Source organism: Ptychodera flava, chromosome 4 (genome assembly GCF_041260155.1).
Source record: "Ptychodera flava strain L36383 chromosome 4, AS_Pfla_20210202, whole genome shotgun sequence".
Taxonomy (NCBI): domain Eukaryota; kingdom Metazoa; phylum Hemichordata; class Enteropneusta; family Ptychoderidae; genus Ptychodera; species Ptychodera flava.
In genome coordinates, this window is record NC_091931.1 from 27,017,346 (window position 1) to 27,149,965 (window position 132,620).

The window sequence follows — 132,620 nt, forward strand, 5'->3', positions numbered from 1 at the left end:
GAGGAAATAGAGTAATACAGGCCTAAACAGTAATTTATTCATAAAGGGGAATGGGAGAGCTGGAGAGTAGTCCTTCCGTTGTCATTTGAGCACTACTTATAAACTAGGGATTCATGTGACTTAGAGCTGACAGTTATCAGTATTTTAGGGGGCCATAATTTGAATATTCATGACGACCAGGGAGGCAAGAATCCGAGTGGCATGTGTGAGTAAACACAGGCCTGCCTTTACCACAAGTTGTACGGATATTACTTTTTCCTTTGCTGTAAACTCCACGAAGCCCGCTCAAATGTGTTTCAAGGATGAACTTTGGACGCCGCTATCCCTTATTGATGAAAATGTCACTTAAGGAGTGAGTACAAACCGTTACTATTTGCGAGAAAAGGTTTTACCGAGGCTATGCATGACGCGTATATCTCAGAGAGACGTAGACATGCGTGATAGAGGGCATTTATTATTACGTAACAGTATCCAGATTATATTTTTGCGTCCTTTTCGCATGGAATATCAAAAGTTTTGTGGTAGATTTGTTCGAGGCAGTGCTCTGACTATTAACAAAGTGACCAAGAAGTGATTTTGTTCATAAAACATGTTAAAAGGGTTTGTGGAGACGGCAACGCAACGCAGAGTTTATCGTGACCCTTGTCAAATAACTCGGTCATGGATTCCCTGTTGTTACAGCATGTACGCGCGCCCTCGCACTGAACCTGCAAGGTTCATGTTCATGTTCACAACGACAATAACCTAGGGAATATTGCATTTTACTGTTTCTGTAGTAACGACATCATAAATCCTACAATACTTCCGACTTGACAAGTCCGGAAAGCGGCGATTATTAGATATTAGCGCAGCAAAAGCAAACGCGAAACTAGATAAGTATAATTATGCCGTGCTCACATCAGAGAAGCTGCAGGTCTCGCTACGTCAGTCAGTATCGGAAAATCGCACGACTCGATTGAGTGAGTGAGTACTTTTGGGATTGTATAATTTTTTGCGGGTTCATGGCTATCCGTGAAAACGAAACTACGAGGAAGAGAAAAAAAAAAAAACCAAATAAAGTCCCCCCCCCCAAAAAAAAAAGATTGGTGTAAGTAAAGTGTGTACGACCAGTTACCCTGTAGTGTCTGAAAGTGTTATTTATGAAACATTTTCTGTAGATTATGCCATATGTCTTGCCAAAAATGACATTTGTAACATTTGACTTTGCTATCCTAATTATTGGTAACTTGTAACAACCGGGGGTTTTACTATGCTCTGAAGTCATATTGTAAGAGGAAAATTCTGAAGTAATGATAGCTAACTGAAGGTAATGATTTGACTAATTGATGCCTTTCACACTGAGACAGTGTTATTTGGTTGGTGTAAATTGGACTAATTAACAGGTTCTTGTCGAACTTTAATGCGACATGGTGGATTTGATGGTCAGATTGGCCCTAGATGTATACTCAGTGAAAATTTGGTAAGGATAGCAGATAGCTCTGAGCAGATAGTTGTCATACCCGTTTTCATATATCCCAACAACAGGATGGACTTGAATTCCTTGAACTGTCCTATTAAGAGTTGCTTGATTGATTTGAAGATGACATTGTGGGCGGAATATGAGAATAATAATGACTGAGAAATGATCTGCCCTGTCTTTTAAGCCGTCTCAAACATAGGTAAAATTCATGTCATCTGAAACTGCTTTCTCATATACCTCGCAATGAAGATTTCTGAAAGACCATACCAATATCGTAGCCTGGAGGACTAATGTAACATTACTCTCAATGAAATGAATATCAATTCAGAGTCTGCGTATGTGGAACATAATGGAACCCATCTGATATTTAAGCGTGATACTCATGAGGTAGGAGTTTCATTGTAGTAATCAGCTGAGTTTTCTGGTTTAATACTAGATTAATTTTTCCTCAGAATTTGCAGCTTTTATGTATTATTAACTGTGGAATTGCCTTGGTTTTGTTGGATCCTCAGGATGGATTTGGTGGTCAAATACCATGATGTTGCAACGTTGTAGTTTAGGTTTGAAGCATAGAGTACTGTTTGAAGAGAAAGTGTTCGTAAAAGGGCTACATGTAGCAGCTGTAACTTTTGATGCTCTTTTGTCCACTATTTTTGTAGTTAATGTCAACCATAGTTTCTTCTTCTTGTCCTCAAAGCCTGTTGAAACATCTGCTATTTTAACTTGTTGACGCATCGTCTACATGTATAAAATGAACTGTCATTGTTTACATTTAAATTCTAGTCCGGACCAAAATTCACTTTTCAACTACATGTATATCAATACAGTCTGTACACATGTACAAGCTGAGTTGACAAGCTGGATACTTCATTTTGCATAGGGAAGTGCAGCAAGAGAGATTACCGTAAAAACAATAATAGTCAAAAAAAAATTACCGAACATCACAACTACTGGCCGTCTAATGTTACAGTAGGGTGGCCAAAGTTAAGCTAAAATGTTGCGACATTATACGCAACTCACGCACACTGAAAGTGAAATTTGATTTTCGTGAAATTTTAAACGCCATTTTTTCTGAAAATAAGTAGCTCAGTTACTGAAAAATGGATATTTCCAATTAAAATCGATGTATGAGGCAGGTTTCATTAAAAAACTGAAGAAAAAACGATAGAAAAATAGTGTTTTTCCTCTCCAAAAATGCCACTTTGTACTGACCGGCCACAGCGCTCGAGCGGTCGCCGCTCATGGCACGCACTTCTGAATCCAGTCAATACCTATTACGCAACGGAACTGCTTTCGGGCCATGTGCACGCTGTCATAGAACTGTGAAACTTGGCCAGGAAGTGGCAGACCATCCCATTTACATGTAGTGGTGAGTTTTTGTTATATTATGGGAATTTTAGCCAGCAAACACGAGGTAAAGTGAGTAGGGTAAATTCGGTGTAGATAGTTCCCATTTAGATACATATTTTTGCCATAAAACTTGTAGCATGCTCTTTTTAAACATCATTCTAACATTTCTGTGAATTATGACGAAAATCTGTCCACGAGCACAAGTACGAATCACAAAAACAAAATCGTGTTCATTCATAGACCTCAGTACAGTGTGACTCAAGATGGTGGCGGAAAGCAGTCACACTGACACACCATTGACAGCCTGCCTGAGGCTGAAGTTAGGGACAGCTATTTCTTATAATTTCATAGCTGAAAATGAACTGCATTAAAAGACAATTGGCAGTTTAAATTGATTTGTTAGAATTGAGTGTTATAAAAAAACATTGTGACAAAATTTAATTGTATTGTGAGCTCTAGTTTTTAAGTTATGTGAATTCAAAATTCATAAAAACATAAAAATCCATCCATTTTTCGATGGTACGGTGCCGCCGCAATTTTGACTAAGTCAGACAAAATATTTTCAATTTTCAACAATCACAGTTTCAAAATCCAAGACTGTGCATCAGTCAAATCTTGATTTTTCCGTAATATCGGGTTAATCTGTGCACAAGACACATAGTTTAACCCTTTTCCTGCCAAGTCGGTGAAAATCCGCTTGAAATTCGGTGTAGCTAGAATCTGAGCAGCCACGGCCGTTATCCTGCCAAGGCGGTGGAAATCGGGCTACTTTTTGGTACCCCCTTTCCTGCCTAGTCGACGGAACTACGTGTAGCAAACCCTTGCTCGCGCTAGGGGTCGTTCGAGGACAGGTTTTGGGCGAGGAACGGCGTTTGCTCTCGAAATGGGTTCACAGAGAGTCCAACGACAGGGAAAGGTGCGGAAGCTACCCAGCCAGTCCCCCACCCCGGTGGGGGACTGGTTTTTTTTGGGGGACGAGTAGCGTACTTGGCAGGTTAGCACGTTGACGTATTCTAGCGGAGTTTGGGGTAACTTGGCTCTGAGGCACTACATAGATTGCGGCCGAAATTGACCGTCTCAGCAACGCTAATCTGTAAGGCAACCGCCTAAGACCGCCTCAGCTGGCGGTGCAATTTTTTGCCAATGGTGCGAGACGAAAATCACGGACTTGGTCCTGATTGACGGGAAGTGCGGACGGATTTGACGGACTCGGCTTTCTCGAAGGCAACCGCCTAAGACCGCCTCAGCTGGCGGTGCAATTTTTGCCAATGGTGCGAGACGAAAATCACGGACTTGGTCCTGATTGACGGGAAGTGCGGACGGATTTGACGGACTCGGCTTGATTAGTCCCTGACATGGAACTGATCCGAACGGACTTGAGCGACATTTGTGAAGGGTAACCACCGCTTTTAACCGACTTGTTACCTTCTCGAAAAGACTACCCACTCAGATGTCGGACGTTGTCGGCTGCACTTGGCTCTAGACGTTCAAGCCGTGCAACGAAACACACCGCCTCAGCCTTGCCATTCAGGAACATGGCCTCAAAATTTGATACCATTGTTCACCGACTTGGCGGCTGCGGTTAGGTGCGTGAACCGTTGTTCACCGACTTGTTACGCCTATGTTGTCCCTGTGAAGTTCGGCTAACGGCCGAGTCTAACGGGAGTTGGCAGACCTGTGTTTGGTTTATACCGTAGTATGACCGACTCAGGTAGAGGTACCTGTCGTTATATTCCGAGTTTTACGCACTCGGGCGTCAATGACGGGTCGTCATCACCGCTGATGACGTAGACGTGCTGGCCACGTTATTTGAAGGAGCCATGTTTGCCCAACGGACGAGGCCGAGACAGCCGTTGACAATTTTGGCATCCTTCATCTTTGACTGCCTTAGTTGGGTACAGTCGCGACGCAGCTCCGCGAGAACAATAGAATCCATTTGCCGTTCGTGGGGGTCTGCATACATTAAATTCAAATATATGGCGGCCATTTTCGCACTCAACATGTCCTCGTTTGTCGTGGAATTTTTCACCTTAAATGATTTCATTTCGCGTTTTGAATCAACACAGTCCGAAAACAGAACATTATAAATAACTACATAGGTCAAATCAATGGTTACCTCATCAAGACCCCTCAAAATCGGCAGGCATGGGAAACAAGTCGCGATCGTATCGATGCGATACAATCTATTCATCGACCGTGAAAAGCAGCAAAACGTTTGTGTCCACAGTCGAAAATGCACTGAACCCATAACAGATTATGTTTTGACCAAATAATCCACTTCCTTACCGCATTCTTTTTCTAGGACGGCTATGCCAATTCGTCAAAACAGTTCCCGCACTCAGTTCACCTACCGATGCAGCCAAGAAGCGCCCTCAATGGTCACAAGATCAAATCTTACCTTACTTCGGATTTGCGCTGAACAAACTCAGATGAAGGTCGCACACTATTTTTGAAATCGTGCTGCTTTATGATTTGCTTTATGATCTGAATCTAACAATTACAAGATTTTTTCACCTTTGTGGCTCATAAAAAAGACAATATTAAGCATGGACATGGCAACACAGCTGAACACGGCGGATACTACCACATGTCAATCGAAATACGAGTTTTATCAGCGAAAATAACAAACATCGGGACATCCTTTGGCGAGTAGGTGCGAAATAAGGTCCGAACCCGGTCTGGCAAGAAAATTTTGGAATTTAGGGGCCTAAAGAGGAACAATCGCCGATATGGAAAACGGAGCGCTGGCGCTAAATCAACTGTCGCCCAACATTTCCGTCCACACGCCCTGCAGCTCTATAGGTGAAACCACAGTCGTTTGGAGAGCTATTCAGCGCTGGGACTATTCGCCCCATAGACGAGAGTACAGAAGCGAGAAATACCTCAAGTCTGGAAACAGAATGGCTATAAAAACCACGCCATGTCACATTCCGTGTCCGATTTCACTGTGAAAATTAGCAAGTTCATCTGTTATGCAACCGTCGATCGTTCCCTATCATTCTAAAATTTCATACCTGATACTTTATCTGATTCAAAAACGCTCGTTTCGTGTGATTTTCGGCCGAATTCGACGGACACCTCGCCAAAACCTGGGGGTGAGCAACATTCCGGTCACCTCACAGTGGACGTTGGGCACCTCCACTTTACTGACGTTAGCGCCGCGTACCTATGAGGGGTGACTTGAAGGTTGTTCATGCCTTATGTTTTGGCGACGTGTCTTCTGAATTCGGCCGAAAATCACACGAAAATTCATACCTGATACTTCATCTGCTTACAAAATGCTCATTTCCTGTCATTTTCGGCCGAGTTCGAGAGACACCTGGCCAAAACATAAGCGTGAGCAACATTCCAGTCATCCCTCATGGGTAGGCGGCGCCAACGTCAGTAAAGTGGAGGTACCCAAGAGGTGACCGGAATGTTGCTCACCCCCAGGTTTTGGCGAGGTGTCCGTCGAATTCGGCCGAAAGTCACACGAAACAAGCGTTTTTGAATCAGATAAAGTATCAGGTATGAACTTTTAGAATGATAGGGAACGATCGACGGTTGCATAACAGATGAACTTGCTAATTTTCACAGTGAAATCGGACACGGAATGTGACATGGCGTGGTTTTTATAGCCATTCTGTTTCCAGACTTGAGGTATTTCTCGCTTCTGTACTTCTCGTCTATGGGGCGAATAGTCCCAGCGCTGGATAGCTCTCCAAACGACTGTGGCCGTAGCTCTTGAAACCAGTCACCGTACAGACAGAGTTTTACTGCAAAATTTTACAAGTCTTAATGGATGTACCGGTTCCATATTCCACAATTTCGTAGCACAAGGATGATAAAAGACATTTCTGTTAATGGTTAGGTAAATCGCTGTCTAGGACGGTTTTGCCAATTTCGAAAAGAATCGGTACGTAACGAGTAGCTGGAAATCAACGTATTACATTCGTAGACATATAAAATAGGTCGATGTCGTATGTACAAATATCATGCAATCGTCCACACAAAGGCAACGTCTTCCTTTAATACATACTGCCTGAATTAGACAGACAGATCAACAGATGTTCGAGAATTCCAACGATTCCTAACTCATACCACTTATATTATCGTACAGCTCAATCCGCCATGAGCAATCCTGGCAACCTGCGCAGAAAAGTGCGCAGTTCAAATTAACCGCCAAATCGCGGAGCTGCGTCGCGACTGGGTAAGCCGCTCGGCAGGCGACGGTTATGACCTAAACAAGCCGCTGAAGCACTGTTCGTTGCCGTACAAGAACGAGACGGCCAGTCCATTACTGCTTAATGGGCAATCTGTCGGGTTGGCTTGTCACCGACTTGGATGACAATACGCCCTGCGCAGGCGTACTTAGAAGGGACATGAGGTTAAAGATACGGGTTTCCCACCCGTACTAAACATGGGCTTGGGCCAACGTCCTTGGGTGGCAGGTGCGCATGCCACGTACCCAGCTGGACGGAATGTCAAGTTGAGATGCTAATGACATTGACTATGTTATGCTAAGTGCTCGAGGGATTTGCATCGCAAATGAGTATTATTAGCATATCAAATGGTGCGGACAGGCAATTTACATGACGGGTAGGAATGTCAGCGCCGGTTGGTGGACTGATTGCCGTAGGTCCATTGTAATAACAGGTGGTTTGCATATATTAACACCCTGCGTCCAATCATGTCCAGGGCTTTGTTTCCCTGTGGCTTTAAAAGGGAGGGACCTGCTAGTCTGTCGACACTGTTCCAGACATGAGCTTGACGGACCGCAAAAGTTTTCTGAAGGCGAGCAGACGACTGAAGCTCAAAGATGCAGAGTCTCCGGGCGGTAGTGGTAGCGATCGTTGTGATGTCCCTAGTAAACGTTCTAAGAAGTCGGGCAAGAAACGCTCCCGTAAGGCGAAGCCATCTCCGGCTGAAAAACCCAGTGGTAAGCGTAAACGTAAGACCGATCGTTCTGCCGATGAGGATGATGACGGGTCACCGGTTGCCAGTGGTTCTCACCCGGCTGCTCCGGGAGAGACTACTTCACCTGCAGAGACTACATCTGCTCTTGTGGGAGATACTTCACCTGCACAGACTACGTCTGCTGCTGCTAGTGAGACAGTGAGTAATGAGACGGCTGATGCCATTGGTTCTCCCCGGCTGCTCCGGGAGAGACACCACCTGTTGCTACTATGAGCCCTCATCCTGCGTCAGGAGAGGTTCCTGTGCCCAGTGCGAAAGAGCTTGAGTCCTCGTCATCAGCAGAGGCTGCCGAGCCCGCTCCTGCCATAGTTTCGTGTGCTGCGATGTCCCCGCCGAAAAAGATAGTGCGGAGGGTTCGTTATCAGGATAGCCCACCTGATTTTGAGCCAGATATGATCCTTGATGCCACTACGGGCGAGTTCAGGCCCAGACGCCCAGACGACGGTGATATCACCGCTGAGTCCGACTCGGAGGTTGACGAGGATGCGGCAGAGGACGATGACTTTTATGACAGGCAGTACGTAGGTGAGGCAAGCTCTGACGACGATGATGACGTTGCTGCTGTGTTGGCGGAGGACGACACACCTCCTGTCTGGCGTATGTCGGAGACTACCGATGCTAATATATTTGAGGAGACCGATTTTGACCATGAGAGAGGACCGACTTTCACCTTGCCCAGCCACGCCCGTGAGCTCGATTACTTTTTTAAGTTTATTCCAGCTACACTGATCAGATTGGCCAAGGACGAGACTAATAAATACGCCAAATTCCACCAGCGACATATCGCTAGGAAAATAGATAAATACTGGCGTAACGCTGACTACCGAGAGGTGCAGGCGTTCATTGGCGTCTTAGTCTGTATGGGTATCGACCGTAAATCATCAGTGGAGGATTATTGGTCTAGCGATCCCTTTCTGAGAAACCAGGGTATTTCTACTGTGATTACCCGCAGTCGCTTTCAGCAGCTTATGCGATACTTTCATCTGGCAGACCCAGAGAACGATCCACGTCGTGATCCTGATGAGGCACGCCGCCGACGTCGTGTCAGGAGGATCCCCTGTATAAAATCAATCCATGGATGGAGCCCATAGTTGACCGGTGTGTAAATAATTATAAGATGGGTAGAGAGATCTCCATCGACGAGGGCATGGTGCGATTTAAGGGCCGTTCTAAATTTAAGCAGAGATTACCGCATAAGCCTGATCGAGACGGTTTCAAGATATGGCAGCTGTGCGACTCCACCACTGCATACATAGCTAACTTTGCACCGTACCTAGGTGTGAAATATCGGGATCGGACTGATGGGAGACGGCAGGAGCGAGGTGTGGTGAAAAGAATTACGATGGAGCTGGTCCAGCCATTCTGTGGATATAATCACAGCCTATTCTGTGATAGCCTGTTTAGCACGGTCGTTACTGCTAGAGAGCTGATGGAGACCGGGATCTACATGGTCGGGAGTTTCAACCGCCGTAATCGTCGCACCATGCCCCTCAATTAATTCCGCCGGGTAAGAGGAAGCGCCTTCCTCTGTCTGTTGGGGATATGAAAGCCACGACCAGAACGGACTCTCGTCTTAACATCACTGCTTATCAGGATAGTAACGCTCAGGTGCTGATCTTGAATACGGTCTATCCACCCTTGGAGTGCGTGCCAGTGGGGGAGGGAGACGAGCGGCGACAAGTGCCTCTGTCGCTGTATAATTATCGCCGTACATGGGAGGCGTCGACCGAGCCAACCAGAAGCGCAAGTACTTTCACACTGGGCGCAAGAACCACAGATGGTGGACATATCTGGCATGTTACCTGATTGATGTTGCCCTGGTAAATGCATATATATGCTTCAAGCATGTACACCCTGATAGTAAGCTGACCCATAAGATGTTTCATCTGCGTGTCGGGAAACAACTCATTGGCGGTTATTGTGGGCGATCGCAGCCCAGTGTGAGAGAGGTCGAGGCCACTCAGTGTTCTCCCCAGGCCGTTTAACAGGATCGGCCCCGATCCTTTATTTTTTTCGCCCGATCCTTTATTTTTTCGCCCGATCCTTTATTTTTTCAAGCCGATCCTGTTTCATGTCCGCCAATTCTCTTTCAATGTGGCTGAAGACCTATTGTTTCTCGGCGGCGATTTTGTGTGAAACGAGTTCAAGTGTGAAACGGTTCTAATGTGGCCATAACACGACGTGCCAGATGGTAAAAGGTTTATTCCATCGCCAAAATGTGTGAAATGGTTAGACTGTTCTCCTCTCATGTCGATGCTTTAGGTGTTTTACACACAATGAGGCAGGGTTATCGGGTGCAAAGCACCCAAAGTCGCGCTTGTCTGTGAGGAGAATAAATGGGGCGGCCGTAGTGCAAATGAACATCGGCTAAGACGGATGAAACTTAAATTCAAAAAGCATGAAATGTGTTACGCTGCCGATCGTACCGACAACGGCCATTTTATATAACATAACGGACATGGAGTATACTCAACCATGGATGTAAAAATTAAAAATTACATCCATGACTCAACGAAAGGCTCGGTGTTGCATCTTTGCCAGCGGGCACTCAGTCAAAGCATCTATACTAGGCAATTGGTTGAACTGCCGTTGCCACCCATGTCTCGCTCTGGTAAGAATCCGAAGGTCAGGAAAAGTGATTTCGATCAGAAGTGGCTGAAATCGTACGATTGGTTGAGACAAAATTCAGATGCAAAAATGTATGGTACTGCCGCGTGTTCATATCGTTGCGTGTCCGAGTTAGCCATTTCGAGATCTGTGTACGTCCACATGACGTTGAAGCCATGTGTGTCACCTCGTGTCACGCATTCGTAACTTGCATGGATTCGTTCGATTGACTTTCAGAAAAAATTTCACTTGATCCAGTTTCAAAACCCACGACCCGTTTTACAATATTCAGGGCACCATGAAATGAAATAAAAAGGAACTACATGAGTTAAAATAATCATTCGTGTGATCATCTGAACACAGCAGCTATGTATGTACGGTTAGGATATACAGTATAGGTTCAAAGGTCGCGTGTGTTCAAGCGTGCTCTACACACACAATGCATGGCTACGGCCGACGCCGCGCAGTTGCCGAAGTTTCGTACGTTTGTCGAAGTAGAAGTCGATGCAATTTCAAATCTTGTTCTTGAAAATACCCGGTATCAATATTTTCGGGCTTCTCTTTATTATGAATTGAGTTTTAAAGTCAACATATTTCTCTGCAGGCATGCTCCTCTGACTAATATTCAGTCCCGTATGAACTTGTCCGTGTAACTGTTTTGCCATGGACGTTTAAAAAAGACGTCCATGGTTTTAGAATAGCAATCTGGCTACAGACAAACATGTACCGGTCGTAACAGAGGATCAACAAAAAAAGGTCTGATTTTGAATGTTATTCTAGAGAGAACTGGAAGACTATGAATGAAAATATGGATGTAATATATGAAGTGCTTAAAGTGCACAAAAGATTTTACTTTATCCTTTTATTGTGGGATTTTTTCTGATGCTATGGAGTGACATGTGTATTGCATAATTATCATAAAATTTACATAGTTATTGTTATGCAAATTGGCCGACCCTGTTACAGAAATTTCTGGGGAGAACACTGCCACTGTTTCTCTTGCCTCGTACATCAATCCACAAAATCAGCCGATGCACGTTGTCAGCCGTTGGAGGGGCGGCAGAAATGCTGTAAAGTATGTAGCAGAGAGGGTAAGACCACTGCGAGCGGACGACTGTCTGAGACGTCCAAAGGATGTAGTCTGTGCGGGGTTCATCTTCACGAGGGCGAGTGTTTTGCGGCTTTTCATCATCGCATGATGCTACGAGGTAAGAGGAGCATTGGCGTGCAGACCTCTACTCACACAGCCGACGACACCCATCAGCAAGAGAACCCGACGTAAATAACGGACAGGGGACAGCTTCGCCTAACAGTGGCTTGACTGTATTCTGAACACGGACCATGATCACATTTTGAGCACGGTTGTGCCGTTTGTTTGTGCTTTACGATCCCGCTGATTGTAAATTGAAACACGGCTTATTTTGTACAATCCCCCGATTGTAATCTTTGTAACACGGACCATGCACTCGGACGTCGAGACAGACTCTGAGATTTATTATTCGGCATAATGTAAATTATTCCGAATAAAATACTATCTATGGATCGCATATTTTCGTTTTGTTTTGTTTTGTTTAGACGGATTATTTTGTACAATTCCCCCTATTATAATTTTTGAAACACGGATCTGCCACCCCGATTGTAATTTTTGAAACACGGACCATGCACTCGGACGTCGAGACAGACTCCGAGATTTATTGTTCGGCATAATGTAAATTATTCCCGAATAAAATACTATCTATGGATCGCATATTTTCGTTTGTGTTTGTTTTACCCCCACTTTCGTTTTTGGCAGATCCGTAAGGACGCTATAGTAATGGATGAACGTGCGTTGTATCACGTGGGAGGGGCACAGCCCAACGGAGGCTGTGCTCGTGCGACGTAGACGTTGTACCAACCATCTGTCGTTGGGGTTAGTGCATAGAGCAGTTGCACTGTCCAGAGCTAAGGTGGTACAAAACTGCACCTTAGTAACAACTGCACAACTAACGTGTTAGGAAACGGTAACACTAACGAGCTAAGTGTTCACTGAACTGGCCAAACTACGTACACGCCTTCCTTCAATGTCGGAACTATGTCGTTGACACTACGTCAAAGCAGACTGCAATGTGCGACTCTTCCAAGTCGTTCAAAGTACGTGGCCAAGTGACACAACCCAGGGGAAACAGGACAGGTTTGAGGGTGCTCCCGCACCCATAGCACTAACCCCTGGGTCTTCTACTAACCCACGAGAGAGGTGACGTTTCCCCGGTGTGGCCGTGCGTGCCGGCGAACGAGCTTTACTTCCGCGAAAGTAAGCTAGAAAAGGGCATAAAAGTGCACGTCCCCCGGGGCAAACAACGCCCGTGACCTCGTCATTTTCTGGACACAACCTCATCAGCGGTTGCCCCTCTATACGGGCATGCAAAAATTTTGAAGTCTAACACGTATATGGTCGGTAATCGTACCCCGAAAATGCGGTATTTTCCCGCCAAATGCCTGGCAGGAAAGCGTGCAGGAGAGCCTATCTTCTGTAGACACGGAAAAGGGGGCCGGTTTTGACCGACTTGGCAGGATAACGGACAGGGGCGCTCGGCAGGAAAAGGGTTAATGATTCCATGTGAAGTGAATAAAAAATTATGGGTTGCCGAACTTAAAGGAATCGGCATTCATTGAAATAATTTAAAATTTGCCGAAAATTGTCCGCGAAAAAATGGCATTTTTATTGCTTTAAAAATTCATAACTTTTGATTGGATACAGCTATTTGCATAACTTTTTTTTTTTTTTCTTCTTTTACCCCATTCTTGCTAAAATCCATTTAAACTGTGTGTATAAACAAGAGGAAAAAATGGCTTGGCCACCCTAGTTACAGAGTATATGAATTTTTCAGTGTTTAAGGTACTTGTGTGGTACATGGGCTTTTGATGTTCATAAATCTGTGTTGAGTAATATCAAAAGAAAATTTCAAAATGCCAGAACAGTGCAACCGCCATAGATTATCTACCACAACATTTTTAGCATTGGCATAGGGCAGAAATATTTTTTTTTAATGTTATATATGCAACTTGATCTTCAGTTCTGAAATAAAAAGAAACAGGAAAAGACCTTTGGTCCTTTTCCAAAACCGTATCGCTTGAAAAATACAATTATAGTTCAATATATGACTCATAAAGTGTTTTCAGTTGTTACAACATAGCATTTATCGCCGGTGATATGAAGAAGCCACTTTTTAAATAAAATCCATAAGTTCAGAAAAGTCTTCATACATGACAAAACAAAGAGAAAGGGATTTGTTGCTGGTCCTAATATGCAATGATCTAGGCTGCCTGCATTTACCTTTTCCTTATAATACTGGGATTTTTAATACTGCTAAAAAAATATACACAGTGTTATCTTTCTTTGTGTCAGGATAACCTTAGCATGTATATTAATGTCTGATGCCTTTATTTTGATCTTTCATCTAAAAAACGGAATAAAATATTGAGATGTGTTGCAGTAACTTTTCTGTAGCATGTTTTTAGGTTTAACATGTGACCGGCAGTGTTTAATTGACTTCAATATATCTGTACATTAAGTGGTCTTGTGTCAATTTGCATGTCCTCCCAATCTGTCCAAGCGATGTTGGCAACTGTGAAGTTCAATATGTTTAATATGCCAGAATGTGTGATAATGACATGAATATCTAGAATGTAAAATGCATACAGAATCCAAGTAACAGGGAGTCAGAGCTTTTGCCCTTTTCTTGTTTCTAAAATCACACTGCAACTTTAATTTTAAAAGCTAGTTTCTTTTACCGGTACAAGAAAACCTAAGAGTCCAAATAATTCTAACTAAATGATCTGCATAAAATTTTAAAATGTTTGATTATTGAAGAATTTGCTGGGTCAAGGTGCAGTTCATGGAATTTCTACCAAGCCGCTTGTACTGTGTAGGTAGAGTCCTTGGAGGTCATTGACATGACACAAGTTTGCAAGTGGATTGTTGTTTGAACTGCAGTCATATTCATGAAATGTTCATCGTCAACAACAGTACGGTAATATTTCTGGCATTTAATTCACTCCCAATGACTTTGCTTGAATGAAAGATTAAAATGGTATAAGCGAGTGTTATATCTTTCACATTCAATTCTCATGTGTAATTGTTTGAGTAAATGTGCTATAATTAGAATGGCACCACCCTATGGCCTTTGTGGTCTCATTTGCATATTGTTACCAGTTTGCTCTTTGGACATACTACATGTACATTGTTACCCGCCCTAACCTTCAATGTATTTGTCAAGTAAATTCTACTTATGAGACTGATATATTTCAGCAATATAAAGCATTGTGGCTGCAAGAAGTGACAGAAAAAGGAAAAAAAACCGCTTTTGCAAATTGCTCCTGACCAAGAATGTGATAACATTTTGCTGTAATTTTGTGTACGTGTTTTTCCCAGTTCAAGTTGTAGTTTGCTGGAATTTGATAGTCATGTCAGTTTTCCTGTACATGATCGAGTCTGCTGACATAGGGTAAAGCCAGTCTTTCCTATTGGGGCTTCTTTGATTAACCTTTTTAGGCTGTTGTGTTGTAATTTTTCCCACCAAAATTTGTTTGCAACAGTTTACCAATTTTTGTGAATTTCTCTGTAAATATTTTTGATAATTGTAGGCCAAACGGCCATAAATTTTCATGGCGTACAGTTTTTTTATCAAGATTTTTGGAAATATCTGAAGAAAATTGTGTGGAACTGAAAAAATTGCCTACGGTGTTATAATTCGTAAAGGTATAACAAAATTGACTTTGGCACTTAGAGGGTAATCATCATGACTTAGCACATTTGTTGTTGTGTCAAAACACTACCATTATTTAACTGATTCTTGAAATTTTATCAGCATATATAGACATTCTATTGCCTGAACACAATAAGATGCAAAGTATTGAAGGGAAACTAAAGCAAATTCCTGTACCTGAATTGTCAGATACTGAAAAATATGCAACTGTAAAACTGAAAAAAAAAAAAAAATTGTGGTCTGTTGATGTACCAAGTTCATATTTCACTAATAAGTCAAGTTGGTTAAAATTAGTGAAATAGCACATGTCCTGTATGGTACATTTAAACCCCAGGATTTTAAGAAAGAATGAACATTTAAATGCAGAGTAAAACAGAGATACTGTGCGCATCAGTTTTACAGACTGAAATCTGCTGTTGACAAAGCCAAGTGGAAGAAAATACAGATGGTTTTGTTTCAATACCGCATTTTACTGTCTCGGTAGATTTGGAACTGATACTATCTGACAGGAAAAGGGATACATTCAAATGGTTCAAGAGATGTACTGTACTTAAATATATGCATTATAAGTGAGAATTTTAATTGTGTATTTTTCAAATAAAACAATGACATGTTTATAGTTCTTGCTTGAGGTATATTGAAATAGCATTAACTCCCCATCAAAATGTGTACTGCAAGCTTTGTGTTAAACCATATTCGTTTGAATCCCTTTGCCATTGGCACAGTGCTAAAAGGGTTGACCGCCAATACTTCCGTTCATTGGCACAGTTATAGGCAAAAGGTCGTCCTCTGTTCAGGGAGGGCATTGACCAGCCTTGAAGTTATGCAAATTGACCAGAATGTGAAGCCAGTGGCCATGTTCAACAACCGACCGACCGACTGCACATTGATTGTGAGAAAGCTAGGGCAGCTGAAGTCAAAATACAACTTATTGTAATTCGTGCTACTTCCTTTGAAAGCTGTAGAATGTCAAGTTGAAGATTGTTTAGGTTGTGGTATGTTTGATTATGTACATGTTGGTGTTCGAGACCGCAATGTTTATTGTCAAAACCACAGAGGACAGACTCTTTGTCAGAACTATTACTGGTGGTGGGAATCCTGTTCCATCCCCAGCTGAAGTATGCAAATGTTTTATTTTTGTTGAAAATTCTCACACATTGCTGAAGGGCGAAGTTGAAGGGAAATTTCCCAGATGAGGATAAGCATCATGGCATTGTCAATACCAGGAACAACGTGTACGCATTTCAATTTTTAGCCAGTCCGTCTCCAGACAGTACGATAATACCATAATACCGTGGTTTTGTGGAGAGAAAGGCATGTTAGATAACTTTCTCAAATCCCTGTTGCGTAACACTTGCACAATAGTTGCCAGGGTGTTTATTGTCCTAGCTGCCCTATCAGCTCTTGTGACAAGAGGATCGCCAATCAATCCGTGACCTCATGCGTACCTGTTTCCTATAGCCTGGCAATTTACCATTTTGGTGTCTATCACAAGCAAGTCTGAGTGTCTTTGATTTTCAGGAACACGAATAGTGTATTATTCCTATGATGACTTAACATGAAGGAAAGGCTTGGCAAAAGGCAAAGTAGCCGTTAGTTCTGTTCACTGCCCACGACATTGAATTTCACATCTGATTGCCTGTTACAGTGTGATGAATTCCGACACATTGCTCATGTTTGGTGATGTAACAAACTATAACTCATTTATTTTTTGATTCATTTATTTAACTTTTTACATGTAATCTACTATCTGATATGAGCAGTTTCTACCCTTTAATAAATGTTATGGTGAGGGAAAATATAACAATTATCTTCTAGTACATGTATTTTCTGAAGGGAACACAGACTATACACTCGATTACATCTAACATCAAACGCTCAATTTAATGTTAATATTGATAGATCCAATGAATTCATCAGTGTGTTTCCTTTGAAAATTCATAAGTTGATAAGAAACCTCAGAAAGTTCACCACATCTTCAGTTTAATAATATTGCTACATACTTGCCAGACAAATCGGCGTCATTAAGTAAGGTAAACTTGCTTAAGCATGCACAAATTACACTACAGGCCTGCGCTACATTTATTTTCACTTTCATGCGTAGTAGTTGCGGCAACGCTCAAGCTTTCTGTGGTGTTCAAGTCTTTCAAAGACTTTCTTTGGTTTATGCATGGTACCTCTGAGCTTTGCACATGAAAATGTCATCGGAATTTGTGTTTTAATTAAATGTTCACATCTATACTATGGTGCGCAAAGAGGTACACCAGCGTACGTATTACACGTTTGATGGTCCAACGATCACGTTTAGGATGATCCACATTCGTAGCAGTGACAAAGAGGTTGATCGTGTATGTAGCGTTTGATGCACACTGTCGTATGCTGTTCAGATTTCTGCGTGTCCAAAAATGATAATTACATTCAAATCACCGAAGCAGTGTTCCCCTCAGAGCAATTATAGATTGGTGGCTGCCACTCTTTAATTTTTGCTGAACAAAAGAAACTCATTACCATAACAATCGCATTTATTGTTATGCAAACTAGTCATCCCTCTGCCAGAAAATCTTGGGGGAGAACACTGCGAAGACTTATCAGACCAGTTAATTTGATACATATTGTATTTAAAACAGTTTCTATGAAGTGTATGTATACCGTTATTATGACAGCAGGAGTCATTAATTCTTTTGCAAGACTTGATATCTTTTGATCCATGTTCAGGTATTGGTTATTGCTCAGTGAATTGTTGTCAGAGATGACACATTTTTGGCCATACACATGTACATATGTTATCATCAAGAAGTTTTCTTCTGATTTCGTGTAAGTAAATACTTGGCTGTTGTCTAGAACTCGATATGTAAGAGAATGCTGTCGACAACTGTGGTGCGTTCGCACACTGGTCTATCGCCAACTGTCAGGGAGCCTGTTCTCTTGTACTTACAGCTGACATTGTATGCTGTGGCTTTAGAGACTCCAGTGGTCGATGTAATTTCACCATAAGAAACACCTTTCAAGTAGAGTTCTGTGATGAGTCTTCGCATCAGAAATGGTGTCGGAAAACCTGCTGCATTTTGGATGGTTGAGATGTGTAGTGTGGTGACTCTCATACAATATTGCAACTTTCAACTTAACTCATAGACCGTAAAAACTTAGGGTCTATGCTTAACTGTACCGCCAAAACTGTTTTTGTAACCCTGATCTGTTGTTACCATTCACCATATTCACATTTTAGTTGTCGCAATGAAATTCATGCATAAATTTTACTGAGCTGAAAATTCTGTTTTATATAATCTCACAATATCGTAATGCCCATTCTCTTTGAACGAAGTGCTAATATAATGGTATGTATTCATGTAGCTAGGAATTATGATGTTCACGTTGGTTGGTATGGTGCACATAGAAAGGTAAACTGTATCTACATATTTACATAAACTTGTCGCCAGCGCACTGTCGTTTGAAACCTTTTGAGGAAGTTCCTTATCAACTGATGAAGTTTTAGAGGGAATGCACTGATGAATTCATTGGATATATCAATATTCACATGAAGTTGAGTGTTCAATGTTAGATACAAATGAGTGTAACCAAGCTAGGGTCTGAAACCCTGTTTCATTTATCTATTCCATTGATTCAATTTGAACCTTGATGCTTTACTGAACACACCCATCTCTCCCTCCCACCACCCCCTTGACTTAATCCAAAAGTCAAGCAACATATTCATATAATAATTGTTATTTCAAAGGAAAACAAAAGACAGAAACTCCTCAAAATCGTCTTTACACCTTAATTAATTAATCCCGATTCCTGGCCTTTAGGCTTTTCAAGCCCGGGTTTAACATTGCTATCAGTATCTGGTTTCTCTTTCAGTCCAGCAAAGCAATATTATGAAGGACTTTGGATGATGAAAAGTATTTGTGGGTAACAAGTTTTGACTCCCACACCGGCTCTCATCTCCTGAATGTTAGTTTGGAATTGTGAAAGGTTTGAAGACCTTCCCCTGGCATGATAAAATTTTACAATATATTGTTTGAAGTTTTTAACTAAACGCTGATAGATTTTCAAATAACAAACATATTTATAACAGAACAAAATTTTCAAGGTAACTCCCCTTTAATTCGGTCTTCACAGTTGTATCGTTTACCAGAAGGTTGATTGAAATCGAGTGTGAAAACTATTAAATATATATGAAAGCTGGTTCTACACTCGTGCTCATGTTCACGTTCACGGAAGTGGGAAGTCCTATGAGGTTAGTGATGTACGGTTAACGTGCGTCATACAGCTCTCAGCGTTTATTGTAAGGAGATAATGAATGTGTAATGAGATTTTTTCCGAGGGCATGGCCCAGATTTTCAGAAGGTCATCACATCCACTACTGTGAACTAAAGCAGACGTTTCAAAATTTGTAGTAGAAATTACATCTCAGTGTAAGTTCGCATATCTTATTATTGACACAGATCAGAGAATTTTAATGAAAATTGTCCCCGAAAAGAAGTGTCATAAGAGTAGAGTGCGTAATTTTTCCCAAAGTGATGAATCTTCTGTGAATGATAATGGACATGTTGAGCTCATATGTTTTATTTCTAAATGAAGTATAAGCTCCATATATAATGAGGTAGTTGATGGAGCTCAGTACATATAGCTGTGAACTGAAACATTTCAAGTTTAGTGTCAATAAAGCCTTCTCCGAGAAACAAGAAAGTGCAGCCCATATGGATGTAAAAGTTTATATGTATCTGTTGTTTCAAATTATTGCTTCATGAATCCAAAACACTGCAGAATATCACAAGATCAGTCGGCGAAACCCATTATGCACGATTTCTCTGTTTTGTTCAAGTTAATTGATACATGTAGGATGTCTACATAATATAAATGAAATAAATAAAGGCATTCCCGTTGTCACAGAGTTTTAGATATTACGTGCGTGTCATTCTGCACAACGAAATGCTGAATATCATTTTACACGGCTCTGTCCTCATCTTTCAGGTAGAATGAACAACTAATTCCCTCATAAATCTTAGCTCCTGGAATCGGATCGAAACTGTTCAATTTGTTCTCCATGAGTCCAAATTTCATCGGGGGGTTGTAGCTATCAATTTGAAAATGGTATCAATAACATTTCACATCACAATCACATCTTGTCAAACAACATGCAGTTGGCCACCTGCTGTACTGTAGGCTTTTCTTTCGATCGTTACCTATCAAAAATGAGACTCTGGACATAGTACATGAATTGTGTATTAATGCCAGATCACTAATTCCTGGATGTATTAGGAGAAAGTTGAAGTTGATATAATAAAATAATTATACATTTGTGGTATGTAATTATGTCATTTTCTAATTCGTAGGAGTTTGGTATTACAGGAAGATTTCAGTGCTCCAAAACAGTCAGAGGAAGTGCCTTTGGATAAAAGAGAAAGTTTAAAGATGTCATACAAATGTCATAGAGTTACAATGTATTTAATCGACAGTGCTGTACATCATAGTATCTTCACATGCATGTTAAATCCTCTGGACAAGATTCACATCTTATTATCCTCTGTGACAGTGGGTGTACCGGGGGGGGGGGGGGGGGGGGGGGGGGGGGTTATGTCTTTATTTTTAACACAGTTGTGTGATTTTTGAGAATGACACTTTATTGCCTGGAAAAACCAATTCATCCTTCTTGGAATTCGATAGAATATCATGATGGTGTTTCAAACACTTGATAAAATTTTATCTAATGTTGTCACTCAGTTCTTCACATAGGAAGATGCAACCCCAAGTATTATTCCCAGTAATATTATCACTCATGGCAAAGGCAGGGTATGGTTTATTTCGTATGTGGGAATAGTATTAGAAACTTCTTACATGTAAAGTATCATATATTGACTATGCTTGTAAACAAACAAACAAACACAAACAAACAAAGACCATTTTTATTGGCAAACATGAACACAAATACAACCCTTTATTGGCTCTTTATTGTTTATGGAAATAATCATACGTAACAAATAAATAAACACTTGTAAACAAACAAACAAGCAACAAGGAGCCAGAGTTCCCTTTGCTATGCCATGTTTGTTTGTACGTATGGTTTACTCCAAGTGTTACAATGGATTTGGGTTTTTTATGTTCCAGAACAGGTGAAACTTTTGGTACATTTGTAACATTTTCCACAAACTTCCTTGCAACATAGCCCAACTATTAACAAATTGTAACTCACAATTGGTAAATAGATCTGGAGCTCATGGGGAAGTTATTATTTGTGTAGATGCGCCCCAGGACGTGTCATGTCAAATGTTGCACAGGCAGTCAGACCACTGGTTTCTTTTCTATTTCAAACACAAAAGAATTCTGCACATTACAGCTCCAAGTCACCTTCATTTGTAACTTGATGTTGATCAAATCCTCCCATTTTGAACCAGATTTGCGGTTATATTATCAACTTTTACCTCAAGTATTGCAACCAAGCACAGGAGTATAATGGGTGTCTCCCATATGCACAATATCTTTCTTATCAATTTCAAAGAATATGGAAGGTTCTGATTACTGTAGAAATGCATTTGCAAACAAGAGGTAATCAATACCTGTCTCAATAGATACAATCCCTTGGCGGACACATAATGCCATCTTCATTTTCACAGGTTTGTCATGTAATACATGGATTGTACATAAGTCCATAGAGGGTTCATGCATGGACAGTAGAGGGGGTCTTCCCCCTCTACTGTCTACCGAATGGTTCATGATTCTTCCCTCAGTACGTAGCACATGGACAGACTTTTGTTTACAGTGGTAAAAGTAACCAAGTACTACACAAGTACCCATGACACAATTTGTGGCAGCCCACTTTCAAACACTGTTGTATTTTACGCATTGCTGTAAATAAAAATGCCTTTGCTTGTATCTTCAAAGGTATGATAGCAACACTATCACAGTTCAATCGTGATCAATGAAATGAAATATTGAAGCTGTAGCCAGGATTGCCACAAAGCAGTGCTTGGATGGCAGTGGTGTTACAGGAAAGTCTTAACATCATGCAGAATTGACACATGGACATCAGTATAACCCACTTGCTGTAGGAGTGCATGTTTACCGCTCAATAAATGATGACACACATGTTGTATGTTGGCAGCAAGTTTTACATGTTTCCATAGTTATGGGTGCTCACTTTTTTGTTAACCATTTTGGAATTGTTTTTTTCTTTCAGTAATAATACGTATACAAGTAGTCAGTCACAAAGTGCCAGTGAAGATGATGACAAAGATGACTACAAAAGGTGGGTACTGTCAACGTTGTTCATGCCTGGAAATTGAAAGATTTCAACTTTTCCTCAATTTTTAGTCCCTGTGGACGCAGTTTGGCAGGGACTTATAGATTGGGTCCTGTCCGTCCTTCCGTCCGTCAGCAGCCGTTTCTCTGTTATCCCTGAGCCAATTTTTTCAAACTGTGTGCAAGGATAAAGTACTGTGGCATACATATGTACGTCAATGTATTTCGTGATACGATCCAATATGGCTGCCTTGTGGCCATTTTGTTGCGAGTTTTTTCATATTTTTGAGCCATAACTCAACTATCCCTAAACCGATTTCGTTCAATATTGGTACACAGATAAAGTACTATGGCATATATATGCACGTCAATTTATTTTGCGAGTCGATCCAATATGGTCGCCTGGCGGCCATTTTATTGCGATTTTTTCATGTTTTTGAACCATAACTCAACTATCCCTGAACTGATTTCGTTCAGTGTTGGTACACAGATAAAATACTATGGCATATATATGCACATCAATTTATTTTGCGATACGATCCAATATGGTTGCCGGGCAGCCACTTTGTTGCGATTTTTTCAAGTTTTTGAACCATTACTCAACTATCCGTGAACAGATTTTATTCAAACTTGGCACACAGTCATTGTATTGTAGTATGCATGTGCATCACAATTAGAGGTGCGAGCGGGGACTGTGTCATCAGCAATGACTTGTTCCATAAAGACATAAAGAAACCGTAAACCAATTCCCTTACCAAATCCAAATTTGCTACCAGAAAAACAAATTATTGAATATATCTCTATTGGAATTCAAATGGCCACTATCCTTGTTAGCTCATATTTGGTATTTATACCAAATAGAGCTTATATGGTGAGTCGATGGCGTCTGTATGTCTGTATGTACATTTGTATGTGGGTATGTATGTGCAGATGTATGTCTGTCACATGCAAAGGCTCCCATACCTCCAAAGCTACCATCTCAGTATTCGGTGTACAGGTAGATGCAGGGGTTGAGATGTGACGTTGTTCAAATGAACATGTCAGTGTCAAAAATATGCAAACGAGGAAAGAAAAGGGGGAAATCCTGCAAATGTGCAGGAGTGGTGGCAGTAACTGAAACAGCCCACACATCTGAGTAAGAGATTTTTGACCTTTTAACCTATTTGTATGCAGGGTACCTATTATGTGTGGGAGTGGTGGCAGTAACTGAAACAGCTAATTAGTCATTTCCTGTCATTGTTTATGAACTGTGACATATTAACAGACCTGCTCAAACCATAGACAGTAGAGGGGGGGGGGAGACTGTCTATGCTCAAACTAAGAGGGACTAGCTGTTTCTGCTATGCATATTGCTAAAGTTGACCTCCAGTACTTAAAGTTTCAGACCATATTTACTTTTGTCTATGTCATTCTTGTTTTTCTGGTTTAAATATTTCTTGTTGTTTTTCTGGTTATACTGAGGAGAAATCATTGTCATAACATCAACGTAAAATTTTCCTGCACTGAACAAATAGAAACAACACTTATTGTTGATCTTTGGTATGTACCAATTCTGATCAAATTTGAGCGACACCGTATAATTGCGATATTTTGTTTAGTCGTCAGGACCAGGAGTACATGAATATGGCAACAAAAATGCATTGTAAATTGTTCCAATTGGAAAAAAGTTTCACAGCTGCTTGCAGAACTCTAAGTTGTCATTCCGCGGCACTTGTCAAGAGCTACTCGACACATTTCTGAAGTGCAAAGGCATTGCGGCTTTACATGAAGGATAACTTCATGGTCATTGTGTCCCACTCAACCTAAAAAAAGATGTCTGGGAGACATGTTCACTGTTGTCATGGTCACGTAAAACCTCTGTTTGTGTCAATCTTATCAGACTCCTATGATTGGTGTTTTGATTTTTACTGCTGATGTGTTATACATTGTTGTAGAAGTCAGACATGATTGTTATCCGAAAGGATGAAAACTGCATCATTTCAACAATTTAATCACAGTCGACACTCACTTGAAGAAAGAATCTGAGCATTACTTAACATCTGCAACTACATTTTGAAACATTACACTGTATCATTCAATTATTTGGTGCATGTTTACAGATGTGCTACTATTTGTGTAGAATCTGGCAATTTTTTGGCTCTGAAGGCCTAATGCTTTTGAAATCTGAACCGTGAGCAGTAATGGTAAAGTTTCAGAAAGAAAAGAAAGACTCTAAAGTGATGCCATGGTAGTGATTAATTTTGAAAAAGACTTTGCTACAGTTTGGTATCATTACATGTAATATTAGTGAAGTACAACCCATAATGTTTTGACCAACCAGTGTAATGTTACGATGTACAGCTTTGCAAAATAACTGCCTGCCCACCTGCCTGAACTTGTGAATATTTGGCCAAGCTGGTAAAAGTGTACATTACCTACCTGACAGACAGATTGAAGTAGTTTCTGATGTTTTGTTGATAATATCAGAGGTTGGCTCTATGAATATTTTGCAAGAAAATTGTTTGTCAGCACTGTTTGCTTGGGCAAGCAAGGTACTTACAAAATCATCTATCCAGATGTCAGTTTGTTACATACCATGAATATCCCGCATTGGTAGCGGTGATAGATTTCATGGGGGATAACGTCATTCCGTTAAATCACAGCTAGTGTTCTGCCAATCTCTGCTTCTGTAATAGCAGTGACGTAAATGTTAGACCATTTATTATATTGTGTAAATTTTCTGACACTTGTGAATTTCAATTAAAACAACTTTTAACTGTATCTCTTATGATCTTTACGGAAGGGGTGAGGATCAAAACACCCCCTCTGCTCCATCTGTTATATGCCATTTCACTCAATTAAATTCCCTAACACCTTTAAATTAAAGACAAGTTTATAATTGCTACAAAGAATTTCCTATTCTTATTGTCAAAGAATTCCTATTCTTGTTGTGAGACCAAGCCTTTGTGGTGTTACTTTTAGGAGACGCAGAAGCACCAGTTATCTAATAGTATAAACATCTCATACTTAGCCCTAACTAATGCTATGAAAATGAGTTACAAGAAACCACCTTTGATATATGTATTTGCTTCAAGTCAAGCACAACTATCACCTAGAATATGAAATTGCCATGGAGAAAGACAAACTAGAAAGACATTGTTGTAAGTGGATTAAAATACCAGCAACAATAACTGATAATTGTACACCTTGATGACAAGCACTGCAACCCTTCACTACTGTCAGTACAAAAATCAAGAGGGTGGGACTGGACAGTGTCTAGGCTTTGCAGAACCACAAAACCACTGGCTACAATGAAGGTGTCACTGAATATGTAAACATCATTTGTTTGTAGGAGTATCAAGGCAACATCCAGATGTTTACAAACCAAATATTTGCTTTCCAATGTTAGTGCCCTGCATAGTTACAGTGTTGGCATAACTGTCTGTTTTCTGTATGCAGAGTCAATACAAGAAATTACGCAATAACGCAATTATGTAAGCAGACATATGCCTTATACATTGTACAGAGCATGCACCATATTTTATGTATTTTCTTTTTCAGACTTCTGCTCCTTGCAGACAGAATTTGAAGCAACTTTTTGGCACATTTTGGAACTTGAAATTTGTGTTGAAATTGGCTGTACATAATATTAGCTAAGGTGCTTTAAATAAAATTCTTTGTTTGCTGTCTGCATGCTGGTAGGTGCTCATAGAAAATTATGAAAACAAACACAATGTTAACACTATTACGAATGAAAATATTATTTTTCCAAAAGTAACGAAATAAAAGATGAGCTTATGTCAATACACTTGTGGTTTTTGTCTGTGTTTGCTTTTTGCCCTGCTGGCTGGTAGGTTTTTTAAAAAATCTAAGGACGGCAAACAGAGATTGTTTAATATACACTGCATAAAGCAGTATGTCAACAGACTGTTTTCCACGATACCATTCGTTTCATAGTATTTCAGCCTGGCCACTTGGAATGAATGTCCGATTTGAAGTAGTAGTAATATGTACTTTCAAAAGACACTTGTACACTTGCCGGCAAAAGTACTCCAAAACTCAGTGTGACGTCGTTCATATGCTACAATGTATGGGAGGAGGTCATTTTCAAACAGGCGGTACCTCGCGCGGAGTCCGCGGTGTCCCTCTTACCCTGCCGGGACGTGAGGTAAAGCAGTTAGCGCCTTTTAATGAGTTCGCATGCATAATTGTCCCGCGGAAAACCGCACCGTTTGGCACGTCATTTAAGCTTGTGACGTAGTCTTCTGATCTTGCCGACAGTAACGCTGATGTGTGACAAGTCCAGCGAAGGAGCAAGGACTCACACACGGTCATCTGACAGTGTTCAACTTGTCATATCAGTAATGGCTTTTACCGGGGTCTGAAGAGGTCGACCGCAATTTAGGTTGAGTGACATTAGTGTCTATTGTTGAACGAATCAGATTGCATGTCCTCCTGGGATCCTAAAACGGTCATCTGGCACTTCCTAAAACGCGTTCTTAAATTAGAAATCGCGCTCGGGACTTTTCAATGCGTACTGTCTGTCGAAGTGACCTAGAAAAACTGCAACAAACACGCACACAAAAATGTGCAAAAAAACTTCTGCAACAATGTAGCATTGCATGTACAGATATGGTGATCCAAGAGCATGCGGAAGTCTTTAATGTAAATATTTTCGGTTCCACCAATAATGTGTACGCCGATTGGAAAGATGCTCGCAGTTTTAAAACTGTACTATTTCCCGACTGTAACATCGGGCAGTTGATCATATTTCTAAAATAAAACTGACATCACTGATCACAAAGAAACGTGATGTTGAACAGAAAGAGACCATGGTATAACTTGACGTAAAAATGCTGGTAATGTAAGTATGTTTTCTTTCTTACAGCTAAAGGTCTATTTGTTGAACAATATTGAAGTTCTGAAGCAATAATAAAACTCTACAGCTTACGTTAAAAATTTTCCCCAGTGCGAAACTTTACGTCATGGTTTTAGTAATGCATAAGCTTACCAACTTTACTATGTTATAAACAAGGTAGACAAACATTGGTTATTTATTTGAACACCGAGATCGAAGCTATCTTTTTCCCTTTCAAAAATTTGAACACAGAAGCTTGTTTGGGTGGCGAGGAACATGTTGTGATAGAAGTATGGTCCCAAGAAAATTTCTCAGAATCGGGAGCGTGCGACGTGGTATAAAAAAAAACGACATGCACGAACTTTGAACTTTGAATGTACGTTAATACTTCGATCCGACAACTCAGGTTCCCGATCCCGATCCCGTTCGATCTGTTATGTTTCTACACATCCCGATGTTATTCAAAGATTCACGGGGTTGTATTTAGATGCCACTCGAAGTAATAATGTAATCAGTTTTCTGTGATCCCGTCAAATAAACCGTAGGTGCTCTGTGTGTTGCTTCACGATGCTGATCTGTTGCAATTGCAACAAAGAGAAAGAGAGAAAACCCCGATATCCGGATCAGCAAGCGATCTACAACAAATGTTAAAATGGCAATTTCGCAGCTTAAACTTCATCGAAACTTAGCGACATTTTATTTGGCACGAGACTAGATACGAGCAGACGGTTTTTGACTACGTGTGACGGTGACATCGGGTTTTGGAAATATTTCCGCTGCAATTCCGAGGTCAAGACAGGACAACCCCAGATATCAGATCTCCTCTGGTTGGTCATAAGATCGGAAAATATCGCGACAAATATTGGTTATTTTGACTATCTGTTGATGTTATTTGACGGTAGTGTAATTATTAAATGTTGTAGTGCTGTACTGTTATGGTAGCGACGTCATTTTTTTAACTTATCAGATACATGGCTGAAGTATTAAACGTGGATATGTTTCCTCATAGATTTTGCCGTCGAGCTTCGCGAAAACCTGCCCACTTTTTGCAGTTTGCTTTTAAATTAGACAAGTTCTTGTCTCGTTTATTCGGTAAGTTTAACTGGAATTTGGGCCGCGTTATAACCGGTTCAACATCTGGTGATGCTGGCTCGTTGTGGCGGTCGGTTTCAACTCTTTTTTTTCTAGTTCAAAACACGGCCCTCGCGAGGCACTGCGTCATCAGGGGACATGTGAAATCGACTTTTCTCTGTTGAACGTGAGACTGACTGCGGAGAGGGCGTTGAACTCGTCAACCCTGCAACACTAATTTGTATCACTGATGTCTACAATACTACGCACGAAGTCTGCATTAGTGCATTGCCAGTGTTTAGTAGCAACATACGTTGAATAGACTCAGTGAATCAATTGTAGCCTACATTCTGTTTAAACGCCCTGAGTCTTTGGATACTGCCTTCATGACAGTCAAAATACTGTGAATGCTTCAGCATCATTCCTCAGAAAAAAATGAATGAAACCCTACAATGATTATCATCTTTGCGTTCAGCCGACTACCCCCCCCTCCCCCGGCGTTGTCAGGTGGCCTGTCTTCTTCAGCGTATTTATTGTTTGGCAATGTATAAACACTTTCATTTGTTTTTTGCTCAAAGCGAGATAAACGCCGGTCACACCTATAACATCGTTAACAGTTTGTCAAATATTATCAAATGTGTTGAAGCAACTTTATTGACTTCCACACTCAGTGCGCCACTCTCCCTTTTTAGCGGACGCGTGGGTCCGTCAAACAGCGTACGATCTGATGAATGAGAGTTTTCGGTTCTTTCTTTCCGATTTTCCAAAGACACGTCGACTTTCTCTTCCGTGTTTGAGCGAAACAAACGTCGGCTTCATTCGGAAATGGTCGGCTATTCGTGGGCGTATCGTTAGTCCTACGGTAAGCTATACCCGACGTGAACGTCGGAATAATTCGGACTGTAGTCGGGAAAGCAAGGTTACCGGTTGACCTCGAGAGCGATTCCCAGTATACACTTTCGCTGATCGCGGTACTAGTACTACGCTGATAGCAACAGGTTCACCGATATCGCGATTGCATTGTCTGAACTGTTCGTGCCAGGGTTGCTGCGAATCCGTAGCCTTTGCCACTCGGGTACTCCCAAAAGAACATGTCAAGGAGTGGCAGGGCTCGTTTTCGCAGCAAGTGCCAGGGCAGTTATTGTTGTTCAGTGAGACGCGTCGGCAGCATGTTGCGATGGTTGTGCGGCACCCTTCGTTGATACTTCAAATTTCGTCACCGTTTGTCGTAATATATCAACTAAAACAAGTCCCGTTCCGTTGTTATCAGAATATTTAGCTTGCCTTATGTCTGATCGAGAGGAAGCGTGCAAACAATACACTTCCTTTGGTCGTAAGATAGTCTAGAAAGCCGTGTTCGGGCCCACTATTTCAGACAGAATAAATATGTATCGGAGCGTATTTGCGAGGGAATCCAAAAAAAAAAAAAAAAAAACGCACATAGGATTCAGAAACGACCAGGAGCAGACGGAGAAAGACATCGAAAATAAATCACTACATAGACGGTGAAGCGTTATTCAACATGATGAAATCAAATGCAAGTTCAGGGAGATCGGACACAGAAAAGCCCTTAAATTGCTTGAAACCTTCGGAAATTCCGCAAATGTAGAAATCGGGAGCATGTCAGCGTTCGAATTTTGCCCTAATAATGGCATTACCCTGAAAACTGACGTTAAATACTTGTCATAGGCAAAGGATACGTAATAAACATGTTTGTCTACTGTTGACATCAGTCAGCTGGCAGCATTACAGCATGAGCGATCATGATTTTGATCAGTTTGCCACTGCGGCATTTTGCAGAGCTTGTCAAATTTTATGCATAGAATCAGTAAATTATTTGACTTGCTCTCGACCAGATTCGTAAATAAATTTCAAGGCAGTCAGTCACGCTAGCTGGTATGTTAAATTTCTCAATCATACTTGGAAAACTACAATGCAAACAACGTAAAAAACACTAATTTCCGATTAGAAAATGAAAAACATTTCGAGGTTATTTTTGTAAAACACATTTTTCTGTTTGCTCAACGTTTAAAACCTGGAGCATACCTACCTTGTTCTGTAAAATCTTGAATACAGAGCTTCAATCCATTGTTTTGCTTCAGTTAATATTTTATTGAAAATTTTATTTAACATTTTATTGAGCATTTCCGTGAAATGTGGTGGGTAATATATGATCAGTTACGATAGTAATTTGTTGGCGAAAATGTATAGATGGCAGTAAAATTGCTACAAGTTTTCAACCCTTTGACCTTTGATCTTTTGTTTTGAAATTTGAGACCCTTCGACGAGTGTTGAACGTCTGCGGCTAAAAATAACCAGCACGTCCCTCCAACTATCGCGCAAAGTAAGAAAAAAAATCAGGTTGATTTTCGTAAATTGCAGCACAGCCGTCACCCCTCCCAGCTTCTTAATTCCTGCGGACTTACCGCGGACGTTTTAATGCCGCGGAGATACCTCGATCATTAGAGCAAAATGGACTAAAAAAAGGTGTGAATGGCCCAACTCCAGCCTGCGGTAATGAGTTCTTCATGAATATTCACGGCACCTGAGGTGCGGTAATCACCGAGGTAAACGTATGAGCGGATACCCCGGAATCCGCGCGAGGGTACCGCCTGTTTGAAAATGACCTCCTGTAGTGCGAGTAGTGACGATAGTAATATGTAATATCCTAGACATACGTACGTTATTTGCAACATGACTTCAACAGTAGTTCATGCTATATGTACAATGGTAGGACTTTATCTTTCTTCTATCAGGGGAATACAGTTTACAATGATCAGACTAGTACATGTATGTATTGCTGAAAGCATTCCATTTTTTATTAAATTGCAAATCATATATCTGCTCAAAATGTGTTTTGATTTCATCTGTTGAATGTGTACAGATAGTCTGAATGTAGATAATAATATTGCTTTTGAAATTTCAGAATTACATACACAATGAATACTTGGTTTATAACTTTTGAAATCTAATATTTTTGGAGATGTCATACCACTAATAGACATTCAACTTTGGTACAGACAGAAGATTAATCTTTTGTAAAAAAAATTATCTTTTCACTTCCATCCACCTGTGTTGAGTTCTACTCTTCCCACAGAAAATGACAGGGTTGTGCCAAACTGTATAGTGAGAGAATTAAATTTCTTGATGACAATTTAATAGAAGGTTACCTCTTACACTTTTATATAACACAAGGTAGTAGATGATCTGATGAGCTTTAAAAACAGACAAGATATTTTAGTTAAACTCGCCCTTCTCAATCCCAGGTTCTCGCATTAGCAAAGTGTCAACAGCCCATTAACAGTTTGTCATTCTTTTGTTTTCCATTGAATATATTATCAAGTAAATAATATTTATATTAGATATATCTGATAATTGAGCGGGGGCTTTAAAATTGTCACTGAATACAGTAGATACTGCACAAAGTTTTTTGGCCAGTGAACATTCTCAATAGATAATAACACATTATCAGTCGGTGAGCATACTCAGACAATGGTCATTGTTATGAATCTAATTATTGAAATAGAGGATTAGATTAGAGAATGAATCTTGAATCTATAATGTTTGATATTTGAAGTATTTTGAACATTTGAATGCTAAATGTGTAATAGGAATGCTATCAAAATTTGAAAACCATGGAACTCAGTGACTGTTTGTAAAGATTCTGATTATCTTGTTGAAATAAATTCCCAGTGCTTTATTTTTTGCACCTGGCTGCTTTGTCAAGTACTCTAGGGTGTCAGTGCAAGAGTGTGTGTGTGTGTGTGTGTGAGCGCTCGCGCATGCGTATGCATGCACAATATGCAGTAGTTATCACATATGACACAAAAAATATCTTTCATTTAAAACCGTTTGTCACCTTCATACAACCAGAGGCCTATATATCACCATATTAGCGTCAATACATTGATTGTTCAGTGTGACTTAATGTAATAAATTATTTTTCATGCCCACAGAAAATCAAGAAATGCCAGTGAGAAGAAACGGCGGGACCAGTTCAATATTCTTATCAGTGAACTGTGCGCCATGGTGTCCACAAAGTCAAGAAAGATGGACAAATCCTCTGTTCTCAAAGCAACAATTTCATTCCTCAGACAACATAATGGTATTCATTTGTTTTAATTATCTGCTGATGTATTTGTTAGTTTGAGTTTTGAGCCAGAGAATGGTTGAAAGGAAGGATCTACATTTTTGTCCAAATGAACCACTTCTGAAGTTGACTTTGAATTACTGGCAGAAAATGCTAGTATTGTGCAAAATAAGTCATGCTATTCAAGGCTTCTGGAGAGTCCTTGGATTTGAAGCCCTAGGGAAAGACCTTGAAAAGTTCTCTATAACAAAATCAAAACATGGAAAATCACGGAAAATCAACAAGTCTGCTGTGTATTACCAATATAGTAGGCCAAGAAAAAAAAATTGTGCTGTTCTGATAACCTGACCTACCCTATTTTTTACCTGCCAACCCTAAACCTTTTAAAGCTAGGTAAACACAGAAGTAAAAAAAGAAAGAAAAGACCCATAAAATCACACATTCATTACCTTGCATCTGGTTTTTGCTCGAACGAGAATGTCTTTTATGTTTTTATTCCTTTTATATGTATGATACGTTTCTCTGGAAATGTTGTGGCCAGTGTTTGATCGCCCTGAACCTCTGAAAAATGCATACTTAAAAATATTTTGGAAAAAAAAATCCCTGCCAACCTACCTACCCTATTTTTGAAAACCATCAGAACAGCACAATTCATTTTTTTTGGCCTTATATAAATGATACCTTGAAATGGTATTTTCTAGGTCTAACCTCAAAAATTGATTGAAAATTCCTGGAAAAAGTCCTTGAATTTTATATGAGTTTTGAGTGTATGTTACCTGCAGTGTAATAGCTTCAGAATGATTTGAATGAAAAAAAATCAAACATGGTCACCAAACAAATACATTCTTCTTGTACATCTGCCCTTCACAGAGATAACAGTACGATCTTCAAAGAGTGGAATAGCAGAGGGTTGGAAGCCATCTTTCTTGTCTGATGATGAGTTCAGTACACTGATGCTAGAAGCCCTGGATGGATTCATGCTAGTGATTTCCCAACAAGGACACATGTTATATGCTTCAGATAGCATTACCACACTACTTGGCCATCTTCCAGTAAGTTTAAAGTTACTTGCTTCTTCATCTAAGCACTTAATTATCTTGAAATGTCATAATATTTTGTTTTTAGCACTCTTACAGAGGATGATGAATACACTGTGCAGAAGATATTTTTTTCTGATTCACAAAGAATGTGAGATCCTTAGTTCAAGTGTCTCATGCAGACCTCATAATCAAAGCACAAATGCCAGCTGAGGGCATTATACTTTTCCTTATTTAAGTTTTTATAGTATTCAAAGGCTTGTTATCATATTCAGATGCTTGTTATTGCATTCAAAATTTAGCACAAAAATACATACATGTACAAATGTCAGAATTCAGCAGCCTTCATTTGTTAGAACCATTTTACAATTTCCTACAGCTCTGCATAGAACCTTGTAATTTGCATGTATGTTGTGATGTCACATTGTACTCCAACATTGCCCTGTAGAACCAGAACCTTATGGCAGATGCACCAATTAGAGGTTATAAACAGTAAATAAGGGTATAACCAAATACCTGAGCACAGCGATTATAATCTCACCATAGTATGATAAGGTTAAATACATGTGGATAATGTTGTTATTTGGGACACAAAGTTGGAATGAGGGGTAATAGTTGTGCAGGTTCAGGGGCCATACCACAAACTCTACAAGAACATGTCAGTACGAGCTGTAGGTGTGCATGCACAGTTGATTTCATACAATAAGGTAACCCAATGCAGCTATTTAAAATCATCAAACCTGAATTTTATTTGAAAAATGCTGAACAATAAATTGTAAACGAGTTGCTGTTTTTCTGTTACTGTCACTGCTTGTACAAGCTCTTCATCACTGAGTTCATTGAGCTGCACTAGACTAAAATTTAACAATCAAAATTAACCTCATTTACCAAGCTTCCATTACTGCTGATTGGTATTGGTAGAGGTGTTGCCATTCAGGATTGGTTTTTCAGTGACATAGTCTAAAATGGGACCAAAATTTCGGTGTTTATCTGACCATGGTCCCTCTGAAAAAAAAAAAACATGTCAGAAAGTGTAGTATTTTAATTCCCATATCTGTTATTAGTAAATTTATATGTGTTTCTGATCTGTGGTATACATACCAGTGCAGCTTCTATGATTTTGCATGTGTGTTAATATCATAGATACAAAATACATTGCCAGTTTGGAAAAGCTAAGGTCTGTGTTTTCCTAACGTTGAATTTTGCAACAGTTTTAGTTTCTTAATGTCATCTCAAGCAAGGCTGTTAGACAATCATCTATTATCGACCTATATTACCGTATTCCTCCGATTCTAAGACCCCCTTTTCAGAACCAAAGATGACGAAAAAGATATGGGGGGTCTAATAAACGGATGTCACCGCGAAATCGAACGTCGAAGTTAATTTATACTAATTTATGCAATGTTATGCAAATTTTTATGCCAATGATTTTTTGATTCACGCTACAGACAACTCATACTTTGTGATATCGACTCATGGCCATGCTGTGTAGTTATGGCAGTCGAATCTGTACAAGTATAAATTAATGGAGATCCACAAGTCTTGAAATATAACGTATTTGCCATACCTTCTTTTACTAAACAATACGATAGCAATAAATCTTTGTATTTCGTGAATAGATAATCACCACGAAACTTTGTACGACAAGTACGTTCCTCAGCAGCAGCTAGCTCCCCCCCATAGCATGCATAGCATGGCCACAAAGGTCAGACAATGAGTGAAGGGAAAGTCCCTGAAGTTCCGCTGGCTGTGATTGGTCAATTTACGCAATAGGTCAAAGGTGTCAGTGCATGAGGTCAAGGTAAAATTCTGTTCAGTGGGATGGTGTCCGTCCGCCCGATGTTTTCTATGTACGATTTTCATTTACTGTACTCCTTAAAATAAACAATCAATTACACGTCGTGAGTTTTATTATTTTGCTCCTAGTTTCAAAAAGTCTAACCGTATCTCGAAACGAAATGTGATCTTACGAACAGGCAGGCTCGAACAGGTAAAGTGTTGAGGCATCGGCTGGCCGAGACGAAAGATTGCTGCGCCAATCTGCTTTATATTTGATGTGTTGAATTTTTGGCAATACACCCTGAAGTTTTTTTATTACTTGTATCAATGACCGAAATGTCTCCTGATGTGGAATTCAATCATCTATGATCAACAGTTCGGAATATGGTACGATCATGCACGTTTTTGATCTAACTGTAAGTGTATAGGGCCGTTTAAGCTTATGAAGTTGGGTATTTTTCCCTCGCAAAACTTCGAAAGCGTGCATAATCTTGAAAATCTGTTACACTATCGTTCTACTCATTGCTGGGACTAGTTCAGGAAAGGACACACACAAATGCCGTTCAAACAATAAATACCTTCATTACATGAGAAAAACTACAAAATTGATGAAACATAAACGGAAGAAATTCAAAGAATTTTCAGTTCATGCGCGGAAGAAACTTTGGATATCGCGTTTCGTTTGTCAACACAATAATTGCCCTCTTCATCTAAGTCAAACCAGTCGAAGTCGATATCGTCGTCATTAAGTCTTTTTGAAAGATTTTACGATGCCAATGATATTTCTATTTTCACTGGTTGCTTATACGGTAAAGTTGAACGTAAGAGAAAACTTGCAGCGCTTCACAATGATCACAAAAGAAAGCTTACGTGATAGAAATCTGTTGAAAAAATCTTTTTATACTTTAATGGTAAATTTGAACGTAAGAGAAAACGTGCAGCTATTCACAATGATCACAAAAGATACCTTACCTGATAGAAAACTGTTGAAAAAATCTTTATAAGCACACCATTTAAGAGCAACTTTTTCATGTGCCGTAGTCTTTTGCCTCAGTAGTATGAAAACAAAAGTGTAAAAGTTGAGCGAAGCAATTTCAAAGCTCGTGTCATTCACACGTCCCAAATTTTCTATTGATAACGGCAACAAAAGGGTTTCCCGACATCGTCACAAGATCCTATAAAAATGCGTCGATTTATCGTAGACTTTATGAGCCGGAAAGTCATAAGACAGTGCATGGTTGTCATGGGAAAGAAAAAAAGTAATTATTAAAATCATTCTCGCTGTCGGCATGCCTAACTACCGTCGCAATCAGGTAGAACTTGGTTTGCCGTATGGACTTCGCCGAGATGCAGACAACATACACGATCGAATGCTGTAGCCGTTGTTCAAGATGGTTGCAAAGTTGAAAGTTTGAAGCGAGATGCAGCACTCATACCGGGCACGGTTACTTTCGAATATCATCGATCGTGACGTGTGACGTCAGTCAACAAAAATACTACTTGAAGTCAAAGAAGAAAGCATTCATCCATTCTCCAAGAGTTGGCATGGCAGAGAAATGTCACGTCGGTGTTTTGGCAAATAATGCGGCTGTACCTCTGCTAAAGCAACCAGTCCGAGGTACTGTTTTCACCGTACATATTCACTAAAACAGATCAAATCATGCCGCTGACCAAAAAAATGAAACGGCCCTTTTAAGGGCCACAACAGTCTCCAAAAAGAGAACTACTGATACCCAAACTTGTTTGTGTTTGTATGAGTGTAAATTGTGTTTGTTTGATCGTGATGAAATGAGCGAATCGTACTTGATCGACAAGTCCGAAAACCCGACTATCCTAAATGTTCATTTCATGGTAGCCAAATTGCATCGAAATGTTCGATTCGTACATAATCAGATGTTGAAAAATCTGCTTATTTTGATGGTAGCAAAATGACAGTAACGAAAAGACGACATTGTACTAGATCGAGATGCTAAAAAATCCAACTCTTTTATATTGTTCATTTACGGTAGGTAGTGAAATCCAAGTGTAGTTTTATCGCCAGGAAATGATAGCACTGTTCCCGATTGACATGTTCCAAACCCTAACAATAGTGTGCGTGTGTGTGTGTGAGGTTTGATACTTCACTTTGACACTTGTTTGTGACTTTGATAAGCAGCGTAGGTGTTGTGGATATCCTGGTCTCGTTACATGACAATGGCTCTATTGTTCCAGTCAAAATTCTGGTGTACCCTTGGGGGGTCTTATAAACGAACTAACAGCTAATTACTAATTGATAAAATAATCCTGGGGGGTCTTATAAACGGGCGGGGTCTTAGAATCGGAGGAATACGGTAGGTGTGAAGTATTGTGGGCTGATAGTCATGACTGGCCTTCTCACGTGAAATCCTTTGAAGAAGGTCATGGAATTAGAAGAGAGAGTCTGCAATCACAACGTATGCTAATTAGCCAAAGTTCCTTCACTATCTGACGTCTTAATCCTATTACTGCTGGTGTCTAAAGGTCTTCTTACACCATGATGATACAGACACTAACTTTGAATGACTGGAGTTGAGTGTTAGCTCTAACCTTTGAACCCAAGTGAACAGGGAAGGTGCATGCCCTTGAGTTACAGGGGTCAGGAGACATGCTTAAAACTATACCCTAGATAGAGAATGACGCTGTGGTCAAGCTGACAGCTGATGTGTGAGCATCAGAATTGAATATATATGCAATTTTCAACTTTCTCTTTTCACTGCTTAAATGCCCCATCATACACCTACTGTCTCTCGCACTCAAACAACTACTACATAATAATTAATATAAGTATTATATAGAAATAATAACGCGAATAATAATAGGTTCAATTTCCGTGAAAATTTCACCATAAGGGTATTTTTGGTCGAAAAGACCAAATATGATATCGATTTCACTGCCCCATGTTTCCATGGTAACCATTTTAGGGGTTGAAAATTTCAATTTTTCTAATATCCCATGAAAAGTTACTTTGATTGATATGAAAATTATCAAGTGGGGGTGTTCGGGTTAGAGAACACAAAAACCAGACTTATTTTTAAATGTTTCAAGTTGCCATGGTAACTATTTTGTCATTGAAATAGAATTTTCCCTAATTCCTATTAAAAATGTACTTGGACATAAATCCCGGTATTTTGGGAATAACCTCATTATTATACACTTTTTAAATCCAATTTTACCTCGAAAAAATCAACATTAAAGCTTTTTTGGGGATGCCCGTCCCGCACTGCACTGAGCGATCGTGAGCAAACTGAGAATGCGTTAAGAGCGTCCGCTAAGCGCACAGAACGAAATTTCAAACCCGCGCAGCGCAGTGTGTGAGAAATTTGTAGGTCGGCAGCATAATTTCACCCGAATTCACAGGCTTTTGATTCACCACTACCAACGTTGTGAAGTACCGCACCGAATGTTTAGAAGTATTTCCCCGCATAAACGTAATGGTGTTTTGAGGTCAAAGGTCAAATAGCGTCCAATAACACCAAAAAGTTGCTGTACTCCGTGTCAAAGTTATTGGACTCTGCGTCCTCTGATACCGAAATTTACTGTACAAAGAAAACGCCATAGATTGCAGGCGCAGGTGAATAATAATAAAGATAATGTATATTGGGGCCATTCTGGTCAAAATTATGTTTTCCGTTAATTTTAGATTGTTAGAATTAATTTTATATAGACCAGAAAATAATTTTCAAGCAGTTTTAATTTTGTTTCATGCAGTCATCTCAAATAAGTGTTATATAGTATATTACTAACTTTTTATGTATTCACTGAATTAAGTTTATGCCTTCAAATTAATTTTATGTGATAAAATTAATTCTACTAGTATCTCAAATTAATTTTATGAACCCTATTCCCCTTAACACCCCGTGTACCATTATTTATCACAAGCAGTAACAGTAGCGCACAGTTTTTTTTATTTAACACATGATTCACTGGTACTTATTTATTTTATGGATTTACAATTAATGATTTTTTTCCCTCATTCCAGGAAGAATAATGAAGACAAATTATTTCTGATTGTTTAACTATAGTAAAATTATGACCATGTAGTGGTGCATTATTTTAGTGTGACCTGGCGTGACCCCATAAATTCTATGATTAGCTAGATCCCTAAAGTTCCATGGTAGCAACAGCTAAATTTGCACACGGTGCCTGTATACCTTTAAACACTTTATTAAATCCAGCAGGCCAAGACAAGGGGGAAATATTAAAAGATAAATGTTTCACATTTAATACTGCCCTACTTGTATAGGGCTCTCACTTGTGCGAACGTCGTAGGAAACACTTATTGCAACAATTTACCGTAAATATAAAAAAAAATCGGCTGTCAATTAAACTGCGGTTGCTAACCAACAGGAGGTAAACAGTGAGACCAAACGTGCCCAGAAATACGAACGCAATAGACTAATCGTTTTGGCATGTGCCAACTCACAATTATAGAAAACCGCAAAGACTAGTCGTTTTGGCGTGTGCCGGCTAATCGGCTAACAAAAAACAGGAAACCACAAAACCGCAAAAAGTGATAAAGAAATGTAAATAGCTATGGAATAGTTTCTATAAAAATCTCTACACATGTATATCAACCTGGGGAATAAGATTTTGACCTGTAGCACAATATGCTCAATGGAATAGCCAGTTTTATTAGCTACTATAGACTATAGTCTATAGAAGCTATTGGGATGGGTATCCGTCCGGCGTCCGTCGTCAGTCTGTATGTATGTATGTATGTATGTATGTATGTCCGTTTGTGAGGCGTCCGTCCACTCAAATATCTTGAGAACCGCAGTACTTACTGATTCGATATTTGTTGTGTAGATTAAAAATATGATTTTGAGAAACTATTTTTTTTTAATTTTTTGATATTGTTGAAAATAGGCAAATTAATGCCAAAAAAGGTGTTTTTGATAAAAAATCTTCTTCTTCATAACCGCTGGTCAGACAGCTTTGTTATTTGGTATACAGGTCCCTAGGGGTAACCCAACTTAGATTTGTTCAAATTGTGATGAAATATGCAAATGTGTATTTTTAAGGAATTTTTTTGTCATTTTTGGTCAAAATTTGACTTGAATTGTATGTAATTCTTGTACTGTATAAACCCTATCAATTCACCCAGAAAAAAATAATTAATATGATTTTAAATAATTGAATTAATTAGGAAATCATCAAAGCCAAAATAATTTTTATGTAGAATTATCAGAAAGTTCAACCTTTTTTGACAGTTCATAGTGAAATGCTTACCATCTTGGAGGATTAAAACATGTAAAGGCAACTTTCCTGAATCCCAACTTTGACATATTCTGAACCGTCATTTATTGTGCCCTGTATGTTATCTAAAAGAAATTGCTCAAAATAGTCAATAGAGATAGAGATAGAGAAAGTTCTAATTTCCATTTATGGTTGACTTGGTAAGGATAAAATAAAATTACGTTTTGAGGAAAAAAATAGAGTGGTCAAATTAAAAGAGTGGTCAAAGTGATAGGGGTTTTATGGTAAAGCTTGGCTGTAAGATTCCTCATGTGCTATTTATAGCAATTGTGCAATCTGTGTAAACAGTGCAATGAAAGTTACATGATTCCTTATAATGCTTTTGATGACCTTGAACTTCTTAAGTTTCAAACATTTGTCTCTTCAGTGTGCTTTCTCTGAGTATGTACAGTCTCAACTTATTCAACAGAACTCACTTACAATGTTAATGAAAGATATCCACCTTCTTCATCAATACATGTGTCACAAAAGGTTATTCTCTACATAACACAGCAGAGCTCTGTCAACTGTTGAGTTGCTTGTTTTTTCAAAACCGCTGGTCAGACAGCTTTAATATTTGGTTTACAAGTCCCTAGGATGACCTAAGTGAGATAATTTCATACAGTCAGGAAATACCGGTACTTAATTTTGTATCCATGTCTATTGTAGCTTCAGGGACTTTGGCCCTATGTTTTTCTCGTAAAAGGCGATAGTCATATCAAACTATTGACATGCGACAAAAATAATTAATCTTTCCACCTTTCAGCTTGGTGAAAAACGCATTTATTGATTCGCCAAAGGCCTGTGGATTCGCTTATTTTTGCACAAGTGCTGTGTACATGGACATAGGAAAAAGTTCGACTCACCCTCTGGATTGTTGAGAATATAACTGACTGTTTCAGTGTATCCGCCATGATGAGAGTTCGCGAATCCAAAACTGTTAGCATTCCAAAGTCTGTCACCCTGTTTTTTTCAAAGTGTGGAGAAGGGTGGCATTTCCATCTGAATGATTGAATGATGTGAAACACAAAATTCCATCGCATATGTTCCGGCAATATCATATGTACAGTAGAAATACGCTGCAGTTACGTAAGCTTATAAGCTTTATACTCCACAAAATGGCCACAGGCGGCGTGAACTTTCTGAAAGGATTTCCTAAACGTCCTACTTGGTACCTTAGACACTCACATGTGATATCCTGAAAAGTGTTCTCTGCAGTAATTCCAGTTTCTGTCAACATTCAACTGTTCAACGACACGATAGCACGAGCATAACTGACACGCGCACATAGACTCAATTGCGCATGCTCTCTGAAGGGCGTGCGCGTGAATTGCGCGTGTTCCAACAGTAAAGAACGCAAATCGCAGGTCTCTGCCAGACTACCGTCACTGGCAGGGCGAAACATGCGAGATGTAAAAAAATGTTCAATGCCAATATGACGCTTACGAGGTTCGGTGGTCGCAAAAAAGAAATTTCGGAGAGAGAGAGAGAGAGAGAGAGAGAGAGAGAGAGAGAGATCGTTAATTTATGTTGGAAATCTTTTTCATAGTCGTGAGTTTTGATGGAAGAAAACTAAAAACAAAATTAAATTGAACTGATTGAACGTGTATCCATAAAGTTCGCACAAAAGTAAAAAGTCTAGGCCTGCTGGTATCGCTTAAACTGCTTAATGTCACTTTTCCGACAAGCATTACCTCTTGGGTTAATGATATCCCCTCTCTCCGAACAGTATGATGCATAATTCTGCGCTGCACGTACAACAATTGGAAGTCACCCCATTGACAAAATTAAAAATAAACAACACATCTTTTTCAGAATTCAAACACAGCTTCAATGAACTATTATTAGATTTCTATATAATACTTATAGCCCCTAAACTTGTAATAATAAAATAATAATAATAATAATAATAATAATATTTTATTGCTTGCTTGTAAATATCGGATTTACATCATATTTGTGGCAATGAAAGTGTGATACAAAAATAAGTTCAAATTTTACTGCATGTTATCTCCGAGGTGAGCTTATGTTGCAAGTGTGGCAAACTGTGGCAAACCAGGCATTTCGCTCCCAAAAACTGATAGTCTTGGGTTTTCACTTTACATTGAGCTAGAAATGGATTTCTTGCCCCATGCTTAAAGCCAGTATCCAGAAGTTACCGAGGACTTGTAGTAAAGTGCTGCATGTCCTTAGTTAACAATAAATGTATCTTGCTGTGTTATGTCGGGGAGAGGCCACCAATAAAATTTGTCTTTTTTCGGGAACCAAGACAAGGGGGAGCTGCAAGGAGCAGCTTTGGCAGTGGTGGAAATAGCCCTAGAAAAGTGTTTGAAACCACTATAACTTGTGCATAAATCAGACATTCCTACAGTAAGTCTCGTGGCAGACTTGGTACATGCCTGTGAGTAAAGCTATTTTTGTAAAAGTAATGTAGTAGATTTATGTGACTGTTTTTGTGAACTTAAAGCAAGAGTTATAACAGGATTCACACATGAAACTCAACTGTAGCATTCGCTCCACACATAAGTAGATGACACGTGTTCATGCAACTTTGTGAAGACAGCATATTATCCTATATATATCACTGTAACCTTCACACGAAAAGAAGCATAACAACTTGCTGAAATTACTTTATGAACCAAATTACCATCTTGAACCATGTCTTATCTCATGTATTTGATTGGCACTTGTCTGGCATTTCATATGAAAGCAATAAATTATACTGTACAGTTTCCTTAGTGATGACAATGTCTTACACAGATATACATTGTAACTCAATTTTCACAAAAAAATCCAGTGTGCAACCAGGTCTTGGAATCACAAAATGTTGAAAAACATGGTAGTTCTTTAGAGCCATGTGCATGCTAAAAGGAAAACAAATTGTATATGATATGGCAGGCAATATTGTACAGTAGTTTCTAACCTTATTATATATATATATCTCTTAATTGGAAATTCATAAACCTTGTGAAATTTACTTATCTCTTAATATGCTAAAAATAGCATCAGTGTAAAGTGTCATTACAAAGGAAGTTCAACAACAGTAGGATAAAATAGGTTAAAGGTCAGAGAATCTGAAGCGCTCTTTTGTAATATTTAGATCCTGTCAGTAGGAAGAAGAAAAATATGGGTATGCTCATTTGATTACATAAATAGTTCATCACCCACAAGCATGTAGGTCTATTTATAGTAACTCTGATGGTAGTTAACATTACTGTTATCCATTCAGTCAGATTCTTTTTCTGCTGCCAATGTCCTAGCTGTAAAAATGCCTAGTTTTCAACTCATAAACACTGCAATTATATATGATATTTTCTGGTGTACATGTGATTGACAGCTGAATTTTAGTCAGGACCAGAATTTATTTCTCAAAACTTAGTGTAGACAATGCACTGTGTTTAAACGACTAATATTTTGTGTTTCAACATACTTTTGGCAGATAATAAAAAAAAATCAAATGAGAATATATCTTACAGCCCCAATAGCTGCAAATGTATAATAAACCGATCTCAAAATATCTTAAGTTTTCCAAGAGGTTTCTTTGAATAAGACCCATTAAAGACTGAAAAAGGTGTATAACACTGTCATAAGTGTTACTATCATTTTAGATTTCCCACCATTTTCAAAAACCAATCATGTGACAGAAAAAATAAGATTACGACAACATACTGTTGGCCATCGTGTGGGTGTATTCTAGTAAATGGCATCATGCTTGTTTCTTGGATGATTACAATGTGTATGTGCACGAAGCACTGCATTTTTGTACTTTTCTATGGGGGCGCCATTTTACGGGTGCAGCACCCGTTTATTATTTAACTTGTTAAAATATGTAGTCGTTGTCCAAATCAGGCAGTTGTGATACGTCTATACATGTCTTTCAGTCAGCGCATTTACACGAACCAACGTTGGTTTGAAAATAAAATCATAAAAATAATGCATATAATTCGCATCTATCGGGGCTGTAAGTCACGGCTGTTATCCTTTCAGATAATGTGTGGACCACTGTTGGCAAAGTCATATAGATTATTCAAGTGACTATTTGGTGGCAAAAGAGATTATATGAGTGAATATGTGCAACTCAATTGATTATACAATAAACGATGGAAAGAAACTTACATCGTGTGAAATGGATGCATCTATTGTTACAGTTCTGTACTGACTCATTTGCTCGTCGAGCCATTCTGTAATTGAATAATATCAAAAGGTGTCCATCATAATAATGAAAGGAAGATGGGAAGATATTCCGGGTTGAATGAAGAACACACTACTCGTTCTCACTCATTAGCGATAAAGTTTAGAGTCATTTAGTTGATGGCATGAAATTTTTTTATCTGTAACAGCGTGATACGAGGATAATCAGTCGAGGATTATCAGCCGTAAACAACTAACTGTGCAGCTGTTTTCATCTCAGAGTTCAGACTTCAGTGTTTTATCTTGTCAACTAAAATTTAGCCATGATAGAATGCCTAATTAGTGTATGCCAGTCACAAACCAATCTACACTGTAAAGTCACAGGGACACACAGTCACAATTCCAGTCACACCAATACTATAGACTTTCTACAAAGAGCCATAGCCAAGCGATCAAAATACTTCAAGGGCAAGTACAAAATGGTGAAATGAATGAGTAAAGCATGATACAAATTCTAGTGGACTGGTGGTAAACATAGTGCAGTACCGATTATATCGTGGGTTTGTTTAATCCCCAGCTGGACATTTGACTCACAACATTGCATGCAATTCATGGCCTATTTCTTGTTGTGCACATACGGCAGACAAAATGAAGGCATTTCTCAAGGATGTGCCATTCCAGGTTATTTCAAGTGTGTCCATGACATTTTGAACTTGTTTGAGTCACCTGTCTCAAATTTTCTTCCACTGTATATTTTGAAAATGAACTTACATTATTGTGTTTCATGTTCAAGTTGGTCTGATATTGGTCATAATAATTAGCCTTTAAAAATAGCAATCAAAATGCTGTTCATGAGATATTATATATTAAAAACATACAAACATAGATGTCTTTGCATCTCTGTCTACAGTTAGTCTAGTACCAAATTGGTATATATTAGACCAGCTGTAAACCTGAAGGTTTTGGAATGGAGACTTAAAGTGATATCAAACGATTACCACTGCATTATCTTGTTCATTCCAACATGTAGGGTTTTCTGAAACGGTTTTAGGGACGTCAGTTGTTTCCTTGACTGTCTTCCATAGCTGTCATTCAGTTGTACTCTTTCAGATTATTCCTCTTATACTCTGTTGCATGACACATACTCTGTTCCATAATATTGCCGGATGAATTCTATTTGTTTTCATGATCAATAGTATTTTGTGTATATATTTGCAATTGTGAGGCTAACATGGAGTGCAGCAGTCCTATCCATGGTATGATGTGTGACATATTGTAGCTGCATGCATATGTTACAACGATATTATGTGTTGATTTAGGCAGGAAGTAAGAGGTCTTTTTTTGCATCAATGGGCGTCAGTATCGCCTAAAGCTGTTTAGTGTTGTATCATTATATGTGGGTAGATATCAGTTTACAAAGTTTCAGCATCATGTCAGGTGACATCTGTGTTACACTTCAAGGATGATTTTAGTCCTTTGGACCGGAAGTCCAATGGACCAATGTGATGGCTTTGCCTATGTCATATGCTATACGCCATGGAGGAGATATCTCAGAAACACTTGATGCAGTCACTATTTTTGAGGTTTGGTTGGATTGTCATTTAGGCAAGTATTTCAACTGGTCTTTTTACTTTTTAGCTACTATAGACTATAGTCTATAGAAGCTATTGGGATGGGTATCCGTCCGGCGTCCGTCGTCAGTCTGTATGTATGTATGTATGTATGTATGTATGTCCGTTTGTGAGGCGTCCGTCCACTCAAATATATTGAGAACCGCAGTACTTACTGATTTGATATTTGTTGTGTAGATGAAAAATATGATTTTGAGAAACTATTTTTTTTAATTTTTTGATATCGTTGAAAATAGGCAAATTAATGCCAAAAAAGGCGTTTTTGGTAAAAAATCTTCTTCTTCATAACCGCTGGTCAGACAGCTTTGTTATTTGGTATACAGGTCCCTAGGGACAACCCAACGTAGATTTGTTCAAATTGTGATGAAATATGCAAATGTGTATTTTTAAGGAATTTTTTTGTCATTTTTGGTCAAAGTTTGACTTACATTGTATGTAATTCTTGTACTGTATAAACCCTATCAATTCACCCAGAAAAAATAATTAATATGATTTTAAATAATTGAATTAATTAGGAAATCATCAAAGCCAAAATAATTTTAGTGTGGAATTATCAGAAAGTTCAACTTTTTTTGACAGTTCATAGTGAATTGAGGATTAAAACCTGTAAAGGCAACTTTCCTGAATCTCAACTTTGATATATTCTGAACCACCATTTATGTTATCTAAAAGAAATTGCGCATAATAGTTTGTCATGATAGGGTGGTCAAATAAATAGAGATACAGAAAGTTCTAATTTCCATTTATGGTTGACTTGGTAAGGATAAAATAAGATTACTTTTGAGGAAAAAAATAGAGTGGTCAATTAAAAGAGTGGTCAAAGTGATAGGGTTTTTATGGTAAAGCTGGGCTGTAAGATTCCTCATGTGCTATTTATAGCAATTATGCAATCTGTGTAAACAGTGCAATGAAAGTGTAACATGATTCCATATAATGCTTTTGATGACCTTGAACTTGTTAAGTTTCAAAAATTTGTCTCTTCAGTGTACTTTCTCTGAGTACGTACAGTCTCAACTTATTCAACAGAACTTACAATGTTATTTGGTATACAGGTCCCTAGGGATAACCCAACTTAGATTTGTTAAAATTGTGATGAAATATGCAAATCTGTATTTTTACGGAATTTTTTTTTCCATTTTTGGTCAGGCCATCCTGAAATGAGCTATCAAAGATATCCACCTTCTTCATCAATACATGAGTCACAAAAGGTTATTCTCTACATAACACAGCAGAGCTCTGTCAACTGTTGAGTCACTTGTTTTTTCAAAACCGCTGGTCAGACAGCTTTAATATTTGGTTTACAGGTCCCTAGGATGACCTTAGTGAGATAATTTCATACAGTCAGGAAATACTTAATTTTGTATCCATGTCTGTAGTAGCTTCAGGGACTTTGGCCCTATGTTTTTGATTTAATCATTTTAAAGGTACTTTTGAGCTTTTTTGTGAAATTTTCAACTTTTCTACAAAACCACTGATTTGATCGCTTTGATGTTGGCATAGGTGTTCATTAAGTCCAAGTGTAGTCACAAACATTCAAATTGTGGTGATGCATGCTTTGTATTATTCTTATGTAATACTTTTATCCATTTTTAGTTGATTTTTAGTTAATTTGTCTGTACAAGTGTGCATGTGTGTAACACAAAGACTAAATGTGAGTTCAAGAATCAAAACTGACATTATCTTGTTCTCAGTCTTGTCCGTTTTGTCACGTCTTAAGTTTTTCCAGACATGCTTTCTCGTGTAGGGCTTACTTTGTAAAGACCTACATTGGTTACCAGTTGATGTCCGTATTAGATATTGAATTATCTTGTTAACTTTCAAAAACTGCCCATGGCAACACACCTCATTACTCAAGACAATTGATTAAATTATGCGTACAACAGTGTTCATTCTAGGACGTAAAAACAAGGGGCCACTTTGGGCCCCTACTCCTGTCCCAAGGGGGCCATTTTATAAAATCGGGGGCCGTCATGATCACACATGTAAAACCCTTGAATTTTCTGCTGAAAATACCATAGTCTATCAAGTCAAGAAAAGGAGAATACTAGAGATCGGGCCACCTGTAACCAACGAAGCCTACAGCTAAGTTGTGCTCCGTATACGCAACAGGCCCAACAATGGCAGCAGCAAACTAACCGTTTGGTTTGATTCAATTGTTTACGTAACTTATGTGATGAATTATTGATGTCGGACTTTAACAACTGCACAAATTACTACGGACTGTGATTTTGACTGGCAGCGATCATGATCAAAGCTTAGCGCACCGGTAGGATTTCTCCGAGTGGCCCCCGATTTGCACTGGTCGACAATTAATTATCACACAACACGAGAGTGTAACCCGTACGACCTACATAAAGTGATCGATACATCAACTTTTATACATAACTTGTATGTATTAGCAAATTTACGATCATTGGTTCTGATCTGGCTACTCTGGATAACGAGATATATGTCCGACCTAAACTGTGTTGCTCTTCAAAACGATCATATGGCCGGCCAAGCATGAATGCTTTCCTTGCAGTGTTCAACGTTTCGCTGGTATGGACGATAGACGTTGCAAACGCTTCAATTTAAGGGACTGCCCGATCATCCTGGGTTCATCAACTATTATATAGTACTGGCGTTAAAAATCTGAGAGGCGACTAGCTTTTCACGATAAACGCGGCGGCCAGAGCCGTTGTTTACATTCATCGATCGTACCACATGCGCATGGCTCCAATACACCATTGCCCCTACATCAGTCCTTTTTACCCAGCTTCCTATGCACCACCATATATGCCGTAGTGGGCAAAGGTCGAAGGGTAACTGAATCGTTTAACATGGCACACTATGACTGAGGTAATGACCTTCGGGGAGCTACGTAAATGTATGAACTAAGTGAACTCTGCGTGATCGACCGACCCATTCATAAAATGTTGCGCCCTTGGTGGCGCATCAAAGGTAGAAATGAGGGCCATTCGAGATTTTTTTGCGCAAATTGCGCAATGGCGCGTCCTAGAATTAACTCTGCATACAAGCAAGAGGTCTGAAATCAAATGAGAACTTCGGCTTAACACTTCTGAGATTTCATTTTAACAGACGCATTGTCAGAGAGTGTTTTCTGTTTGGGCATTTACACTCTTGAGTGATTTGCCCCTGTATATTAAAGCAACTGCCACCGTTTGACTTTTTGAAGCGTTATTTGAAAACTTTCTTTTTTACACAGGTTTACTTTTAAGTTCGTACATTTGCTTTGTTTTTACCAATTTCATTAACTTTATGAGTGGTTGTATATGAATTTTTTCCCCTTTTTAATGCAGTGCACTGAGACATTTGTATAGTGTATTCCGAACAAATTTTTAAATAATAATTAATATAAGTATTATATAGAAATAATAACGCGAATAATAATAGGTTCAATTTCCGTGAAAATTTCACTATTAGGGTATTTTTGGTCGAAAAGACCAAATATGATATCGATTTCACTGCCCCATGTTTCCATGGTAACCATTTTAGGGGTTGAAAATTTCAATTTTTCTAATATCCCATGAAAAGTTACTTTGATTGATATGAAAATTATCTAGTGGGGGAGTTCGGGTCAGAGAACACAAAAACCAGACTTATTTTAATGTTTCAAGTTGCCATGGTAACTATTTTGGCATTGAAATGTTACTTTTTCCCTAATTCCTATTAAAAATGTACTCGGACATAAATCCCGGTATTTTGGGAATAACCTCATTATTATACACCTTTTTAAATCCAACTTTACCTAAAAAATCAAAGTTAAAGCTTTTTGGGGATGCCCGTCCCGCACTGCACTGAGCGATCGCGAGCAAACTGAGAACGCGTTAGGCCTAAGCGCGTCCGCTAAGCACACAGAACGAAATTTCAAACCCGCGCAGCGCAGTGTACGTGTTAGAAATTGTAGGTCGGCAGCATAATTTCACCCGAATTCACAGGCTTTTGATTCACCACTACTAACTTTGTGAAGTACCAACTGTTTAGAAGTATTGCCCCGCATTGACGTAATGGTGTTTTGAGGTCAAAGGTCAAATAGCGTCCAATAACACCTAAAGTTATTGTACTCCGCGTCAAAGTTATTGGATTCTGCGTCCTCTGATACCGAAATTTACTGTACGAAGAAAACTCCATAGATTGCAGACGCAGGTGTATAACAATAAAAATAATGTGTATAGGGGCCATTCTGGTCAAAATTATGTTTTCCGTTCAGTTTAGTGTATTAGAATTAATTTTATATAGACCAGAAATAATTTTTCAAGCATTTTTAATTTTTACCTTCTCGTGTCTATTTATAGACAGAGAAGGTATTAGAGTTGAAAACCAGTATGCTGGTGTCAACTACTTCCGTCTGTCAATACTTCCGTCTGTCAAGATCCGTTGACGTCATGCCATTGTGATGGGTCATATCATAAACTGGTGGGGGTGTTCATGGTTCAGGTTGAGGTGTAGGAGAACGATTTTGAGCTGTGACAAAAATCAAAAGGGACTTAGCGGCATAGCCACAGTGTTACATGTAAGCCTTTCTCAAAGGTTCTTAGTTGACTACGATCTATTACAGACTACTGAGCTGACGTTAGGGGTACTCACTTTGTGTTTGCTCACCCTGTGTGCGCTAGTGTTTGGTACTGAGTTGCGTGGATAATCCCCTCATGGCCTCACGTGATATGGGCCTGTTGCATAATCTGCAGATGATCATATGCCTCTGAGTCTGAAAACGGTCATTGTGTAAGCCTGTCGGCATTTTCCTTGCATTTTTTCTCATTTAATTTTGCTAAATATCGGCGAGTACCTCAATATTTCAAGATAACTCTTTCTTCCCAATCGTTTCCTTGAGTTTCAGAGTCATATGAACGAAAATGAGTGAAAGTTTTAGACAGGAAAATCGGACGTCGGCCATGTTCAATGTTTACAGTACAATCAGAAGTTTATGTGGAGGAATTATTAAACTAACAAACACTATTCATGATGCCCGCCCTCTAGAGGCAGACCTTCCTATATGAAGTACAACATTTGATGCTTGTGGAAAGCTTGACCACACAAAGGAGCATTTTAACTTTTAGAAAATGACAAATTGAATAAGAAGCTATTCTGAAAATGTCAAATACTGAGAAAAAATGCGCAAATATTCAAAATAAACAGGTTAACTGACTGGTCAGCTATAAAAAACAATGAAAATGTTTATGATCAAAAGTTTTTGAGATGCGCACATTTTAACAAATACAGAAATTATTAACATTATAAATATAAGACCAAACTTTTTTTTCAGGGATGGGACAGGTTGGAAATGAGGGGTGAGAGACAAAGGCACTCCTATTGCTGCATGTGGATGCAGCCACACCATTTCATTTACAGCATACTTATTCACTGTGTTGTGTTCAAGTTCCATATTGTACTGACTGTCATACAAGGATAACATAAGCAAATCAAATCAAATTAGAAAAGGATCAATGCTGTTGTGTGGATTTTGCTGAACATGGCTGATTCAATATTTCGCCCTACATATTTGGTATCCAGCAAAGGCATATTTTGATGTAAAGTCAAAATTAACACTACATTGCTGACAATATATGTTACCGTTTCTGCATGAACTTTTCTTTTTTAAATTATAGAAAGTACTTCGAACAAATTAACAATTTTCGTGATGTCAACCATGATTTTACATCACAAAGACTGTAATTCTGCCATTTTTTTTTATATTTTTCAGTCATTTTATAAATTTTGCACTGCACAAGATGATTGAACAAATTGCAATGTTTGAATTTGTAAACTCAAAGAATAAAAATCCTTTGGTCACAGATTAAATTATTTTTTGAAAAGAAATTTACTCTTAAACACTTTTAGCATATATTCTTTACACGGTCATGTATTTCAAGGAAAATATGCCTATTAAAAACAGTAATTTCTTCACTTTCAATTTCTTTTGAATACTATGACAATTATCAGCCATGAGGTTTTACAAACACAAGACCAGATAAGCGTTTTTCATCATTTCCACAGGACTCTTTGGAATATCCCTTAAAAACAGTTAAAAGTGACTTAAAATGATCACTTGGTATACATTTAATTTACAGATGCCAGGTTGTGTATTTCACATGCACTCAGGTCAGTAGGGAAGTGCGTCATTACTATTTTGGACTGTTAATTCTTATTTCTGAATTATTTAACCCTTTTTCCACACTGAACTATCTTTAGGCAGTTTATACTGTAGCTTAGAATTTTTTTTGATTAATGTATTTAATCATCTTTTGGGTTCTTTGGGTCCATATCTCACCTCATGCCCCTACATCATCAACTATTTACCAATAACGCCATGCCAACAACCAATTACCTGACCTGGCCACACATTAGAGAAGGTACAGCGTCATTGACGGTATTTTGTTTCATGCAGTCATCTCAAATAAGTGTTATATAGTATATTACTAACTTATTATGCATTCATCGAATCAAGTTTATGCCTTCAAATTAATTTCATGTGATAAAATTAATTCTTATAGTATCTCAAATTAATTCAATGAACCCAATACCCCTTAGTACCCAAAGTACCATTATTTGTCACAAGCAGTAACAGTAGCACAGTTTTTTTTATTTAACACATGATTCACTGGTCCTTATTTATTTTATGAATTTACAATTAATGATTTCTTTGCCTCATTCCAGGAAGAATAATGAAGACAAATTATTTCTGATTACTAAAATTATGACCATGTAGTGGTGCATTAGTGTGACCTGGCGTGACCCCATACACTCTATGATTAGCTAGATCCCTTTCCATGGTAGCAACGGCTAAATTTGAACATGGTGCCTGTATACCTTTGAACATTTTTTTTAAATCCAGCAGGCCAAGACAAGGGGGAAATACTACAAGATAAATGATTCACGTTTAATACTGTCCTACTTGACATAGTATAGGGCCCTCACTTGTGCGAACGTCGTAGGAAACACTTATTGCAACAATTTACCCTAAACATAAAGAATCGGCTGTCAATTAAACTGCGGTTGCTAACCAACCGGGGGTAAACAGTGAGACTAAACGTGCCCAGAAATACGAACGCAATAATCGTTTTGACGTGTGCCAACTAACTCACCATTAAAACATGTAAAACCGCAAAGATTAGTAGTTTTGGCGTGTGCCGGCTAATCGGCTAACAAAAAACAGAAAACCGCAAAAAGTGATAAAGAAATGTAAATAGCTATGGAATATTTTCTATAAAAATCTCTACATATGTATATCAACCTGGGGAATAAGATTTTGACCTGTGGCTGTAGCTCAATGCTCAATGGAATAGCCAGTATTATTTAGTCCCCGCGGACGAAGTCCGGCGGGGACTTATAGATTGGGTCCCGTGTGTCCGTCCGTCCGTCCGTCCGTCCGTCCGTCCGTCCGTCCGTCCGTCCGTCATCAACAGTTTCTCAGACACTGCTGAACCAATTTCGTTCAAACTTGGCACAAAGGCATAGCACTATGACCTACAGATGCACGTCGATTTATTTTGTGATACAATTCAATATGGCCGCGAGGCGGCCATTTTGTTGCGATTTTTCATGTCTTTGGACCATAACTCAAACATCCTTGAACAGATTCTGTTCAAACTCTGCACAAAGGCATAACTCTATGGCTTTTATATCCATATTAAATTATATCACGATACGATCCAATATGGGCGCGAGGCGGCCATTTTGTTGCGATTTTTCATGTCTTTGGACCATAACTCAGACATCCTTGAACAGATTCTGTTCAACCTTGGCACAAAGGCATAACACTATGGCCTTCATGTGCATGTCAAATTATTTTGCGATACGATCAAACATGGCCGCAAGGCGGCCATTTTGTTTGTGATTTTTTCATGTCTTTGAACCATAACTCAAATATCCTTGAACCGATTCTGCTCAAACTTTGCACAAAGGCATAACACTATGGCCTACATATGCTCGTCAAATTATATTGCGATACGATCCAATATGGGCGTGAGGCGGCCATTTTGTTGGGATCTTTCATGTTTTTGATCATAACTCAGACATCCTTGAACAGATTCTGTTAAAACTTGGCACAAAGGCATAACACTATGGCCTCCATGTGCTTGTAAAATTATTTTGCGATACGATCCAATATGGGCGTGAGGCAGCCATTTTGTTGCGATTTTTCATGTCTTTGGACCATAACTCAGACATCCTTGAACCGATTCTGTTCAAATTTTGCACAAAAGCAAAACATGCCCTTCATATGAACGCCACTTTATTTCATGATATGATCCAATATGGCCGACAGGCGTCCATTTTTTTGCGATTTTCTCATGTCTCTGAACCATAACTCAAACATCCTTGAACTGATTTTGTTCAAACTTGGCACAAAGGCAAAGCACTATGGCATACATATGCATGTATCAATTAACCTTGCGATAGGATCCAATATGGCTGCAGAACTGCCATTTTGTTGGAATTTTGCATGTCTTTGAAGCATAATTCAAAGGTCATTAAACCCATTTTGTCCAAACTTGGCACAAAGATCAAGCACTATGGCACACATACATGTATACATGTCAATTTACTTCGTGACATGTTCCAATATGGCTGCCAGATGTCATTTTTGGATTTTTTCATGTCTTTGAGGCTTAATCATATGCAAATATTCCTTATCCAATGTTGTTGAGACTTGGTACAAAGATAAAGTACTATGGCATACTTATGCATGTCTACTAATTTTGTGCTACGATTCATATGGTCAATAGACAGCCATTTGATTTCAATTTTGGTGTGATTTTTTATGTCTTTGAAACATAAACATAGGTCACTGTCCTTCAATGGACTGATTTTGTTTAAACGTGATATGGCTGCATTCTTGTGCACATTAATTTGTTTCATTATATGATCCAAATGGCTGATTACAACAAAATACCCGATCCCATACCATTTCTAAAATTCCACCAAACCATGTGTATAGTATGTGCCATCATGACACTAGAGGCAGTGAGGGCATCGTTATTTGTGATGTAATCAAAAGTTCCTTTAGTGGTCAACACCGGCAGAGACGAGTCTTTTATTGAACGTTCCTCAGATTACTTTATTATGCAAGTCACAGGCCTGATGCACCCGTTGCATCAATGTCATCCACAGCTACGTAGACCACAGCTACCTAGACACCAAAGATTATAACAAAATGGACAAGCGGGGACTGTGTCATCAACGATGACTTGTTGTAAAAGGCGATAGTCATATCAAACTATTGACATGCGCCAAAAATGATTAATCTTTCCACCTTTCAGCTTGGTGAAAAACGCATTTATTGATTCGCCAAAGGCCTGTGGATTCACTTATTTTTGCACAAGTGCTACATGGACATAGGAAAAAGTTCGACTCACCCTCTCGATTGTTGAGAATATAACTGACTGTTTATGTGAGTTCTCGAATCCAAAACTGTAGCCGTGCTCAAATACAAATGTCTTCTCATTAAATTACGTCATTGTATACAAGAGTTAGCATTCCAAAGTCTGTCACCCTGTTTTTTACGAAGTTTGGAGAAGGACGGCATTTCCATCTGAATGATTGAACGACGTGAAACACAAAATCCCATCGAATATGTTCCGGCAATGTAGTATGTACAGTAGAAATACGCTGCAGTTACGTAAGCTTATAAATAAGCTTATACTCCACAAAATGGCCACAGGCGGCTTGAACTTTCTAAAAGGATTTCCTGAACGTCCTACTTGGTACCTTAACACTCACATGTGATATCCAGAAAAGTATTCTCTGCAGTAATTCCAGTTTCTGTCAACATTCAACTGTTCAACGACACGATAGCACGAGCTTTACTGACACGCGCACATAGACTCAATTGCGCATGCTCTCTAGAGGGCGTGTGCGTGAATTGCGCGTGTTCCAACAGTGAAGAACGCGAATCGCAGGGTCTCTGCAAGACTACACTGGCAGGGCGAAACATGCGAGATGCAAAAAAATGTTTATTCTGCAATGCCAATATTACGCGTACGAGGTTCGGTGGTCGCAGAAAAGAAATTTCTCTGCACAGAGAGAGAGAGAGAGAGAGAGAGAGAGAGAGAGAGAGAGAGAGAGAGAGAGAGAGAGATTGTTGATCTATGTTGGAAATCTTTTTCATAGTCGTGTGTTTTGATGGAAGACAATTAAACTAAAAACAAAATTAAATTTAACTGATTGAACGTGTATCCATAAAGTTCGCACAAAAGTAAAAAAGTCTAGGCCTGCTGGTATCGCTTAAACTGCTGCTTAATGTCACTTTTCTGACAAGCATTACCCCTTGGGTTAATGATATCCCCGTCTCTCCGAACAGTAAGCTTATGATGCATAATTCTGCGCTGCACATACAACAATTGGAAGTCACACGATTGACAAAATTAAATAAACAACACCTCTTTTTCAGATTCCAACACAGCTTCAATGAACTGTTATTAGATTTCTATATAATACTTATAGCCCCTAAACTTGTAATAATAATAATAATAATAATAATAATAATAATAATAAAACTTTATTCTCCCTTACCTTTGTAATTTAAGAATGAATACCAAAATAGCACCATATACGAGTTGGTTCACGAAGATGACAGACCGGAGATGTATAAAATTCTGGCCCTGGCAGACCGCACTTTGGTTGACTGTGGAACAGACATTCTCAGCAAGAGATTTCAATTTAAGTGCCACATGGTGAGGTCCTCTGGAAATCCATGCGAAAACCCCGTCTATGAGCCAGTACAGATCAATGGGAGCTTTACAAGAAGAGTTGATGGTAGGAAGCCTTTGAGTGTTCTATTGGGATATTTATATTAAAGGGGAAGTTCACCAAGGATGATTTTTACATATGTGCTAGCTTTGTGGTCACTTACCCCAGAAAAGTTATTTTCGCCATTATATTTCGCAAGATTTTTTACAAAAACTGATAGAAATAGCACAGGAAGTTGCCCATGTAATTTGAATCATGGGAAAAAGCGCCAAGCTTGGAGCTTGCATAATGTGATATGGAAGGGACCATTTTCCCATGGGTATGGCATTGTCCACTCACCCATGCTTAAACAAGACTGTGCTTATTTACATAACTTTTGTTTATACTGAGTATCCTTGCATAAACGATGATTCACTTATAATAAACTGTCCGCTGTCAAATTTTGTGTTGCTGTTTACTACTGTGTTACTGTGAGTGGACAATGTGGGAGCCATGCCCGTCCGGAGATGGTCCCTTCCATATCACATTATGCAAGCTCTAAGCTTGGAGCTTTTTTCCCATGATTCAAATTACATGGGCAAATTCCTGTACTATTTTTATCGTTTTTGTAAAAAATCTTGCGAGTTGTAAATGGTGAAAATACTTTTTCCTGGGTAATTGACCACTGAGCTACCACATATGTAAAAATCATCCTTGGTGAACTTCCCCTTTAAGCATTTTTACTCAGATTGGATAATTGCTGTTACTTGAAATTAAGATAGATTCTGATGTTGTGTTGGTTCCTTATAAGGCTTGTTTATTGAACTGTTATATTTAACTTCTTAGCAATGGGCTCCATTGGATACACACTAAGTCATTATGTTGGCATAGATTTAACATTACAATTCTGTTATACTTCCACAGGGTTTATGCTCTCATTTGCTTCTCGGAAGTACATTTATTTTCTATCAGATACTGTACAGAGGCATTTATTCACTGCATGTTTGAAATGAAACCAAGATGGCAGTCAAATACTAGATGGCCAGCATGTTTGTACAGTATTTGACAGTGATATCAAACCTGTTCAACACTGAAATCTTGAGAGCTCTGTCACTTTTATGAAAGAGCTCTCAAGATTATTTGATTGGGCTTGATCAGTTTCTGTCAACTCATCACAGAGTGATATGAAATCTGTTTAACTTTGAAAGCTTGAGACCTCTGTAACTTTGTTGAAGTCATAGACATCTTCCTAACATGGTGCTTTGATTTTACAAGTGTAACAGTGAAAGTACTGCTGTTTTGGCGATGGCGTGTACTGCAGTCTTCCACAAGATTCAACACATGCATAGCTTGAGCTGGTGACATTCAAAATGAAAGCTCTTGTATTTGGAAACTTACATCCTATGCAGTTTCTTTTTTCTTTGGGTATTAAAGCTGAAATTTTCAACCCCAGGTTCTCGCATTAGTGGAGTTCTCCTCCCAGTCAAACACTTGGCCAGTACGATGTTTGATTTCTATAACGTTAATTACACAAACTGATCCCAACCTTTTTCACCTTTTGTTAATCCTGCTAACAGAGTTTATACAAGCGTTTGATTGACGGTCGGTTCAAATCGCCAATGGTCATTGATTCCCCACCACCAACGCGCGAATTTCCTAAAAAATCGTCTTGCAGTCACGTTAGAATTTGAATATAACCAAAGAGTTCAATCAGCAACAGCTTTGCTCTGACTGCTTGGCAGTCTGTCTGCATTTTTGCGGCCGGAAAAAACTAAAAAGTGTCATTTTCTGGAGCGTGTGCCAGCGTGTTGCCTGTTTGGTGTCCACTTCAACAATGAACGCTGCCATAGCTTCGCGCCCATTTAAAGGGAGGCTACGCCTTTAAATAGGTAAATTTTCAGGAAGAGTTTACTCCGGGCAAAAGCATTCTCTCAAGTTAATCTCAAACTTTAAATTCAGTAAAGTGGCTAGTTTTTGAGCATGATTACGTTTTGTTTGTTTAAATAGCAATGCATGTTTAAAATTCAATAAATTAACTGCCTTTTCATAAACCTAGTACAAGGTATGGCAGTGGTTCATGTTAGAGAGATTCAATCTTGTAAATATTGTATTTCAGCGAATAGACTTGAAGATAATACTTTTACTGTGAAGAAATTCAGAGACTGAGTCAACTCCTTCAAAGAGATTATATCAGTACAATTCTTTGGAGTACTTTTAATAATTCGTTTAAAAGGTGAAATTCCATTTGTTGATGTGCAAGCAGGAAGTCACTTTGATATCTTGCAAAGAGTACGTGACCAATTAGTTGAAAGGATATACCATGGATTTCTGACTTGCATGTTGTGATAATATTCTGAAAGTACTGCCAGCTGTCTTTCACTCTCTCTCTCTCTCTCTCTCTCTCTCTCTCTCTCTCTCTTCTGCAGAAGCATTTGATGTTGACAGTTTAGCAAGTGGCAGTCCGTACGTGTTTGCCTGCACGGTCAGACTGCAACATGCTCAACTTGGAACTGAGTTTGCGGTGGTGTCGTACTTTGGAAATGAGTTCATATCCAGGCACAGTCTGGACTGGAAATTTTTATTCTTGGATCACAGGTAAATCAACGCTTTACTCTGAGGAAACGTGACTTCTGCGTGTTGGTTTTCTTTGATCCCAGCTGAAGGGAAATAGCCGTACCCCATGCCCTTGCCGAGCTTTCATTCTCTTTCAGGTTGATTGTCAAGAGCACGGTTCAACCTAGCACAACACACTGCATGCTATAAACAACAACTACAAAAAACTAGACTTAAAGATCAGTGACTTGAACAACATCTGTGATGTGAGATTGTTCAAAAACAGATAGCACAGTCCGTGTCATGTCTCATGCTTGCCTTGTATATCAATGTGTGCATGTCATAAATCGATAGTGGAATTTTAGGAATTGTGGAACTTTCTTTGCATCGTAGTCCTATATCATCACATTTAATTTACTTGCATCGTAAGCAATGTGTTTTTGTCATGGTGCGTCATATTTGCATAGAGGGTAAACTGTTTACCTGTCTTCCTATTGTCCGTGTGGAAATCAAATTGACAAATTGTCTGTGTTCAAGTCAACTCGACTCAATCAATAAAGTTAAATGACCATCTCTGGCAACAGGTTACTGAAGCACAAGGCAAAACAAAGTAACTGTCTCACTGAAAATAAACATGGAATGCCCCAGGGAGGACACTGCATGTGTCCTCACTCTCTGTAAACTGAAACCTAACAGCAGATTTATCCACGCTTACCCTAAGAATACGATTCCTAAAAAAATGTAATTTGCTGTGACTATAATCAAATATTAAGATCATCTGTGTGACTGTGGGCATGTTTAATACACAGCCTCTGTCTCTAGATGTGTTTGAAGTTAAGGGGGTTTGTGCCACTTGATAAACTTGTAGTAGTCTTATGTGTGAATTGGGATATATCAATGGAATTGTCAATAATCAGTGACCTTTAATCGAAACAATAAACATGTCACTTTTTTCAGTTTTCCTATTACGGAATATTTATTGAAGTGTGAATGCGGCAACCCATTTTGGCTCTTGCTGTGACATACAGGAAAGAAGAATATTTTGTCTTTTGTCGTGCAAGGATGAAAGTTCAAAACTTCACCCTGGACACTTTGAGATCATTGACTGCGGTGGACACAATGAAGAAGGGCTCAGTTTCTTAGAAATATTTGTAATATTATAAGCTCAGAGTGGAACAGTGATTATACTAGTATATTATTAGCTCACATTTGGTGTACCAATGTGAGGTTATCGTATAAGCTGAATCAGTCATTTGCATCTGATTTGCATGTCTGTATGTCTGTATATTTGTGGGTATGTGCAGATGTATGTCCGTCACACACAAAGGCTCCCATACCGCCAAAACTACCATCTCAGTATTTGGTGTACAGGTAGATGCAGGGGTTGAGATGTGAATTTGTTCAAATGAACACATCAGTGTCAAAAATGTGCAAATGAGGTAAGAAAAAGTGAAATCCTGCAAATGTGCAGGAGGCATACCAGTGAGAAACAGGCCAACTCCACTGATCTTGACTCATTTCCTGTCATTGTTTATGAACTGTTACATATTAACAGACCAGCTGCAACCATAGACAGTAGATGGGGAAGACCGTTTATACTAAACTAAGAGGGGCTTGTTTCTGCTATGCATGTTGCTAAAGTTGACCTTCAGTACCTAAAGTTAGACCTTAATTACTTTTGTCATTCTTGTTTTTCTGGTTTAAATATTTCTTGTTGTTTTTCTGGTTGTACTGTGCAGAAATCATTGCCATAACATCAACGTAGAATTTTCCTCCACTGAACAGATAGAAACAACATTTATTGTTGATCATTGGTAACCCATACTGGTATATACCAATTCTGATCAAATTTATAGCGACACCGTATAATTGCGGTATTTTTTACCTTTGGAGAAATAAAAAATTTTTGCCAAGTATTTGGGGATGAATGAGCTAGCCATTCCACTTGAATAGTAAGGTTTTGTAATCTCATGACCAGATCATAACATTTGAGAGTAGTATAGTACCGGTAACTTAGTATGAACATGTTCACCCCATTTCGTGTAAACTGATCCCCAATCACCATTGAAAACAATGGGCTTGGTTCAAACCATTGTGGTGAAAGGGTTACGTTGCAGGGAGCAAATGCTGACCACACTCGTCTTTTCTTCTAGGGGACCACCTATAATTGGATATTTGCCATTTGAGGTGTTAGGTACCTCTGGGTATGATTATTATCATCAAGACGATTTGGAAAAACTTGCAAAATGCCACGAAGCATGTAAGTTCAGTTTATTTTTGTGTACGATTACCTGAAAGCAGAGATTTGATGGAGACGGGAAAACATAACCAGATGGTAGTGCAGTTATGCATTCAAATTGTTTGCCATCTTCGCAAATGATTTACTTTGACAGATCGGGACACTGCAACAGGTACAAATCAGGACACTGCAGCAGGTAGCAATATTATTACCCAGGTCCCTTTGATCAGAAAACATTGGTAGAGATCCATTTGCTTCAAAACTCTAGGTGAAAATGTCCATGCACAATTGGCACGAAATAGTCCAAGGAAAGGGATTTCTAAGAGATGTTGAGTATTTTTGAGACCACTATTTGTCTGTCATTGTTGGTAAAAGTGGCGACTCGGATATTTTACTTAGTTTTGATGATTACTATTGACAGTGATGCAAACTGGTGAGGGGACCTCATGTTACCATCGGTTTCTGACCAAGGGTCAAGAGTGGATCTGGCTGCAGACAAGGTACTACATATCCTACAACCAGTGGAACTCCAAACCAGAATTCATCGTCTGCAACCACAAAGTTGTCAGGTAGGTTATCGGTATTGCAGATTATCAGGACTTTGTAATGTGCACCATGTAGAGTTGAGAAGTCGTTTTTGTTTTGGTATGATTCCCCACTGAAGCATTCCTAGTTTGGATGCAGACTTCATTGCCACACTTTATCTGCACAGAGTCTCCATGGATGTTTAGTTTGAACATTGCTTCTGTCATGAAGCGTGTATCAACCAGTAAGTTAATAAGTGTCTACAAAACCGTAAAAAACTACACTGTACTGCATAATGGCAAAGAGAAAGCTCATTAGAGATCTGTGAATCACAATTTGTGTGGATATGTACATTAAGCATATCTCTGATAACTGGTTTACACTGACGAGAAGGATAATGAGTGAAATTTCTGTGGTTTTGCTCTGAGTTTGGTGCACAGTTAAACAGTTTTGGAGCCGTTTTACCCCAGTCTGTTGTCCACTTAATAGGATTCAAAGGGAACATCCAGTACAGTGAGCCCCAGTAAAATTTACCAGGGTACCACCCTGAACGAAAACACTGAATTCTGGCACAAATGATAAAAAAAAAGAAAAATCGCTTGATAGATTTATTGCTTGTCGGCCATTCATTCACAGTTATGCAGATGTCAGAGCGGAAATGCAGAGAGAGCTTGGGATCCTCTCGGACAAGGAGATCCAAATGAGCGATGACATGACGGCATCAGATTCATTCCGGCAGGAAGAAAGCTCATCTGAGTGTGTGTCATCGCCTCCTGTGGTCTCCAGCACGGACTCCGAGAAAAACCGGGCAACTCCTGCCATCAGTACGTCGGCAGAAATGCCCCAGTCACGGAATAAGGGTGATTGGAGAGTTGTCACTGGATACAGTGAGTATTTTAACCCTTTTCCTGCCAAGTCCATATTTCACCATCAGGTCAAGATGGTTAAAAATTAGTGAAGCACAACATATTCCATATGGTGTATTTTAACATAATACTGTACATTTGAAGGCTGTTGAAAACATAAATACTGTACACTTGATTTTTATGGACTAAAGATGCTATAACAGACAAAACCAAGTGGGCGAAAATACATCATGTTTTGGCTCAATACCGCTTTATACTGACTTGGCAAATGGGAAGTGATACTGTCTGGCAGGAAAAGGGTTAATATCTTTAAAGAGAGATGTATTTGAAGAGAGGTCTTTGAAGAGTTCAAAAACAAAACTGCAAGCAGATCAAATATCTGTATGCTTAACTGTTATTATGCCAGGTCCGTCACTTTCCCATCTACCAAACCAGTGTAAAGTGGTGTTGAGGCAATACCTATACATATTTTCACTTGCTTGGCATGGCATGCTAATAGCAGATTTATGGTCTGAGAAAAATCGTGTCTTCAGTACCTGTTTTCAGAGGCCTTCAAATGTACAATGTAAAAAAATGTAAATGTAAAATGTAAATGTGAAATGATTCATAGGGGACATGTTGTGCCTCACTTTTTTTAGCCAACCCGACCTGATGATAACGTATGGACTTGTCATGATAAAGGTTGATGGTTACATCAGCAAATCTGTGCCGTCGCAGACCACTTTGTTCATATCTAAATCTCATTATTTCTTAATGTAAGCTCGGTCAAATGGTGTAAGGCTTCACTCAAGGGTTTCATGACATAGATTAATATAAACCATCTGTTGCAAAACTTCTCTGATAAAGGTTTCCTTGGAGATCCTTCATTTCCCCGAAGAATTGAGAAAAAAGCGAGAAAAGGAAAAAAAATATGTAAATTAGCTGAAAATGTTGAAGGGACGTTTAGGGAATACTGTCTGAGCAGCTACTTATTACCGTGGTTCCAATAGATAATTAGTGTCAGCTAGCATGTCTTTAGTGAAATAAAAACACCGTTTTTGAACAATTTGTAATAAGCCAATTCACCAACTATGTTTTTAATGGCTTTCAGAGAAAGACATTTGAGAAGTATATATACAAGATACTTCTAATTACATGCCTAGTATGTCGAACGTCGCATGCTCCATAGGATTCAATGGTTACTCTGTCAGGGCGACATATCATCATTTGACTGAAAATGAATCTTGACGATTCCAACTTGACAACTTTGGGATTTAGAAATATTCAAATTACATCTTTTACATAGGGAAATCCAGGAATACAGAAAATTATGCATAAAAAATAATTGATGAACTGCACAACAGTGATTTAATATATCAATGCACTATTCGATGATGAAAATCTCTCCATTTTTTTGACAGATTTTTGGCTGAAATGTCTAGTCCCCTTACATTTACGAAAATAATGAGTTTATAAAGTCATGTTTTAAACCTATTGCCAGTAACTGTGAAACGTTTCATATTTTCTGCATATATCAAAAGGAGCAAAAAAAGGCCAGTGAAATCCGTAGTCTCTACAGGCTATTTCTAACATTGTTCACTGTGTTTTGTCAACAGGCCAGTCAGAATGTGAGGATATGAGTGGATCATCAGGGAGGGAGGAGGAGCCGTCGTCAAAGTCTCATGTCCAGTCCTTGTTCATGCCAAGCATGGCTATATCACATCAGCACAGTGTGAACCTCCCCAGTTCACAGCAGATAGCGCAGATGGAAGTGAGCTCAGCTGATGACAAGTCAATGCTTTCTGATGTATGTAATGCACGGCTGTTTTTTGCTTTTATGTGTTCTTCTGCTCAAATCTTGCTTAACACAGGTTTTTGTTGTGCAGTTGGATACAGGACATAGCTAACAAAGATGATTTGAAATAAATAAAGTCATGTCTTGTTCTTGGCAAGGAAATTTCAGTAGTAAAAAGAAGGTGGAATAAGAAAAGAGGTGAAATAAAGAGCATTCTGATTCTAAAATGATTTTATTGAAAAGGTAGCTCTCTCATTCAAGTATTACAAACATATCAAAAGTACCATGTATGAGAGAGTGAAATCATAAAAGAGAAAATTTTGATTTAAACTGTGATTTAAAATGCTACATAAAAGGTAAGACTGACAAGTTCATGCCAATTGTTAGCAAACTTCACCTGGATTAATATGGAAAGAGAGCTGTAGGTCAGTCAATTCCATGGTTTTCTGATGTCCGTTTCCTTTGTGTGTTTATTTCCACCTGCAGCCAGGAAGGCATATTCCCCCCGACCACCTGACAGCCATCCAGTTCAAACTACAGGAACAGCTGGTCATGAAGCACCAGAAACTCCAGGAGATGATCCTGAAACAGCAGGAGGAGCTGCACCAGGTGCAGTCGCAGTTGCTGATGGCGCGGCAGATGATGGCCCAACACAATCCCATGCTGATGCAGCAGTTTGCGCAGCAACAGAACAACGTGCAGCAGCAGCAGCAACAGCTCCAGTCACAGCAGCAGTTTCTGACACAAGCTGGACAGCACTCGCAGTTACAGGTATATTAGAGTGTGCCCATTTCTTACTTGTCAGCAACATTCTCTTTTCTTATGGTAAAGTACATCCACATAGATACAAGCTTTAACCCTTTCAGGCCTAAACCCCTATATATAGGGGTAGCTCTCCTGTTCACCCCAATTCCCTGTAAACGGGTCCACCATCGCCATTGATAACAATGGGTTGAGACCAAACCACGGTGGTGAAAGGGTTATTCGCATAAAGCTGATGCAGTTAACTACACCCTGGTTCAGATCATAATGTAAACAGCGTTACAGACAAATACAGACCAAACTGTTACAGATAACAACACCAAACTATATATATAATTGGTAATAACAGCAGGAAGTACCATGTCAGAGTTGTTCACCTATCATCATTACCATTCTGTTTTGCCACACCAACCGGATTTTAGCATCAAGGTCTTGCACACCTTTGGTACAAATAATGATATCTGCAATTTCGTTTCCAGCATCAGAACCCAATGTTTCCGTTAATGTCAACTTCCCTCGGCATGTCAGGATTCCCCATGGGTGGCCTGATGATGCTGCCACAGCAGTCTCCCAATCAACTTCAGAGTGCTTCAGCCCTTGGTGGTAACATGCCGGGCATGGCTGTACCGGGCGCCGGCCAGGTAACTTTCGCGGCGTCTCCCTATCCCATCCAGGTATGTGCTAGCCTCTTCTCTCGGTAAAGTGATCAGTTGCAATGTACTGGAATGTACTGTTATTCTGCTTCCCCACACCACTGTACATTGCACCAGTGATCATTTGATATAACTGTAACCAGTCAATCACTCATTGATTTCTTTTTGTGTCTATTTCAAAAGATACCAAACAAGCACACGTTTCTCTTCAGACCAGTGCGCAACTCCAACAAATTTTGTGTCAGATACTTTCAGGCTATTTGTTAAATGCATATTCATGGTTTATTGTGTAATGGTAAGTAAGACTTGGTACGGAGGTTTTACTATTAAAGTCAAAATCTTGTGTATAAAATGTCTGGAAATGCAAGAATCAGCATCCTTAAAAATCTTCAGTTTCTGCCTATTTTGTACTGCCATTTGGCATTTTATGTGGTATTTATTTTTGAAATAGGAGCATACATGCAGCTCCCTTTTGTGAAACCGCCATCTCAATGATCTCACTCAGCATTAAGATGTTATTGTGTCAAATGTGTGTCTGTCATCTGTCAAATGGTAATTTACTGAAAAATCTGTTCAAAAACAAAAGAAAAAAAAATTCTCTTTTGGTGTCACCCACTTGCTCATTCTGTCTCTCTCTCTCTCTCTCTCTCTCTCTCTCTCTCTCTCTCTCTCTCTCTCTCTCTTCCCCCTTCCCTCCTCCTCACCCTCTCAATCACCAATTTACTCCCTGGCATACCCCAGATGCCAGGCCAACAGATCAACCAACAGCAAGACAACATGGGAATGCAGAATCCTGCCCAACAGATGCAGTTTCAACAGTCACTGATGCAGCCACAGCAACAGCAGTATCACCTCCAACAGGAGTCGCCTCAGCCCTCACCTCAACATAATTCAGATTCCTGAGGATTCAAATCTACGTCGAAGGATCGAAATCATGATACATCATGATGCTTCAGTGTTTCCTGTTGTTTGCTATCTTCTGAGATTTAGATATATTTTAACCTCGTATATGTCCTGGAGGAACAGATTTAATCAAAGAAGAAACTGTGTCAAGGATATATGAACCCTGTATCTATGTATTGACTAATGGGATAACTGCCCTATCATCAGTATTTTTAAATGTAGATGGATTTATCAATGTCTCAGCGTGGTGGTATTGTTTTTACTCATGTTAAATGTACAGTACACCGCACGATTTTTGCACCGGATTTTTGTAATGGTTGCTTTTTTCTGTGAACATTGAAAGGATTTCATCCAACAATTGTGTCATAATTCAATGGCATTTACAGCTAAGAAGGACATGGCTCAAATATAGAGAATATCCTGTGTGTGGTTAACATTGAAGCAGGGATCCTGCCCAGACTATTAACTTGCACCACCTGGGGACAGACCAGTGATTTCTGTATTGTTCCACTGCTGTTGATGGTACAAGGAGGAACAAAGAAGGTTCATATGCGAGCTCTTTGTTAGACTTGGTCAGCGACTTGAGCGATTATCTTCTGATGTTCGCAGCATGATGATGAAGACGAGGAAGAAGAAATTATTCCAATGTTACGGATAAACTATGAACAAGAGAAAATTTAGCACCATAAACAAGAGGAAATTAAGCAATGCTAGTAATCATTAGATCGCAATCATTGTGATCAGGAGAGGAGCGGCTTTGTTTAAGGAATAGGAATTATTGGACTGTATCATGAAATACCAGGGAAAGCCTGACTTGTTCTATGGTAATATTGGCGATGATTATGATGATGATGATGATGATGAATGGAATGCCGAGGGAGAAATGATGATTTCTTTTCAGGTGGCAGAACAGTTACATCCGTCGGATTAATGATCGTTGCAGCTCTCATGCACAAAAACTTTGATTACCATGTGTGAAAACCTCTGCAGGATGATTATCAGTATTGCATGAAAAAAACGTTCTGTTCTGTTACCGTAAGTAGCTTGTCACCCAAGACATAATCCTTGGAAATAAGAAGCTCAACACCAGGATTGTCCAAGTGTTGGAACATATTTCTTGAAGTTATATATGACAAGTGTGACCACCACGATGAAGAGGAAGTTCTCAAAAATGTAAAAATAATTATAAAATGGCTAATCATTGTTATATCTTAAAAACATATATCCTGCATATAATGTAAATATAGACATCTTGTGTCGGAGACATGTATGAGAGATGGAAGAAATAATGACGACAATTACACATACTTGAAAGCCCACTCTTAGTTGTCCTGGCTCTGTCATGAAGTTGGGGTTTTATTCATAATATTTTCATGTATTAACTCTTTTGACACTGAATGGATAAGTTCAACAATTAATGAAGTCATCAAAGTATTAAATTATTTTGGAACAGACAAATTGATGAGCTGGTCTCTTGATCATGAAATTCCTGACATCAAAGAAAGAAAGAAATATTCGTTTCTGTAATTGTTTTCAAAATATTATTATACGAAGCAGAAGAGTGTGTGTATTTCCTAGTGTATGCATTATTATCTGCGTATCAATATTATCATACAAACTATTTGCAACCTTTTTTTCACATCAAGTCAGTTCAGCAGCGTACATTTACTTTCAGGAAATTCAGCTTCCAATACTGTTTTCCGTTGACATAAAATCACCACCATCGCCTGCTCATATGATGTACTCGTTTGTACTAAAATGCATCTCAAATTTAAGGTAGTTTGTGCCTCAAAATTTAAAGACTTAATCTTCTAATCTAATTTTCCACAAGGAACTTTTGACATTCCCTTTCGATATCAAGAAAGAAAGGGGCCATTGTGCAAAATTTGGTACGAAAGAAACAAATTTCCTGATATTTACCAGCACTTGAAATTCAAAATGGCCGCCATCCCTGTGTTAACTCTACTGGGGGAAAAATCAAATTTTCAATTTTCACGAAAATGAGAGCGTGAAAACTTTATTTAATTCATGAGCTACAAAATGAGTCCCCACAAGTAGTAGTAGGGTGGCCAAGCCATTTTTTTCTCTTGTTTATACACACAGTTTAAATAGATTTTTAGCAAGAATGGGGTAAAAGAAGAAAAATAAAAAAAAATTATGCAAATAGCTGTATCCAATCAAAAGTTATGAATTTTTAAAGCAATAAAAATGCCATTTTTTCGCGGACAATTTTCGGCAAATTTTAAAATTATTTCAAAGTATGCCGATTCCTTCAAGTTTGGCAACCCATAATTTTTATTAACTTCACATGGAATCATTAAACTATGTGTCTTGTGCACAGATTTACCCAATATTACGGAAAAATCAAGATTTGACTGATGCACAGTCTTGGATTTTGAAACTGTGAGTGTTGAAAATTGAAAATATTTTGTCTGACTTAGTCAAAATTGCGGCGGCACCGTACCATCGAAAAATGGATGGATTTTATGTTTTATGAATTTTGATTTCACATAACTTAAAAACTAGAGCTCACAATACAATGCAATTTTGTCACAATGTTATTTAATAACACTCAATTCTAATAAATCAATTTAAACTGCCAATTGTCTTTTAATGCAGTTCATTTTCAGCCATGAAATTGTAAGAAATAGCTGTCCCTAACTTCAGCCTCAGGCAGGCTAGGCTGTCAATGGTGTGTCAGTGTGACTGCCTTCCGCCGCCATCTTGAGTCACACTGTACTGAGGTCTATGAATGAACACGATTTTGTTTTTATGATTCGTACTTGTGCTCGTGGACAGATTTTCGTCATATTTCACAGAAATGTTGGAATGATGTTTAAAAAGAACATGCTACAAGTTTTATGGCAAAAATATGTATCAAAATGGGAAAAATCTACACCGAATTTACCGTACTCACTTTACATCGTGTTTGCTGGCTAAAATTCCCAGAATATAACAAAAACTCACCACTACATGTAAATGGGATGGTTTGCCACTTCCTGGCCAAATTTCACAATTCTATGGCAGCGTGCACAGGGCCCGAAAGCAGTTCCGTTGCGAAATAGGTATTGACTGGATTCAGAAGTGCGTGCCATGAGCGGCGACCACTCGAGCGCTGTGGCCGGTCAGTACGAAGTGGCATTTTTTGAGAGGAAAAACACTATTTTTCTATCGTTTTTTCTTCAGTTTTTTAATGAAACCTGCCTCATACATCGATTTCAATTGGAAATATCCATTTTTTCGGTAACTGAGCTACTTATTTTCAGAAAAAATGGCGTTTAAAATTTCACGAAAATCAAATTCCACTTTCAGTGTGCGTGAGCTGCGTATTATGTCGCAACATTTTAGCTAAACTTTGGCCACCCTAGTAGTAGACCGCCCAAAAAAATTACAAAAGTGAGAGAATCTCAATATGTCCCAGAGGGGTATTATTCTACCTTATATTTGTCAACCTGTATAGTTGTTACAATTCAAAGGATTTAATCAAATTCTAATGAAATGTTAACTTGCCTAGGTACAAATTCTGAAACAAAGTAAACTGCTAAATGGAATTAATTTTGAGCTTCAAAAATAGTGTATTGACATTTGAGTGCTTGTAACAGTCTTTATGATGCAGTGCCAAAGGGTACATATATTACTAGTACGGAACAAGTGCCTCATGCATATGTATAATGGAAGATATTTTATATGTACACAAGTGTATTTGCAAAACATACTTGTTACACATGGAGATGTCAGTGAATACATGTCTGTCTCTAGTCCATTTCAGTGCATTAATACGAATTATATCATTCCAATATATCGGTGGCGCAAAAACAGCAATCTGATTGGTCGAGACGCGAAAAGAACCGTGGTATATTGGCGATATACCACGGCTGGCATATACGCCAGCTCTAAGCTTGAACAAATTCCGTTTTTGACGTTCCACGCCAGAATTTCAATATACTGTTATGGATATAATAGCAATAAATCACACCCAGCAACTGTATACCACTCAATTTTGACCAGTTCACTTCATATATGCACTCGCTATTGCTCGTACATATATGTCGTGAACTGCTCAAAATCTCGTGGTTTACCGTCGCTGGGTGTGCTTTATTGCTTAAGTATGGACACCATAAAATAAATAGAATGTGTGGTAGGCCAAGTACATGTAGACTGTCGTTTTCATTTTAAGGTGATATGCACCTCGAAAGTGAAAGACTTAAACTTTTGCTTAAACTTTCCTCAGTGAAACTTTCAACCATTCTCTTACCGAAGCAAGAATAAAAATCAGGGGTCACCGTGCAAACTTTGGTATTAGAGAGACAAATAACTTGCGATTTCTCGATATTTGAAATTCAAAATGGCCGCCATCCCTGTGTTAACTCTATGGGAAGAAATAAAATTTACGATTTTCGAAAAACTAAGACGGTGAAAACTTTCTTTCGCCAAGAGCTTCAAAATGAGCCCCCACAAGTGGTAGGTCAGAAGAAAATTGATAAAATTTGAAGGCCCGAATTCTGTCCCCGAGGTGCGTTCTACCTTAATCAAACAGAGAAACTTACATGTAATAGCTGACAGCAAGTGTTGAAGTAATTAAGCATATGGGTTACACTCATCCTAATTCTTTTGTTGTCCTTCATGATGACTGTTTCTCACCTAGCACACCAGGGAATTTTACTGCATTGATATTTTATTTTGTTGTGCATTGAGACCACAGCTGGCATAATTCATGCCCACAAATTCGCAGACATACAGGGTAAAATGTAGATATTATTTTCCTGATTTTCTTTGCCAGGGAGATGATTGACAGCTGTCTGTACATTCTGAAACTCATTTCCTAGGTCTCGTCAGCAAAAGTGCACGTTCCGTACAAATTTTTAGCTCCCATAGCCATATGTATATATGGCAATGGAAGCTATTCTTATAGGCTAGGAAAATGTCTGTATGTCTGTATGTCTGTATGTCTGTATGTCTGTCCGTCAACATCAAAAACTCCAAAACCGCTGCACATTTCATCTTGATATTTGGTGTGTACATGGATGATGGGCTGTAGATGAGATTTTGTTCAAATGAAGTTGTCATTGCCAAAAATATGCAAATTAGTGCCAAAAAAGGCGTTTTTGGTAAAAAATCTCCTTCTTCATAACCGCTGGTCAGACAGCTTTGATATTTGGTATACAGGTCCCTAGGGATAACCCAACTTGGATTTGTTCAAATTGTGATGAAATATGCAAATCTGTATTTTTAAGGAATTTTTTGTCATTTTTGGTCAAAAATTTATTTCATCAAAACCGCTTGTCTGACAGCTTTGATATTTGGTATACAGGTCCCTAGGGATAGCCCAACTTGGATTTGTTCAAATTGTGATGAAATAAGCAAATCTGTATTTTTAAGGAATTTTTTTGTCATTTTTTGTCAAAAATTTATTTCATCAAAACCGCTTGTCTGACAGCTTTGATATTTGGTATACAGGTCCCTAGGGATAGCCCAACTTTGATTTGTTCAAATTGTGATGAAATAAGCCAATCTGTATTTTTAAGGAATTTTTTTGTCATTTTTGGTCAAAAATTTATTTCATCAAAACCGCTCGTCTGACAGCTTTGATATTTGGTATACAGGTCCCTAGGGATAGCCCAACTTGGATTTGTTCAAATTGTGATGAAATAAGCCAATCTGTATTTTTAAGGAATTTTTTTGTCATTTTTGGTCAAAAATTTATTTCATCAAAACCGCTCGTCTGACAGCTTTGATATTTGATATACAGGTCCCTAGGGATAGCCCAACTTGGATTTGTTCAAATTGTGATGAAATAAGCAAATCTGTATTTTTAAGGAATTTTTTTGTTATTTTTGGTCAAAAATTTATTTCATCAAAACCGCTAGTCTGACAGCTTTGATTTGGTATACAGGTTCCTACAGATGAACTAAATATGATATACAGAATATATGATGAAATCTGCAATTTTGTATTTTTGGTGCAATTTTTGCCATTTTTGGTCAAAAAATGTGTTTCTCAAAAACTACTTGTCTGATGCCTTTGATATTTGGTATACAGGTTCCTGGGGGTTCTCTTAGTGTGATATAGTGAAATTTGATGAAATCTTCAATTTTTGTATTTTTGGGTCAGTTTTTGCCGTTTTTGGTCAAAATATTTGTTTCTCCAAAGTTACTCATGTGATAGCTTTGATATTTGGTATACATTTTTATACATAATTATGATGAAATCATCAATTTTGTATTTTTGCAGCTAATTTTGCCATTTTAGGTCAGGCCATCCTGAAATGAGCTATCAAAGATCTCAACCTTCTTCATCAATACATATGTCACAAAACGTTGCTCTCTTCATAACACAGCAGAGCTCTGTCGACCATTGGGTCGTTTGTTAGCTCCCATAGCCATATGTATATATGTTTACAAGTTTACATTTTATTGAAAATCTCAATAGCCACTGAGCAGATTAGATGAAAAATTAGCATGTAAGTACTTTGGGCTGACCTGAAATGATTGTGCACATCTTGGGTCAGTATCTTAGACTTGCTACTTTCATGAATTTTTTATGTAATTTTCTCCCATTTTTGGTCAAAAAATCTTCTTCTCTGAAACCACAAGTCTGATTGATTTGAAACTTGGTATGGAAGTGCATAGGAGTGACCTTTCTCAAATCTGGGCAAATCGTGGTGAAATTTGCATATTTGCATTTTTTGGCTATTTTTTCTTTTTGATCAAAAATTTTTTTAACTCTGAAACCACACGTCCGATTGAGTTGAAACTTAGTGTAGAGGTTTTTACGGGTGACGTCAGTAAGATTTGATCAAATTCTGGTGAAATTTGTATAATTTTATTTTATTGGGGGATTTTTCTACTATTTGTGATAAAAAAATCTTTTAGCTTGATTTTAGCTTGTTTGATAACTATATGGGAGCGACCAGTGACATTGTCACTATTTTTCAAAATTTGCGCCATCTTGTGGAAAACACACCCTAAACAAAATTTGTTTCACAAATTGTCATCTATGAATGTTCATCGGGAAGGTACCATCATGTAAAAGAAAAATATTTCAATAGGTTTTCACAAGATGGTATTGACAGTATTTCACAAAACAAGACTAGAGAAGACAAGCCAACATAGTTTTAGGAGGTTCACTTACTTCACAAGCCATGAGAGAGCCTCCAAAGAAAACTATATTGTTTTTATAATGAAAAAGTCAGGGCAGTGTTTTTCAGGTGCCCCAGAACCTATGTTTAGTGCTTTTGTTTGTAGTACAGTAAATGGGCAATCAGATCTGTGAACAGATGTCACCCTACAATGAATGTATAGTACCCCAAGAAGTAGGGGACTCTATATTGCGTATCAAGTACCTTTTGGTTAAAACACTTCAATATTGCATGAGCATAGTTTAGAGGCTGTAAGCAGTATAGTTTAAGCTGGTTATGCATGGACATGTTGACATTGCAGGGTGCAATGAGCTGTCCTGAAATAGCTGTGAAAAGGCGTTTCAGAAGTGTATACCTGAACAAGTTAATTCTCAGCTACTTCCATAATGAGGCCTGTCCATAACTACTTAGAGCATGTACTTGAGTTGTTGCTATTCTTTTTCTTACACGCCATGGTTTTGTAAAGAGTGGCACGGGGAAGTTCATAACAAATTAATTCAAAGCCTCAGACAAGGTTTATATAGGCTTTTGATTTTCAATGGGGGTGACAGGTATAGACTGCTTAGAGTGAGAAAGTTTGGCTATATAGTATTTACACAAAGTAGCGAATGTTTTTGATTGGAGCAACAAAAAACTGGGCAAGCATTAGGAACAGTGTATCATATTGTAATCACCGGAAGTCTATTAACATCACTTTTTACAGTGTCCACTTATGTGCAGGATGAGGTCAGGGTAAATGTTTAAAATACTGCTAAAAATTGTAAATAATACACATTCTGAAATGAGCACCCAGATTTTATTACACTCTTTGACAACTCCTTACTTGGTAAACCACTAGCGCCACTGTGCTTATAAAAAGATGGACGTCACTATTCTTAATGTGTTCCCAAAAAGATGAACTGTTACACCACCAGTTTCACTGTTCTTAATGTGCTCCCAAAAAGATGAACTGCTTACTACAGCCACCTAAGCTGTAGAAATTTATGTTCATATCATAATTTTTTTTTTGTGTGCACTAAAAAATGAGGTAACTCCACACTATAGAATTTATTTAGATTATGAGACCTATAAGATATCCAGCCACCTGAATCAGGGAGCTTCAGCTTCCATGGCATTGTTTTTGTCATTTGTAAATATTTCCCCACCGTAAAATATTAATATTTTTGTTTGAATTGATGTGCCACCTGACCTGCTTGCTTGTAACTGTTTGTTTTCTGTTTCTCTTCTCTTCTTTCCAATTCAAGTGAGATTTTGAGATTTATGTATCAGTCTTAATGAATTAGAGTGTCAGACATATGTTGTATATGATTTTTACAGATTTATCATTTTCATGATTACGGTTGACTGGTTAAGTCATGTTCACACATGTTGGCAGGATACAGAAGACTGGAGATGTTTTTATTTTTTTCTGTCAACAGGTGTTGGTGATTTCTGTATCAATTCTTACAAGATGTCTTATAAATATCAATGAAGCATTCATCATTAAAAATGTATATTTGAAATGTGCTCTTTGGTGTTGACGATGTATATTTTCTGAAAGCTCTGTATGCATGGCTACAGTATGTTAACCCTTGGAGTGCCAAAGTCAATTTTTGTCTCCTTTATAAAATTTACTCTAGTCAATTTTTTTCAATTTCTGCGAAAAACTTTGATAAAAATCTGTAGCAAATGAAATGTGATGTCCGTTGGTCCAAAATTATCAAAAATTTACAAAAAAATTCATAACAATTGGTAAAATGTTGCGCTAAAACTTTTGTTGGGAAAATTACAGCACTCAAAGGGTTAAATATGCACATCTGTATTTCCATGCCAGTCCGTACATGGTCAGCAGGAAGACTGAGAAATAACTTTATTTCTTCAAGCATCATCTGGTTTGCTGTTGAATATCTGATACAGTATTAATCTGGATGCAATTCAACGTTTTGATTATTCTTTGGAGTACAATACACATTTGGAATACAAAACTCAGACTGCTGCCCACATGGCACTCACAGTGCAGTCTGCTCTGCGCACGGACTTGATCAACATATCACCATGCGCATTGTCCATTGATGGTAGAGATGGACAGATGGAAACTGTATATTCAGTGCGGCCATTAATTCTGTCTACGCTTTCATCGATAAGGTGAATTTATGTCAAGATGGTTTATCTGAATTAAATCTCAAGCTGATAGTTTAACGCAATGCAAAAAATGATTTTCTGAGAAGAGGCTGATCCAGAAATGGATTAATCCAAATTCCAAATCATGTGTAATACAATGGAATTTCTATTAAGGTTTTTATATTGAATCATCTTCTTTATCCTTTGACCCTTTTTGTGCCAAGTTCATATTTCAACATCAGGTTAAGTTGGTTAAAGCTAGTAATATTTTAAAAGCAAAAACATGTCCCATGGGGTGCATTTTAACAAAGACTTGAAGATTTGAAGGTCTCTGAAGACAGAGAAACTGTAAACATTGTTACAGACTAAAACTGCTATAACATAACAAGCCAAGCGGGTGAAAACAACATGGTTTTGGCTTAATACCACTTTTTGCTGACTTGGCAGATGGAGAAGTGATACTGTCTTGCAGGAAAAGGGTTAAGCTCTTTTCTATACCTGTATTGTCTTGAAGGGACAAAATACAAATCACAGTCATCACGAATATCTCGGCTCACAGAAAATACACTTTAATGGAGTTGCAAGCTCATTTTTTTTTGCAGAGAATTCATTGTTAGGAAGGGCCAAATACTTATCCCGTGTACATGGTAGGGAGCACTTCTCATACAGTTTTTTCCACAATAGAAATGTGCAACCAGTAAGCTATGGGATTCATGGGCTGTAATTTCCAAAGAAATCCTCAAAACAGAGGCTCAGTCTGCATATCTTTGCCAAGTGTCTCTCATTAGAGAAATATTCAATGAAGAATAGTTCAAGAGAAGCTAGAGTTTAAGAAATCTTTTCAAGCGGTAAAAATTAGCTTTTGTTCACTGTATAGTTAACAAAGCTTTATGAAAATTACAATACCATGTCAATAGTTCAAATGGTTTTGTTGTCCAACAAGCATTTGTCAGTGTCACACAGTGAAAAGAAGCAATTTAACAGTTTTTGTGGTGAGCTATACCCAGCACATCAGCAACTGAATAAAACCAATTCATTTAACAGGAGAGAAGAGTGGCATATTTAATTAGTAAAGTACGACTTTGGATTTATGGAAATGAAATTGTAACAAATGAAGGTCTCTGTATATCGTCCATAGAATTATTCATGGTACTTTCCATTGCTTAGATTCAGCAAAATTGCTGAGTTGTGCCTAATCTATCAAAGATGTGCTTCCTTATTTGCTTATATCCAGGAGTTGCAAATGCAACCATTTCATTAATTTGCTGATTGTGATGGGAAGTGGGTGCATTAAATTTTGAACACACACTGTGCTCCAGTCACAGATGCTATCGGAGGCATATTAATTAGTATGCGAAGTCAACTGTGTCTTTTAGATGGTATTTCTCAGCTATTTTGTAATGCCATAATAATTGTATGCGTTAAGCAAATTGCAGATTTCTGATTGCCCCAGAAAACCCTGAACTTTTTCTAATACTCTCATAATGACCATCGTATGCATGCTACTTAGCATAGACCTATACAAGAAAATCCGATAGCAAATTTAGTAACAATGTAAAATCACTCCCACTCATCAAGATAACAGAAGGTGGTTTTGACTGTCACACTTTGAAAGTAAAGGCAGCTATTAAAGAGACTGAAATTGCCATTTTGAGTGATAAAACGGTTATAGCCTTTGTATTCATCTGATGGACTCGATCATCGTACATCACTGCAGAGTACATATGATACACCGTGGAAAATGAGGTAATGAAAAATGAGGAAGAGGCTTATACGTCGGGGATCTGATTTGCCAATGTTGCCATAGCAACCAAAAGGAGTATTTAGATGAAAGAAGAGTATCAAAAATAAGAAAAAAATGCTGAAAATGTATTTTTTGGTTAAACACAACATAACGCTGTAACGATTACGCACTTAAAAACCTGTCAAAAAGTAATTCTTCGTAACATAGAATATAAAATGTATCATTCATTGCTCTTCTTTGCACCATGGGAAGCTGTCGTCCTCGTAAGCTGCAGATGTGTGACAGGGATTGTCTTCTGCAAGTCTGTATTTCGTCTTTTTCTGCAGTGCAGCTTTTGTAATAATTGAATTTTCAGTTGAAACACGGTGACTTACATGGACTATTAATTTAACACAACGAAAGGAAATATATCACAGTAAATTTTTCTCGAGAGTAACTTCACCAGTATAGTTCTGTGCACAAAAAATTTCAAGCAGAAATATACACAATGATAACATTCGACCGATACGCTATACATATTTTGTATTTGGCTTTAAAGTAAGATGTACTTTAGGTTACCAAAATCCTGCTTTATTCCAAGATAGTTTTTTCCTATTACAGACACAAATTGTCATCCAATTTTATCTGAGTATGAAAACAAAGGGAAGGTAGTTTTTCTCTCCTGCAGAATCAAATTCTTTCAATGTTAACAAAAGGCCAAAACCTCACGTACCATTCTCTGTGTCGCTACAAACTCAACAGGAAAAGATAAATCATTAATTTGCAAGAACTAGATCACGCATTGCAGACTCTAACCTCGGTCTACAACTCCAGGCATTTATATTCTGAAAGTTAGTACAGGTAGAGAGGCTGCATTAACTGATATTTTGATTTCAGACATCTGAGAGTGAAACAAAGAGGGGCCGTCATGCAATCCTGGGTTCATGCCAATTTGTTACAAAAGGTCACATTAAACTGGGTAAAAAGCACTTTTGAAGAAAATACTGTATACGTATCGACTACCTCATAATGAGAAAAGACGTACTGCCTGTTAAAGTTGTTTTACTTTGTACATTATACATGTACCACCAAATTATTGATAAACAGCCTCTTGGTCAAAAAATTGCAAAAATACGCCATTGCGCCCATTGCGAAAAAAACACCATAAAAGCAGTTTATATACATATCGAGAATGGCTTTATATGAAACTCAATCATCAGTGTTTCAAGTTCATGCAAATTGACTTGAGATTCAGTATTTAAATCTTACATTCGGTTCCCGCATAAAGGCATTAGTTGAGATAATATCTTCTATTTAGGTCTGTATGTTTTCAATAGCAGCTTGCTGGACAAACCTGTGAAGAACTGCAAACCGAAAAAAGTACAGAAAATGTATGCGTAAGTGCCAGGGTGATTCCTGCAAAGTACCAAGCAAGACCGCATATAATTGCCATGGTAGCCTCTGTATCAATGTTTGTTTCGTAGATTTGATGTGTATGTGAAATGTAATTATAGTGACACTGTATATATTTGAACATGGCAATGAAATATTGTCATCAATCAAGACTCTTAGCAGTCAAAGATGTCTTGGAGATGAGGATCATTTTCGACACACCATGTACATAGCAGCTGTCAAAGCGGCCTAGTACACCTGTTTAATAATGAAGAAAATGTCACAATCAAGTTGGTGGAGAAAGCTATTCTTGACTCTGAGTACAGGATACTGCTCAGACAAGCTTAGGTCTCTCGCAATTGAATGCACGCACAGATTGAAGGCCAATTCATTATATATAGAGAAGAATTATCAGCTATCAAACCTTGGAATTTTCATCTCTTGTGAATTCATCCTTTGAATAGAAAGCTTGCACAGTGTTTTTTTTCCTTTCCTTCATCCTTGGAAACTGATGTAAGCGCTTACTGTGAATTGTGTTTTTCAGGGAAATAAAAATTGCTGGAAGTCATTGTGTGTGTATAGCCACGCAATTTCAAAATCGGGTAGATGCGGAAAGGTAGTATTTGACAATAAATATACTGGCTGTGTGACCTATGTATTGTAGGATACTGTTGTCGTATGTGACAATGAAGATCGAAAATGCATTTTTGACAAAGCACAAGTCTACATCTTATTGTCGTGTGCCGTACAATTGTTACCACAACAATAATCTCAAGTGTATCATTTCCTAAAGAATTACGTGCCATCAAAATCTTGTCTTTCAGTTTGCATAATCCATTCATTGTGTAACATATACTTTACATCAAGCGTCTTTTTGAATTGTTGTAGTCTGCTTTTGAGTAATATATATACACCGCATTTCATATTGAAACATAGGACATTGTTGAAACTTCACTTACTATGTAGGTTGATTATCACCATGACAACAAAAGAAAAACCAAAAGTATCTATTCACGTAAATATTTATTGTATGACTGCGTAATGGTATCGTTTCTCTTTGCTCCTGTAACAGCCAAGGATATGTACTATACCATGGGGTAACTCCAGGACAAAACCATTTACATGGCCAATTAATGTGTGTTTTCTTCTCTGTAAAAAGAAATATATCTCTGGCCGAGCTGCCAGTTGGCCATGTGATCTCTGCCGTCTCACAATATGTCACGGTCATCATACCATATATTTGCTTTTTACTAAAAAGAATGTTTCCTTTAATGGAGCTTTGTTTTTTATCTTTACAATTTCGAGGAACTGAATTTGTTAGAACTTTACGGTAGGAGAGTTAAGCGCAGAAAAATTTCACCATATTAAAATAGCTTCTCTTTGAATGAACAAATAGTCAAGTTATTTATTTAAGGTAGGCCACCGGCCTTTTGTTACAAAATCACAAACCTTTACATTGTTTGGAAATTAAAGTTTTATAGATATAAAATATAAATCCTTTGCAAAAGATACATTCTGTTGCTTCTTTCCTTTTCTTTACAATGAACAAAATCTCTGCATAGCATGTGTAAAGCAAATACAAGTTTGTGGCAGTTGAAATGAATGTTTTGATTTTTTGATAAAAAATTTAATATAGAATATTTAACAAAACATTCATGACAGAAATCAATTGAAACAAATTTGATTGAAGACATCACTACTCCTAGACAAATTGGCCAAAAATTTCTTAATGATTTTGATCAAAATTGGGAAAGTATGTCATGATTTCAAACACAAAAATGAAAAGAAAAAACATTTGATCAGAAATTTACGCTAAGTTTGACAAACTCTCAGAAGGGTATCTCACAGATGCTAGTGACATTTCAAATTTGAATGCAGTATCACCAGTGGTACGTCTCAAAAATGATTTAACGGGCAAATGGGCCTCTGAAATTTGCACATGCAAATTGCATTATTATCTGAATGAAATGATCACAACTGGAACCTTCAAGCTGAACTGGATTGCTGCAGGATCGACAATTTCGAAGAATTTTGAAGAAAATTTACCAAAACGAACAATAATTCTACAAAACTATATACATATACTTTAAAAAATTCTGAAGCTCAGAATTAAGAAGCTCAGTACATTTCAAATCGAAAGCTGTCAGACTGGGGGTATGAAGGAAGATATTTTGACCAAATGTCAAAATTAGACCAAAAAATGTTCATTTGTGAATTTCATCATCATTTGAACAATTAAAGTGGGGCCCATCCTAGGTTTTTTAAGCTGCAGCTTCAGAGAAGAAGTGGAAATTTGAAAGAGAAACAGAGATGTGGTGATGACGCTGACAAACAATCAACATACCTGATAATCTTCATGTTGCTGATAGTGGAGTTCTCATAATTAATCAGTATACTGCATCAATTTTTTTATGTCTTTACACAATTGAATTTTAACCCTTTCACCCCCAGTTCCCTGTGTACAGGTCCAACTTTACCATAGAAAACAATGGATTTGGGACAAACCATGGTGGTGAAAGGGAGAGGGTTATTCATCTTTCAACAAGCATGCATCTATGAACTTTCTTCTTGTCTTGCAAACAGCAAGCATATGATTAATAAATTCAAAACATAAAACTTGTTTATGGGAATTATTAAAGTTCCATGTACATTATTCATTTTCCATCTTGTTTACCACAATAATAATCGTTGCCATTTGCAAATATGTGATACAAAATTGCACCTACATTAAATTGTGCAGCGCTTCTTTAATAATGCTCTCAGTACAGTATAATAACACTTTAGTAATGGCCAATGATTAAATGGGTGTTGCTCATAAACTAGCCAGAGAACGTTCAGTTTATGAGCTAGTTATATGAGCAACACCCATTTAATCATTGGCCAATCATGAGAGGAACATTTGGGCTGATAATTGACTTTCAAAGGGACGCCAGTGACATCATCGTCTCTCCTGGAGACCATTCACTTTCAAATGAGCTGTTTTTTATGCTTCAGCGCTAAAAGTGGACCTCCAGGCTAGACGGAGTGGGGTCGGAGGCATGGAGGCCGTGAGCAACGTATAGGTCTTAGCAAGGCCATATGATGAATATAAGTCAGAATATAAGTCAGATGTACCATTGATATCAGAAAGTATGTCGATCACTAATAATGTCAAATTTAAAAGTGGGAAAGATTACAATAGATAGTGTTGTTCCAGCTTGCATCCATCAAGGTAGCATAGAATCAGAAGGTAGTGCACGTAATGCCCCTGCTTACAATCTCAAAGGAGAGATAACACATTGACATCTGAAGACTTAGATTGTATTTTATATTAAAAGTTTTGTTCATTTTGACCTACCACATCTGATCAAATGTGAGCACAGTGTCCTTGATGCTATTTTTTAGCACAGACAAGAGGGATTTGCCGAAACCAATGTATTGACTGCTCATGCTCACAGCCTTCACTGCTTGTGGTGTGATCACTTCAAAGGCTGTGCAACCATAGAAACATGTACTGAACATTCAATAGAGACTTAAACTATACCAAACAGTCTATGCAAGTTTCATGCTACAACATGCCGCTCACGGCATGTATGCTGCACCTTGCTGTTCACTCAAGGGCGACACAAACACAAGTTCCGTTACGATCGAGAGAGACTTACAAATTGTGTGTCAAACTAACCAAGGTCAATATCAATTGGAAGACTGTGAATGCAGTAAAAAAATTGACCAGGTTTCTGTGGAGATTTATAATTTTCCATATTATGTTACTGCATTGTTAGCAAGGTTAATACTTTTTGGGAGAAGAATCTAAATATCACATGATGTATAGAGGAAACAGAACAATAAAACTTGGGATGTACAGCTTATGTATTGTCCATCTAATATTGCAATCCAATTTCCTCATTCCGCCAGAGAAATACAATCCTTCAGAAAGGTTTATTGTTTTCAACTAGGTGGTGGATTATAGATGGGACTTTGGAGTGTTCACTTGTGGAAGATTTCAGCACACATCAAAAGACTTGTGAACACACTTGTATGACAATTAGAAAACAATCAGCTGACTAAGTTGGTACTTGGGACTGGGATTGAAAAATACTAGATGTACTCTGGTACCCTGGGGACTTGTGCACCTTGTATATTTAGGTACACTTTGAGAGCAAAGTCTACTTCCATCTTGCATGAGGTGCCATTCACTCTGTAAAAACAAGATCAAAATGTTATCGCATAACACTTGGAAATTCATTTTTTTAAAATCTTTATCGAGAAAAAGAAAACTCTCATTTTACAATAAATGGTTTGAATTAACGCCAGGGGGAGAATGAGTTTGTTTTCCACTGAGCACAGTCATTCCACTAGGCTTTGGGCAAATTACTGCCACGGTAAGACTGGCAGTGCAACTGTCAGTGAATTGTCTGTGAGGTCTTATTCTGTCAAGTCAGTATCTGTGAATGAAACTCCTCTCTCTCTCTCTCTCTCTCTCTCCCTCTCCTGTCACAAACACCATAAATGTCCACCCTTGGATTTGAAAGGTTTCCTATCAAACTATGGTACAGTACTGTCAATTGTTCCATTCACTTGTTAGCTATATACAGGACAGTGAAATGTAGCTTTGATACTATCTTCCAGTGTCCATGTTTTGTTTGTTAAATTCAATTTCTTGTTCAACTCCGAAAATCACGCAGAAATTCCCAGTGTTCTACTTGTCAATTCACTAGCTGCTATAAGGTAGAATGCGCCTCAGGGACAGATATCGGGATTTCAAATTTTATCAATTCTATTCTGAGCTACCACTTGTGGGGGCTCATTTAAAGCTGTTGGTGTAAGAAAAGTTTTCACCATCTTAGTTTTTCGAAAATTGAAAATCCTATTTTTCCCCAAAAATTAACGCAGGGGTGGTGGCCATTTTCAATTTCAAATATCAGGAAATCTTACATTTGTCTCTCTCGTACCAAATTTTACATGGTGACCTCTAATTTATTCTTGATTTAGTAAGAGAATGGTTGAAAGTTTTATAGAGGAAAATTTGAGCAAAAGTTTAAGTCTTTCACTTTCGAGGTGCATACAACCTTATATGAAAGAATTTTAGGTGGACTGTAATTCCTTTGTCAACAATAAAATTCATAATTGTACACAACCCATTGTGTTGGCAAGGCGAATATTTTGTATTTCAACAAACCTTACAGAGAAGTAAAAGAGCATGTATCGTTTTTTGTTCTTTGAAACAAAATTAATGAAAAAAACATTTTACCAAAAGTACCAACTTTTTTCCATTAACATAATGAAGTATGATATACAATAATATGAGGTTATTATGAAAATACCGCAAAGGATGCATGAGGACATTGGCGCAGCGTATCGCGGAGGGCGATGCTCGGCGCCAATGTCCGAGTGCATCCTTTGTGGTATTTTCGTGATAACCTTATTATTATACATCTTACATTCCTGACTGGGCATCAAATTGTCAGAGTAGTGACCGTTTTCGTGCAATGTCAACAATTTTTCTTCCGATTTTATCGCGCCAGTGTGGAACGCTATCTCGGACGCGCTTCTGCAAGTTTTGGAGTGTGTGCACTACACACGTACGTACAGAGCGCGCGAGACATGTTCTGGCACTCGTCCAATGGGTCCCTTGAAACCGTTCAACAGTGAACGCGCAGATACAGCCGCAGGGGATGGGGCGCCTGGAAACCGTTCGTGTTACGGAACAGGCGTTCCGTACGGCTTTTTTAGCGCACGCAAAATTCTATTGTTCTCGATGGTAGATGTATAATAACACTCTTTATTCTCTGCATACTACCTTCTACAATGGTAGTAACAACCTATCTACAATGGTAGTAACATTGGTAACAGGAAGAGAGAATAAAAGCGTTTGTAAAGTATATCAAAGTGTCGCTGTTTCATATTTTAATTATGTGTCAGACTGCATGGCCACATTCAACATTGTGTACACTACTATTTCATATCCATCTTCACAAAAATTTGCAAGGCCCGTGAGAAATCTATCACCAACATAAAACTGCCATTGGCGAAAGACATTGGCAATTCATTTTGTGAATTGCCTGCCTGGTGATATATTGTAGATATTCTTTTTGCAAGCTGGTGGCAGGGTCACAATATGACCGACACCATGCTGAACGAGGCCATCACAACTATGGATCAATCGCTGCATGTTGGCCCTTTAGGCGTTTAGTTGTCTTGCATGGCTTTTGGAAGAATGAAACACACGCCAGTGGCAAGATCAAAATGACTGCATAGCGTTCATCCAATATGACACGTTCCACTCTCAAGCAATTGAACAGATATTGCATAGCCTTGAACAGACATGCACACCACAAGGAGACATGTTGTAAAACACTAATTGTGATAATTAGAGGTATGAAGTGAAGTGATTATACAACCTCATTATACCTGTAATATGATCAAACATGGTAAAGATACGGTTGCTATTTCAGAAGTGGAGCAGGGAATATATAGCTTCTGTTCCAGAACACTTCAGAACATACATGGTGTTCACACTTATGCAAACACTCTCACTACTGTCCACTGATGAACAGTTCACTAACTAGCATTGTTGTTCTTTTGCTATCACTGCTTTGAAAAATTCTTCATCAATGGCTTCATTGAGCTATTCAAAGAGGGTGTAAGTGTTGAACTCATTCAAGTTTGAATGGGAAAATCAGTGAGAGTTTACAAAATGCAGGGCAGATGACATTCTCTTCTCATGCTACAGCCAATCAAATGCTTAGGTTTTTAGTTTTAGTTTATTATTCATTATCCAGGGCCCAAGTTTTCTTGTACAGAGTATAAAACCTTGCAGTAGCCAATCAGATGGTGGGATTCAGACAAGGTATGTCATAATTATAAAAACACTGTAATACAACTATAAAAGGACTATTTTGCTAACTTAGTTAAAATTCTCTGTTTTATTTTGCCTAAGAGTTTCTATATTTTATTACAGATTGGTGTGTTTCATTCTAGACCTGAAAATCCACTATATGTACCTACGGATACATTGGGTCAGAACAATAAAATTCAAATTAAAATTCAAACTTTAATCATCATTGCGACTGCCACTGCAGTCAGGGAAATCGCATGATTGTTTTATTTGAGAACTTGTACTCAGTGATATCAATTTTAATGTTTAGGAAAGTCACTTTCAGCTTCTCTTTGTCTTTGATGGTACAATTACAGTTCCGATAGTTTCAAAATCATGAATGTCATCAGGATGTAGTCCCAGGTTACCTCCCTTTATACAGAATATCGGCCAGCCACACAGCTGGAATTCTTATGCAGCTATCCTTGAATCAGCTTGGTTTATACTCAGATAGTGGATGAGGTCTCGGAAATGGCAGCAACACTAACATGGCATTGTTGATACTTTCATCAGTATGGTGATAATTTTCCTCCCCGGGAAGACCGTCTGATTTCTTCTGCATGCTTTTATAATTGCGATATCTACTATATGGCTCTACGAGTAATCATCGATGTACTGAAAGTAAAACATTAAAACATAAAAAGATTACGGAAGGAAGGTAAAAATGAGCTGACATGGATTGAAGTGTGTGCGAGGAGATCATTTGACTTTGTTGCAAAAACATCTCCTTGTTTGCCATTTCTTGCATCTTTTTTTCTTCAAGGACACATTCAGATGTTCATATATGATTAAAATTTTCATTGAATTTTCCGGTGTAACTGTTGGCGTTTTTTTTTTCTATTAGTAAATTATGGTAAAAAGTATCGGGTCAGGGACTTAAGTTCATCGTTATATCATCAAGCGACTGAGTTGAACTCTCTTATGTGCTATTGTGTGGTGTATATGATTCAGAAAGCTTCATTAGTGGTAGCCAGCCTCCGTAGAGTGGCACTTGTGAAGATGCATGCGTGTCTTTTGAATTACAGCTAATTTTAGATACATCCTGTTTGTATAATAATTTCTTGAACCTTAGGTCATTTTCATGATGTTGAGCTTACCATCAGATTGTCAAACTGCCTTCTCAAGAACACAAATCAAGGTTTCAGTGTATTTTAATGAGCTGATTCATTGCTTTGAAAAAAAAACCCAGCATCTATACAGCAATCAGAGGAGATACTTGTAGGGGGATTAAAGTATGCATTACACTCTTGTTAAGATAGAAAAATGGAGCAAACTGACTCAATTTAAGATATTCCTTGCTCTCAGCAAGCATATACATTATGTAAGTATCAAACTTGCATGTGACAATAAGTGGTCTTGAATGGTGGTGGTGTACCAAATTGATTTGCACCCCTCTCATCCCTATAGTCAAGTGTTGGGGTCAATCTGCCACAGAAAACTATAGATGGAAATATACCAAAATTTATTACGATAGGGGTCAACAGAAACAGGTGGTGATGTACTTCAAGAATTTTCATGCTGCTTTCGTGCAATATTTTTTCTTCATCCACAGACAGTCCTAATTTTCTACCATCTATGGTAGAAAATGATTTTTTTCATAATTTTCTACCTTTAAATGCGTGGGAGTTGGTCGTTGCAAGTCGTGTCTGCGTAACTGAGATAACAGCTACAAGGCTGTTACAGTGTTGGTTTCATACGATTTGACATGAAGAACAACAGACTGATGCCTGGGATCAGGTTCCATGATTGCAAGGACTCACGAAACAAAACAAAGAAAATGTTAAAAATTGAAATCTATTCTACGTCCATTCTTCCTATTGAAAGTTATTTGAGATATATTGCTTGCATTTATTCAACGACACGAGCAGTAAATGTCATGAGTTTGCAAAGAAGTATAGAGGCCGTGCTCTCTGCATGGACTTATAGATTTTCCACGGAAATATGTGTAACCTGATCTGCTTACTGGCAAATATCATACCACATGGTTTATTAATGCTCCTGTGTACCTACAGGCGAATGACGGTGCCTTATAAGACTTTTTTTTTCGTTACACTTAATAAAATTAGTTGACAGGAGATAAAACTCCAGCACAATGCATCAGTGCTTGTGATTTGCTGTTTTTGTTTCTACTGTGCTTTGCATGAAAAGCATGTGAACCAACATATTATGATCAGTACTCATCAAATCTGCACTAAAACAATTTTGGATAATTTACATCCTAGATAATTTCTGATGCTTGGATCAGGAATGGGCTGGGATGATGTTCAGCTTGTTGAGATACACAGCATTCAGCTTGTCTACTACGCCTGTACAGGGTGTTTGCCATTGTTGGCATGTACATTTTAGTCTGGACTAATATTCACATGTAAATAATGCAATGCACTTTGCATGATACACACTGTGTTGACAAGCACAATTGTTTTATTCAACACACCTTGGGGATAGAGTAGAACAAGAACTTGAAATTAACATACAAAATAAAAATAGTGAAAAAATCCAAAGTTACAACTACTCTCCCTTTAACCCTTTATGTGCTGTAATTGTTCCCATCAAGATTTTAGCGCAACATTTTTTACCAATTTTTGTATATTTTTCTGTAAGTTTTTGATAATTTTGGACCACAAGGACATCACATTTCATTTGCTGCATTTGTTATCAAAATTTTGACAAAAATCTGAAAAAAATTGACTGAAGGTGACAAAAATTGACTATGGCGTTCAAAGGGTTAAAGCCCCATTAGCTGTAATTTTGGATGTGTTTTGCAGAATTTTTGTTCGGTCTATAATATGAAGTCTTTTGCTCTATTCCCAAACAAGTCATCATTGATGACACAGTCCCCACTTGTTAATGGGTACTTTGATTACAAGTCCTCAGAGAGGATAGAGTCCTCTTCATTAATTAGGTCTGTGATAAAAATACTTTGATACAGATGGCGCTCAATGGCCAAGAATGAGTTCCATGGTGATGAAAACATAAAACAAATGTAGGCCACCATCCTAAAGGTCATTAAATGAGTCAACTAGGAATTAATCAACAGGATGTTGCAAAACATTTTTGCATCCTATCATAACACTGATAGATTATCACTGGTACCATATTTTATAAAGTTTGATGCAGTGCTTCTGGACATTCATCCCAAAAACAAAAGTTCATCATGTAAATGCAAATTGGCAATTAATTTAATTTATTGGATCGTATCACCAAACAAATCAAGATGCATATGTATGACATAGGTCAATGTCCTTGTACCAACTTTGAATAAAATTGGTTGAGATATGCCCAAGTTTTGGCTCTTTACATGAAAAAATCGAAACAAAATGGCCGCACGGCAGTCATATTGGATCGTATCACAAACCAAATTGATATGATACGTGCATATCTATGACATTGGTCAATGTTCTTGTACCAACTTTGAATAAAATCGGTTGAAACATGTCTGAGTTATGGCTCTGTACATGAAAAAATCGTAATAAAATGGCCGCCTGGCGGCCATATTGGATTGTATCACAAAACAAATTGACGTGCATATGTATGACATATGAAGTAATCCTTGTACCAAGTTTGAAAGAAATCGCTCCAGGCATCCCTGAGATATCTGCGTGAACGGACTGACGCACACACGGACGAACACACGCACGCACAAACATGACCAAACCTATAAGTTCCCCCGGGACAGTGTCCGTGGGGACTAATTAGCAACAAAATGCCAAGTGGTCAACTTGCCAATGCAGCCAGTACACATGGTAGGCCAATGTTTTCATAGATGACCCCATTTTTATCCAGGCTAGAATTTATCAGTGACCAATACCATTATATATTGTTCATGATGTATTGCAATGTTCTCCACTGCTTGAAAAGACAGGGGTGCGTGGCCAATTTACATAACAATGCACAATTTGCATATTGTTTTATTGTAAAAATGTATTCTTTTGTATGATTATTAACATAAGAATAGATTGCTCCGAAAACAGAGGGGTAGCCCATCTCTTGTGGACAACCCTGTATATTGTGTTGGTTAAGCTAGTACCTTGTATTACAACATACACACTTTTAATGGGCAGACGGATAAGAAAACAGTTTCATTTTTATCATTGAAACATACATTCAAAAGCTATGGTCCCTTTACGGCTTAATATACTCACACAGGAAGCTAATGAGTACAACAGTAACGGTAACACTGAAAGAACATTTCCATTGGCTACAGTGAGTTACCTATCACTGTCATCGTGGTTGGACTGTGTTTGAACGTCATGCCCAATCACAGCTTTGAAAATACATCCCTTATTGGAAAACGTATCCCTTGCCTGAAAGAATCGTGCCAGCCAATGGATGATGTGGATGTGGGAGGAAGCTGGTTGCCTTTTTGATGAAACAGGGCTCACTGTAAAAAAACAATCAATGCCTTCCAAAGGAAGTACACATCTGGCATGTTGTAACTTAATCTCTTTGATGGGAAGTGGATCAATTTTGGCAGTTATTATCAATAATCTCTACCTGCATCATCATGAACTCGATGACTGACAATTTTACAAAGGACAAGATACTAATAGCAGGAATTGTTACAATTGATGTTTTTTTGACAGTGGTGAACATTTTTTTTTCATATGTTTCTGTCTATCCTGCATGATGCTGTTATGATTAAGAGCATGGGTCGCAACTAAATATATCACTGTACAAGTTATATCATGAATGATCATGATTTTACCTGTACTTGAAGAATATGCAACAATGCAGCTACCCAACCACTGTCTCTTGTCATGGCATAGATGAGACAAGTGGTTGAAACAGTCTGGTTAATCCCTTATGAAATATATAAACTGACACTTTGGAGCATTACTCATCGGGGGATAATCTGCTTGCAAATCTAGACAGTATTGGTTGGTTTTGATATATTTTTAACTATTAATTTTGCAAGATTTCATGTTTTGTCAGTTGACTATTTTATATATCAAGAACGCTCCAAATGCCAAGCTTTTGTTCTGTTAATCCTACCGCAAGAGGGATAAGCCAGCTGTCTGCTTTCAAAATCGTCAGTTTGTACATTCTGTATATACTAAGTAGCCAGCGGTTTGCTATTTCACATTACATTGCTTCTTTACTGTGCCATAGTTTGACTTTTCATGGGTTTGGTTCGGAAAGGAGCTAGGGTTCAGACAAGTTCCCATCTTGCACACGATGAAATCCAGAGTCCAACCACTTGTCAATCATTTAGCTGATGCAGGGATACTGTGTATTTTTTTTCCAATTGCCACCTCAGTCATGAAAAACTTCATGTAACATTGACTCTGTACCCATCAGTCACTAACCCCCCTCCTCCAAGTCAAGTGTAATAATTTCTTATTGACAAAAGCAGCTGTAGCGAATCCCGACAGAATGTGAAGTCATCGTGACTGAGTCTCAGCTGTTGTAACTAAAGTTAACGCTCTCCCCCCTGGTGATTTGAATGATAAATATAGAAACGATTGTGTGCTTGAGTAGTGGAGAGGAAAGAAAAACATCAGGACTGGTGGGAGCATATTTGCATCACAATTAAGTGGAGAGTCTTCAAAACAATCTCTTTTAACACCTGGTAAACAACAAAATAAAAAGAATCAAATTGTCTGTGATGGACATAATTTAGGTCTCGGAGAGCGCACAGTGTCACAGTGTTGAGGTTTGTTTCCATTGGTTTGCACAATGGATGAATAAACACGGTGAAAAACATTGAAACTGGCTCGCTGTCGACCAAGATCATTGCTGATGTAATTCCTCCAAATGAGGATAAAAATAATCCTTTCTCATGTTTTGTTTGACAGGAAGACCTTCATGCATCCGTACACTAGTCAATCAGGACTGACACCAAATTAATAGCTGCAGTAGATAGCTGTATCTCTCTTGTCCCCTTTTTATGTACAGGTTATGATTCCAAAGAAAATTAAATTATACGGATATTGGATGATAAAGTATTTCAAGAAGCGTTATACATGTGATGTCTATGTATGCATTCTCAGGAACACACAATTCAAATTTTTGTCAATAAATCAACAAGAAATATACAACCTGTTTTAAAATACAGTTTCCTTTTGCTTTTTTTAGAATATTTTTGAAGCAATCTTTTTCAGAAGGTCATGCTTTTTTATAAGACAACCACAATGGCAAGTTGAAAAACAGATGAAATATTCTGTATTTATCCTTCTTTTCCATATCAGATTTCACAACTGTGAGGCATAAGGATTTCTCAATTCTGAAATGCCATGAGACCGAGTGTTTTGATAATATTTTTCAATATTTTTATTTGCAAAATGTCAATGACAGTTTCTGTTCTTCTGTTTCCTAAGATTGGTAATCTGAACAAGACACACTTTACATATACTATGTGCGCTGTTAGCAATGGTAGGTAACTTACACTTAGACCATAAACTCATATTGCCGACTCACATTGACATAAATCATGAAACTATGAATATCGTTCAATAAGCATTCAGGCTATAGGGAGCATTTTATGCCTTCATCATGAGAACTACAATGACAGAGTTTTGCTGAATTTCACACTCCTTGGAAGCAAATATCAACAAAGAAAATAGTGCTAATAATTAAAACTTATATATCAATTTTTTTCAAAGGGGTAAAAATGTTAACTTACTGAATACTGAAAACTGGAACAGGAATGTTTTTATGCAACTTTGCATGTATACAGAATTGTTTTTCTATTTCACTCATACAGACAAGTTCAAATCAAATGCAAAACATAAGCGGGTTTACATATGCTTTGGAAAAAAATGCTGGGCTGGCACAAGTGAAAGCTCTTATAGGTTCTCTCCTATTTCTGGGAAAGCGATAAAGAGATATTTTCAAAATCGGAGAATGTTTTATAAATTCAAACGTTTGAAACTATCTTTTATAAATATCCATAAATGTTCTTGATGTCATCTCTCAGAAATGTACAAAGTCAAATGATCACCTTAAGTTAGGAAATTGTTTCATGTCTGTAACAGGTATCTCTATGACGGCAGCTGAGGCCCATCGCCGTGGTAGTTTCCAGAAATTTCTGCTCCGCTGAAATCAAAGCCTGGGTTCTACAGTAGAAAATGACAGACATTGACAGTAAGGGACACACTGCAATGACATATTGCAGGCATTGGGTAAATGTAGTATATACAGGGGGACTGATGATATGAACTTGATGTTGTATGTGTTTTTAGACTTTCTTAAGCATGACAGAATTTGATGGTAAATATTCTAAAGGGTAGCCTCGTGAAACTTGAAACCACTCCCACACATAAGCCGGAAAGGAAACGAGGGGGTGGGATCATTATTCTAATTACGGGTATTTTGACAAGAGAATAAAATCCATTCAAGTCTACTGACACTGTCATTTACTTAGAGTCCCACATACATGGTGATATCAATAATCAATTCCTTGGAGATAAAGTTGACGAGGGCTTGCCCATGGATAACGGACATTTCAAACAACTTCCAGGAATAATAATGATAAAAATAATACTTTTGTAATGAAGGTTTTTGGAAGACAGACAATCTCAGCAGATGTGAAGAAGACCACCACAGACATACAAATTATTTCTGCTACATTCATTATAAAGATTAATCAGATAGCGTAGGATGGAAAAACACAAAAAGGAGGATAACACACCAAATTTTTGTTCCATGTTTGAAGCTGGGAATAATAAATACAACCATCAAAGCCAACAGATTTCCCAAGGTACACGGAACATTTGCATATCCTATAAAAAGGCATCAACTTCCAGCCCCTGAAGTAATTTTTACATATCAAGTCTTTACAGACAGTCGGCATCGAGAGAGTGACCTTTCAAATTTCTAAAATCTTGCTGTGCATATCCTCTGGTTGAACTTTTCAGCATCTATAACACAACTGGGGTTTCATTAAACTATAGAGGTACCTTATAAAAAAACACTTTGCCACGTTCTTGAATGTGGAAAAGTCTGTACTGATCATGTAACACAGTAGATATCAGATGACAAACCACATCAGATTAAATACATGACATTGTAATGTTTCTCACTCTATGAAGATGAAAATTTTGACATCTTTATTTTTCTTTTCACATTGATAGCATTTCACCTAGTCAAAATTTGTGATATTCTTTCTCTAAAAAATGAATATGATATCAAAATATTGTACAGGTCCAAAGTAAAACAACTAAAATATTCAATTTTGGGTTAATCCACATGAAATAATGATTACTTTATCAAATATGGAGAATGTGTCAGTAATCCGTGTTTTCTGTAGAATTTTGACATTTTTGATAATGATAAACTATTAAATATCATAAATGAACTTTTGCCTACACTTGCCAAAGGGTACTGTGAACCATTCTCTTTCATAATCAATAATAAAAATCAAGAGTCACCTTGAAAAGTTTGGGATTTGGGAAAAAGATTACCAAAATTTTGCCAATGTTTGCAATTTTATAATTGGCCACTACACCCATGGGAAAAATTGAATCAAAATTTCAATTTACTCCACAGGCATCAAAATGAGCCCATACAAGCAGTAGACAAGTCTTAGTTTTCTGTAAACAATATTGAGAGTCTGAATTTCTTTGCCTGCGGCACATTTTACCTTGTTTTATTATATTATATATTAGTTCCCACTATTGGTCACAAAAGTAATAAAATACCGCAATTATACGGTGTCGCTCAAATTTGATCAGAATTGGTATATACCAGTATGGGTACCAAAGATCAACAATAAATGTTGTTTCTATCTGTTCAGTGCAGGAAAATTCTACGTTGATGTTATGACAATGATTTCTGCACAGTACAACCAGAAAAACAACAAGAAATATTTAAACCAGAAAAACAAGAATGACAAAAGTAATTAAGGTCTGAAACTTTAGGTACTGGAGAACTTTAGCAACATGCATAGCATAGCCCCCCTTAGTTTGACCATAGACGGTCTTTCTCCCCTCTACTGACGGTCTTCCTCCCCTCTACTGTCTATGGTTTGAGCAGGTCTGTTAATATGTAACAGTTCATAAACAATGACAGGAAATGACTCAAGTCAGGGGAGTAAGCCTCTTTCAAGCCTGTTTCAGAATTTCGCTTTTTCTTACCTCATTTGCACATTTTTGACACTGATGTGTTCATTTGAACAAATTAACATCTCAACCCCTACATCTACCTGTACACCAAATACTGAGATGGTAGCTTTGGCGGTATGGGAGCCTTTGTGTGTGACGGACATACATCCTCACATAACCACAAATATACAGACATAAGACTCATCATATAAGCTCTTTTGGTATTTTTATATAAAACCAAATATGAGCCAATACTATTACATTATGACTCTACTCTGTTTTATTTTGAGTATATTCACACTACTAATCACCAACAAAATATTATTATTACATTATGACTCCCTAAAGACTGAACTGAGCCAATGCTGTTGGCACTTCTCCAGATTTTTAAATAAGCCAAATGTAAGTACGTCACCATCAACTCACCTCTTTTTGAAACCTTTCAAGTGTAAGCTTCTTTTCCATTTGATCAAAAGTGAAAGGATCAGCTTCATATTCATTGACAAGCAGGGACATCCAGCAGGTTTGGCAACCTCGAATTTTTATCAAAACGATCCTCAGAAAGTTCCTGTCCTCTGCAAGGGAAATTTCATTTTGATTGTAAGTGAGGATGTGCATCTTGGTGTCACAATTTTAATTGTTTTTCAACTGTTCAAAAACTATCTCTGCATCACATGGTGGCACTGAATTTCAAGGATAAGACACTATAGCTTGGGGTTTGCAGAAGATAGAGAATATCATGCAAGTTTGTAGACTTGCCTCAAGTACCGATATATGTAGGTATATGAAAATCTTAACAACGTAAATTGAAGGAATAAACTTCTGAAAATTCTGTGGCATTGAAGGTGCCGTGAGAGTTAAACCCTCAGTAAACTACATTGTACAATTAAGCAAAATAAAAAATGAAAGCATACATATGCAAAATTATTTATGCAAAGCAACTAGTGGGCTTGTAGTTTGCTGCTTGTGCTCACATGGCAGTTTGAAATGTGTAGTTCCCTGAACACTCTCAGGACCTATGCATAGCTACCATGGATGAATTGTCTCAGCTAAATCTGTAGATCAAATCTCAATATAATTTCTAGTGAAAAAAGGGAAACATGGTACACAATGCATCTCTTCTTCAAGAAAGTCATTTGACTATTGCTCTCAGCTTACCTAGACTCCACATGCATTCATCTGTTACAACTTTTTCATGGAGATCACCCTGAAAAAGGCAAGAAGAAAATGATTACAGGAACTTTCAACTTTGGTAATAATTTGTACCCACTAAATTTTTGAATGTGTTAATCTGTGAGTGTATGTTTGACATGTAATTAGAACCTCTTTAATGGTTGTCTTAAAAGTCTTTTTCATTTAATGAGGAGACATAAATATTTTGCCAATTGCTAATCGTAGTTGCCTGCTTGGTTTCAAATATGTTAAAGTATTATTTTCAATTTATCTGATGGTAGATTCTCAAAACTAGAATATAAATGTCAAATACAGAGAGTACAGTATCTGTACATACTTGTGAAAAATGCAAGTATGAAATTTAGGAAACTTTGTTTGGCTTATAAGATGGGCATTTGATATGGGCAGCGACAAAGGCAAGTGTCTAATTGTGAACATTTTTAAGTATTTTCTATCCTGTTTTTGAAGATCTATCATTAACATGCAATATTTGAAGCAACTTTGGACACATTGCCAGCCTGTAGATTGCCATGTAGAGAACTGCTAAATTTCTGCTGAAATTTGCAGTAAATCAAACAACTTGCCATCAGTTACAATGTAATACTGTCATGCTAGTTGTGTTGACACAACGGATGCCTCTTTTTTCATATATGACTACAATTAGATGTGCTTGTTTCTTTCTGTCGATAGCCGCTCTCACAATAAAAAGGGCATTCACCTGATAAGATTTACATGAAGCACAAACATGTATATACATCAGTTTAATGCGATTTCTGCTTTTACGATATACTCTCTGAGGTAGCTAAAAATAGAAATGTATTTTTTGATGGTGAATGAAAACTTAAATATCTGCAGAAGTTACAGCATCTGTCACTTTGAGATAAATATTTCTTGAGTGATTACAGAAACAAGGGTGTGTTCAGAGATGACAGTTCATTTGCAGTGGCAACCTTTCATGAAAGATTACACTTCATTACAGAATCTCAAATATTTTAGATTGGTTTTCATTTCAACAGCACAAAATTTGCAAATTTGTACCATTGAAAAATAGACTCGATGGTCATACAAATTATTAAAGTGAATTTAATTATTGAAGCCATAATGACAAGATGCTTAAAGTTTCCTGGAATCGATTATTGTTAATTTACTGTCTCAGAAAAGATATATGGTAGTTGTGTGGGATATGTGAGATGCCACAGGCATTTGATTTGCTCTGCGAAGGCCCTGTGATGCGACAAGATAACACCAAGGCTTGCAGTGGGCTTTCGCGCAGTCAATCGAATGCCTGTGTGAGGCTCTGTGCCAATGCAATCAGCCGGTCTTGGCAAGGCATCGTGACATGTCCCAAAATAGAGAATGCACACAAAAAAATTAAAAAAAAGGAAATAAAGAATTAAAATTAGTGCCTTGATAATCGTCTTTCCTTTTACAGCCACAGCGATGTACTTTAATCTAAAATCAACGTTGATTTCTTTCGCTCTTGTGTGTTCCGGCAAGTTGATTTCTATGTAAACCTCTTCCATCGTCTGGTACCATTGACCCCACGGCGTCTTCACCGGGACAAGACCACTTCGCTCGTCGAAATGGACCTCCGCAGACATTGTCCAGACTTGTAAGTAAGCAACAACTTGTATTGGACCTTCCCTTGTTCTTTTTTGTAGTTCAAATACCGTAGCAAACTAACTTTGTCTGTGCCAGGGTGGGAAATCTTAGAGGTTGCTCAACTCTCCTGATGTTTGCGAACACCACCTTTACTCCGGAAGTAATTGAAATGCAGTTTTACGGCATTGTTTTCACGACAGTTGAGGTTCTAAGCAAAATGCGATATAATAGCGTATATTTCGTATTGAGGAGGCTTTAAAATTATTACTACCATTTTATTAAGGCATTTATGGTCTTTCACCGAAAAATGTTGGGAAAATATTTCATGGAGCCTTCGCTTCTGTGTAGCCGTTGAAAAATTCCGTCTTGCGCAATAGCTCACACTTTCATGTGCTTGCATCAACCGGCACGGCAGTGACTGGAACGTGTCACGAAGTGCAGCAATATTTCATCAGTTTAGCCCCAGTGTTACCATACTCGTGCATTTCATTTGCCTGTGTTCACCGGTCAGGTCGAGATCGGCCGTCAGGTAAGTATAACATAGCAGTAAAATTGGTTCCAGAAGTGAAGTAGGGTCACCTGCTGTTGTGCTTGACTTGAAGTTGAAAGCGAGAGTGCGAGTGCCCAGCCATGTGTTGCAATGCAGTGTTGCTGTGGTTAGGGGTTATATACTGGACGAGTTATTGAACATTGCAAACCGTGCCTGAAGAAATAAGCACTTCTCTGCATGTGGGTCACACTTCCAGCACTTGTGCGATGAGTTGGTAAGCACCAAAAGTTGAGCTTTGCCGTTCGCATATCACGCGTTTCATGCATATGTCAGCATGAAAGGGGAGGTTGATTTCAGAAGACCTACTGCATAGAAGTACAAGTGAGAAGTTGTGAAAATGTCCAACTTAAAACTCACACTCGCACTCTGATCGGCAATGCTTGCTCAAAATGGCAATCAAACATACGTGACATGATGAAGAGATCGTTTTTTGTAGCCTCTCCCATTGGTGGCCCCCAGCATTCAAGGGTGGACATGAGAAACTTTTCCCGTGTCATGATTCCTTGGTTGTCATGGAAAACATTGGGAAGGGGTTAGGGGTTACGGGTAGGATAAAATGCACAGTTGTTATGCAATCTGATTCTTAGTAAATCGAACTTTCTGTGCTACAGTTGGACACTGAAACTTTACATTGAGAGGATTCAGGAGAGGGGAAAGGCTTTGATCTATCAGAAAGATAGGTAGTGACCGATGAGTTGGGAAAGTTAACATCTGATCATATTGAAGAGTAAATTAATACCTGTCCTTTAAAATGTTATATCCAGCATATTTTAGTTCAATACGTATTACAGTTTTATACATGATAAGCTCAGCTGAGATATGCATAGAAAATAACAGGAATGAAAACTCAGTTGAATATTGTATCTATAGCTTTTACATGCAGCTATGGCAGGCAGCATTTTATTAACAATGAGTGTGCATGTACTTGCTTCAATATCACTACACTGGCTGTTACAAATTTACTTGTCAAGCAGTCTGTAACAGTCTGTAACATCTTCTTCGCCAATGCTAACTTGTGAAAAGGGGCCTGGGGGCAAATTTTGAAGGGAAGAATTACCGAGTGCCAGCTGCCAAGCTATTTGTAACACTTGATCACTTTTCAAGTGTGATTGATACTGATAAATGTGTTTATAAATTTCTTTTCTGACACGGTGCTCATTGAGATTCAAAAGAAAAACTATCCATATGACACTTGTCAGATTCATGTACATGTCTATGTTATTGATTTTACCCACAAGATATAAACATACTGCATTTATTCACACACACCCCTTCACTCATATCAAATACATGTATTCTAATGGTATGTGATTAACTGTTTTTCTGTGCATATTGTATTGTGTACATGTAACCATATGTTCCAGTATCCTCATTTTTCCCATATAAAATGTACCTGTGATTTGAACCCAGTATTATGTCATCGACATGTATACCTGTAGGTAAAGCATGGAGCGTAATATAGAACGGAAGGGTACAGGGAAAGTGGAGGCCCTTAAAGCCATAGAGAGAGAAGTTCAAAAGAAATGGGATGAGGAGAAGATGTTTGAAGAAGATGCTCCAGCGGAGTTCACTGAAGCAGAGTAAGTATATGTATATGCATCAGCTGCAATGCAATAGGAATCCAGCCTGTACCCGTGGTGTGTTATAAAGCCAACCTCAGCACAGGGTTGTCTTCAGGTTTGGGTTGAAAAATTTATTGAAAATGTACATGTCCAAGAAACAAACGTGTCTTTCTTCATGGTTGTAATATTTCGGGATTACTCCAGGTGGAAAGTTTCTTTGCAAGGTCAGTTATTGGCACAATCGCAAGGCCAAGTTGGTTGATGTTTTGCCGCTGATGGTACAATGTCTGTATCATGAGAAGAAACTAGCAGAACTACTGGTACTTCACCAGGGTTTTAGTGTGAGTATTGCATACACAGATGAAGTTGTGTCATAGTTGACAATCAAGCGCTCTCCATGGACCTCTCCCCAACCCCACCTCCACCCCACCCCAACCCTTCCTCCCAAAGCATAGCTCGTGCAACAATAAGCAAATATCACATCCAACATGGTTCACTATCAGGACTAAACAAGCAGGTATGTGTATTGTTCATTTGAGAATGAGTCCATTTAGGATTAGGATCATCTAGAATCAAGTGTTAGTTGTTCTGAAACATAATAACCGCATCAAAATCTTGCATTCATTCATCACAAGTCAGTCTTTTAAAACAAAGTACATTGATCATCCACTGACACTGAAATTCAAAATATAGTGTGTTCTTTTACCTCGGTCATTATATTATAAAAGGTATGGAACTTCAGTATTAAAGCTTCATCAACACTTTTCAGGGCCATCCCTTTTGCCGACGAGCCCTACTAACCACTGATTCAATCTCATACAGACAAAATATAACTCCAAGATGGTAATGGTGCCTAAATGAAAGTTCAAATATGTGAACTCTTATACTGTGACAGTTTGCAAAAACAGCTGACAACAATGTGTTTGTGTTTATGACATCCCCACAAATCATCATAAGTGTTTTGTTTCATTTTCCGAAAGCCCCAACACACGCACCAATTTTTCTTTTGATTTATGATGTTAATGAGCCATTGTTGATGACAGTTAGTGATTTATGCTTTTGGCTTTGTATACTAATTAAACATGTTCTTGAGAATTTTGTTCCTTGTTTGAGACATTGCATTGTAAGGTAGTCAAGGTTATATATACATTTTACTATGACTTTCTGTTCAATGCAAAGGAATAGATTACTAGTAAATGACAGCTTGGATACTGAAAGTAATCGAGCAATGTTTAAGCGATTATGTTTAAATTTTACATGTGAAAGTGTTTCTTCAATTTCGATTTTCACAAGCACTGTGAAGAATTCATTTTGCAGTACTTCAAGGATGGCAGGCCCAGTTCAGTTGTTGTATTGTATTAGCACTCTAATATAAAATATTCTGACTTCAAATTGGTGTGTCATCTAAACTTTGCTCTCTTTGTTTCACTTTAATGGACTTTTAGAGCTACTGTATTTCTCTATGTCACTGCCCAGGGACCAGAACATTTAACTTTACAAAAACAATGAGGTGGGTGGTTTCCCTGGCAACCACCTGCAAAATTAAAAAAAAAACGTCCTACATAATTTGTAAGTTGGGCAGACTTGCATGCTGATGTCTGAATGGTAATTGTTGTAGACTGGCCAAATACAGTGGTGAACATAACAAGATAACAAATTGCAATGTAAGGAATTATAATTCTGTTTATTGATATCTGAAAATTAAATGAAATACATCAAGGAAATAGAAATGTACCTCTGCAGTATACCCAATGCCCCCAAACAAACCAGACTGGATTCATATCTGGACGAGGGAACCCTTCATCAGCTCATAAAATGTACAAGTCAATATGTTACAATCGAAATGCTACTTTGTTACAAAAAGGAAAATTCATCCTGTAAAAATTAGTGATACACAGTGTGAACTTTGTAAAGCTGCTGTTATAGACGTGAAGATTTTTTTACAGTTCATACCCGAACAGCTGGCAGGAGAAACTTTGTAAGTCTCTCTGGACTGGCTGCTCACACTCATTGTCATCTTCATTGATGTCAAATCCGTCGAACTCCTATCTTTGCCAACACGATCATATAGAAGACCCAACCCTTTGCCTTGTAACTTGTCAACATTTTTGTGCACGATTTTCTCTGAGATTAGTCTGTCTAGGGTGCTGATAAAATTTGCGGGCCTGTAAATTCTGAACAGCTTTGTCATATCATCTGTGACGATGACATTCTCAGTTGCACCGCTTTCACTCATGAAATTATCACTATCTCCATAGTCAAAGCATGAAGTCACCATCAGGCGTTCTATTAGTGACATCACAGCTACTTGCACCAAAACGGGGCGAGCTCGGCAATTTCCGGAAAATGTCGCCATGATTGAAGTCAAAATGTGCAACTTTTCCCGTGTTTTGGTCGAATAACACAATACAACCGTCTAAAAACTGCTCAAATAAGCTTCAGTTTGTGTGTAAATGTTTGTTTTATTAATACCAATTTCATTGATAAGAGTATATGCCTGAAGTCGAACGAAAAAAGCCTCAAAATGTGGTGGGACTCACACTTTAACTTTCCTAAAAACCGACACTGAATCATTTCTTCCATAGTTCTACCGGTTGTCAACCATTGGAGCCCTTTATGTCTAGGATGTTGAGTTGAGTGGCCCTCTCTCTTGCAAAGGACTGGAGCATTTTGTTTGTAAAACTACACAAACCTGTGCTCTCTCATCACACAGGAACTTGAAGATGTCATGTTCATCAAGGAAATGCAGCTTACGATGTTTCTTATCGATACCACCACTATACTAGATGAATTCTTTTACAGTTATTGCTTCATTCGTGAAGTTGTTTCCTATCTTTACCAAACTGCAAAGAATGCAGAATGTAAGCTCATCTTTTCGGCATGAATCCGGTCAATGGCTTTCAGCTTCTGCTCAAGCATAATCTGGTTGTTATGGTTACAATAGATGTTGCGATAGCAAATGTGAATTGAAGGCAAATATAGCGCATATTTATAGTGCATTGACGAATGCAAGAGAGAATGCCTATGCTGACGAATCAAAGTTGGTTTCATCATCATTTCTCAAGGTGTGACCATTTCAGGGATCCTCCAAATAGCTTTGATCCATAGTTGCTAAAAATTACCTCCACACGTCAAGCAGTGTGATGATATAGCATGCTTGTTTGTGAGTTCATTTGAATCTGCATATCAAAGGTGAACGTTTACACAAAGTTTGTTTCACACTTTAGAACAATGTTGCCGCTTTGTATTGAAATTTTGTTGCTCACATTTCATAAAGGTTAGTTTGACTTTACTTTAATCTAGAATGATTCATGCGGATGTTAATAGAGAGGGAAAGATTTACATTTCAGAATACCACAGCATAGACAGAGGTAGAAATTAGCAAGTGGACAGTGACAGGGTATTGTGAATTAGATCAGACAAACACGGTGTTTTCCCCAGGTTTCTCTCACAAGGGGGGAATGTCACATCCCCTCCACCCCCATGTTTAGATATTTAGGGGAGCTGAATGTTCACAGGTTCATTTGAAGTAGAAGGAAGTTTGCTGAGATTATGATTAGATTTGATAGACACAATACATTTTGTCGATATGCTTTTTAGACTGCCATTCATTTATCGAGTAGTAAACATTGTACCAATGGAGTTTAAGTTGGAGATGCAGTTTGGAAGTGCTGGGGTTGCTGGAGTGGCTGATCTCATGGTGGGATTCATAACCTCCATTGGGAGTTCAACAGTATCCTTTGTGACAGATGCTGTGGAATCTGAGATTCTAGTAGAACAGAGGGGCCAAGGACAGGGATAAAATATTAAACGCAGAGGGGACTTGACAGAATTTGGGGATTTAAAATTTGATCTGTGTCTGACAAAAACCTGTCACAAGGGTATGCAAACCTTCAGTACAAACAGTATCTAGACATCTCGTGTCAAAGGTTATAGAGAGCCTCATAGGCACATACATGACACATAAAATGTGCATACTTTTGCCATTGCGATCTGCGGTTCAGCATTTTTATGATGTGTTTTTAATACCGAAAGATCTCATGTACAGAAAAATATATAAAAAAAAAATTTAGTTTTCACTGTTCTGTTGGGTTGGGAGACTTTAAGACCAAGTTTGATCAGAAAAAAACCAAGAGCAACTGTTATCAAGATATATTAATGAGCTGCAATGTCTACTAAACTGAATAAAATAGGCAGTGGTTTATGTCCAATACTTGCAATTTCAAACATTTTATAAACAGATGGGTACCGGTAGGTATTTAATATGACACTTTGATTCAATGACCATCACCAAATTTGCCTAATGTGAATCTAACTCTCTTGGCTTGCTGGAACAGTGGCATTATCGACTACAACAAAATTGCCAAATTATACTGATTAGGCTTTCCAGTATGGAAGAATGTTAGTGCAATTTGAGTATCAGTTACTTTGATATTAAAAAAAAACATAAAGACAAAAGTACTGTTAGATGGTAATTTGTCAAATAGAGGGTCACAAATTATATCTGGTTTATCTAGTTTATAAATGGTTTATCTTTGATATTAATATCCTTGTACCATGTATGAACCAGGTGCACCTGCAAGATTCTATGCAAATACATATTAAATATGGAGGAAATTTAATGTTGTAGAACAACAATGTATTTTGCTTCTGTTGATAATACTGACTTTGTTGTCTGGTCTTTTTCATACAGGAAGAGCAAATACATGGTAACGTTCCCGTATCCATACATGAATGGACGCCTTCATCTTGGTCATACTTTTTCACTCTCCAAATGTGAGGTAAGAGAAAGAGCTACAAAACGTGAAAAAGTCTTTTGTGGCACTACTGATCATTGCAAAACTTTCTTGTCTTCGTCGTGCACATTTCACATCAGACTGTTCGTTCAAACTTTCTAAAAGAGCAAGTTTCCAGACTGTCTAAGCCTCTTGTTTACTGTTCATTACGTAGATTAAAGATGAATTACACCTGTGCAGGCCCAAGCTTATCGTAGTTTTGCCTGGAGTCACTGAAATCATGCTCTCACTCTACTTCCCATGATGTTTACTACTGACTTTACAGATTTTTCACTTGAAGAGCATATGGTTGTGCGTAATTTAGAATCATTTTCTAGTAGCTGTGAGCTAAGCTTAAGATAATCCGTCATATTATTCATAGTCCCTGCTGTACAAACTTTAGCTGATGTCGGAGCAATGCCATTACCATATATGGACATGTTGCAGACAGTGATTAGATTTGTCTGGCAACCACAAATCAGAATTTTTTTTTGGCCAGTCAAAAATTTGTTTTAGATAATTTCCATCTTTTGCAAAATGATAACTTTTGCCTGAATATCTCAATGCGTGTATACACTGGTGGAAAGGTATTTGGGACAGCTAGACTGTAATTATATTTGTCGTATGTGTCTTTTCCAAATTGTTGGCCACAACTGCGTATGTTATTTTGACATTGTGTCGCAACTCATTGGTCAGATAGTTACTTCCATAATTCTATTCAAGTACATTTAAAATTTAAATATCTGCAAATATAAAAGGACAGATTTTGTGCCTGACTCAAGTTACAAGTTACAAGTTACAAGCTCAGAGAAGGTCGCTTCACACGCATACAAGCTCGTGTGAAATTTGATTTTCAAGTGTTAAAATGAATTAAAGTCAGTATAGCTACTAGAACACATCTCACTAGGCAGGAATGTTCTTCAAATGTATTCACAATTTTATTTTGAATTAGTTTAAAATTGCATGATTTGCAGTGTAAGAACTTATTCAGTTTACTGACAAGAAGTCTGGCCTTGTTATTTGTAAGAGAATTTCACAAATAAAACCTGCAGTATCATATACAATGGTAGGTGAAAATACGCATGCATAGGTTTGACCATAGACCCTAAAAACGTTTTTAGGATCTATGGTTTGACTCAGTATAGTTTTTTACTGACTTAGCAGATGGAAAAGCAATTAGGTTTGCAGAATAAGGGTTAAAGTGCAACCAATTTCCAGAAAGTGTAGAATGAATATATGTGAACTTATTTTGTTCAGTGTTAGAAAACAAAAAACGAGTATAAAATGTATGTTTGTGAGCATGCTCAGTGCTCGGATTTGACAGTTTCCTTTGCAAGTAAGAAAGTGCAAGTTTTATCGCAATACTTTGACATCTTATCTCAAAACACAATTCGCAGATGCACATCCCTTGATTCAGAGCCCATTACTGAAATAATAACTTTCAAAAATGAAGCGGGGACATGTTCAATGATTTGTTTGTTGTGCAATCCAATATGGCTGACAGTCACCCAGCTTGCCAATTGACAGTGCATATGCATTGGAATATACTCGTGTGTTGGAAGACAGATTTGAAATATACATGCTTTCATTCCAATACATTAGAATGTACATGTATAATCAGTAAAAATTCATGTTTTTATGCTCTTCAAGTGGTGTTACATGTTAAAACCAATTGTTTTTATCCTACGCATACATGTACACAATTTTTCAGTATGGTAATTTGTACCAGCACTCTTGACAATAGCAACATTTGTTTGTAAAATATTCCATCAAAGATCAGCTGTTTCTTGGATTTTGTGTCATCACTTGGTTTTTATCAATAATCAGTTTCTCTATGTTTTGCTATGATTTCATTCAATATGTGAAGCAGCATTAGAACCTCAAGGCCATTTAAGTCTTTTGCTCTAAGGAAGGCTGGTAATGAGATTAAAATTGAGAGAATTGACTGCAAAAGCATTTATCAATCAACTGACAAAAATTCATCGTACAATGACTTTTTCTCTTAGACTTATCTGACATCTTTGGCCTATCTTTGTAATAATCATGACAGATGAAACAAGATACGTGGAAATAATTTTGATTTGAATGTAACAAAATCCTTTCCTTCTCCCTGTGTGGGATATTTCCAGTGTTCAGCTACTTTTTCCGGTCTCATCCAGAAGCATTAGGTTTCTAACGTTTGAGGACTTTTCATGTTAATATTTAACTATATGTACAAAATTTTGATGTATAGTTAGGATATTATTCTTAGTCAGTAACACCGGCACCAGTGTTTATTATACTACCTTAAATCATAGCCCATAAAAAAGGCTCGATGCTAAAATATGCATACCTCAATGTTACTTTGGATACTGACAAAAACGGAATTATCTTTTCTTCTCTAACAGTTTGCCGTCGGATATCAGCGTCTCAAGGGCAAACACTGTCTGTTTCCATTTGGCTTTCATTGTACGGGAATGCCAATCAAGGTAATTTCTCAACCCTTTGGCCAACATGGTTTGGTCCATACCCATTGTTACCAGTGGTAAGTGTGGACCTGTTTACAGGGAACTGAGGGTGGACAGGTTGCGGAAAGATCTGATCATCACTATTACTGTGTGCTTTCCTTTACATGAGAGTGGCCTTGATTGTTTTATCTGTTTTGAAAGTGTGGTACCTCACTTTCAGGCATTTGCAAATTTTATTTTCAAATTTTGAACTACCCCTTGAACTTTATGTACCCATGTCATCAATGTTGGGGCCTCTACTGGTTGAAAACAATACCAGAATTTTGCAAGTCAAGCTTGGCCTTGAATTGGTAAGAAATGATCACTGGGAGTATGCCATTATAGAGAAAACGTGCCATCTACTGACAGATGTCAGAAATTTGAAGCTTACTAAAATCAGTTGGCAAGTCATAAATTTTTAAAATAATCTGACGTCAGATAGTCTGTGGCAACAGCTTTGGTCTAATGTAGAAGACAGAAAATTCAATCTGCAATTTGCAGACCAGATATTTAGTTCTGATTGACTTCAGAATAAAAATTTTAACACAAAATATGAAAAGTAGCTTTCTTCTGTGGCCTTAATGTTTGATAGTTCAATAAGACTTCTTCCTACTGCATGATTCATTGAATGCTGTGGATTTTATATCTTTCATAAGTTCACATGAATTATTATAATAAGCAGCCAGATGATAGAGATGGTACTATGACATTTGGATTACTCCATAAGAAGTGGGGGGTGTTTTGACATTTGGATTACTCCATAAAAGGTTGGGGGGGTGTGTTTTGACATTTGGATTACTCTATAAGAAGTGGGGGTGTGCCTAGCCAACAGATTGTATGTCATTGGGAAGGAGGGAGGTGGGAAGGGGAGGATAGATTGGGATGCATGTCATAGGGGAGTAGGGAGGTGGGAAGGGGAGGACAGATTGACATTTGGATGTACCGGTATGTCATGGGGGAAGGAGCGAGGAGGGAGGTGGGAAGGGGAGGACAGATTGGCATTTGGATGATATCTAGTGCAGAGATGCTTGACTAGCAGAGATTTAATTATAGCAAGAACATGAGGAGAAAAGATCAACAACTACCGTACTAATAGTTCAGGCTTTCTCCAAATTTGGTTTTACTAATTGAACTTATAGAATAAGGAGTAGATATCAATCTCCTTCTCCCTAAATTTGTGCAATCATATGGGTACACTTATCACTCCTATGGTGCAAACTGGAACAAACTCGGCCATCTGCAGGTATGCAGTGGAAAAATGTTGCTGTTTCTCTACTTGAAGTTGAAATGATGGCAAAAACATTTGGAATTAATCAAGCAACATGATGCATATCATGCCATGGTCACATTTATAAGGAAGCAATAAGTTAATCTTGCAAATTTCAACCTAGATTTCTTGAAAAAAATTAGTTGAGCTGAAGACCCAAAGAGAAAACAAAATGATGTGAATAGTGATTTTGGAAGTGGTCAAAGAAAAAAAAAAAAAGAATGTCAAGCATTTCCATGTTCATACACAGTTATTGAATCAATAACTCTACAAAATTTATAGATTGGTGATGATATACATTTCCTCTTTGGCAGGCATGTGCCGACAAACTCAAGAGAGAGATGGAGGACTTTGGTTATCCGCCAAGATTTCCAGAAAGTGAAACGCCGAAGATCATCGATGAGAAATCGGATGAACCCAAGATTGTTGACAAATCGAAAGGGAAGAAGGTACAGTAGTTCATGCCTGTGTCAAATTTCAGAGTCATTTTTCTTGTCTGCTCAGGGACAGGTTAAAAAGAAATCACAGTTATCCGCCCATCACGATAACACATAGTGGTTCACATAGCAAGAGCAGGTATGTTCTTTGAAATAAAAAACCTGTAGAGTATTCACACCTTTTTGTACGGTAATCTCATTAGCCAACCATTGTTTCATTTCTTTTCTGTTGGATGACATCAGAGCAAGGCTGTTGCCAAGACAGGTGGAGCAAAATACCAATGGCAGATCATGTCATCGCTCGGTATCAAAGATGAAGAAATTCGCCAGTTTGCCGACACTGACCACTGGCTGGAGTATTTCCCACCAAAGGCTATCCAAGATCTGAAAAGTATGGGGCTCAAGGTATGGACATTACAAACGAAAGTGCAGCGAGTGCACAGAGAAGGTTCACAGAGTACTTGTGTATTTTTCAAGGTTAAATTTCAAGGCCAAATTTCCTCCTGTAGCCAACATTGCCACCATTACACTGTGACATTGTTGTGATTTGTCAACAGGTCTTGTGTTGTAATTTTCAATTTTCTTCTGTCAATTTCAAAGTACCATCGCTGATTGGGGATTGTATGATGGTCATACACAGCAAAAATTTATCAAACTCTGTCCAAAAAGATTGCTTTAAGAATTTCTCTAGAATATCATCATCTCATGTTATGGGTAATACAAGCTGTTTAATTTTGAATAGCTTTCTGTCATTGAAATGTTGTGTGTAGCCTGATTATAGCATCACTTCTCATGAACCTCTTGAGTATTCACTAGATACTGCGAATGGATACTTACCACACACAATGCTTTCTTTCGTGGTATTTTGAGAACTTGCCAACCTTGCAAGCTCCACTTTGCAGTAATTTACTCACCATGAAGGTTCTGCAGCCGCTATTAAAACCGCCTGTCATCACGACTTTGAAGCAACAGATTTTGCTATCAATGGATAGCAATTTTTTTTAAGTAGAATGTGCGTGAAGACCATTGGGAAGGTTGTCTTGAAATGTCTCATTTTGGAATATAGCCATACGAAGGTTTCCAATCCCATTATAAATGATCCCTGTCCGAGGTCTAGCCTTGGTAACTATGGCAATTTGATCCATTCGTTTTGCTCTGAGGCAAATAACTGAAAAGGGAAACACAATACGTGAAAAGACTGCAGTGTCAGAGCGGAGGGGTCATTTTGTAATCAGTTTGATGATGTTTATGAGTACACTCGTACCACTGTATGTAAAGATTAAACGATGGAAGAACAATATTGAGCACAAATTTTCTGAAACACTTTTTAGGTTGATTGGAGGAGGTCATTTCTCACCACAGATGTCAATCCGTACTATGATTCCTTTGTGAGGTGGCAGTTCCTGACACTGAAGGACCGGGGCAAGGTGAAGTTTGGTAAAAGGTAAATAGTATTTGCCTAACTCCTTATATACACTTAGTTTGCCTAACTTCTATAATATATACATAGGAGTATACAATGTTAGGGGTCTTTCTTCCTGTAGTGTAGTGTGGCTTTACTTTGTTACCTAACTCTGCATCTGCAGTAAGTAATCGTTGTCCAATTATGTCTATAACATGGCAGATGGTTATTATGATGCTTATTTTGTAGACTAGCTCACAGATCAGATAAGAAATAAAATTACACCAAGAATAAGATGCACAGAACAATTCAGTCATACCAGTAAATGTTACTTTTTGTGAAAGAAAGGGAAGAGTGGAAGTTTAAATTTTATGCCATCATGTCAGATATAAATTATTCCAAGTTCATGGATCAGCAAATTTAAATGACAGTATTTGAGAACATACTCCATCAATTAGAGGAATTATAATCATGCATATGTGTGGCTCCTTTCAGTTTGACTCTTGTTTTAAAAAAAATTGATGAATGGGGGATTGAAAATAACACAGCTTTCAGAAGACTAGAAACTCGTGGTATTATAAGCAAAAAGACAATGATAGAGATATTTTGTTAGTAATTTTGTCTTTATAATTACGTACAGCTTCAGAAAATTGAAAACCTTTTGTTCGAGATAAGTTGTTCTCTCACTTCTGTACGTGAATTCCTATGCACAATTATCACATGGATATCATCATATCCTCAAAACATAAATATCATGGGGAGGATACTGGAGAGAGTGTTACACTATAGTCAGCAATTTTGTCTAAATTATCTTGAGAAAATTGAAAACCTTCTGTTGATTGTGAGTTTGTTTTTAGGTCTGCAATATGGCAATTGATTGTTCCATATTTGCCATCTCCGAGAGTTCCCCATTATTCTATAGTAAATGACATTGTTCTTGTTCCCAATGTGTGTCTGTCAGGTATACTATCTACTCTCCAAAAGACGGCCAGCCATGCATGGACCATGACAGGGCCAGTGGTGAGGGCGTTGGACCACAGGAGTACACACTAATCAAGATGAAAGCTGTGGCCCCTTACCCAGCAAAACTCCAGTGAGTATGTCACAAGAGATCCGGGGGAAAAGTATCACCGTGAAAACTCGTGCATGAATCCGTACCCATACTGAAAGCTGTATTTTGGCTTTAACAAAATTGTGTCAAATTGATTTTTGCTTGTGTAGAATTCTGGAACAATTTTCTCTTGTATTATTGTACATGGCCACAGTAAAGACTTCCTGTGGAATTTCAGTGATTGAAGTGTACCCAGAAAGTCTTACTTAATAAATAATCACATAACATGGAAATTTTGCAGCAGTACATTCCAGGGAAAGAGACCTGGTTTATAGAAGGTAGATGCTCATTTGTTTGTTGACCCAGATAGGTCAAATATTGGCAACCATCCACCAATCAAGTGCTTTCTCGTTGCGAAAGTAGTTTGAACGGAAGTACTGACCTGAAACAGTTTCTGGCAGCTTTCAAAATGAAAATTGAGACAAGTCACGCTGCAGTCGTCTTCAGTTCGGGTGTCATTGTTTACATTTTCCATGTTAGATTATGTATGAAGCATGCCCTGTTTTGAGGAACTTTGTTGTCCAAATTATCTGCCACAAAGTTCATTTTCATTGTATTGTGTAAAGCTAAAAAAAATTGAAAAGATGTTAGTTTTTTGGCAGCATTTTTGTAGTATTTAATGCACAAGTTACATATATTGGTTGTTTGTAGTGTAATCAGTGCATCATATCCTCTACATCATCTTCTTGGCAAATTTTAGCATGTAATACTCCATCGGTCTCTCAGATCGGATGCAAGAAAAAAACAGGCAAACATTACCAGCACTTAAATTACTTTGCTCACATTAGTTTACTTTTAACAAATACAAATATGTGGATACCATTTTTCAGAAGAGCCAAAATTTTAAGTAAGAATCATATTATTCAAGATTTGCTTTAAAGTTCCAAGTACTTCTGAAACACTCCAGAGAGGAAATAATTTAAGGATGCAGCTTTGTCCTCAGTCATTCAAAGAGTCCATTTAGAGTGAAAACTTGAAATGTATTCCATCCTTTCCTCATAGATCTCTCTCAAGTAAACCAGTCTTTCTCGTTGCGGCGACACTACGACCAGAAACCATGTACGGTCAGACGAATTGTTGGATCAGGCCCGACATGCGGTACGTTGCCTATGAAATCAACACTGGGGAGGTGTTCATTTCAACAAGGAGGGCGGCAAGAAATCTCTCCTATCAAGGCTTCATGAAGGAAGAAGGAGAAGTACAGGTTTTGATGGAGTTAGTCGGACAGGTCAGTACAGAAAGTTGCAGATGGTTAATTTCTGCTGTTTTTGAAACTGATTTAATTTCTGCTGCTTTTGAAACTGGTTTTTCCTATTCTTGCATTGTATCCAGTCTAGGTGAATGGTACATTGAAATTAAGCTTAGAATTTGAGCATTTTTTGAAATCAAAGTGATGATAGTTCGATCGATAAAATTTGAACAATTCAAAAATATTTGACAACAAAACAATGAAAGTTCGGTGAAATTTGAAATTTAAATAAGTTTGAAATTCAGAATGATGAAAGCATGATAATCTAGTGCATGAAGGGTATTCAAAAAAGGTAAGGTCACTTTCTGTTGAATAAACTTATCCAAAGTACATTTTAATGAAAATGCTATGGTGCATAGGTAATCAGTTGATTTGCATACTCGAACAATCCTCCTCAATACACTGTACATAAAAATATATTTATTTGCAGCATGGAGCATGACATGCTCTTCTCTGACGTTAATATTTAGAAAAAAAAGCCTTTGTGCTTATTCACCAAACAAAGGTACGTGTTTCACCACCTTTGGTTTTATGTATTGCAGGATATCATGGGGATGGCTTTGAAAGCACCTTTGACCTCGTATGATGTCATCTACACACTACCAATGCTGAACATCAAGGCTGATAAAGGAACGGGTGTTGTGACCAGCGTTCCGTCGGATGCCCCCGATGACTACGCCGCCCTGCGAGATTTGAAAAAGAAACAGGTGAATACTCTGTTTACAGCTCTTCACCAATCAGTTGTCTTGAGTTCATTATGAAAAAAACTTCACAAATGTTGAGTTGCCATGGTTGTGTAATCAAAGTGAATGAAAACATTCTTAGGGTTTTGTCGAACCGGCTGCAACCAACTACCTGTGTAGTTACAGGCCACTATATCTTAACCTTCATCTGTTCAAGTTAATGTGATACATTTTAATGGACATGATCATTCGAAGACAACACAAAAATCATGTATAAATAGGTTTTCCTTTGATTTATCTAGCATAATATATTGATTTTATGGACTTTGCCTGATAATGATCCAGTGTATCATGACAGAGTGTAAGAGTGACCTTATGGGTATCGTGATTGTCACCATGATTGTCACCATGATTGTCAGAGTGATGTTATTGAATGACTTTTCCAGAAATTGATAAGCACACAATTCATTAAAAATTTCCCAATGATGATTAAAAACACTTGAATGGACAGGTTTCAATAATGACAATAAACATTGATTGAGTTTGCTTATAAATCTTGCAGATGGGCAAAAATATCTCTCTTATTAAAAAAATTCTAAAAAATTTATCCTTTTTGTTTTTTCCCTCAATGTTTTATGTTGTTTGCAGCCTTTCAGGGAGAAGTACGGTATCAAGGATGACATGGTGCTGCCCTTTGAACCAGTTCCCATCATAGAGGTGCCAGAGATGGGCAACCTGTCAGCTGTGGTGGCCTGTGACATGTTTAAAGTGCAGAGTCAAAACGACAAAGACAAACTACAGGAGGCCAAGGACAAAGTTTACCTGAAAGGCTTCTATGAAGGGGTAAGCTATGAATAGTTGTACACTCTGATGTGTGTTTGATGAAGGAGACTTACAAATTTTATGGAACAAAAATTATGAAAATATTTTTGTTCCCCTGAAGGCCAAAATTAAGTTTCTTAATTAATGGACAGTTTTTTTTGCAAGCATTTTATCTCTTCAGAGCAAATGATTGGCAGCTTTCCTGGAGGTTGAAATTTCAAGTTTGTATAGTTCATTGAAATACGATCTGCATCGCAGCTAGTGCATTCATGAAGATGAGAATCACAGCAAGACTTAATTTTGTTGTCGATTGTCAAGGAGGAATGCTTTTGTATTGAGAGGATATGAACATCTGCAGACGGCAAGAGAGTGGTAGTCATGACAACCTGTGAGGTGTCAGCAATTTGAGAGAAAAGTTCCTGTCTTTTGTTCGTGCTCATTACGCAACAAGAGGAAGCGTTTCTTTTCTGGCGCTTATTCCATCATTTTCATCTTGAAATTCATTCATTTTGTGGCAGATTTTGTGCAACCTTTTATTGTTCTAGCAGAGATGACATTGCAGTTTCTCTGTAACATGTAGCGTGGGAGTCGGCCTTAATGGCCTGCCTGCTGTCTAAAAGGTGCAGAACATCGTCTGTCATGTTTTTCGGCTCCAGTTTCAGTTTTTAAACGCAGTTGAAGGAAATTAGTTTGAAAACTGAGCGTTTACTGGTGGTGGGTACATTGGTCAGGTTGACATGGTAACATAAAAAATGCATGCCTGAAATGCATTGATAGTATAATTGTGCGTCGGGTGTGAACCATTGAATTGAGATTCTTAACATTCATAGAACCTCATGACATGTACAATGCAATCAGGTAGTCATTAACCTGAACGACAGCTTTACGAAGAGAAATTGCAATCAGTGGGTGCAGTTGGTCACGGTGAAAGAAAGATTTTGTTTTGCGTTTGAGTTGAAAGTTCGCGACTGCAGCATGAAAAAATGATTAAACTTTGCTGCGAGGGAATGTATCAGAAAGAGATTAAAAACAGGAAATGATGGGGAAATGAGATATATATTCCCCATTTTGAACAGCAAGGCCTTTTCAAAGATTTCCTGTTTACCATCTATAGCCTCTCCATTGCTGGCTATGGGGAGTACCCATGCTCCTTGCTTGTCATGTAGGTCTACCAACATTACACTACATGTGTAAGAAAACAATGATATTGCACCAAACTCAGGTTTTGGCAATTGGTGATGATGGTGTTCTGGACACATGTTCTGGTATGGTGACATGTTAATTCATTTGTTGCTTCATTGATATGTTCATGCCTACATCACAAAATTTCATCCGTACATTCACTTTATACATTCAGTTGTTGTGCTTGTTTTATTTGAGACCTAACCTGCTCTCCCCAGTTCCCAATCAACAGGTCTACCCTCCCTAATGATATCCATAAGTTTGGGCTGAACCATAGTAGTGAAAGGGTTCAATCTTATTGTGATACTGACTGACAGCAATACGGTTTGCCTTTGTCAGTGCCATGATGCTTCTGTGAAACTCCTTCAGTCAAAATTCAACATGGACGGATAATTACAAAAGTTTTTAAATCTATATCAAAAGACAATAATATCAAAATAAGATTGTACATTAGATAATTATCAACATTAAATGTATGTCAAATGTGTATATAACTTAGCATTGACCATGTCCAGAGAAGCCCATTACAGGATGAAGTATGCATCACCCGGTACCCAATTAAGCAATGAGGAGTATCTCAAAGGGTAAAAGCCCATTTACAGGGTGAGGTACCCTTCAGCCTCTTTCCAATTGAGCAATGAGGAGTGTTCCAATGGGTAAAAGCCCATTTACAGGATGAGGTACCCATCACCCGGTACCCAATTGAGCAATGAGGAGTATCTCAATGGGTAAAAGCCCATTTATAGGGTGAGGTGCCCTTCAGCCTCTTTCCAATTGAGCAATGAGGAGTGTTCCAATGGGTAAAAGCCCATTCATGGGGTGAGGTACCCTTCAGCCTCTTTCCAATTGAGCAATGAGGAGTGTTCCAGTGGGTAAAAGCCCATTTACAGGGTAAGGTACCCTTCAGCCTCTTTCCAATTGAGCAATGAGGAGTGTTCCAATGGGTAAAAGCCCATTTATGGGGTGAGGTACCCTTCAGCCTCTTTCCAATTGAGCAATGAGGAGTGTTCCAATGGGTAAAAGCCCATTTACAGGGTGAGGTACCCTTCAGCCTCTTTCCAATTGAGCAATGAGGAGTGTTCCAATGGGTAAAAGTCCATTTACAGGATGAGGTACCCATCACCCATTTTCCAATAGAGCAATGAAAGGTAAAAGTGCTTTGTTCAAGGGCACCACACCATACTCAAGCTTTAAACTTCCCATATCCTCTGATAGTGAGTCTGCTACTCTGGCCACATCCAGGTCTCAAGCTTATGAACCCTTAATCTAAGTCCAGTGCCATACCCACTGGGCCTCCATATCAGTGTTCTGAATATATGCAATACATTTTTTATAGATTATTCTTCATCAATCTGTTATGAACATTTCAGAACAACCCACCTTTCTGCCTTTATTTATAGAAATAACTTGTGTTCCAACATGGAGTCAAAAACTTTTGTAAAATCAGTAGCTGATTGTCTTTGATAGGCAGCCAGATAAGGGGAGGATTCACAGAGGGTGTACTCCTGCCCCCTTTTTATGGATGACCAAATTTTTATGACAAAATAGTCTGCAAAGAATAGTGAATAGTCCATCAGTTTGTACCAGTGTTCAGCTAAAAATGAGCAACTTTCTCACCATGTACAGGTACTGACCGTCGGTGAGTATAGCGGTCAGAAAGTACAGGATGTGAAGAAGCTGGTACAGAGTAAGATGGTGAGTACTAAGGAGGCAGTCATTTACATGGAGCCTGAGAAGCTTGTCATGTCAAGGTCGGCTGATGAGTGTGTGGTTGCCCTTTGCGATCAGTGGTATCTTGATTATGGTGAAGAACAGTGGAAAGGGCAAGCCAGCAGAGCATTGGAGAACACAGAAACGTAAGCCTGCATCCCCCTCCCATCCCCTCTTTCTGGGGTCTAATGATTAGATTGCTTGCAATGTATTTCTGATATCTATTGATTCTTTATGATGCATTGTTACATAATGCATTTCTGCATGTATAATGAACTAAGTTTCGAATCAAGGATGTTTGTCACATGAGGGCGCTCTTTAAGATTATAGCTATCACTGCCACAGTGGCATCATGAGAAGTATTTTGGTATATTGCAAGACGAATGCCAAGGATTTGCCTGTAGTCAATTGTGTCCCCACAGCTTCTTCAAAACTCTGGAATGGAGTTTTTATTTGATATTGTATATCATTTTACACAGCGTTGATAAATTGTTAAATGATTGCATTGAATCTAGATATTCTGAAGATACAAGGAGAAATTTCCTCGCCACTTTGGATTGGTTACATGAGCATGCCTGCTCTAGATCGTATGGTCTAGGTAAATATGGTCTTTTTTTATACAGAAACTACAATCCTATATCCGTGTAACATGTACATAGCCGAGAATAAAGGTGTGCAGAACTTTTCTGTTTGTGTAGAAAAGTGATAAAACAAGTGAGGTCTGAGATGTTTGCGCGCAAGAAGTTTTGTCAGCATGCAGCTATAGTAAAACATTTTGTTTTTCAGTTGAAATGAAAATTTGGTCACGTCAACAAGTGTTTTGAAATGTGTTTGTGCGTATATAGCACAAAGATATGACTGGATCATGTGTGTCACACTAATTGTTATTTTGCCTTCCAGGTACCAAGATGCCGTGGGATGAGCAGTACCTGATTGAATCTCTGTCAGACTCTACAATTTACATGGCGTATTACACGGTGTCAGCTCTGCTGCAGGGTGGTGTGGTCAATGGTTCAAGCATCGGCCCGCTCGATATCAAGTAAGGCCCCATTCCATGAAACCTCAGGGGTTGATAGCTATTGGTGCGATGTGAATTGAGATTATCAAACTGAATATTATCTTTCTTAAAGATAAAAAAGTGAGATGTTTTCCTCAATGAAAGGCTATGTCCACTTGGTCCAAAATTATCACAAAATTACAGAAAAATTCATAAAAATTGGTAAAATTTTGCTCTGAAATTTTGATGTGAAAAATACCATCACTCAAAGGGTTTACATTGATTTTTGGTATTCATCACTTCCCATTTTTTTGTTTTGAAAATTATTCATACATCTTTATCGATGTGCAGGCCAGAACAACTCACTCGAGATGTATGGGACTATATTTACTTCAAAGACAGTCCCTTTCCATCTGGAACGAGTATTCCCAAAGCTGCCCTCGATAAACTCAGGAATGAATTCCAGTACTGGTATCCCGTTGATGTCCGCGTATCTGGCAAGGATCTCGTCCCCAACCACTTGACATACTTCCTGTACAACCACACGGCCATTTGGCCAGCTGAGCCCGGGAAATGGCCTCGCAGTATCAGGGCCAACGGTCATCTGTTGCTAAATTCTGAGAAGATGTCCAAGCAGACTGGAAACTTCCTGACCCTGTATGAAGCTGTTGAAATATTTTCAGCGGATGGTGAGTTCTGTAGTATAGTGCTGTTCAAACCCTTTCATGGATTTTGGTCCCCACGGACAAAGTCCAAGGGGACTTATAGATTTAGTCATGTCCGTGTGTCCCTGCGTGCATCCGTGCATCCATTCATGCATATTTCTCAAGATGGCTGGAGCGATTTCTTTCAAGGATTACAAGCATTACACCATATGTCATACATATGTATGGTGATTTGTTTTGTGATACAATCCAATATGACCATCATTTTTGTCAATGATTTCCAAATTCATTTACCAAGTGGGGACTATGTCATTGACAATGACTTGTATACCTGAAAGTTAATACTCTTCAAACTGGAAGTAGACTTGAGATGAAATTGGAACACTTTCCCGTAATCTCAAAAGGAAAGAATCAAAGCAATACTGCTAGCATCACATCATGTAAGCTCTGGGGTATGATGTGGGATGTAACAAAAAAGTATTGCCAATGTTATGTGACTGAGGAAACCCTTAAATGCAATAAATTCTAGGTAATCTAGGGGGTATCACCTTTGTACTACAGGCAGGCCTAAGCATGGGGGGAATAATGCCAAATTTATTTTGGTCATGATTATGATGGAAATGCCGAGCAGAATTGTACTTGGGGAAGCCCAGAAATACCTCAAGTGAAATTTGCCAATTAGAGCCTTTGTTCACAGGCAGACTTTATAGGGAAATGACACCAAAATTATTTCTGCAATCTTGAGGGTGTGAAATTTATCAGCAAACATTTCCGCCGAGCGAAACATGGACCATTTCTTGTATTGCATTCAGGCATGCGCCTCGCCCTGGCCGACGCTGGGGACACGCAAGAGGATGCCAACTTCGTGGAGGCAATGGCTGACGCTGGCATCCTGCGTCTCTACAACTTCCTGGATTGGGTGAAAGAGATGATCGAGAGCAGAGACAGTCTCCGCGATGGCCCTGTGGAAAGTTTTGACGACAGAGTCTTCGAGACGGAGATGGACAAAGGAATCCAAGAAACGGAGCAGAACTATGAGAGGATGATGTACAAGGAAGCATTGAAGACAGGGTTCTATGAATATCAGGTCAACATTTCAATAACATCTCATCAGATTTTATGTAGTTTTCTTCAAATACAGCCAAAGTGAACCAGACATTATCGCCATAGTTATGAATGAAATAGTTCCCGGTGTTGCTTAACTGACAGGTTTCTGGGAAGTCCATTTGTGCGTGCGTGGTCCTCAACCATTTTGACAACAATCTGACCAAATATTTGCCACTGATAGATTTTTACACCTAGCACTTGTATCTTCGAAATGAAATCAGTGATTGCAAATGGCTAAAGTCTTCAAATTTTGCACTTTTGTGTACAATAAATGCACATATATAGCACAATGAACGAACAAGGGCCACGCACACAAACACCACATAAGACAAGGTCACCTAGTATAAGATAGGCGCTCTGGTTTCAGGGATATGAAAGCAAGAAGTAACTTGAGGTTTTTCAAAAGGAATGAGGACTTTGTTTTCGGCATGTGGCACTGATCAGTCTCCCGCAATTAACTGCCCTTGCTTCGATACATCATGTATTTACTGTGTTTGTTTTGCCTTGGATACATCATGTATTTACTGTGTTTGTTTTGCCTCTACAGGCAATAAGGGACAAGTATCGTGAAGTGACCCTCGGCGATATGCACAGAGACTTGGTGTTCAGGTTTATCGAAACCCAGGTTCTGATATGGCACCCTTGTGTCCACATCTATGTGAGCACATCTGGCAGCTACTCGGCAAGGTATGGAAACCAAAAAAGTAATGGCAGTATTTGTCAGTCAGTGTTTTGTTTTCAAGGAGCAGCCTCTACACTCGTTTTGTGCAGCACAAGTTTATGAATTCCCATTGATTTGCCTCTTCAAGATTCATGAGGAATTTTTCAGCGACAATATAGCTTCCACTTTAAATAGGTAGCCTAATGAAAATTGAAGGACAAGTCCACAGCATGAAGTTGATTGTTGTAAAGCTTTCTTCTGAGCCCAAAGGGAAGTTACAATTATAGTCAAGAATGTCCATATTGTGCCGTCAACTTCAAAATTTGTATTTGAATTTGATTTTTTTCAACACAAGATGAAGAGTTCAGCAAGATGGCACTGCGCAAGATTGCACCGTCTTTTGTTTTCTTTTCAACTGTGGCACATCGTCGTAATCCATGCACCTTTCTACGGCAACAGCTTAGTGCTACCTGGGCGTAGGTCAGCGGAGTGGAAATTATGCTCTGGCTCGCGAGAATGCTGTGGCACAGTGTATGAATTGGGTGGAATAGTTGCAGAAAATGTCTTTGTAACGTGCCTTGTCTTTTCCATTTACATCAGGGAGGCTCCATAATGAGGGCCAAGTGGCCGCAAAGCAAGGAGGTCAACGACCTGTTGGTGAGATCGTCCCAGTACCTGATGGACTCGGCCCATGACTTCCGCCTGCGTCTCAAAAATATGACACAGCCTGGGAAAGGCAAGGTAAAGTTTGGCTGTGCGTAAGGTAGAGTGATATAATGCATACTTGGTAATCAGAGGAGTTTTGAAACCAGATATGACACTCAATATATGTAACTTCCTAAGAGCATGTACCGTGAGTTGTTTTCTCTCTGACATTGTAACCACTGTGTTTGGATTCTTTCCAAATGCACGGTTTTAAAACAAATGTGTCTATTCATAGTTTAATAGTTTATTATTTGGAACTCATACAGTCTCCAAACCAAGTGCTCTTCTTTTTTTGTTACAACATATTCAGTATTTACGAAAATTTTTTTTTACAAATTTTGGAGTACACTTTGTAGGAATAATCCATTATCATCAAGGGAAGGCCAGGTTATGTCTTCAACATTTATTATAACAATGTCCAAGCTGAAATCAGTTTCCTTGTCCGGTAAACTATTGCATCAGCATCAGACCTGTTAACAGGTTGTATTTCTTCTCAGACTCAAGTGTGTCCACTGCCAGATAGTTAGTTGTAAGTCCTGGGCACCTGACCATCATATGTTGTATTGGTGAATTTTTTATTTTGCAGGGAAAATGCTGCATTTATGAAATTGACATTCTTAACTGATCATTTCCCCCCTCAACAGAAAACAGCGGGACCTGCCAGAAAACCAACTCACGGCATACTGTATGTTGCAAAAACGTATCCCCCTTGGCAACATGCAACTCTGACGTGTCTCAGGCAACTATATGATGTGAGTGAAATAGTCAGCGATGAAATTTAACTTTGAAGTTCAAAAAACGTGTGCACTCATGTTGTAAATGACAAACTGTTCACTGAAAGAACTAATGAGAACTCTACGAATACAGAAGGTTTGCAAGTCGACACTTCAGAAGTAAGACAGAAATCCGTCAAAATTGTTTTCTCAGTTTCTGTATGTCACTGAATGAAATCGAAACAAATGAAAGCAAGTTACAAAACCCTGGCCAAGTGAACAGGTATGATGAATTTTTTTTCAATTCTATAAAGTAAAAATATTGAGGCTTCATGGATTGTGTAGAATTTTAGTGAAAAATTATGATCACTACAAGCGGCGAATGTCTGACCTCAATTCAACTGTCAGCAGGAATGATATCTTTGACTCTTGGAGCCAAAGTAATCACAGACATAGTGTAAAATTTACCCACCCGATAGGTAATGCCAATATTTAATATTGTGTATCAGGCTGGCGGCAAGACCTTCCCGGAGAACAAAGTGATCTTGGTGGAGCTGAAAAAGAAGGATGAAGTGAAGAAGTACATGAAGAAATTGATGCCATTCGTACAGGCAGTCAAGGTATCACAGTTCATTGTCATGGTCATGACTGAGAGTGTCGATTTGAGTATGTCTGGCAAATTTCAGAGATAAATTGTTTAGACATGTTCTTTGTACTGCTGTCTGCAGCTATTATTATGCACGGGGTGGGGATGGGGGTGTCACAGGGTATGTGTGCAATCCAAAATTAGGGTCAAAATGGATATAGTATCAAGACACTAAGGCCTTTGCAGGTCTTTTACAAGAAGAATAAGACATCTCTCTGATTTACGAATTAAAAAAAAAATGGTTGTGTATGTATTGGTGACTTGTTGCTTGTCTGTGTTTGCAAAGCTGTTCACTTTCTCACACTCCAGGAAGAAACCCATCTTACAATTCTTCTTGTAATTCAAGCATCCACATGCGTACAGTGTAAATTTTCACTGCCTGTTCTGACTTTTAATGTACATTTTTATCCTTTCAGCAAAATGTTGAAGAGAAAGGAGAGCATGCGCTGGACTTGACAACAGATTTCAATGAAAGAGATGTACTACTAGCAAATGAAGCATACCTCAAGTACACTCTGGAGGTAAGCAAAAGTGTTTCACCCTTTCACCACAATGGTTTGAACCAATCCCTTTGTTTTCCGTAACTACGTTGGACCTCCAGAGAGGGAAAATGGGGGTGAAAGGGTTAAACCATATGGAATGTGCTGTGAGCAAAGTCTCTGTACTGTTCTTTCAGTACCGGTGAGTGAGGTCTCTTGTGCATGTCTGTGATGACTGAGACTTTCGTGCTGCAAGGGCGCCCTCTATCGACGGGTTTTGGAGACTATCTGCTATCCAGCTGTGTTTCAACATTTGTTTTCTTTATGAAGCTTGTTTACACAGTTTTCGATTAGATGCTTGGTCAAACTGGATCAAGTAATAAAGAAGGCATTAAACCACTTTGCTGAAGACTTTTTGTTCTCTTATGAAGGCTGTGTTATGAACGTTTCTTCTCAAAAATCACAATGTGCTTTACCTACCTGTGGTAATATTACCAGAACATACAGGTAAAGACGTTGAAAGCCGTGATGAAACGAAAATTCAATAGTAACATAAAAACAATCACCTATTTGCCGGATCATATTTCTTGTTTACAGCTAGAATCGATTGAAGTTATTTACTCTGATGAAGCCCAGGACAAAATCAAAGAAGAATGTTGTCCGGGGAAACCATTTTCAATGTTCTCTTCCAAGGTATTGTGAAATCATCTCTTTTTGTCGTCCTTTCAGCTACATGCCTGTGGCAGTAGTAGGTATTCTTGTTAGTGTATTATGTCTGCCTGTTGTTTGTCTGTCTCTGTGAGGGTGTCCATGTATCTGTCCGTCTGTCAAATGCACAAAATTTCATTAAAACAGTCGTATTTGTCTTCTGGAGATGTTTTATAAAGATGTGTTGTGAGCTCAGGATAGGAATTTCTTCAAATGAACACTCAAATCAGTGTGACAGAGAGTCAACAGATTTTGTTAAAGCAAGTTACAGCAGTTGATAGTCTTTTGATCTACGTGATAATAATCAATAAGGATAAGATGATCAAGATCAGATTATGAAATTTTCACTTTTTCCCAATCTATTCAAATTTTACAGCCTTCGGTTGACATTCAAGTGAGGAATCCACAGCCTTGCAGTGGTCATTTCTCGATGGTCATACCTGTCGAAGAGGGTGACACTGTCGATAAGCTTATCAACAGGATGTCCAAACAAGACAGAGCTATCAAAGGTAAATATCATGTCAATTCTGCTGACATCACAAACATATGCGTAGTAGATCTTGAATATTTTGTTTGAAATTATTGACACACTTCTCGGAACATTTCCTTATGGTTATAATCAGTGCTTGCCTGAGGGTACCTGTTTTGATGAATAAGTACAAACACACTCCGTAGGACAGCATTGAATTGTGTGGTAGCTTAGCATTGACCCAGCGTTCTTCAGTCTTGCCAAAAATATGAACTGTTCACATGTTTATGACAGAAGAGTATTTCCAAATGAGAATTTCCACCACAGACTGTTTATAAGATATTACCGTTTCGATTTGATGCAGGACTCTTTTTCGGTGTATATTTTCATGACAGTAGCAACATTCTAGGAAACCTATCGGTGTTGTTTGTAAGCATTGGGTACAGAGGGGAATATTGTGGAAAGCTGGTACCATTTTTTGTCATCCACTATTAGGATTGCATTGATATACCAAGGGGGAACCCCGTACACAATGACTGAAGCATCCTAGTAAAATTAAACAGGGAGCTGTCCTGAAAAAAATCCGTGTACATTGCATTTCACATGTACCTTCCATAAATTGTGTACGAGAACATTTCCTTTCAGAGTATATCCATGAATTAAGTCTGTGTTGTGTTTCACGTGTTACTTCCATAAATTCTTCACCATTAAACTTCCCGTCCGAAATAAACTTCTTTAACTTACATCTGTGACAACTTTGAATTTATCGGGTAGTGATTGATCCTGACAAAGAATATGTACTTGTCATTGTAAATTGAGAATTTTGAGATTGACAACACTTAACGATACTTTTTCTGAAAATGAATACTGTTTAATTTCAATCATGCCAGAGAAAATGACAAATGGGTTCCGTCCTTGTTTCAGATCCCAAGAAGGTCACCTTACTGAGGTTCAACGACCCCGAGCTAGGACCAAGACACATGCCGCAGTATGAGCAACCAGAACTTGGTAGAACACGCATATCTGAATCGGCTGTGTTTCACATCGACGTTGACAAAAAGAAAGTCAGTGTTACTGATGGAGGTAACACCCATGACGTAGGGCCAGGACTTGTCTACATGGTTTCATGAAGTCAACTTAACACAAATAGCCATCTTATATTAGCGTCTCTAGTTTCCCCTTGAGAGCCAGATAATCAAGAAACAACACTCAAATCAGAAAAGTTGGCATTGAGTAGGATGATTCTAAACGCATGATTTGACCAGATGGAATGATATGAGAGTATTGCATGAAAATAAGTGTGTTCTTCAGCCATTGTAACTCAAACGTACTAATGCCCGATGACAGAAGTCAAAGACGATATGATGCAGCCCTCAAGCAAAGCTTATCAGATAACTCAACATGCCATAGTGATAACTGGTAGTAACCTTACTGTCACACACGTGAGCAAGTATTTTTTTGTAATTGAAAACGAAGTTGAAATTGGGAAAACACTCAGTTTTTCAGTCCTTCCGTACATTGCTATTCAAACAGCCTATATAAAATCACTCCCTGTAAATCATTTTAGCTGAATCATATGATAGACATACTAAAATGAATTCAAGGTGGGCAACTGTCTGATTTTAAAGCATTCATGCTTAATAATTCATGCAGGGTAATGTGTCCCTGAAACACATCTTTTGTACTGCAATTCCATGCTGACAGTCAGTATTCTCAGTCTGAGCCCAGTCAGCTATCTACAACAAATCCTATCACGTACAAGTAACAACCAATGTAATCTGTCATGAATTTTGCACACTGTGCTCACGAACTTCACCATTGCGCATATGATTCCAATCTCTTGCCAACTGAGAACACTCCATATATCAAACCATGCAGATTTGTGTTGATGGGATAGCCTACCTATCACATATCTGAACTCACCCTAGATCTTTGGCTACTTTATTAACCACATTGCTGATTGGTCAGTGCTGTTATCATCCAAAGGAGCCAACCAGTCAACTCTTCTCTTCTTGACTTGCCAAATACCAAGCGATTTGATAAAGATTGTATTGAATGTAGGAAAATTTAGTCCAAATTGCCTACCTCAGAAAATCAGAGCCAACCAGACACTTTTTGTCATATTTGTTACTCCAGCATTTGAAGCATAATGTAAGCATTGTAAATGTAAATGCTTACTCAAAAATTGTTGTCATTGAAAAAAAATTGGTGCATGCATTTGTACAAAACATCAACTTTTGAACTTTTTCTGAAAATGTACTTTACTCTGTTCACATGGCATTTTTTTAAAAATATCAATAGCATAAGAAGAGGTGTCTGTGTGTTAGAAAAGGCTGATTCTTGCTAAGTGCGCAACTGTATGCAATTTCCAAATTACATACTTGTAGGCATACACTAGCAACAGAGTGACTTTAGCCCTATCTGTGTTTTCTATCTCTAGAAGCAAGAAAAACAATGTATTGTCTTTAACTAGTGCTTCAAATCCTTGATATCATATTCCACAAAATGAACCAAATGTGTGATTTTTTAAACTAATGCAAGTAAATGTCAAGATACATGAACAAGTTCTGCTGGAGTGTGTCATTTGTTTCATTTTGATGACTCAAGAGGGCGCCCTTCACAACAAGCATTCTGTTGGTTGCGTCTCCTCTGTCACATTGAAATCGGTTTTTCACTACCTGTAAGACAAATAATGATCATCTCTTACCTGAAATATTACAGCATTATACACTGAACTGTGAAAGACTATGTCAACCTACTGTCTGTAATCAAACGATGGAAGCAAAATTTTTATGTGCAGGTGAAAAATAATGGTCAATTTTATCTGCCTTTATAACTTTAATTAATTGGTAATTTGGAAGCATATTAGTATTGCAGACTGTGTGTGTCTGGCAGACTGCTTTATCAATTTTTACCAGAGTCTTAGATACGGCTGGCTATGGCATAGATATTAATTTCATCAATTGAAAGCAAGCCTTATCATATTAGGGGAGCGATTATTGATGTTTCAGAGATTGGTCAGATCTTTCAAATTTCAGGGGGCATTTTAATGATAAAGTCATACTTTTTTCATCATTTAGAGTGATGCTCCTTTCATGATTGTGCATCATGTTACAAATTTAACGACGCCTCATTGTTACAGGTAGAATAGAAGTTTTGCGTCAGAAATGAATTAGGTTGTAACAATGGCAAATTTTCAGATCAGCTTTACTGATCAGTACCAGTGGTGTAGTTCACGATCCAAAATTATTTCCATATTTTTGTTGAATGTCATGCTGCTTACCCAGAAAAAGATGGTGAGCAAATTTACTGGTGTAGGACCAAAACCGTTATGATGACTTTTATGATAACGTATGCAGGACTCCCAAACTAAACTGCAGGAAGAGTAAACCAAACTGCAGGACTAGTATTAAACACTTGACTGGAGGACTAGTGAACTAGACTGCAGAACCAGTGAACTGAACTGCAGGACTAGTAAAAAACTAGGCAGCAGGACTAATAAACTTGACAGCAGGACTGGTAGACTAGACTGTAGGACCAAGCTCTACTGCAGGGCTAGGAAACCAGACTTACAGGACTGGCAAACTATACTGCATGAGCAAACCTGACAACATGTTTAGCACGAGCGAGGCTAGAAAGCTGTTAAGTCACTCAGTTAAAACTGGTAGTATTGTGATGTGGCATACTACTTTGAAATATTTGCATAATCATTGTTTATATGCATGCCCATAAATATATCAGAACTTGAAAAAAAATCAAATGTCTCAACCAGATCATTTGATTTTGAGAAAAGCAATTGCATTATGGTGGTTTGAAAAAAGAAACACTGTCAAATGCTCAACTTGCGTTATCATACAGTAGTTGCAGTTCAGAAACTTTGATGTGAAAATCATAACCTCTTCCTTACCTTTTGAATCGGTAGTGTCAGTATCATTTTGCTTCTCTGGTGAAAATCAGGAATAATTATTTCTCCAACAGTGTGTTTGCATTGGCAACTGGAAATTTGAACAGTTTTTGCTGAGATAAATGTTCATTGAAATTCGGACTTTGTTTGTCCTGTGTGGCCATGATGATCTTGCTCAAAAAGAAAAAGTAACATTAAAATTGAGAGAAAACACAGTCATTGCATGAAAAAGTATGGTACAGTGACTTTTAGGGTTGACAAGGTAATAGGCAAGGAAATTTAAGAGCCGTAATCCAGCGGCATTATACGTGCTCTATAAATTAAAAATCTCTCCTCCCCATCGTCACCTTTAGTAAACCAAACAAAGGCACCTTTGTCAAGTGCTTTCTCATTTCATCAATATTGAATGTCTTATACCTTCTCAGAACACTTTATTCAAACCTTGTATCGCCGCATGTTATGTAGGTCATTTCCCCCACACTCATCATGACCTGAGTTCAATTAGTCTAGAACATTCTCAAGGTCACTGCCCTTGATGACCTCACAACCTTGAATTCAATTAGTCATGTTGGAATGTTCTGGAAAGTTGATTAGTTGCGTAAGGGAGATAATTTTAGAATAGTAATTAGCATGTCAATAAAAGTTCTAGATTGTTCTTACATGCCTTTATAAAAGGGACGTGCACAGCTTCCAGTCAGACTTTTGGGATCGTGTCTCTTGTGTGTTACTAAACTCCAGCAGTAGTCATTCTCAAGACTTTTCAAGACCTTCACTGCCAACGCTGGATTTATACTGTGGACTTTGTGCAACTACAAGCCTGCAAGCCGAAGGACTGTTCATTCATCCGACTGACTGTTACAACTCTGAGACTGGAGCTTTGCCGTCCCAGCTGAGATAAGTAGTCTGTACACTTTTAAAGCTTGTACTCTATCCTGACTTAGCAATTAGTTTTTTTTTGTAATAAATTTTGTTTAAACGTTAACTGCTGAGTTCACCCTTTTGTTCGTTTTCTCTGCACGTAACAAAATTGGGGGCTCGTCCGGGAGACGAATATTTTGAGCCGTTTGACAACATTTTGACAGCTTTTCAAAACTACTATATACTGTGAACTCAGTGAAATTTAATCATGGCGGAATTTAAACCAGAGGAAATGGATGACCTTGATCAGGACACATTTGATTCCCTCAGAAAAGACGACCTCATAACACTGGCCAATTTCCTTAAGGTAGAAGTTAAACGATCTATGCGCAAGCGAGAATACAGTTCAAGATTGCAAAACATTTAGTTAAATCAGGCCATTTTGAGGAGTCTGCCTTAAAAGATTATGAGCCCGAGTCTACCTCTGAACTCAGAAAATTAGAATTAGAAATGCAGACAAATTTGGAGATCAAGAAACTAGAATTACAAATGAGAGAGAAAGAATTACAAATGGAAGAAAGACAGAGAGAGAAAGATAGGCAGGAAAGATTAGAAATGGAAGAAAGACAGAAAGAGAGGGAATTGGAAATGAAAGAAAAAGAATTGCAAATGGAAGAAAGACAAAGGGAGAAAGAAAGAGAGGAAAAAGAAAAGGAAAGAGAATTAGCAGAACACCGACTGCAGTTAGAAATGAGACGTTTAGAGCTTAGAAAGTCAGGAAAATTCTTCCCTTCAGACAATTTGACATCACTAAGCATTTCAGGTTAGTTCCCCTTTCCAAGAAAAGGATGTTGATAAATATTTCCTTCATTTTGAGAAAATTGCTCAGAGTCTGAATTGGCCTAAGGAGTCCTGGTCTATGCTTTTGCAGAGTGCTTTGGTGGGTAAAGCCAGAGAAATTTACATTCAGTTGTCAGTAGAGCAGGCTTCAAATTATGATTCTGTGAAGGAATTAATTCTCAAGGGCTATGAGTTGGTGCCTGAAGCTTACCGTCAGAAATTTAGGGATTGTGAGAAGGTGAAGGATCAAACTTATGTTGAATTTGCTCGAACAAAAGAACAACTGTTTGATCGTTGGTGTTCTTCGGAAAAGGTCAGTCAGAATTATGACAAATTACGACAGCTTGTTTTGATTGAGGAATTTAAAAGGTGCATCCGGAGTGACATCAAGACGTTTATCAATGAACAAAAGGCAGATACATTGGAGGTTGCTGCACGTTTGGCCGATGATTACTCCTTGACCCACAAAACTTCATTTCTCAACACACCATCCCAGTCCTTTTCATACCGAAACCATTTAGGGAAATTAACTCCTCCTTTTATCCAAGAATTTGTCAAAGGAGAGTAGAAAGTCAAATGACAACAGTTCACAGAGTTCAAGTAACACTCCTCCATCATCAGATCCCACATCTCAATTTCCATCTGGCAAACAGTTTGGTACACTTTCTTGTAATTTTTGTAAGAAAGAGGGCCATTTAATGTCAGATTGTTTCAAATTGAAAAGAAAACGTGAAGGTCAAAGTGGTCAAAGTGGATCTAAGCCCACCGGCTTTTATTTCTTCATCATCTCAATTAGAGTCAAATAATGTCTGCAACACATTTTCTGAGGTTAAACCCCTCTTATCCCCAATTAATGAGGTCAAGGTCAATTCTTCTCAAGATAGCATTATGGGTATTTCGAACCATTTATTCATGATGGTTTTATATCACTTTCTAGTGATTTCTCTTCCGCTACCCCTGTCAAAATTTTAAGAGATACCGGGGCTTCCCAGTCTCTTTTGTTGGCAGATACCCTGCCGTTTTCTGAAAAGTCATTTTCAGGTTCTAAAGTTCTTATTAAGGGGGTAGATTGTAATGACTACATTCCTGTTCCTCTCCATAATGTCTATTGTCTTCGGACTTTGTTTCTGGACCTGTGACTTTAGGTATTAGGCCTTTTTGCCTTTTGAAGGGATTCACCTTCTTCTTGGAAACGACCTTGCTGGGGACAAGGTCATCACTAATCCACTTGTGACTGATAATCCTAGTTTAGATCAGGATCCAGAGCCAATTGAACAAGAGATACCCGATTTATTCCTTCATGTGCTATTACTCGAGCCATGTCAAAGAAAACTTCCGAGAATCAAAATACTCTCAAAAATAATGTCACAGATGTTGACTTAAATGACACCTTTCTCAGTCAGGTGTTTGACACGGATCATTCCGTTATCCCTCGTGGATTTGAAACTTCCAGTAAAACTTCTGCTGACCAAAGTCAGACATTTTCTAGATCAAATCTCATTGCAGAACAACACAAAGACCCAGATATTTTGTCTTGTTTGACAGGGTAGATGATGAAGGTAAAACTTCAGATAGCTCTGTTTCCTATTATACAAAGTCTGGTATTTCATGCGTAAATGGAGACCTCCAGACGTCTTGGTTGATGACGATTGGGCTATAAAACATCAAATTGTGGTTCCAAAGTCCTATCGTGCTGAAATATTGCGCCTGGCCCATGAAACGCCCTGGGCTGGTCATTTGGGAGTAAGGAAAACTTATCATAAAATTCTCAGTCACTTTTATTGGCCTAATCTCAGGCAGGATGTAGCACATTTCTGTAAAACTTGTCACACATGTCAAATGGTAGGAAAGCCAAATCAGACCATTCCAAAGGCCCCTTTACAGCCAATTCCTGCATTTCAAGAACCATTTAGTAGGATTCTAATAGACTGTGTTGGGCCCCTACCAAAAACAAGATCAGGAAATGAGTACATGTTGACAATATGTGTACATCAACTCGGTTCCCAGAAGCCATACCACTGAGAAACATAAAGACAAAGACTATAGTGAGAGCTTTAGTCAAATTTTTCACTTTATTTGGCCTCCCTAAATGTGTCCAGTCCGATCAAGGCTCCAACTTTATGTCTGGTATTTTTCAACAAGTAATGGATCAGCTAGGCATTAAACAGTATAGGTCATCCGCCTATCATCCAGAAAGTCAGGGTGCTCTTGAGCGATTTCATCAAACTTTGAAAAACATGATTAGGACCTACTGTTTTGACACAGAGAAGCAGTGGGATGAAGGAATTCATTTTCTGCTCTTTGCTGTTAGAGAGTCAATTCAAGAGTCTCTTGGTTTTAGCCCATTTGAGCTTGTATTTGGACATACAGTCCGTGGCCCACTCAAGCTCGTTAAAGAGAAATTCCTATCAGACGATGATGATTGTCTGAATATTTTGCAATATGTGTCAGATTTTCGTACAAAAACTCTCTAAAGCAT

The 132,620-nt window shown here is 38.2% G+C and overlaps 3 protein-coding genes across 5 annotated transcripts; 2 read left to right on the forward strand and 1 right to left on the reverse strand.

Moving 5' to 3' along the window:
* The first annotated feature begins 230 nt into the window (after positions 1-230).
* On the forward strand, positions 231-68,581 carry LOC139131329 (circadian locomoter output cycles protein kaput-like). Of its 2 annotated transcripts, none has more exons than XM_070697338.1 (13): positions 231-352; positions 22,295-22,363; positions 32,221-32,369; positions 33,225-33,406; positions 56,712-56,940; positions 59,280-59,448; positions 61,560-61,666; positions 62,067-62,214; positions 62,807-63,057; positions 64,632-64,822; positions 65,297-65,581; positions 66,052-66,246; positions 66,967-68,581. In XM_070697338.1, the coding sequence occupies exons 1-13, from the start codon at positions 303-305 to the stop codon at positions 67,126-67,128; spliced, it is 2,187 nt and encodes a 728-aa protein (XP_070553439.1). In that variant the 5' UTR covers positions 231-302; the 3' UTR covers positions 67,129-68,581. The 2 variants fall into 2 exon arrangements, with proteins under 2 accessions (XP_070553439.1, XP_070553440.1); XM_070697339.1 differs by lacking the exon at positions 231-352 and adding an exon at positions 1,827-1,846.
* Positions 68,582-86,205: 17,624 nt separating this feature from the next.
* LOC139131330 (nudC domain-containing protein 2-like) lies at positions 86,206-98,309 on the reverse strand. Of its 2 annotated transcripts, XM_070697341.1 has the most exons (5): positions 97,958-98,308; positions 96,537-96,585; positions 95,805-95,953; positions 93,278-93,392; positions 86,206-86,952 (listed from the first exon to the last, which is right to left on the reverse strand). In XM_070697341.1, the coding sequence occupies exons 1-4, from the start codon at positions 98,150-98,152 to the stop codon at positions 93,318-93,320; spliced, it is 468 nt and encodes a 155-aa protein (XP_070553442.1). In that variant the 5' UTR covers positions 98,153-98,308; the 3' UTR covers positions 86,206-86,952; positions 93,278-93,317. The 2 variants fall into 2 exon arrangements, with proteins under 2 accessions (XP_070553442.1, XP_070553443.1); XM_070697342.1 differs by lacking the exon at positions 93,278-93,392 and having other exon boundaries at positions 97,958-98,309.
* A 224-nt stretch (positions 98,310-98,533) lies between these two features.
* LOC139131331 (leucine--tRNA ligase, cytoplasmic-like) lies at positions 98,534-127,103 on the forward strand. Its single transcript, XM_070697343.1, is given in 26 exon segments — positions 98,534-98,682; positions 100,143-100,283; positions 104,959-105,046; positions 107,428-107,508; positions 109,108-109,242; positions 109,474-109,635; positions 110,562-110,674; positions 111,594-111,725; positions 112,746-112,971; positions 113,535-113,699; positions 114,324-114,518; positions 117,306-117,535; positions 117,905-117,987; positions 118,290-118,428; positions 118,738-119,075; positions 119,864-120,138; positions 120,706-120,787; positions 120,790-120,845; positions 121,420-121,560; positions 122,169-122,276; positions 122,747-122,857; positions 123,300-123,404; positions 123,960-124,055; positions 124,447-124,579; positions 125,464-126,886; positions 126,927-127,103. Coding segments are annotated over 24 exon segments (3,534 nt in total). The 5' UTR covers positions 98,534-98,682; positions 100,143-100,149; the 3' UTR covers positions 125,670-126,886; positions 126,927-127,103.
* Positions 127,104-132,620: the final 5,517 nt, after the last annotated feature.

Coding starts and splice junctions, on each gene's coding strand:
- LOC139131330 (XM_070697341.1), bottom strand. CDS start 98,152: ATGTCTGCGGAGGTCCATTTCGACGAGCGAAGTGGTCTTGTCCCGGTG. Junction 96,586..97,957: donor AAGGAAAGACGATTATCAAG/GCACTAATTTTA, acceptor TGCCTTTTTCAG/GGTGATCTCCATGAAAAAGT. Junction 95,954..96,536: donor TGAATGCATGTGGAGTCTAG/GTAAGCTGAGAG, acceptor TTTCCCTTGCAG/AGGACAGGAACTTTCTGAGG.
- LOC139131329 (XM_070697338.1), top strand. CDS start 303: ATGAACTTTGGACGCCGCTATCCCTTATTGATGAAAATGTCACTTAAG. Junction 62,215..62,806: donor TGCAACCACAAAGTTGTCAG/GTAGGTTATCGG, acceptor ATTCATTCACAG/TTATGCAGATGTCAGAGCGG. Junction 66,247..66,966: donor CGTCTCCCTATCCCATCCAG/GTATGTGCTAGC, acceptor GGCATACCCCAG/ATGCCAGGCCAACAGATCAA.